Genomic DNA, 131,901 nt, shown 5'->3' with positions numbered 1-131,901 from the left:
CTCCATATTTTTGAAGATATCCCTTTGCCACTAGTCTGGCTTTATACCTTTCCACTTTTCCTTGTGCATTCCTTTTTAACTTGAATACCCATTTGCATCCTATAGCTTTCTTGCCAGGAGGTAATTTTGTAAGAATCCAAGTATTATTTTTATCCAATGCATCAATTTCTTCTTGTGCAGCTTTATGCCATTCAGCAGCTTCTTCTGCTGGCATTTTCTCAATCTCATCCCATGTTAAGGGCTCTTGAGCTTCTGCTGACTTTGTTAAGTAAGACAGTCTTAGGGGTGGAACACCTTTGTTTTCCCTGGATGAGCGTCTGACTACAGGTTGGTCTGACCTTTCCGCATCCTCTAAATCTGAGAGTTCTTCTCCAATTGATTCCCCTTCTCCAACTGTACTGTCTTCTTCAATGATCCTTTCTGTGTCTGCTTCCTCTGCCTGTTCCTCGTTAGATACAGGTGAGTTGCTTTCAGACATCTGCCTTGGTATGGCATTTATATACACTGGCATGTCTATTATGGTTCTAGTTTCATATTCTGGATGATAAGGCTCATCTGGGATAATCCAGCCTTTATCAACCCTTTTGTTTTCATCAAAATATGTAACATGTCTTATGCCAACAATGCCAGTTTTCAGATTCAAAATTCTATATCCTTTGTGTCCTGGAGCATAGCCAACTAAAATGCCCCTTTCTGTTGTGGAATCCAGCTTATGCCTTCTTTGCTTTGGTATATGAGCATATGCTGTACTTCCAAATGTTCTTATGTGTGACAGGTTTGGCTTCCTACCATGCCATGTCTCATGTGGTGTGCGCTCAGCGCCTTTAGTTGGCATTCTGTTTTGTAGGTACACTGCTGTGAGAATGGCTTCCCCCCATAGTCTTTTAGGGAGATTGCTATCTGACAGCATACATCTGGTCATTTCCACAAGTGACCTAAATTTTCTCTCTGCAACAGAATTTTGCTCTGGTGTATAAGCTACTGTTGTGATATGCTGAATGCCTTCTTGTTCTAGAAATGTGCGCATGCTTTGCGAAGTGAACTCACCACCATTGTCGGTCTGAAGAACCTTTGGTTTTCTTTCAAATTTATTGCTCACCATGGCTACGTATTTCTTCAGCATGTCTGTGACTTGACTTTTTTCTTTCAGCAAATAGGCCACACAATATCTAGAGAAATCATCCAAGAATATTAGCACAAATCTGTTATTTCCCAATGATGGGATATTAAACGGTCCACATAAGTCACTGTGTATTAAGTCCAGCACTTTATTACTCCTATTTCCTGTGTATGCAGGAAATGAGGGTCTCACACCTTTTTGAGTAACACAATCTATGCATTTCTCCATTTTACCAGCATCTGCACTTATCTGAATGCCAGTGGCCAGTTGCTTACTGTGAAGATCCTGGATCACCTTAAAATCACGATGTCCCAGGCGGCGGTGCCAGATTTCCAGACTACATTTACCATCATTCTTCCTTACTTGCGCCATATGTGAGGCTTCACCTGAAATGCTCAGTTTATAAACATCATTATGCATAAAAGCTTCAGCATACACTTCATCATTTTTAGAGATTGTGCACTTACTGTTTTCAAAATGAATCACAAATCCCTTCTTATCTAATGTAGATACACTAAGCATATTGCAAACTGCTTGGGGAATATACAAGACATCACTTACAGGAATTTCTTTAACTTCATTAGACACTTTGCATTTTAAGAATCCAATACCTTTTGCTTGGATCTTAGCAGTCCCTGCGTTTGCAGTTTTAAGAATACCTTCCTCTGGACACATTTCCTGAAAGAAATTCTTACAATTGGTTAAATGGCATGTGCTCCCCGAATCCAAAATCCAAGTACTTTCATTTGAATTATTATTTACCATAGTCAAAGATTTTTCTGCCATTAGAAAGCCCTTGTGTTTATCTTTGTCCTTCATACATTTCCTGGTTTGTGAATTCTTTAGTTCCATTGGCTTAGGTGAGCTAGAGGGAGTGTTTTGTGTTTCCTTACACCATTTAGATACATGTCCCTCCTTTCCACATGAGTAGCAAATCAGCTTGCCCTTGGGTGGAGTTTTCCCATAGCTCCGCCTTCCTCTGTTCTTTGCCAAGAAATTTGTTTCATTTCTCTCTGACTGACTTTGAGAACACATCTCCTCAGAATCATTTATTATGCATTCCTGCCTTAGTTTTGATGTTGTCTGTTCAAAAGATTGCCCTTCAATGGCCTCATTTACAGACCTAAAAACATCAAACTTCTTTGATAGTGAGGTAAAAAGAAATGCTCTTTTCAATGCATCACACATGGGAATTCCAGAAAGTTCTAGCTTTTGAAATGAAGACATAAGATACATAATGTGATCATTACATTTACTTTTATCCCTTAATTTGGTTTCATTCAACTCTGCCAACCAAATTGGTTGCTGCTTTGCATATGTAGTTGCATACATAGTTCTCAGTTTATATAAAATGTCCTTTGGTGTATCTTTTCCCTCCACTAATATGGCTTGTTTCTCTGAGAGAGCTTCCAAAAGCATGCACTTCACATAATAGTTTGCATTGTCCCATTCAGCCATATTTTCAGCTGTTCTGTCTTGATCTAAGCATATATATAATCCTTTTGCTCGAAGGAGACATATGAATCTTAATTCCCATTGCTGATAATTAAACTCAGTTAATTTAGGCACCTTGAGAGAATAGAACAATGGTGAATTTCTTCCCTCAGCCATTTTCTTAGCCTTCTGTCTGCTGTGTGGGGGGAGAGAGAGACAGACTGAATCTTTCCTTTAAAACTTAAGAGAAAAAATGTGGCCTTTTTTTCTGCCTGGTAATATTTCTCTTCTTTTTCAATTCCTGGCCCTGGGCCCATAACCCTTTTGTTGGATTATTTGTAGTAAATAATTAGCAGATTTTAGTACACACAGCTTCAGCTTTAGAAATGTTAATTTCTTTCTTCATCTCTCTCTCATTCACCCCTGAATAATTCACTGCTGAGTCACTTTAAAGTTGAAGTAACAAAACATCTGTTTACTCACAGTTTGTAGTTAGATTATAATCAGACAGGCTTATATATACATATTACTATACATTTGTATTATCAGCTCCTTCCATGTGCTTAGATGGTAATGGATGCTCACACCACCATAGATCCTCTCAGGTTAGGAGAGATCATGAGCTCCATGTGCTCCATGTGCTGCATCTGCTGTGTCTAACCCCCACAGGAAGTTGCATAGCTGTGTGACCTCTCTAAGTAATTCACATCAGAGGTCACAGAGTAATCACAGAGAAATAATAGGTGACAGGCAATGCATGTAAAATACAATTACATTCCAACAAAACCTCCCACCCAGCTGGAATGCTACATGCCAGCTTCCATGTGATCCCTGGGTGAAGGAAAAGAGGAGCAATGTGCAAGACAGAGAAAAGTTCCCTTGCAGCCCTGTCAGTTTCAGCTGTAACCCAATAAAGTCAGCTATTTTCTCTTTACCCTCCTTCAGCCAGCACCTCCCCTCTGCCACTACAGGACAGACTATTCTGACAAAGGCCATAGCCTCAGCATTTGGTAGTACAGGCCAACACCAGCACTTTTCACAAGAGACACCTATAGAAGTATGGTCAGGCATTACCTTTCTGAGCCCATTTAGATTGTGGCCATGGACCTATGGCATATGAGGCCATCATCTAGCCAGACCTTGCCAATGGTGCCCAGACTTCCCTTTCATGTTCCAAGTGAACGGGGTTGGGGGTTTTGTAAGTACATATTGTTCACAGATGGCACTTGAGATGATAGAAAAGTTAATCTCCTTCTGCTGGGTTCCTCTGAAATTCTACATGAGTTGGATAAGAATTGATGCATACTACCAAAATTGCCCCCTACACTTCTCTTTCTCTTACTCTCTCCATCTCTCCCACAGGCTTAGTCACTCCAGCGTTAACCTATCACCCTTCTACTCTTTTCCCCACCCAGACTTGACTCCATAGTTTGTTCTTCCTCTCCAGCCCTCTCTCCTATCTTCAAACTCCTACCCTCAGGCTTTATCCCTCCCCAATACTTAATCCCACTTCTTATTCTCTCCCCAAATATTTCCCCAACTTAGTTCTGTCTACAACGCTTTCCTTTCCCAAACTAAAAATGCACTTCCACTGTACCCCTCTATTGACCCCCACCACTCATGCTAGCTCTTTCCTTGGCCTCCCCACAACTCCAGCCTCTGCCCTATTGCATTCACTCACCCACTCACCCTCTCTCTCTCTCTCTCTCTCGCTCTCTCTCTCTCTCTCTCTCTCTCTCTCTCTCTCTCTCTCTCTCTCTCTCTCTCTCTCACCCCCTCACTTGGGTATCTTTCCTGGATATCTCATCAGCAATTTTAAACAAAACAAACAAAATGAAAAATGCTGCACATGGCATTAGGGAAACAAAAGAAAGATTTTTAGACTGCACATTCTACTGTTTTCCTGTATTTTTATTTATTTATTTATTTAGCAACATTTATAATCTGCCTAGCAAATAAACTTTCAAGGCTGAGTCCAACTAAACAATGAAAAATAACATCATAAAAACAAAATGTTTGTATTTGGTGCCACATGCTTGATTAAAAGGCATGTTCAAACATACAGTATATATAACATAGTTATAGGTGGTATAGAGATTTTTAAAATAAATAAATACCTTGATAAGTTACCTATACATGATACATCTTATGAACTTCAGAAATTTTCTTCAGTATCACGAGGGTTCACCATAAAACTGAGAGACCTGAGATCATACTCCATATACCCTGGGTTATGAGTGAGGTTCATCACTGTCATGGTATGCACAAAACTAACCCATTTAGAAACATTGCCCCCACCTCTCAGCAAAATTACACCCATCTTTAACTCACTCATATACCTCCCTAATTGGGCCTTCAAGCAGTTTCAAAAGTGTGAATAACTCTCCACTAGGTGCAAAGAAACATGCAATATAGACCAGGTAATTGAGGAACATGGTTGCTGAAACCCCTCAGAGATTTTGCTATCTTTTGTCCCAGAAAAGCAATTTGATTTGTCTAAGAGATTTCCTGGCTTGCATTCATGCAATACCCTGAGCATAATGATGCAAACCTTAAACTATGTACTGTCTCACTGGGAGCCACTGTAAAGCTTTTAACTCAAGTGAAATACTTGAAAATCTATTGGCTATGTTAACATCTATGCTGTAACATTTTGAACCAACTGAAGAGAACATCACCAAGCAGACCAAGGTACAACTCATTACAATAATCCAAGTCTCCTAACAAGGACACCTGTAGCACTGATCTAAAATCAGGTGGAGGTATAGAGGGCTTCAATCACCTTAGCAGACAACATTCACTTTGAGTCCAAATCTCATACTACAGACCTCACCTAGATCAAAGACCATTGGCCAATACTACATTCAAGGACCCTGGAATATTCTTCATCCAACCCGTAATAATTCAGTTTTAGAAATGTTTAATGCCAACTTATTTTGGCCTATCCAGTCACCTACAATATGGAGGTAAGACTGAATTAACCATGGCATCCCAGCCTTTTCCATACATACATATGAAAAAAGACTCCCTTTTACTGCAACAAAGCTTCCAATTGTTTCATGTGAATTAGGCAAAAAGGCAGATAATTAAGGGCCTTGAAGAACATCCGTGCTCACTGGCAACCAAGAAGATTCATCATCCCCAACTACCACCTTCTGAATTCTCTGTTCCTAAACAAAACACCTAAATCAAGCCAACACAACCTTAACCATACCCAAAGAACTAAGAAGACACAGTAAAATCTCTTGATCAATGGTATCAAAGGCCAAGACAACATCAAGCAACGTAAACAAAGCACATCATTTTTCTATGAATCTATGCAGAGCAACTGCAACTGACACTGTCTCAGTAATATGGCAGCTGTGAAAACCACTCTGACATTTGTGTAAACCTTTGTGATCAACCAAACTCACAGAATTGATGTAATACACAGTTCTCAAACACTTTAGAGTTGAATTAAATGTTGAGTGAAGAAAAATTTTCTCCGATTCATTTTAAATTTACTACTTTGTAACTTCATCGCATGCCCCCTAGTCCTAGTATTTTTGGAAAGCGTAAACAGATGCTTCACTTCTACCCATTCCATTCCACTCATTATTTTATAGATCTCTATCATATCTCCCCTCAGTCGTCTTTTCTCCAAGCTGAAAAGCCCTAGACACTTCAGCCTTTCCTCAAAGGGAAGTCATTCCATCCCGTTTATCATTTTCATCACCCTTCTCTGCACCTTTCCTAATTCCACTATATCTTTTTTGAGATGCGGTGACCAGAATTGAACACAATATTCTAGGTGCGGTTGCACCATGGAGCGATACAAAGGCATTATAACGTCCTCATTTTTGTTTTCCATTCCTTTCCTAATAATACCTAACATTCTATTTGCTTTTTTAGCCGCCACAGCACACTGAGCAGAAGGTTTCAACATATCAACGACGACACCTAGATCCCTTTCTTGTTCAGTGACTCCTAACATGGAACCCTGCATGAAGTAGCTATAATTCGGGTTCCTCTTTTCCACATGCATCACTTTGCACTTGCTCACATTAAATGTCATCTGCCATTTATACGCCCAATCTCCTAGTCTCGTAAGGTCCTCTTGTAATTTTTCACATTCCTCCCGCGATTTAACTGAATAACTTTGTGTCGTCAGCAAATTTAATTACCTCACTAATTACTCCCATCTCTAGGTCATTTATAAATATGTTAAAAAGCAGCGGTCCCAGCACAGACCCCTGAGGAACCCACCAACTACCCTTAATACTGACATTTAACCCTACCCTTTGTTTTCTATCTCTTAACCAGTTTTTAATCCACAATAGGACATTACCTCCTATCCCATGGCTCTCCAATTTCCTCTGGAGTATTTCATGAGGTACTTTGTCGAACGCCTTCTAAAAATCCAGATACACAATATCAACCGGCTTACCCTTATCCACATGTTTGTTCACCCCCTCAAAGAAATGTAATAGATTGGTGAGGCAAGATTTCCCTTCACTAAATCCATGGTGGCTTTGTCTCATTAATCCATGCTTTTGAATATGCTCTGTAATTTTGTTCTTTATAACAGTCTTTACCATTTTGCCCGGCACCGACATAAGACTCACCGGTCTATAATTTCCCAGATCTCCTCTGGAACCTTTTTAAAAAATTGGTGTTACATTGGCCACCCTCCAATCTTCCGGTACCAGGCTCGATTTTAAGGATAAATTACATATTACTAGCAATAGTTCAGCAAGTTCATTTTTCAGTTCTATCAGTACTCTGGGATGAATACCATCCAGTCCAGGAGATTTGCTACTCTTCAGTTTGTCAAATTGCCCCATTACATCCTCTAGGTCTACAGAGATTTCATTCATTTTCTCTGACTCGTCAGCTTCGAATACCATTTCTGGCACCAATATCTCTCCCAAATCTTCCTCGGTGAAGACTGTGAGAGGGTAGGTGAAAGGGGATCCGGGAAGGCACACAGAAAGGGGGTGCAGGCAGCCGGGGAACCCCAATGGGGCAGACTTCATGTGCACAACACCCACATTCAGAAAGCTGCGCTACCGGAGGCAGAGAGGTTGGCCGGGTTAAGGAAGAAGAGGAGGAACTACCAGTCCCAGAATCCCTCTCTTCCCCACCCGGCTGTGCAAGAATTAGGGGAGGAGATAGAAGATTGGGAAATGGTCTCTGAGGGAGGTGATGAGGGCCAGCTGGAGAGGTTGGGGGTGGGGGAAGTTGAAGAGGAGGATAAAATGGAGGTTACTGAAGGACTAGAGGAGGAACAGATGGAGATTGGAGCTCTGGCTCAAACCCGAAAAGCTGCTGTAAGAGGGTGGCTAGCTGTGCCTTGGAGAGACTGGTGGAAGACCAGAGGAGAGAGACTGAGGCGCTGGGGGAGATCTCTACTAAAGAGGAAACAGGTACAGCCCCTGGGAGAGAAAGAGGGCTGGGCACAATTGAAACCCCAGTCTGAACCAGGTGGGACCAAAGCTGTGTAGCTGTGCTGTAAGCAAGACTGTGTAAACTGTTTCATACTGGAAAGGTCTGGGCCTGCAACCTACCAAGCTATGGTGTGTTCTTTCTGATAATGTACTGTTCCCTAAAAGAAGTAATTTTGGCTAAAGTGAAGTTATATGGACTGTTTAAACCCTGAATGAGACTTTGGCAGCAAACCTTAACAACCTGGGAGTAAGGTGTTTTCCTTTTGTGTCTATGCTGAATGGAAGCAAGAAAATAAAGTTTTTTTCCTATAAACGTTTTGCCTTGATTGAGCCTCTGTGGAAACAATAGAGAGAGGAGGAAGTCCTGCAAGCTCTCAGGGGGCCTGGCGCTGCGCTCCCAGAACAGGCCAAGGTGGTGTGGAGCAAGGCAACAGTTGGGTGAAAAAGGAAGCTAAGCAGGGTTGAGCCCAGCTGGGTCCTGGAAGGGGGACCCAGCTACAAGACTGAAGCAAAGAATTCATTTAATCTCTCCGCTACGGCTTTGTCTTCCCTGATCGCCCCTTTTACCCCTCGGTCATCTAGTGGTCCAACCGATTCTTTTGCCGGCTTCATGCTTTTAATATACCTAAAAAAAATTTTACTATGTGTTTTTTCCTCCAATTCAATCTTTTTTTCCAAAGTCCCTCTTTGCCGTCTTTATCAGCGCTTTGCATTTGACTTTTTTTTTTGTTACATTTGTACCCCGTGCTTTCCCACTCATGGCAGGCTCAATGCAGCTTATATGGGGCAATGACATTCCTTATGCTGTTTCTTATTATTTTCAGTTGGTTCCTTCTATTTTCTGAAGGATTTTCTTTTAGCTCTAATAGCTTCCTTCACCTCACTTTTTAACCATGCCAGCTGTCATTTGGTCTTCCATCCTGCTTTTTTAATACGCAGAATATATTTGACCTGGTCTTCCAGGATGGTGTTTTTGAACAGCATCCACGCCTAATGTAAATGTTTGACCCTCAAAGCCGCTCCTCTAAGTTTTTTATCACCGTTCTTCTCATTTTATCATAGTCTCCTTTTTTAAAGTTAAATGCTAACATATTGGATTTCCTGTGTATACTTACTTCAAAGCTAAAATCAAATTTGATTGTATTATGATCACTGTTATCAAGCGGCCCCAGCACTATTACCTCCCGCACCAAATCATGCGCTCCACTAAGGACTAGGTCTAGAATTTTTCCTTCTCTCGTCAGCTCCTGTACCAGCTGCTCCATAAAGCAGTCCTTGATTTTGTCAAGGAATTTTACCTCCCTAGCATGCCCCTATGTTACATTTACCCAGTCAATATCAGTGTAATTGAAATCACCCATTATTATTGTGTTGCTCAGTTTGTTTGCTTCCCTAATTTCCTTTAACATTTCTACATCCGTCTGTTCATCCTGGCCAGGTGGATGGTAGTACACTGCTATCACTATCCTTTTTCCCTTTACACATGGAATTTCAATCCATAGGGATTCCAAGACGTGTTTTGTTTCCTGCAGCATTTGCAATCTATTTGTTTCAAGGCTCTCCTTAACATACAATGCTAACCCCTCCACCAATTCGATCCCCCCTATCACTATGATATAATTTGTACCCCATTATGACAGTGTCCCACTGGTTATCCTCCTTCCACCAGGTCTCAGAGATGCCTATTATATCTAATTTTTCATTTAGTGCAATATATTCTAACTCTCCCATCTTATTTCTTAGGCTTCTGGCATTCGCATATAGACATTTCAAACTGTGTTTGTTGTTCCTAATTACATCATGCTCAGTACTTGACAGTATTAATTTGCAATCTTTTGTCTGATTTTTGTTTTTATTTAAGGACACCTGATCAACTACGGTCTGTTTTGCAACCTCACTATCAGGATACCCTATCTTCCCTGTTTTGGTGTAACTAGATTTCAAGACATTAAAATGGAATCTGTGCTAAAATAGCACAAGTTAGTGGGATGGGATTTTTTATATACACCTTTCTATAGTTAAAAAGTGCTTTATATATTTATATACTTATTTTGTACCTAAGGCAATGGAGGGTTAAGTGACCTGCCCAGAGCCACAAGGAATTGCAGACCACTAGTGTTGAAATAACACATCGTAATGGTAGCCCACATTGATAACTACACTCCTAACATGGTTAAAGGCAATGCACTACTAAAAACACTTTACCCATTGTTGGAGCTTTTAACTCCTTTGTGGTTCTGCCTACCATCAGGCATATCCTCCTCTGCAGTATCCTTGAGGGACTTGAATCTCATGCAAATATGAAGGCATTTCTAAGCCCTGATTAGACCTGCCCCCTCCCCTCCCCCCCCCACCCTACACACACACACCCCACCAACCAGTGCTGTATCAATTTTGCCATTGCTGTGGTTAGTGCAGGGAGGAGCCCAAGAGGACAGGAAATATGTCAGTACATGAGGAGAGTCCTAGGTCATTTACTAAAATACAAATCTGGAAGGAGACAAGTTAAGGAAGATGATTTGTTTAACTGATTCTTTTTCTCAGAGCTTGTCAGGATGTTTGTTGGAACTGCTGAGGCAACCATCTTCTTTTCAACCTTCTTGGAAGAGTGTGTTTGTACAACTCCTTGATTCACAACTCTTTTAGAAGTCTGACTATTGTGAAACTGGAGGCACCCGTTTCAAGTCCCATTGGAATTATCTGGTACTGTTTAGGTGACTGGGTCTAATGTTTTTAACTTGGAAAGAAGCTGAAAGTAATAGAAATATTGTCTTTTTACAAAGTCAGATATCTGTGGTCAAAGTACAGAATGTTTTATTAATGAAAGATAATTGTGTCCTTCATGGGAAACTTGAGGCTATGGAAAATTTTAGTAGAAAAGCAATCTACATCTCATTAATGCTCCTGAACTAGCATTGGTATTAGCTATGGAAATGTGAAAGTACTTCTTCCAAGAAGTTTTGAATATGCCAAAAAGGCAGCTATCCTTTTAATAAATAAATATATTATTTGTTCTTGGCTAAACAAGTTGAGAGGGATCCAGATGCACCGGGAAAAGCACACTTGATAACAGACAGCTTAAATTCAAAACAGATTTTGAAATACTCTCAAGAAGTGTCACCAACCAGGAAAAAGATCTAGGAACACATATGTGGGTTCTGGCTGAATATTGCCCTGGACCTGCATAAGGATATGTCATTCCCCCTGAACAAGATCAATCACCCCACTTCGAACCCTCCAACAAATTTGACCCCCCCCCCCAACCCCCCTCCCCATTATAAGTCCAATCCTCCTTCTCAACCCCGAGTAACCCTATAGGTTGTGGCTGCCATTTTTCAATTGGAGCTGGCAGGAGCAGGAGCAATTTCATTTTTTTTTCCAAACTGACTACCACCTAGATCACCAGAAATGTGCAGGTAGTACTGGGGGACCTACCAAGATATGAGAGAGTGTCTTCTCTGGGAGGTTCAGGAGGGGTCTAGGCTTCTCTTTGGGGGATTTTGAGAAGGAGCAAGCTTTATGTTAGGGGAGTAGGGAAGTGAGGGGGTCAATTTTGGGGGGAAGATTGATAGGATAGATCAGATTTGTTGGAGGATTGGGAGAGAATCTGACTTTTCAGGGAGCTTAGGTGGTGCAATCAATCCTGTTGGGGGTTGGGGGATTGGACTTATTGGGGAGATCAGGAAGGGGATCAATATTGTTTGAGGGGGAGAAAGGTGACAACAGAGACAGACTCAGGCCACTATCTGGAAATTATTCAGGTGCCAGCCAATATTCAGTGCACCCTGCATAGATTTATTTTATTTATTTATTTTAGATCATTTATACCCTGCCTTTTGCCACGTAAAGCAGCCCCAAAGCGGCTTACAATGAACTAATGAAAACAATTACAATGACTGAGAGGGCAGAAGGGAAGAGAAGGATATGTAAATACAATAGTTAAGCAAATAAGCAAGCTGGCAGGGAAAAAAAAAAAAGCAAAATGAAGAAGAAGAGAGCGCCAAATGTAAAAAAAAATGTCCAGAATAAGGTCTTCACTCACTGACACATTAAGGCAGGTGATCAAATCCTGTGAACTGGGATGCAGGCAGGAACCAACGACTTGTATTGACAATCCAAGAGGAAGCAAGGCCCCATCGACGCGTAGCACTGTCCCAGCACAAAACAGGTGAAAAGCAGCCAGCATGTCCAAAGACGACCACCAACATCACCGAGGACGACTGCCTCGGTCCTGCAGAGCCAAGTAGGTGACTCGCAGGGACAGATGCCAGGAACCAACAGCGCAGATGACGACCTGGAGGCTGAGCAGAGCGAAGATCGTCACTGGCAGAGCATTCCGAAAGAGGGTCCACAGCTCGGGAGACACCAGAGACCCATAGAAAGGATGGTGGAAATTGAGCATGTGGGCACCAGAGAAGAGCAGAGCAGCAGTCAAACGGATTCCCTGCATCACGCCAAACCGGACCCTACTAACAGTAGCTCCGCAAGCTCAATTTTCAGTTCTATCAGTACTCTAGGATGAATACCATCTGGTCCAGGAGATTTGCTACTCTTCAGTTTGCTGAACTACCCCATTACGTCCTCCAGGTTTACCATGAAGTCAGTAAGTTTCTCTGACTCGTCCGCTTGAAATACCATTTCTGACACCGGTATTCCACCCAAATCTTCCTCGGTGAAGACTGAAGCAAAGAATTCATTCAATCTCTCTGCTACGTCTTTATCTTCCTTGATCGCCCCTTTTACCCCTCTGTCATCCAGCGGCCCAACCGATTCTTTTGCCGGCTTCCTGCTTTTAATATACCGAAAAAAAATGTTTGCTATGTTTTTTTGCCTCTAATGCTATCTTTTTTTCGTAATCCCTCTTGGCCTTCTTTATCTGCACCTTGCATTTGCTTTGACACTCCTTATGCTGCTTCTTGTTATTTTTAGACAGTTCCTTCTTCCATTTTCTGAAGGCGTTTCTTTTAGCCCTAATAGCGTCCTTCACCTCACTTTTCAACCACACCGGCTGTCTTTTGGACTTCCGTCTTTCTTTTCTAATTCGCGGAATGTGTTTGGCCTGGGCCTCCAGGATGGTATTTTTGAACAGCGTCCATGCCTTTTGTACAGTTTTTACCCTCTCAGTTGCCCCCCTAAGTTTTTTTTTTTAACCGTTCTTCTCATTTTATCATAGTCTCCTTTTTTAAAGTTAAATGCTAACGTATTTGCCTTCCTGTGTATAGTTACTTCAAGGTTGATATCAAAACTGATCATATTATGATCACTGTTATCAAGTGGCCCCAGTACCATAATGTCCCTCACCAGATCATGCGCTCCACTAAGGACCAAGTCTAGAATTTTTCCTTCTCTCGTCGGCTCCTGCACCAGCTGCTCTATAAAACTGTCCTTGATTTCATCAAGGAATTGTACCTCTCTAGCGTGTCCCGATGTTACATTTACCCAGGCTATATTTGGATAATTGAAGTCATCCATTATTATCACATCGCCCATTTTGTTTGCGTCTCTGATTTCTTTTATCATTTCTGTGTCTACCTGCTCATCCTGGCGAGGTGGACAGTAGTACACTCCTATCACCGTCCTTTTCCCTTTTATACATGGAATTTCAACCCACAATGATTCAAAGGTGTGATTTGTGTCCTGCTGAATTTGTAATCTATCTGAGTCAAGGCTCTCGTTAATATACAAAGCTACCCCTCCACAAGTGTTATTGACAATGATGGACATGGACCTTGAAGCCAAAATATGCTCCATTGATCATCATCTAGAGATGAAACTATAGTTCCTTGTGTTAATTTGAAAATATTTATAAAAAAGAGAAGTATGAATTTCTTGATAAAAGATTCCAACAGCCATTCACTGGAAAAAGCTTTAATATCAATTCCAGAATGTTTCAAAGTGTTGAAGACAATACCAATTGAAAAATGGAGTTCCAGGTAAGTTATATTCCTGCTGTAATTATGAGAATGGTTTAAGGGGTCCTTTAACTGAGGTGTACTAACATGCATGCTAAGGATTAGTACATGCTAAATGATAAGATGTTGTTAGAGATTAACTGGTCAAGAAACCAGATGTTGCATTTTTGCCATGATTGCCAGTCAATCGGATTTTTATCTATAGTAATATTAGCATTTGTTTTAAATTAACATATTGTAAACTTTATTGGGTTGCTTTGGTATAATTACATTTAGATCATTAAAACCAGAGTAGCTGATATAACTGGTTGAGAGTTGTGCTTATATGAGTGAGACATTTCTTGTATTAAATTTAGAGGAGTAGGGGAATACAACAATTTTCAATCTTAACCGCGTGGGTAATGTATTGGAGAAACTGGAAGAAGTTGGAAACAATTTACATTCTTGACTGAAAATATATGAATTATGATATCTCATGAAGTCAGGGAAAGTAACACCAAATTTTTGGGACATTTTAGAATGTGAGTTGCTGTTCAAGAGGGTTTCTTGTTCCATAGAAAACTAAGTAGGATTTTGTTTCAGTTTGTTTATAAAAATGAGTAAGGAAATAAAGTAATGAGCTGCTTATGTTATAATTAACTGTAGGTGCTAAAGACATTTTTACTGTTTCCAGTCTTCCCCACCAACTTAGATATAATGGAGACCATCAAGAAGTTAAGTCTTTCAATGAATTTTGTAAAGTCTATTGAATTGTCTGAGCAAAGTAAATTCCTAGGTATTTTATAGAAGAGTGTTGGATTTTAAGGGTGTATAATTGTGTTGTGGATTAACTTTTTCGTTAAGAGGAGGGCATTCTACATGAATACCAGTAAAACATTCTAAAACTCCAGAAGAAAGCCTCTTTTGGCACAATGCATTTAGAGGCCCTTTTACAAAGTGGCAGTACCTGTACTGCCGCATTGTCGTGTGCCAAATCGGGCCTACCAGTAGCCTGGCAGTAGCTCTGGCTCCTGGCGCATGGCAACTAGGGCGCTAGAAAATATTTTTGGATTTTGTAGTAGCGGAGGAGTGCCCAGCAATAATCACGCCGCACCACATGCTGCCTGGTTCCACCTCCTAAATAGAAGGCAGTAAGGGCTCCCCAGGAAATGGCCATGCGGCAAGTGTTAAACTTACCGCATGGCCATTTCCTTCTTTAAAACAAAAAAAAAAAAGCCTTTTACCAGCAGTGGTAAAAGAGGCTGATGCTACTGATGCCTCAGTAAGGGGTCCTTTCACCAAGCGACGGTAAAAGGACCCCTTACTGAGGCGAGCCCTAGAACTAAAAATGAGAGATTGGTTTGGAGTGAGGATCATTACTGTCATGGTATGTGCTAACTGACCCATGTATAATCTTTTAAAATTGCCTTTCTACGGATCTAAATATGTATAACCTAGAAGACATAGGGGTGGGATATGATAAAGACATTCCAATACCTCAAAAGTATAAATAATGTACAGCAACCAAAAAATAGAAAGAAAGTACTAGAATAAATGGTGAAGAATATTATAAACAGTGGTCTCTCTAATTTCATGTTATATTCCTATGTGTGCTATCTTCTACTTATGGTTTTGAAGTACATAAAAGAAGAGGCAGCATTGGTTTTGTTAAGGAAGTAAGACAAAGGGTGTTGTTTCCTGGAACTGCTGAGTATTTTAGCATTACAACATGATGAACAGTGTTGCAGAATGAAATATGTTATTCACGGCATTAGCAAATTACATCATACTATTCCTCAAGACAAACGACAGAAAGATTAAAATGTTATTAGATAGATATTAAGAATGCCATTGCAGATAGAATGTATTTGTGAGGGCAGGGATGTCAATGTCTGCATGTGTTGGCTGGGGGTAGTATGTTACAAAAGTAATGGTGAACATGGAGGCCAATCTAAAATACATATATCTCCATCCCCTGAGAACAATATAGGGGGAAAAATTTGGAGCAGCGAAATCCATATTTAAATGTAGATAGTTGTGGTCTGTAAATATTTTAAACACTTGTTTTTTAGTTACCGACAGAATCTAATGTATAATATACTTGTTCAATAATCCATATGCAGGGCATTTGACAATCAGGATGTCTATGGATCACAGCATAGTGGCAATCTACATATGGAAAATAGCCAAGGTGCCTATGGCAACATCTATGTGCAAGTGGTGCCATTTTATGCCAGGTCCACATATTCTGTAGGTTTATATGTGTATATAGCGTGCCCAACACTCGCTACTCGCACGTGCTTTCCTGTACTCCAGATGTTAATGACAATAGTCCACATGGTAATGGCAAAGCTTGCCTTGTGGAGACACAGTGGTGTATTTCTGGTCCTGTGTTACACAGTGGCCTCTAGTGGGCCTTCTTGAGAAAGCACCATCATGGCAACCAAAAGGAAGATTCAACAGTAAACTCAGGGTTCAACCACTGTACAAATTCAAATGATTTAAATCACTGAGCGGAGGTAACTTTGCGTGTGATCCTGATGCAGATAGGATTCAAAACTCTGGCCGCCGTAGATCACAGCCAACGTTCACAGCCAATGCCTGTAGCCTAGATGCGAAGATCAAGACCATTGATGGACATAAAAAGCTAAGTAGAAAAGCTTTAGAGTTCAATTTATAACATCTGGAGGTTTTTTCAGCCGAAGATGAGGAAGTCCAACTCCGTTTAAAGCATTTGTTTGCATGTAATAGGAGTTTTCTCGAGGCTTTTTCCTCCAGCAATACACACATGTGCCACTACACTAGTTAACCCTGTTTTGTCCTTTTAAACCAAAAGGAAGAGACATTTTTCTGAGATAGAAAGCAACCTCCTGGCATATCTGGCACTCTCAAGCAAGAGCACACTGTTCCACCCTGGAGAAAGAAGTCAGACCATACTGCAGTGAGATAAGCAGAAACATGTGCCCCTATGCACCTCTATCATGACCTGCTTCTTACCCAGATAGCATATAAATGCCACCTATGGGGTTGGCACATAGGCACTTAACATCCAGAAATACTTTGCCATACTGCATGAGATACTCTCAGAAAAACAGTGCCAATCTAGATATTGAACACTTCAGGGGACCTACATTGTTCATGAAAACCATGGAGTCAATATTCAAAGTGGTTTAACCAGCCACAAACAGCTCCTGGCTAGTTAAATTGCATGATTGCGGCTAACCGGTCATATTCAGTGGCACTAAACCAGATAGCACCACTGAAAATATCCAGTTAGTGTCTAACATCATTTATTATAAACATGATCAGGCGGCAATTGTACCATAATTAACGCCGTTAACGGTAAAATGTAAGCCACATTGAGCCTGCAAAAAGGTGGGGGAAATGTGGGATACAAATGCAACAAATAAATAAATAACACAAAGCCAGCTATTTTAGGGACGTTCTGGGGGCGGAGTCAGTTAAGTGCCAATATTCAGCTCTTAATAGGCTAAGGTAACCGCATAAGACCACATAAAAGTCAGTCCTATCCATAGCCAGTAAAATGTTGAATATTGCGCTTAACCTGCTACGTTTTTGCCAGCTCTGTATACCCAGAACTTCGATGACTAAGCCTGGACACGGCCAGGCATTGATTGCCACCAGCTAAATAGCAGCACCGTACGGTTAGAAAACAATAAAACAAAGGAGCAGCTCACATACGTACAAGAACAACACTGAACCTGCCATTTGGCATGGCCACCTAAGCAGGCAAGGCTGGCAGGCAGGACCACCCCTCCCCCTAAAATAAAAAAAGGTTAACACATGCCACAATCATCAGTGTGAGAGAACAAATTCATAGATACTGTGTTCACCATAATATGATGTTAAATACAGGAATAATATATATCAGTTTCAAACATCTGGGTAGCTCTTTCCCTAACAAAGATTTCTTTTGAAGTGTTAGTGGCAGAAGCAAGAATTGAGCCCTGGCTGTCAATTTGCTACTGTTCTCACTCTACCAATTACACCAATGCTTAACCAATCACTTGCCTTGCTGTTGCAGATGATTATCTAAACGTAGTTTGAGGTCAGGGTGGCAGGGAAAAGCACTTGGGAGTCAGAGGTCCTCTAAACATGTGCATTGCTCTCCACTGCTCTAGACATTATAAGATCATGAGGCTCTCAAAAGCAGGTTCAGTGCCATCTGGAGGATCCAGCACCACCTGAAACAATATTCCAATATAGCACTACTCAACATGATTGATGACACACAAGCAAAATGACATCTCTCTCCTCCCCGAGTTACTGACAGCACATAATCAGGAATATTAAACTACCTTACAATGCCTGGAAGTGATGACATTTCCAGCCTTCCACACATATCCATGAAGCTGCCACAATACAGTGCCTTTCTATTGTAACCGCCAATCAAGCAGATGTCCTCAAATTGAGCACCTGGAAGAAATCCACTTGTTCCTCAGTGTGTGCTTAAGGGAGCATAGTCATTGTAGCTAGTGATAGCAACATGGCAGCTAAGTTTGATATGTGTCCACTCCACATCACCAGTTCTATTCTTCAGCTGTAACCAGTTGTACCAGCTCTTACTTTCATTCTAGCAACTGCCATGAGGGAAGAGGAGAGGGGGAGGAAGAGGAAGAGGAAGAGGAGAGCATAGAGGAAGAGAACTAAAGCATGGAGGACGAAGAGGAAAAGGAGATGGCAAAGAAGGATGTGGAGGAGATAACTGTGGAGAGGAAGAGGAGGGTTCAGAGAGCCAAACATGGGGTCCCTTTGAACTCCTGTGGAAGCAGCTGAGTTGCTAGACTAAATGGGTTTGCATGAGGTCCCAGTAGAGTTCCAAGACCCTGAAGTCCTGCTGTAAATTCAGACTTTGTAGCATGTTGTGTGGAAGCTTTTCAGAGACCTTCTGAAAACAATGGGTCTTGTGCTGACCCATCTGGAGAGAATGAGGGAAGAGCTACCTGCCCTAACAGGTAGCTCTTCTCTCATTCCCCTCTGTTATGCAGCAGGGGGCACAGATTTCTGCTGCTGTCAAGACAGAAATGTAGTGTTTCATGCCTGATTATAAAAATTAAATTTGCTGTGGTACATATTTTTATATGTTTATGTTACAAAAATAAGTGTTAATTTTGGTAACCTAGTCTGCATTTGTTTTGTCTGCCACAGGGCCCGCACATGCTACCATCATGTCACCTATCCTTCTAAATCCATTTCACATAGACCCCTTCCATCCCTCCCCCATTCCCCTCAGTCCATTAATACACACCGGGGTCAGTATTTAGCATGGTTTAACCTGGCAGAAGCTCCCCCATGGTTAAACCACTCTGGTTGGGCCAGGAACAGATATTCACGCAGAGCTGCTAGGCATATTCTGAAAACCACGCTTAGATTTAGGTGCAGTTTATAGAATACACCTAGGAGCTATGCCTGCATCTAACTCTACGTGCGTCCATTTACACCAAGTAAAATACCTGCGCCTAAGTTAGGTGCAGAGTAGGTGTATTCTATAACCCTGACCGTAGATTTTTGGAACACCCTCAATCTGCCCATTCCACACCCATGGCCACACAACCTTTTGGCAGTACACATTAGAATTTATGCACACCACTTTATAGAATATGCCCAGCAAGTTGTGCACGTAAATTCTAATTAACTATTTGCTACTATTTAACATTTCTAAAGCGCTACCAGGGTTACCCAGCGCTGTACAATCTAACAAAGAAGGACAGTCCCTGCTCAAAGGAGCTTACAATCTAAAGGACGAAAAGTGCAGTCAATCAAATTGGGGGCAGTCTAGATTTCCTGGATAGAGGTACAATGGTTAGGTGCCGAAAGCGACATTGAAGAGGTGGGCTTTGAGCAAGGATTTGAAGATGGGCAGGGAGGGGGCTTGGCAGATGGGCTCAGGGAGTTTATTCCAAGCATAGGGTGAGGCGAGGCAGAAAGGGCGGAGCCTGGAGTTGGCGGTGGTGGAGAAGGGTACTGAGAGGAGGGATTTGTCCTGTGAGCGGAGGTTACGGGTAGGAGCGTAAGGGGAGATGAGGGTAGAGAGGTAATTAGGGGCTGCAGATTGAGTGCATTTGTAGGTTAGTAGGAGAAGCTTGAACTGTATGCGGTACCTGATCGGAAGCCAGTGAAGTGACTTGAGGAGAGGGGTGATATGAGCATATCGGTCTTGGCGGAAGATAAGGCAGGGAGCAGAGTTCTGAACGGATTGAAGGGGGATAGATGGTTAAGTGGGAGACCAGTGAGGAGTAGGTTGCAGTAGTCAAGGCGAGAGGTGATGAGAGAGTGGATGAGAGTTCAGGTGGTGTGCTCGGAGAGGAAGGGGCGAATTTTGCTGATATAGAGAAAGAAGCAACATGTCTTGGCTGTCTGCTGGATATGGGCAGAGAAAGAGAGGGAGGAGTCGAAGATGACTCCAAGGTTGCGGGCAGATGAGACAGGGAGGATGAGGGTGTTGTTGACTGAAATAGAGAGTGGAGGGAGAGGAGAAGTGGGTTTGGGTGGAAAGTCAATGAGCTCGCTCTTGGCCATGTTCAGTTGTGGCGGTTGGACATCCAGGCAGCAATGTCGGATAAGCAGGCTGAATCTTTGGCCTGGGTTTCTGCAGTGATTTCTGGTGTGGAGAGGAAAAGCTGGGTGTCGTCAGCATAAAGATGGTATTGGAAACCATGAGATGAGATCAGCGAGCCCAGGAAAGAGGTGTAGATTGAAAAAAAAGAAGGGGTCCAAGGACAGATCCCTGAGGAACTCCAACAGAGAGCGGGATGGGGGTGGAGGAAGACCCATGAGAATGTACTCTGAAGGTACGGTGGGAGAGATAAGAGGAGAACCAGGAGAGAACAGAGCCCTGGAACCCAAATGAGGATAGTGCAGCAAGAAGTAAATTATGATTGACAGTGTCAAAAGCGGCGGATAGGTCGAGGAGGATTAGGATGGAGTAGTGACCTTTGGATTTGGCAAGGAACAGGTCATTACAGACTTTAGTGAGTGCCATTTCTGTCGAGTGTAGAGGGCGAAAACTGGATTAAAGCGGATCGAGGAAGGCATGAGAGGAGAGAAAATCAAGGCAGCGGCTGTGAACGGCGCGTTCAAGTATCTTGGAGAGGAAGGGTAGGAGGGAGATGGGGCGGTAGTTGGAAGGGCAGGTAGGATCTAGTGATGGTTTTTTGAGAAGTGGTGTGACTACAGCATGCTTGAAGGTGTCAGGGACAGTTGCAGTAGAGAGAGAGAGGTTGAGGATATGACAGATGGGTGGGGGGGGGTATGACAGTAGGAGAGATGGTGTTTAGTAAGTTGGTGTGGATGGGATCAGAGGAACAGGTGGTGCATTTTGAGGAGGAAAGAAGGTGGGCGGTTTCCTCCTCGGTGATATCAGGAAAAGAGGAGAAGGAGGCCTGGGTTGGTTGGTTGGTTGAGGGAGTGGGTTAAAGGGTGAAGAGGAGGAGGTGGCTTGGTAGTGAATTCGAGGTTGATTTTCTGCACCTTGTCATGGAAGTAGTCAGCTAGTGATTGAGGAGAGAGTGAGGGGGGGGGGTGGGAGCAGAGGGCACTTTGAGGAGGCAGTTAACGGTGGCAAAGAGACGACGAGGGTTGGAGCCGAGAGAATTAGTCAATTGGGTGTAATAGTCCTGTTTGGCAAGGAATAGGGAGGACTGGAAGGAGGATAGCATGAATTTGTAATGAATGAAGTCGGTATGGGTGCGAGATTTCCTCCAGAGGCGTTCAGCAGATCAGGCGCAGGAGCGAAGGTATTGGATGCAAGGGGTCAGCCAGGGCTGGGGATTAGTACGCCTTGTGGGACAGGAGATGGATGGTGCAAGTGTGTCAAGAGCAGTGGAGAGAGTGGCATTGTAAGCAGAGACAGCCTTGTAGACAGACTCGGAGGACATGATGGAAGGGAGGAGATTAGAGATACAAGAGGATAAGGTAGGAGGGTTGACAGCCTGGAGATTCCTGAAAGTAGTGGTTAGTGTTGGGCAGGACTGAGGGGGAGGGTGATGAAGTGTGAAGGCCAATTACTGTCAATAATTGCTTGTTAAGTGGCAATTATGGGTGTTGATTGACTTGTTAAGCAATTAAATTGTCCACGCAAATCCAGAACATGACCGGATTTGTGCACACAATTTCAGTCATGCCATATAGAATCTGGGAGATAATCCATCTTATTTTTGAAAGAGAAAGAAGCCCATATTTCAACCCAGATCGGAAGATGGGCGCCTTTCATGGGCGCCCAAATCGGTATAATCGAAAGCCGATTTTGGGTGCCTCCAACTGCAATCTGTCTCGGGAACGGACAAAGTTGACAGGGGCATGTCGGAGGCATGGTGAGGGCAGGACTGAGGCGTGTTTATCGGCCACGGAGAGATGGGCACGCTCGGCCAATAATGGAAAAAAGAAGGGCGCCAGAAGCGAGAATTTGGGTCACTTTTTGGACCCTTTTTTTTCACGAACAAGTCCCCAAAAAGTGCCTCAACTGCCCAGATGACCACCGGAGGGAATCGGGGATGACCTCCCCTGACTCCCCCAATGGTCACTAACCCCCTCCCACCAAAAAAAAAGAACTTTAAAAACTTGTTTTTCCAGCCTGTATGCCAGCCTCAAATGTCATACCCAGCTCCATCACAGCAATATGCAGGGCCCTGGAGCAGTTGTTAGTGGGTGCAGTGGACTTCAGGCAGGTGGACCCAGGCCCATCCCCCTACCTGTTACACTTGTGCTGCTAAATGAGAGTGCTCCAAACCGCCCCCAAAATCCACTGTACCCACATCTAGGTACCCCCTTCAGCCATAAGTGCTATGGTAATGGTGTAGAGTTGTGGGCACTGGGTTTTGGGGGGGATTTGGGGGGCTCAGCACCCAAGGTAAGGGAGCTATGGACTTGGGAGGTATTTTAAATTTTTTTTTAATTGTTACAAGTGCCCCCTAGGGTGCCCGGTTGGTGTCCTGGCATGTGAGGGGGACCAGTGCACTACAAATCCTAGCCCCTCCCACGACCAAATGCCTTGGATTTGTTCGTTTTTGAGCTGGGCGCCTTCAGTTTCCATTATAGCTGAAAACCATTATCGTTGGTTTACGACGAAACACGTCCCGTGTCAGGTCATCAATAAAGTATATTTGTTCCATTCTTGAGAGCTCTTTGTGCTTCTTTATTTAAAAAAAAGTTACCCAACATGGTCCACGTAGTATAATTGCTATGATTTTTATTGCATGACTAGAGATATTTTTATGTTATTATGGTAGAATGAACATTACTTTTAACCTCATTGTTATTGCACATATTTATGTACCAGTATATATCTTACTTGGTATTTATGGTTATATTATTGTTTTGATGAATGTTTTAGTACTGTACCCCTGATGCAGCCAAACGTGGACCACGCCAGAATGACCTTTTTAATAAAAGAACTTTACCTTAAAGCAGATCTCAAGTCAAAGGTTTATCTGGCATATCTTCTGGTGTGGATCTGAGGAGCCTCTCTGGTGTTTACAGTTTAGCAGCAGGCATGATATTTTCAATAATATTTACAAGATAACAAACTACTGACAACCACAAGTCTAACAGGTTTCTTTTCCTCATTCTCACTTGAGTATTTCATCTTTCCACATACTGTTAGAAAATATTGTTTCTCAAAAGTGATTGTGAAGTTAACAAAGCCCATTTTGCATCAGGTGTCATCAACTAGGTCAGAAAATGGGGCATCTGAATCAAGACTTTCAAATTTGCCTTGATTTGATCGACCTCCCTGCCAGAAACAGATCTATTTCTTCACAAACTTATCTCAACCTACACCTTCCCAATTGTAGAGGAATTAAATACAAGACCTAGTTTCTCCTTTTTGGGCAGCCAGCTTTGGAATGCTCTACCCAGACCAATCCGATTAATTAATGACTACTTGCCCTTTAGAAAAATGCTGAAACTCATCTCTTTAAGCAAGCCTATCCTAATGTCCCAACCTAATCTCACCAGCCTCAACTCCCAATTCTGGTCTGACTTAGATGACAACCTCATCATTGGTTTTATTTACCCCACCTCCCCATTCCCCCTCTACTCATCCCATCCATCTCTTCTCCATCTCCCCTTTATTTTATCCCTCCTTACCCCTTTTCTCCCAAATTATACTATCCTATCCTGTCTACCCTCTCTTATCCTAATCATACATTATCAAGCTCAACTTATCATTTTTTTTATTTTTGTTACATTTGTACACCACGCTTTCCCACTCATGCCACTCATGGCAGGCTCAATGCGGCTTACAGGGGACAATGGAGGGTTAAGTGACTTGCCCAGAGTCACAAGGAGTGCCTGAAGTGGGAATCGAACTCAGTTCCTCAGTTCCCCAGGACCAAAGTCCACCACCCTAACCACTAGGCCACTCCTCCACTCCATACACTATCAAGCTTAACTTATGTTTTGAAATTTCTATTATATGACTTAGTATTTCAAATTACTATGTAAGCCGCATTGAGCCTGCATTATGTGGGAAAGCGCGGGGTACAAATGTAATAAATAAATAAATAAAAGGCTTACTAAATGTGGAGCCTTCTGTAATGCATATAGGGGCATGCAGGCATCCAGCAGAAACAGCCATTTTACAAAAAGGTCCAGAAAAAGAGCGCTATCATTCCATTTTTTGCCCATATGAGTGCTAACAGTTAAATGTGTAAATACCTACACATATAACTTACAGATATAAGTACCAGATTTTATAAAACTGGACATCTGGGCTCAACTAATCAAGAAATCAGGAAAAATAGCTCATTTCAAATTCTTTATTGAAAAATATAACACCAAGAAATATATGAAAAACAACAGCAGTCATACATCAAATGCAAGATACATAGGATGCATATTCAGAGACCGACCACTTATTCCACTTATTCAAATAGAAAGAAGAAAACAAGGAAACAACCCTAGGGGAGGACGAGACAGACCTCAATCGGATAAGTATTCAATGACAAAGAATTTCAGTTAAGCATGGTCATCTTAAAGTGGTAACATAAGAGTCAAGTACTAGCCAAACTTTCCTTTCGTTTGTCAATGAATGGGTAGTCTGGGTGATACCCGCCAGTTCAAATTTGCGAGTAAGGCAAACAAAATAGATCATTTTAGCGAAATTTTCATGGGGATTTAAACATGAAATAAGTAAGAACAATTTCCCCCTCAATCACTGTTACAAACACGGGTAACATGAGCAGTTAGCTAGCAGGCCTAACTGGGAACAGATATAAATGCCAATATCCAAATTTTTGAAGTATACATGTAAAATCAGAAACACACAGGTGAAGGGCAATTCTATAACTGAGCACTCACATTTTCACACCTTGTGTGTGTGTAAAGTTACCAAATACCTGCACTTTGGCAGGTAAGTGTACATTTATTCTTTATTTACACTTACTATACCTCTTTAGCTGATACACAGAACAAAGCGGTATTCCGAGAGCTATAAATTACACACATTTGGCCCTGAAATCACCAGGGCAAGATAAGAGGACCTATAGGAACCAAAGGCAGCACCACTTCAAGAATATGCAGGTGGTCTGCAATGCAAGACTTATCATCACAGATATGTGTGCAAAATTCCCTGGTTCAAGCCTTGATATATTTATGCTGTCACAGTCTACACTGGGTGAAGATTAAGGCATGGGACTACATGGGTATGCCTGGCTGCTAGGTGAATAATAGCTGTGAATTGGGCATTGGGTCCACTGGGAAATAATGATCATAACATAATCCAATTTGAGTTAATAAATGGAGTGAAGACACTAAGGAAATCTATTGTAGCACCAATTAACTTCCAAAAGGGCAACTGTGATAAAATGAGGAAAATGTTTTTAAAAAAAGGCTAAAAGGAGCAGTGACAAAGGTTAGGACTTTAAATCAGGCATGGATATTCTTTAAAAATACCATCTTGGAAACCCAGACCTGATGTATTTCATGTATTAATAAAGGTAAGAAAAAGAACAAACGACAGCCAGTATAGTTAAAAAGTGAAGTGAAAGAAGTTATTAGAGCCAAACAGAAAAGAAGGATCCAAAATGAAGAAAATAAGAAGCAGCATAAGCACTGGCAAGTTAGATGCACATCATTGATAAAGAAGGCTAAAAAAGAATATGAAGAGAAACTTGCCCTAGAGCAAAAACTCATAGCAATAAATTTTTCAGGCATATCAGAAGCAGAAAACCTGTAGCACCATAGCAGAAAGACTGAATGAATTCCTTGTTTAAGTCTTTACTGAAGAGGATGTAAGAGATCTTCCCTGTGCCAGAAATAGTTCTCAAGGGTGATGATACAAAGGAACTGAAACAAATCTCAGTGAACTTTGAAGACATGCTAAGTGAAATTGACTAGTTAAAGATTAATAAATCACCTGGACCAGATGGTATGTACTCCATTGTAATGAAAGAACTCAAACATGAAATTAATGATCTGCTATTGGTAATCTGATCCTGAAGACTGGAGGGAGGTCAATATAACACCAATTTTTTAAAGGGTTCTAGGGGTGACCAAGAAGCTACTGACTGGTAAGCCTGATGATAGTACTGAGCAAAATGATAGAAACTATTATAAAGAATAAAATTACTGTACATACAGACAAATATGGTTTAATGGGACAGAGTCAACATGGATTAAACCAAGGAAAACCTTGCCTCACCAATTTGCTTCATTTCTTTGACGATATGAATAAACATGAGGATAAAGGTGAGCCAGTTGATGTAGTGTATCAAGATTTTAAGAAAGCTTTTGACAAAGTCTCTCTTGAGACTCCTGAGAAAATTTTTTAAAAAGCCATGGGATAGGAAACAGTGTTCTGCTTTGGACTGGGAACTGGTTAAAAGTTAGAAAACAGAGGGTAAGTTTAAATGGCCATTTCTCTGAATGAAGGAAGGTGAATAGTGGATTGCCCCAGGGATCTATACTGGGACTAGGACTATTTAACATATTTATAAATTATTTGAAAATGGGAACAAGACATGCAGTTATTAAATTTGCAGATGAAACAAAATTATTCAAAGTTATTAAATTGCATACAGACTGAGAAATTGCAGGAGAACCTTAAGAAATTGGAAGACTGAGCATCCAAATAGCAAATAAAATTTAATGTGGACAAGTGCAAAGTGATGCACATTGGAAGGAATAATCCAAATCATAGGTTCTTAATACTAGGTTCCACTTTAAATCATAGGTTCTTAATACTAGGTTCCACTTTAAGAGCTACCATCCAAGAAAAAGATTGTCATTGTGAATGGTACATTGAAATCTTCTGCTCAGTGTCCAGCAGCAGTCAAAAAAGCAAACAATGTTAAAATTATCAAGAAAGGGATAGAAAATAAGACAATACTATAATACCCCTGTATTGCTCCATGGTGTGACCTCACCTTGAATATTGTGTGCAATTCTGGTTGCTGTTTCTCAAAAAAGATAAAGCAGAATAGGAAAAGTTCAAAGAAGGGCAACTAAAACTCCTCTCATATAAGGAAAGGCTTAAGAGGTTATGGCTCTTCAGCTTGGAAAAGAGGCAGCTGGGGGGGATATGTTAGAAATCTACAAAATCCTGAGTGGAGTAGAACAAGTAAATATGAATTGATTGTTTATGTTTTTAACAATTACAAAAACTAAGGTATACTTTTGGGCTCATTTTCTAAAGAGAAGGACGTTCATCTTTCGACACAAATCGGAAGATGGGCGTCCTTCTCACAGGGACGTCCAAATCGATATAATCGAAACACGATTTTGGACATCTCCAACTGCAGTCCATCGCAAGGATGGCCAAAGTTCAAGGGGGTGTGTCAGAGGCATAGCAAAGGCGGGACTTGGGCGTGCCTAACACTTGGACGTCCTTGACCCATAATCGAAAAAAACAAGGACGTCCCTGATGAACACTTGGACGTTTTCACCTGGACGTGTTTTTATTACGCCTAAGGCACAAAAAGGTGCCCGAAATAACCAGATGACCAACGGAGGGAATCGGGGAAGCATGTGAAAGTAAATGACATCAGCTGTACATATTATAGCAGGACATGTTGATCCACTCCTACCCTAGCCAAGATAATGTTCAAGCACCTGTCTGACCTCATTTGCAACTCTCTTTAACTATTCCCTTATTTTCTAACTCCTGTTACTCCATCTTACCTATCTCTATGTTCCTTCTTTGCTTATACCCTACGCTGTCTATTAAAATGTTTTATTATGTGTTGTGTTGGACTTATAATGCAGCATACTATGCCATACTTTGTATTGTTGTTTGAATATTTTTGCTGCTGTAATTGTCTAGTGCTTATGTTTGATTTATTTTTGCTGTACACCACCTTGAGTGAATTCCTTCAAAAAGGCGGTAAATAAATTCTAATAAATAAATAAATACACTAGATCAGCATTGATCATAGAAGTATAAGTTCAAAGCAATTCTCTGTGAATCGTGTGGAGAAAAAAGATCCTCAAGTATCAGGAAAGAAATGCACTCAGAGACCAAGAAAATGTGGCAGAAAGATGCAGAAATATTTCCAATCATTTGGGGTGCCACGGGCTTGATTAAAAAAGAATTTCCAAGCACACTTGGATGAGTTGTCTGTACATGTTACATCTTATGAACTCAAGAGAAGGAAACTCTCTTTGGCACGATGCAAGTACTACAGTGATCATTAGCAATACATTTAAGAGACTGAGATCATATTCCATATACCCTGGCTTAGGAATGAAATTCATTATTGTCATGGAATGTGAAAACTAACCCATTTAGAGGCATTGCCTCTGAGACAAACCCAGGTGATACCTTTGTGGTAGAGAACCATTCAGGACCAGAGCATTGTCAGAACATTAAAAGAAAATGTTAAAACAATCCAAGAATGATCCATTTTGATGTTAACATGATAACCAACTTTGAAACTAACAAAAATGGACTTTAAAAAATCTGGGTTTCCTATCACATTATAAACCATAAAATTCTACAGCGTTGTCACCTTCTAATCACCCATTCATCTCATGGGAATGCTTCACTTTTATATTGTAGTATTGTCATCTTTTGCTCATACTGTCTTAAGTTAGGGGAGGAGGTTTTAACCTTCGAAAGATTAAAAAAAAAATTTTTTTTTAAGTATTATCTTAAACAGATAGCACACATTAGTTAAGAGGCCTTTTAACTTTTTTGCGGGCTTTCACATTCTTTTGGAATCGAAGCAATTTAGTAACATTGGAAAAGTTATGTAAAGGTTAATATTTCTCATGTATTTTTACATTGCTGAAGATTTGGTTAATTGGTATTCATGCCATTTGTCAAGGCTGCTGTTTAGAAATATAGTTTGAATTGTGCAACGAATTACTTAATGCAGGGTAAGGGAAAAACAGACATTTCATAAGTGAAAATTTCATTTGTTTTTATAAAAACTATGTTTAGTAATGTACAATGACAACATAAATCTCTTTTCATTATCTAGAATAAGGCATATGAGTCACAAGCAGTGCATAGAGACATCAGGTACATAATAATTAAGCTTGAAGTGAACTGTACCAGTACTAAAAGATACCAAGCACTGTAAGTAACAAAGATGTTTATACCAAAATTTGTTCTATGGAACACAAATAAGAACAGTCAGTTCTTAAGCATATTCTACTTACTCAAGACATAATTTCCATATTGTTAAAAGTTAACTTTAAGGCATTTTCCCATATATAAGTGAAATTTACTTTCAAAACTAAAAGGAGAGAGGAGGATGGCTAGTTCACACCCTGCACTTGGTATTTTAGGACCAATATTCAAAGGCGGTTACCTGGGTAGCAGCATATCTAACTACCTGGATAATTACTGTTGACCAGTGCCATTCACAGATTTGCAGCAGTACTGCAGACCACCTAGGCACTATCCAGACTGTACCAGGATGGTCCAGGAGTGGAGCTTGGGCAGAACCAGGAGTTAGAGACTAGCAATTTTCAGCACCAGGATCCACTTAACTGTCCAGATAACTTAGGATAGTCAGTATATCAGGATATTTCAGCACCAATATCTGGATAGCTGCCGGTGCTGAATATTTCAGTTTATCCTTCATAGAGTTTAAATACTGACCTGTTACTATTTTCCTGCTTACTTGGTGGATTACAGATGGGGGGTGGGGGGTTGAACAAAAATAAGGTTAGAAGCATTCACTCCACATCTGCCTTGACTCCGAGTAAGGAACTCTTGGCTCTGAAAGCCAAGAGAAAGAGATCTTGGGTCCCAGTTCCTGAATTGGAGACTTCCAGTTTCAGAGCCCCAAGTCAGAACTACCCAGGCCTAAGACCCTTAGGTCAGGACCATCTAGATCACAGCTTCCCAAACTGTGGGTCGGGACCCCACATGGAGTCACAAAACCCATGTTTAGTGGCACAACTTAGGTGGGCTCTCTATAAGTGCAGAAGAAAGCAAAAAGTGGGAGAGCGACCAAGGATGCCAGAACCTGCCGTGCAGAATGCTGCAGAGCAATAATGATGGAGATCCTTTGAAGATCTCACAGCAATCTCTTGTGCAGAGTATCACTGGATGACATAAAGGATGATTCTTCAAAAGGAACATAGGTAGTCTTTAAGAAGACTGTTGAATAATCCGTCAGAAACACTGACATTCTTTTAGCTGTATTACCCGCAGTACGTGCAGTGTTTCTGACGGATTATTCAACAGTCTTCTTAAAGACTACCTACGTTCCTTTTGAAGAATCATCCTTTATGTCACTCCTTGTGACTCTGGGCAAGTCACTTAACCCTCCAGTGCCCTAGGTACAAATAAGTACCTGTATATACTATGTAAACTGCTTTGAATGTAGTTGCAAAAAAAACCACAGAAAGGTAGTATACCAAGTTCCATTCCCTTCTCTTCCCTTAGCAGATGGTACACAGCTGAACAATAATCTTCAGCCAGCTTTGCCATTAATGCATCCACCACTAAGCTCCCCACTAAGCACCCCTATCTACTTGCATCCTCAAACTCAGCCCCCAGTCATTAAGCTGTCCATCCACTTACAGATACCCCCATTCACACACACACCAATCGTTTCCCTACCCACCAATAGACATCACACTTAACCCCACTCCCTAATTCTTCCTTTGCCAATGGTCATTTAAAAAATGATGCTAGCTCAGCTGACTTCACTGAAATCAGCAGCAGGTATGAGCTATAGCTAGCCTGCAGATCTTAGGGTAGACAATCTCTAGTTTTAGGGTCCCAAGGCAGAGGCCTTTTGGCAGAGATTGGCTATCCCAGGATTCCAGGGGCAGAACATTCCTGGCCCTGGTCTTTAGCTTTCTGACTGTCATGTCCTGGGTCAGTGGATCTAAGATCAGAAGTTCTCTTATCCAGAACCCTCAGACTTGGAACACCAGGGATCCAGATAACTATTGAGAAATGCACTAAAATGGAAAAAATTTATTCTGCATTAACACACTTTCTTTTACTTTTGTTTTAGAATACTTACATTTTAGCACACACAGTTTACATATGTGAACTTTGCATATAATTTTCTTACTAAGTCAGGTAGTAAATCTATTTATTACCATGATAAAAGATGTGCTTCCTTATTACAGTAATTCCCATAGTTGCTTATTGCTCATGTCATCCTGAAGTCCATGAAATGTACTAACTTATGTTAACATTGGCCATTAGTGTACATAAATGCAGGGTTTTAAAGGCAAACAGACATGCATTGTCATAGACAGTATATTACTTAGACAAATGTTGGCATGTTAATGCTAAACCAACCAAAAGGAGGGAAAAAACCTCACAATGCCGTGAGACGTGAAAAAGAAAAACCAGTGAGGAAAAACCAAGGAGGATGACAAAAAAGTCTTTATTGAAGATATTAAAATCGATCCGACATGACTGTGTTTCGTCCCGAAGGCCTGCCTCAGGGGTCTTGAGAAATCTGATGTTGTAGTATACCCTGAGGAAATTTAATGCACGATCTGGCAAAAGAAATCCTGCATTGATCCTCTACCTTGTTACTTGGTGATTCAACAAGGTAGAGGATCAACGAAGGACTTCTTTTGACAGATCGTACATAAAATTTCCTCGGTGTATACTACAACATCAGATTTATCAAGACCCCTGAGGCAGGCCTTCGGGACGAAACACGGCCACGTCGGGCATGTTAATGCTGACAGTGATGCACAATTACAATTCTCTAAGATGTAGATATACTGTAGTTAAGTTTCGTGTGTTACATATATGAGTATTACTTTCTATACAATTAAACTCACATTGTTTTCAATGCATCAATAGGTAATGAACTATTATGCATATGTTACCTTTCATTACCAGCAGTGGATAAGGCATGGTTGAACTGATAGGCTTATGAGTAATTTGATGTGAAGGTTTGGGTCTTCAATAATTTATTAGTATGAATGGGGATATTATTGTTTGTAAGAATTTTTATGAATTTATAAATGTAGCAAATTGCCTTGGTCTTGTTTGTAGAAGTGTTTATTAAGATGAAATAAATAATCTCTTATGATAGATAATACAACTACATTTAATACACATTATCACTTGTCTCACCATTCTAGTATGTTGGCCCCATAAGGATTTATTCACTAACTGGTTAATTTTTAGTAAAATGTCATGAGAATAACTGGAAACATCTAATCTAAACATGTCAAATTATTCCTATATCCAGCAGCACTATCCCCCAGACTCTACATATGGCGCAAATGAAATTTTGAGCATGTGCCCAAATTCTGCGCACAATTTAATTGTATAACAAGCCAATCAGCACCAATAATTGGATACTAATAATTATTGGTGCTAATTGGTAATAATTTAAATTTACACATGCAATTCGCTATGCGCTATTCTATAAAGATGTGCTCATAAATTTCTTAGCGCAAAACTAAAAAGGAGGCATGGATATGGGAGGAGCATGAGCGGGTAAGGGGCATTCACTAAAGATAATTGCAGTATTATAGAATTCGGTGGGGGTCTGCGCCTAATTTACATGTGAGAATTTATGCCAGGTTTCAGGTGGTGTAAATCCTCACACCTAAAAGTTTGCCATGGATCTCGACAGTATATGCTATTCTATAAACATTGTCTAATTTGGAGCACCTATAGAGTAGTATTCAGTGCCGATTTATTTTTATTTATTTATATAGGCATTTATATCCCACATTTCCCAATTTGCAATGTTTCAATGTGGCTTGCAGAGTAAAACGTTGTTACATTTGATGAAGTTGTCTGTTGAATGCGGTAGGGATGCAAACTGATTATTTGCAAGCTCGATAGTTGGAGGGGAAGATGATTAGCAGGGATGATAGTTAGGGGGGGAAATAATTAAAGGAGAAAATAGAGTTCTAATTAGTGGTAAGAAACCAAGTGTACATTCAGGTTGATATGTCTATTTTGGTGATCTCCTGAATCTTCGTAGAAGAATTTTTTGAAGAAGGCTTTGATCTGCTTAGAAACGTCAGGTAGTTGTTTATGTTTCTTATGGTCTTTGGTAGTAAGTTCCAGCTCTGTGTGCATACATATGCAAAGTTCGACTTGTGAACTGATAGGTAGTGTAGACCTGTGCGGTTGGGGATGTGAAAAGTTAGGTAGTCCCTTGATTCCTTGCTGACACACACACTATAAATAGTGCTGAATTTTTGTTACTTTTGTCATTTGGGACTTACAGTGTGTTGGCATAGCTATACAGTGGGATCCTGCTCCTGGACACACCACCTGCTTCACAGAGATGTGTCCTACCCTATTATGCACTGCTCTAGAGTTCTTTCAATGAAAATACTCACATCTAGCCTGCTGCTGTAGCCTAGTGGTTAGTACAACAACCCTAGAAGTTACAAAACAGGAGTCAAGATGGCACCTTGAAGGGAAGAGCAGGAAGCAGTGCTGCTCCTCTGGCCGAATTATCAATGATGAAGAAAAGATGTGGGAAGACCTGTGCTTCCACGCTCTGGGTGTTGTAGACGAGACTGGAAGATTGCGGCCTTCACACTGCTGACACAGTGTCAGGAACTTTGGGTGGCTCTGCTGAATCGGCGGAGTACAGTTTGGAATGAGCCTCGCTGAGTCCCGTGTTACGGCTGCCACTCCCGTAATACAGGACTCAGCAAGGAGATTCACAGGACTCAGGAGGAGAATCTGCATAGCGGGGAGCGGTTGAAGCTGTCTCTGCTGTAGCTGTTAAAGGACTCTCTTATCCTGCAGTGTCTGCCTCTGGTGAGTTGGTGGATGAAGGAGTCCAAGGGGGTGTTTTACCCTCACTTGGTGTACCCAGAATATCGGTACCTTCTGGAGAAGCTCGTCGGATAGTTCAACCAGCAGCAATCACTATGACTTCAATATGGGAAGCTGTTCAGTGTCTAAATAGTTCCCTACAGGTACTTTCATCTTAATTTTCAAAATATAATGATTATTTTTCCTCTCAATTTGTATCTCAGGCACAGACACAAAACTTGCATTCTGCCAGCCTAGACCAGTTAGAGAGCCAGTTGTCTGCTTTAAAGAGCTGTGATATAGATATGGTAAAACAGAATACTCTGATACAATGTCATTTGGAATATTTGGACAATCAAGTAAGGAAGAACAATTTAAGATTTTTAAATTTTCCCAGATCACCTATGCTATCAGCAGTGGAGTTAGCTAAGCGTTACATGAGGGAAGTTTTGGGCTTCTCCGCAGATAATCTTCCCCCTATTTCAAGAGATGTATACTTAACTACTTCCACTGGGCAGAAATCTATGCAAAGGAACATTCAACCTGGAACTCAACAAGCTGATATGAACTTAACAGAATTCCTTGAGTCACCTTTGGAATTAGTCACCGGTCAGTCTTCTCTGGTGGTTACTTTTGTGCTGGAACCTGACTGCAACTTGATTATAAAACAACACTTCAGACATATGAATAAACTGGGGTTTTTTTTGGCTCTGTTATTAGATTATTTCCTGATCTGTTTCGTATGGCCCAAGCTAGAAGAAAGAAATTCTTGGCTTTAAAGCTGAAGGTTTTGGCTTTCCCAGGCACATTTATACTGAACTTTCCTTATCTTTTTTTTTTTTTTTTTACTTTTAGTCCTAACACTTTATTTCTTGAGCCAAAGCAGTTCATGGACTTTCTGGTTTAAAGGGAAAAATTGGAGGTTCCTGAATAATTGACTATATTGAATAACCCTAACCAAGCTGTTCCATGTTCACTGTGTAACTTCTCCTTTGAATATTTGAGACGAAGTCTTAATTTTGCCTTATTTTTTATTTCCAAATCTTGACTCCCAACTTTTATGGGCTAAAGCAATTAATTTTTGTTACTTTTGTAATATGAGTACTTCCTTTATATTTAATTCTTATTTCTTTATTAATGATATTGATGGATGCAATATTTTAAAAGTCATTAATAAAAAAAAAGTTACAAAACAGGGTTCAAATCCCGCTGCAACAGCTATACCAACTTCTATCTGTAAGTAGTTTTCTTTGTACCACAGACCCATCTGTGGGAGGTGTTGTGTGAGATGCCTCTATGAGAACCTTCCGTAGCAAAGTTTAGCATAGAGATACTGAGCAGATTGTGGGCTCAAGCGTTTGATCTTGTGACCTGTGCATGGTGCACATTTGCACTGTAGGCCTAGTAGGGTGTGGATATTGTTTCTCTTTGTACCTGTTGGGTCCAGTCCAGGTACAAGACATGGTAATTCGAGTAGCTGTTTCCAGGGAAATGCAAATGAGACATGATAGAGATTCACACACCAACCCTGGATCCAGCATGTGGTGCTTCTGTGAGAATACTTGTAAACACTGTAGGTGACACTTGCAAGGTATAGTGGCAGCACTTCTTATCCCCTCCCCTTCCTCCCTCCCTTCTGCTCTTCAGAATGTGCACAAAACTAGTGTATTAGCCTCAGAACCTTGATAGCAGATTGGGCAACCAGGGGCATTGACATGAAAACACAGGACACCCATGTCAAAACTTTGATATAAAATTAAATCTTTTTGAACGTACATTTAAATTGTCTTTAAAATGAAAACATATTTACAGAGGAGTTAGGGAAGGGGGAGGTACAAAATAAAACTAAAACACAATAACATATTTACAATTAACTAAAAGGGTGAGGGAAGGGTCATTGAAGGCAGAGGGGAGGGAAGGAGACACCCAAAAAGCTGCAGGAGCTGCCTCAGGAGGTGGGACAGAAAAAGGGTCCTGGGAGGGGTCAGGTCCTAGGATCCCAGCACAAAGGTGGGCACCAGTATTAATGCCAGCTGAAACCTAGTGTAAATGCTGGTACTCAACTCACTGCATTTGGGCACAGAAATGGTGCTATTTTATAAAGCCACATGCAAATTTTCAGAATGCCCCTTCCCCTTCCCTGGCTATGTGCTAGGGGATTTAGGCACCCAGTCTTATAGAATAGCACACAGGCAGATGAATGCACAAATCCCAGTTATTGCCAATTAACTCAAACATCAATTAATTGATAGTAAACGGCTCATTAAACAATTTGTGTGTGCATTTTTGCTCCACACCAAAAATGTGGTGCCCAAATTTGGACATCATGGGCAAGTCTATAACATGACACCAGAAAACAACAAATGGCTAACAAGATGCAACATGGAAAAAAAAACAACAGTAAACCAATAAAAAGAAAAGTTCCTTTATTTATCCACTATGCTTGCTCCAGGTTGTTAAAAACAAATGCCTGACATGGCCATGTTTCACCAAAGGCTGCATCAGGGGCATACAAACTATTGTAAAACACACGTATATAAACAACATATATTAATAAAATCATCTCCTCACATGCTATTCTTGACCCACTACAATCTGGTTTTCGCCCTCTCCACTCAACTGAAACTGCGCTTACTAAAGTCTCCAATGACCTATTACTGGCTAAATCCAAAGGTCAATATTCCATCCTCATTCTTCTTGATCTTTCCGCTGCTTTTGACACTGTCAATCACAGCATACTTCTTGATACCCTGTCCTCACTTGGATTCCAGGGCTCTGTCCTTTCCTGGTTCTCTTCCTACCTCTCCCTCCGCACCTTTAGTGTTCACTCTGGTGGATCCTCTTCTACTTCTATCCCTCTGCCTGTCGGCGTACCTCAGGGTTCTGTTCTTGGTCCCCTCCTCTTTTCTATCCACACTTCTTCCCTTGGTTCATTAATCTCCCCTCTCCAATTGGTTCAAAACTCTGCTGCCCGTCTCGTCTTCCGCCAGGGTGGCTTTACTCATACTACCCCTCTCCTCAAGTTGCTTCACTGGCTCCCTATCCGTTTTCGCATCCTGTTCAAACTTCTTCTACTAACCTATAAATGTACTCACTCTGCTGCTCCCCAGTATCTCTCCACACTCGTCCTTCCCTACACCCCTTCCCATGCACTCCGCTACATGGATAAATCCTTCTTATCTGTTCCCTTCTCCACTACTGCCAACTCCAGACTTCGTGCCTTCTGTCTCGCTGCACCCTACGCCTGGAATAAACTTCCTGAGCCCCTACATCTTGCCCCATCATTGGCCACCTTTAAATCTAGACTGAAAGCCTACCTCTTTAACATTGCTTTTGACTCATAACCACTTGTAACCACTCGCCTCCACCTACCCTCCTCTCCTCCTTCCTGTACATCTTTATTAATTGATTTGATTTGCTTACTTTATTCTTTGTCTATTAGATTGTAAGCTCTTTGAGCAGGGACTGTCTTTCTTCTATGTTTGTGCAGCGCTGCGTACGCCTTGTAGCGCTATAGAAATGCTAAATAGTAGTAGTAGTAATAGTCATGTCAAAGCTTAATGAAACTTTTCTGAGAAGTTCTGAGAGGAGGACATTTCTCTGGTAAGTGAACTCTAATTTGCTTTGTGCTTTGGGAAATTAAAGATTGGGGTTTAAAGGAGGAATTGTAGGTTAGTGTTAGGCAAAATAAAAATATAAAAAGCAACTTTATCAACTAATCTCCATAGTCTTTTCCCCTTAGTTTTAAGTAGAGAGGTGTGGTAGCCATGTTAGACCACTCTTAAAAGTTATCAATAGAAATCAAACAAAATAAAACTAAGTCGAAAGCTAATCAAGAAATGTATTAAGTTATGTCCAATAAAAAAGGTATCATCTTCTTTTCTTTTCCATGTTTTATTTTGTTTGATTTCTATTGATAACCCCTTAATTTTAAAACTTGAACTTTGTATCACATCATTAACAGATAGCCTCTAGCAGGCACTGCAGGATCTGGTTTAGTCTTTTAGATAGTGCTGGGGAGGAGCCGGCTATCTTGGTACATGTGGGTACTAATGACATAGGAAAATGTGGGAGAGAGGTTCTGGAAGCCAAATTTAGGCTCTTAGGTAGAAAACTCAAATCCAGAACCTCTAGGGTAGCATTTTCTGAAGCGCTACCCATTCCGCGCGCAGGGCCCAAGAGACAGGCAGAGCTCCGGAGTCTCAATGCGTGGATGAGATGATGGTGCAGGGAGGAGGGTTTTAGATTTGTTTCAAACTGGGCAACATTCTGGGGAAGGGGGAGCCTATTCCAAAAGGATGGGCTCCACTTTAACCAGGGTGGGACCAGGATGCTGGCATCGACATTTAAAAAGGAGATAGAACAGCTTTTAAACTAGAAATTGGGAGAAGGCCGACAGTCACTCAAAAGGGCATGATTCGGGTTAAGGTATTTTTCAAAGATATCACCAAAACAGGGAAGATAGTGTATCCAAACAACAGCCGGCATGGTTAAAAATTGAGGCGAAGAAAGCTAAAAGAAAATCCTTCAGGAACTGACTGAAAATAATAAGAAACAGCATAAGGAATGTCAAGTCAAGTGCAAAGTGCTGATAAGGAAGGCTAAGAGGGACTTCGAAAAAATGATTGCGTTGGAGGCAAAAACACATAGTAAAAATATTTTTAGGTATATTAACAACAGGAAACCGGCAAAAGAATCGGTTGGACCGCTAGATGACCGAGGGGTAAAAGAGGTGATCAGGGAAGACAAAGCCATAGCGGAGAGATTAAATGAATTTTTTGCTTTGGTCTTCACCGAGGAAGATTTGTGAGAGATACCAGTACCAGAAATGATATTTGAAGCTGACAAGTCGGAGAAACTGAACGAATTTTCTATAAACCTGGAGGATGCAATGGGGCAATTCTACAAATTGAAGAGTAGCAAAACTCCTGGACCGGATGGTATTCATTCCAGAGAACTGATAGAACTGAAAAATGAACTTGCAGAACTATTGTTAGTAATATGTCATTTATCCTTAAAATCGAGCGTGGTACTGGAAGATTGGAGGGTGGCCAATGTAACGCCGATTTTTAAAATAGGTTTCAGAGGAGGTCTAGGAAATTATAGCTCGGTGAGTCTGATGTTGGTGCCGGGCAACATGGTAGAGATTATTATAAAGAACAAAATTACAGAGCATATTCAAAAGCATGGATTAATGAGACAAAGTCAACATGGATTTAGTGAAGGGAAATCTTGCCTCACCAATTTATTACATTTCTTTGAAGGGGTGAACAAAATGTGGATAAGGGTGAGCAGCTGCTTTTTAACATATATGACGTAGAGATGGGAATAACTAGTGAGGTAATTAAATTTGCTGACGACACAAAGTTATTCAAAGTCGTTAAATCGCAGGAGGATTGTGAAAAATTACATGAGGACCTTACGAGACTGGGAGACTGAGCGTCTAAATGGCAGATGACGTTTAACATGAGCACGTGCAAAGTGATGCATGTGCGAAAGAGGAACTGAATTATAGCTACGTCATGCAAGGTTCCAAGTTAGGAGTCACAGATCAAGAAAGGGATCTAGGTGTCGTTGTTGATGATACATTGAAACCTTCTGCTCAGTGTGCTGCTGCGGCTAAGAAAGCAAATAGAATGTTAGGTACTATTAGGAAAGGAATTGAAAACAAAAATGAGGACGTTATAATGCCTTTGTATCACTCCATGGTGCGACCGCACCTCGAATATTATGTTCAATTCTTGTCACCGCATCTCAAAAAAGATATAGTGGAATTCGAAAAGTTGTAGAGAAGGGTGACAAAAATGATAAAGGGGATGGGATGACTTCCCTATGAGGAAAGGCTAAAGCAGCTAGGGCTCTTCAGCTTGGAGAAAAGGCGGCTGAGGGGAGATATGATAGAGGGCTATAAAATAATGAGTGGGGTGGAAAGGGTAGATGTGAAGTGTCTCTTTACGCTTTCCAAAAATACTAGGAATAGGGGGCATGCGATGAAGCTACAAAGTAGTAAATTTAAAACAAATCGGAGAAAATATTTCTTCACTCAACGTGTAATTTAACTCTGGAATTCATTGTTAGAGAATGTGGTAAAGGCGGTTAGCTTAGTGAGTTTTAAAAAGGTTTGGACGGCTTCCTAAAGGAAAAGTCCATCGACCATTATTAAATTGGACTTGGGGAAAATCCACTATTTCTGGGATAAGCAGTATAAAATGTTTTGCACTTTTTTGGGATCTTGCCAGGTATTTGTGACCTGGATTGGCCACTGTTGGAAACAGGATGCTGGGCTTCATGGACCTTTGGTCTGTCCCAGTACGGCAATACTTATGTACTTATGTAACTATAAGAAGTCTTAAATAAAGGAAACCTTATATTAAAAAAACACAGTCATATGAAAACTAAATAGGACTAACTATAAAGGCAGTCTCATTAAAATAATTTTGGAAAAACAGAAATCATAAAAGAAGTCTCAGCCATGTATCAAAAATAAAACATAATCATATTTAAATATGTTTTCTTGATTTAGAGAATTTATTTCAAATGTTGTGGATCCACTTGTTATTCAAACAGATTGCTTAGGTAGGAAGTCCATGTAGGTGACTGTTTTATAAGGACAACATAGGTTGCATATCTTTATGAGAGCCTCAGAAACCCTCCACAACTGTGGGTAAATGCACTTGCATAAATTTATACTTTGGGAGTCAATGTAAATTTAGATACTTCAAATGCATACATAAGTACACATGTATTTTTATTATGTATATCATGACTATATCTACACCTTGCCAAAGTCCTTCCCCAAACACACCTATGCTAAGATTGTGTAAAAGTAGAAACAAATATTCTCTGCACCTACTTTATACATGCATAACACTTGGGGTTCATTTTATAAAAACCTTTTGATGTAAAACAGATAAAAGTTTACAAAATTACCCCCCTCCCTCCTCCTCCCAATGTGGTTCTATCATCCTGTGCTATTTTTGATTGTGTTTTGTCACCTGAAAAAGGTTCTACTTAGAAAAAAATAACTTTCTTTTATGTGGAACAATGTTCTTATCCAATAATACACCTAGTAAGGTCTTAAAGTCATGTAACAAATATTCATCTCTAAACTGATGTTCTGATATCAAGTTCCTAAGTTTATCACTTGTTACTCATACTCATGCGAAAACAGGAAATGCTGTGGGTATTGTCAGGCACACCCATGATTATGGGATGAAATGACAAGTCAAACGACTGTATGCACAATGCATAAACTTCTTTGCATGACTACTGCAGGCTAGTGAACAATATAAAATGATCCCAAATGAAGAGGCAGATAGGTTGGAGAGGATGATAGCCTGAATAAGATGTTTACTTTATTTTCCACTTGAAAATGTTCCTGCTTCTTGGATTTTAGTAGCTGCTGCACAATGCTGTCTACTATCATCATCCCCAATGTTTATCTGACAGACAAAATGGAAAAGAAATTTAACAATATCCTGAAATCTGAGTTCCCTCCATATTTTCATCCTGGATTTTTTCCCTAGATCCTGGACCATTTTCTTCCAGCTTCACCTCCCTCCTTGGTTTTCAAATCTGGGGCCATGATTAAGAGGGATGGCCAAGGGCATTCATAATGTATTGCTAGAGATGAAATTCTTAGACTGACACTGCAAAAGCATTTTGCCAAGAATGTTTTCATTAATCGAGAACATTTATGGTACAACCCCAAACACAGGCATAAAGGAGAGTAAACTGCACAGAGCATCTAAAACTCTAGTCACCTTACTAGACAGATTAGATGGGCCAAACATGTCTTTAGCTACCATTATTTATTATGGGGTTGATATTCCAAGCAATTTAACTAGGCAAAAGAGGCTCCTACTTGGTTAAATCACCTGAGCCTGGCTATTTGCTGATATTCAGTGACACTTAACTGGGCAGTGCCATTGAATATCGGTACTAACTGGCCATGTTGCAAGTGGACAGTGGTAGGGTGTTACAGGGGAAAGAGTTAGGAAGGAGCAGATTGCAGCTTGAATTTCGCTCCCCCAGAACATAATCTGATCCCCACTCCCTCCCACACCCAAAATATAGTCTGATCCCCCTTCTCTCCTGCTCCTCCTGAGTAAAGTCTGGTCCTCTCTCCCTTACACTCCCTCCCTCAACAAAGTCCTATCCCCCTTCCCAGCTCTCCCCCCAAGTCACAACAGGCCCTCTCCCAACCCTACATTAATAGGCCTGGTGATCTAGTGGTGGTCAGGACAGAAGCAAACCCTACTTCCTCCTGCCCCTTGCAGTGCTTGTTGAAAATGGTGACCATGACCTGTAGCCATAGGAGCCAACTTTTCAAAATGATTGGGGGTGCTGAATGAACGCAACCAAATATTCTCTTTCTCCCTCCACTTGCCACCACCAAAAATAGTCTTAGACTACATTCACCTTTTGTTTTGTTTTGTTTTTTTAATATATTTTATTGCAACATTTAGATAAAACAATTAACAACGGAGCAATACCAAATTGAAAATGAATGGTGTGCAAAATTAGTCTACTGTCTAAGTAGTTGCATGGTACAAGTGTAAAAACTTGTGCCACAGCATTTCTTATCATCAGCTGTGGCAGACAGTGAGACTGCCAGCTGTGATGATAGGTCCTAAGTTCAAAACAGGTCATTTCCCTCATATTGACTAACCATAGCTGCAGATAAGTACATACAGTAATGCCACACTGGGAAAAGACCAAGGGTCCATCGAGCCCAGCATCCTGTCCACGACAGCGGCCAATCCAGGCCAAGGGCACCTGGCAAGCTTCCCAAACGTACAAACATTCTATACAATCAAGCCAATGTGACATCACTAATGAGGTTGGCTCTTATTGGTGGAATGAGCCACTATGACATCACAATAGGTTAAATCACTGCTCTATGTAATAAAAGTGAGCCAAGTAGAGGACATAAGTATATAAGTAATGCCACACTGGGAAAAGACCAAGGGTCCATCGAGCCCAGCATCCTGTCTACGACAGCGGCCAATCCAGGCCAAGGGCACCTGGCAAGCTTCCCAAAATAGTGGTGGTGGTGAATCTTCTGCCACCCAATAGGACAGAATCAATTTCTTGATGAGCAAAAGAGCATTATTAAGGAAATGGCACAGCGAGGCCAAGAGGCCCTGCTCCACCAAGTGTTCCCTGAATGCAGTGAGCAGTAGAGCATCAAACATCTATTGTAAAACTAAACCAGCCAGAATAGTACAGATCGTGGATCCTGCATAGTCAATGCCAACAGAAAACCATGTCGTTTTCACAGACACAGATACACCCTAATCCACTAGAGAATAAGTAACCACAAACTGGTTTTAATCATTGTGAACACTGAGACCTGCTAGTGAGCATTAGCAGTATAGCAAATTTTAAATAAAATATAAACTAACAATAGAAATATTTAGACAAATTTAAACTGAACCCCCAAGAAGCCAGAGTCTGAATACAATGCAACACCACAGAAACGTGATAGTGATGTATGTCCCCTACTACTGTGCAAAATATAAAGATAGCAGATGTAAATTTGAAAAAACTAGCAAATACCAATCCCCACTTTACAAATTAACAAATAGAAACAAAACAAATAAGGAAAACAAGACAATACCATTTTATTGGACTAATACATTTAGCTTTCAGAGGCCAAAACCTCCTTCCTCAGGTCAATACAGTATACTGCTATTACAGTATCCTGTCCAGACCTGAGGAAGAGGCTTTTGGTCTCTGAACATTAGTCAAAATGTATTAAAATTAGTCCAATAAAAAATTACCTTATTTCCATTTCCTATTTATAAACATGTATTAACACAGCTACAATAGTACTTTAACCTAAAGCAGAAAAAATAAAAAAAATATTTTATCTACCTTTGCTGTCACTGATTTCTGCTTTCCTCATCTTCTATTCACGCTCTCCCTTCTATCCACCATTTGCCCCTTCCATCCAGTGTCTGCCTTCTCTCTCTCCCTGCCCCTGCAATCCAGTGTCTGCCCTCTCTCTTTCTGCCCCCTCCATCCAGCGTCTGTACCTCTTTCCCTTCCATCCAGTGTCTGCCCCTTCCAACCACTATTTGCTGCCTCTTTCCCTTCCATCCAGTGTCTGCTCTCTCTGTCTCTGCCCATTCCATCCACCGTATGCCCCTGTCTGTCCTCTCTCTCCCCCTTCCAACCATTGTATGCCCTCTTTTGCTTCCATCCTGGATCTGCCCTCTTTGTCTCTGCCCTTCCATCCTCTGCCATTTCTCTCCCTTCCAGCCAGGGTCTGCCCTTTCTCTCTCTGCCCCAATCCATCCACTATCTGCCCTTTCTCTCTCTGATCCATCCATGGTCTGCCATCCCGCCCTCTCCCTTCCATCCAGGATCTGTCCTCTCTCTGTCTCTGCCCCTTCCATCCACCATCTTCCCTTCCTCTCCCTTCCATCCAGGATGTGCCCTTTCTATCTCTGCCCCTTCCATCTACCATGTGCCCGTTCTCTCCCATCCATCCAGGGTCTGCTCTCCCTCTTCTTCGTTCCATCCAGGATATGTCCTCTCTCTCTCTCTCTCTCTCTCTCTCTCTCTTCCCCTTCCATTCATCGACCATCTGTCCTTTCTCTCCCTTCCATCCAGGGTCTTCCCTCTCTACCTCTTTTTCTCTCTCTCTGCTCCTGGGCCCCCTTCCATCCACCATCTGCCCTCCCTCTCTCTGCCCTGTCTTCAATCCACTGTCTGCCCTCTCTATCCTTTCCAGATCCATTCACCTCCCCCCCCCCCCCCCAAATGCTGTTTCTCCTGCTCCCGCTTCAAAATATCAGAAGAAAAAATAATAACCAAATCGCGGGGCCTTACCTACTCGTGGCTGCCAACTCTGCTCAAGAACTGGAAGTGACATCAAAGGGGCGGGATCGGCAGCCACGGGTAGCTTAGAGACCGTGCAATCTTCCAGCGTTTGCTTACCGCTACCGCTGTCCGCTGCTAGTCTGCTGGATGAGAAGCAGTAGCGGTGGTGGTGACAACTTGACTGGGCTGGAGGCTGCTGGAGGAAGGCGCGGGACCGTCCGGCCAGAGAAGCAATAGCGGCTCCTGAAGCTCCTCTGGCTCTGACTGTTGCAGGCAGCATGATCATCATCCCGCCTATGCGGGACAGGAAACTGTCTGTAACAGAGCAAGCCAGTCAGAGGGAAAGCTTCCGACCATCGAAGAAGGCAGTGTGCTGTGCTTACTGGCTGCAGCACTGACACGTCACGGAGAGTCACTGACGGCATCGGCGGTCCCGGTCCGGAACCTGATTGAAGGAGCGGAGGTAGGAGCAGACGGATGTCGGACAGCACAGCGACAGTCAGACAGCGGTGCAGGGAGTTGGGAGTCTTGGCTCGGGACGGTGCAGGGAGCAGGACTGGGAGGGACTTTATGCCCACGTGCCACTGCCAAATTATTGGGGGTGCTTGAGCACCCACAGCACCCACGGAGTCGGCGCCTATGCCTGTAGCAGTAGTCTCAAGGTTCTACCACTAGGAGTCATGCCCTAGCAGTAGTACCATGAGACGCTAGAGGTCATGGCCACCATTTTCAACAGGAGCCATGAAGGGCGGGTGAGGTTTGCTCCTGCCATGACCACCTATTAAGGTAGGCCTGGGGAGGGTCCTGCTTTGACTTGGGGAAGGGCTTAGAGGGGTGGGGTAAGGGGGAGGGAGAGGAAATCAGACTATTGTAATCTGTTAGGTTGGGATTACTAGAAGAGCAAGTCCCTGTTGAGAGTCACTGGGGGGAGTGACTAGCGGGTCCCTGGATGGGAGGAAGCCCAGCCCAAGGGGTGTAGTTTTGAAATAAAATGCAGAGAGAGTGCCCTGAGACTGAAGAGTGATAGGGTGGGATGGGGGGAGGAAATTAGAAGGAGATAAAGAGAAATGTTTGCCTTTCAGTGAGGTCTTTGGTTGCCTGATGGTCCCCTGCCACTTATCTGGAGGAGAAAGGGAAATTCTAATTAGGACACGTGAAATCATTGGCTGTAAGAGGAGTTGTGGCTCAGCAAGTTGCAACTGTAAAGTAGAGAGCTACGGGTGGGCAGAGGAGCAACCCAGCCTGGGAGCATGAGATAGGAGCCAGGGAGTGCCCATCCCAGGACAAGGGGGAGCCAACGCAAAGGTCACTTTGGAAGAAGGTCAGGCCAGGAGGGTCTGGACCTGTACAAGGGAGAGGAGCACAGTTATTGGGACTATTCTCTGGGATAGGCATGGACAGGAGTTTGTACAAAGTGTAAATAGTCCTGCTGAAAAGATTCTGTACATAAATACAAGGAAGGAGAATACAGAAGGTCCATTGGGGAATACCAGAAGGATTGTGGTTGTAAAACAATTGCCTTAAATGTTGGAGAGTTGATCCTGGTTGATATTCCTGAATTTTTCAAGAGTTGGAGAATAAGCAGTTTGAGTTTGCATGAACTGCTGACTCCAGAGGGTTTTTTGAACTTGAGAGAATGTAAGGGTTTCCCAAGCCTATTTAACTAACAGCCAGCTTCATCATCCCAGTGTTATTTGGACTTGTTTTTGACTTTCCTTGGGAAGAAGAGAGTGATCAAACCCTCTAATGCTTCTTTCCCCAGGTGGAGGCACCAAGACACTACCTTTGGGAGGCTTCAGCTGGGTCGGATCCTGAACCCAGAAGTGCCCCAGAGGTGCCCCAGGAAAAGGGGCATTACACTATGTTTGGAGGACTTGAGGGAGGGGGATCAGACTATATGTGGATGCAGGAGGGAGGGGCTTTGTACTATGTTGGTTGCCAGAAGAAGTCCAGTGAAATCTAGATATCCAATGCTAGTACCCAGACATGGCCCAGTATTGAGTATCCAGGGCTAATTTAGCTATCAATAGTCAGTGTTTAAAAAAAACATTGAACACCACTGGCTGAATATTGACTGGTATGTTACTGTGTTTTAAAAATGTATTTGTTTCTAGAGGATGTATGGTCAAGATATTTTACCATAACTTATGAACCTTATTTCTCAAGGCGTTTTCTCCATAATTTTGTGGAGTGGAGGATAGAGCAGTGAGCTGAGAACCAGAGAAGCCATTGTTCAAATCCCACTACTCCTCCATTGCTTCAGGTACAAACTCAGATTATGAGCCTTCCAGGGACAGAAAAATACCTACTATAGCTAGTGGTAAATAAGAAATTATATAAACATAAAGGTCAAAATATTTTTACTGTAATTTAATTATGGACCTTATTTCTCAAGGTTATTTTCTCCCCCGTTTTGTGCAGTAAAGGAGTAGCTTAATAGTTATCGCAGTAAGCTGAGAACCAGAGAAGCCACAATTCAAATTCCACTGCTGGTCACTGATTTTGGGTAAGCAACTTAACCCTCTATTGCCTCAGGTACAGACTTAGGGGCCCTTTTATCAAATTGCTGTAAAAAGTGGCTTTAGCATGTTTTTACTTGGGTCATTCTCACGTGCTAAGACCATTTTTACCACTGGGGAAAAATGGCATTTTTCAATTTTCTCAATTAATGGTCATGCATTAATTTTCCTATTAGCACGTGGCATTAGTGTTTGAGCCTCTACCATCACCCATTATGTAGGTGGTAAGGGCTCACGCACTAACCAAGTGCTAATCGGTTAGTGCATTGGAATGTAGCTGAGCTGATTAGCGCAGAACATACCCACTCCACCCCAGCACTAAAAAATAAATGTTTTTTTAGCACAAGTAAAACGTGCACATGCAAGACACATGAGCACGCCCAATGGTATGCCCTTTTTTGCTGTGGTAAGCGTGCGTTAGTGCTTATTACAGCTCAGTAAAATGACCCCTTAGATCAGCGGTTCCCAAACTGTGCACTGCAGCACCCTGGTGTGCCGCAGCGAACTCTCAGGGATGCCGTGGCAAATCCCAACTTACCTCCCGAACTGCTACTGCTCCCCCCAATCCAGCATCTGTATCCTCTCTGTCCCTACTCCCCCCCCCCCCCCCACCACACACACACCAATCCCTACCACTGCCACTGCTGCTTCCATAGATGAGCATCAGCAAAACAAGCTGCAGCCATGTGGTGCCGGACTCTTCATACACGTGGCTGATGATCCTGCCCCTTTGAACATCACTTCCTGTTCTGGGGCACAGCAGGCAGCTGAATATAGGAGAGTCCAGTCCCACATGGCTGCAGCTTGTTTTGCTGCTGCTGCTCATTTAGAAAAGCAGTAGTGACAGCGGCAGTGATGTGTGTGTGGGGGGGAGCAGGGACAGAGAGGAGACAGACGCTGGATTGCAGGAAGAAACAGAGCGGGGGCTTAGGCTGGATGGAAGGGGGAGTGCAAGGGAGGGCAGAGGCTGGATGAAAGTGGCAAGAGAGGGAGGGATGAAAGGGGGAGAGAGAAGGAGGACAGTCACTAGATGAAAGGAGAAAATGAAGGCAGAGGCTGAATGAAAGTGGTGAGAGAGGGAATTATGGAAGGAAGAGAGTAGGAGAGCAGATGCTGGATGGAAGGGGAGAGAGAAAGAGGACTGATGCTGGATGAAAGGGGGAGAGAAGGAGGGCAGACGAAGGATGGAAGGGGAGAGAAGGAGGGAAGATGTTGGATGGAAGGGGAGAGAGAAGGAGGGCAGTTGCTGGATGGAAGGGAAGTGAGAAGGAGGGCATGCATGGGAATGCATGTGTTGATGGCTGAAGCATGATACCCATTTGCTTGCGCAAGCAGCATAGAGCTTGGACCTCGGCCAGTAGACCTCTTCAGCTAGTGATGCTTGGGCATCCCCTCCAGCAAAGACAAGACTCAATGCTGTTGGGGGTGGGGCAAAGCGGAAGGGTAAACTTGAGAGGAAATGTGTAGCCTAGGGGTGCCGTGACCTGAGAAAGTTAGACCTCTGCCTTAGATTGTAAGTTCTCTGGGGACAGGGAAATGCCTACTGTACCTGAACGTAACTCAGCTTGAGCTACTACTGAGAAAGCATAAACTAAACCCCAAATCCATTCCCCTAAAAAAGTAGCATGTAATAAATCAAATACAGTGTTTAACCAAATCCTAAAGGTATAGTAGTTGATAGGTATACTTATATACTCTATGCTGTTTCCTCAAATTTAGAGATCTGCAACAACTTCTCCAACGCTGTCTCATTTCTTTTGAGCAAAGGTTGTTTGAACACAAGCTGGTTCTAAACCAGAGAAAATCTGTAGCACACTGGATTACAGGGCCTCTTCTCCTTTGACCCTGTCTGATGTTTTCAATTCCTGGGTGTTCTTATTGACTTAGGTTGAACTTTTACAGATCAGGTTTTTTAACTTTAAGAAAGCTACATTATCTTCAGAATCTGGTGGATTTTTCTGCTTTTCATACTCTGACCCATATAGGCCCAGATGTTTTTGACTGTTTAGAAGACTTGGGCATCCCAAGATTATCTCTGGCCGCTCGACTTCACCTTAGTGTGCTTTTAAGTGCTAAGGACATCTAACAGACACTTAAAACTACAAAAAACTTTACAGTTCCAGGACCAGATGGGTACACTCTAGGCTTTTACAAACTTCTTTCACACCACATATGTGTCCCATTAGAAGCTTATTATTCTGAGGCAGTGCAGAATGGATCTTTTCCAGCTCAAGCTAATACCATGACCACAACTCCCTCTGGTACCTGACACATGTGTAGGTGTCTCCCTTGAGCAATGATTTTTTCCTCTCACCTGAGCTTATTCCTGACAGGTCCAAGAGCAAGCAACCTGACCAGAAAGTGAATCCAGGTCCTGTGTGCTGCCACTAAACCACAAGGTCAATGCCAGAAATTCAATAACAAACTCTACTTATTGTGTACTGTATATGACTTTAAACATACACTGCAAGTAGTCTATTAATCATTTATATGCCAAAATATGTTCTTTCAAGTTGATACTTTAGGAATAATCATTTTTGAATAAATACCATAAATTAATTCACAGATTGTTATCTAATGGATAAAAACAGGCAATGACAACACAAAGAACAATGTATGAACCAATCAGACTCCAGTGTCTGTAATTTTGCCATCCATCATGAAATTTGTTTGAAGAATTTTTACAAATTGCAAGTTAAAAATCAGGGAAGCTTCAGTTTATACAGTGTAAAGACTTCCCATGGTACGAGAGATAGTGCTCTCTTTTAAAGCAGAGTTGTTATTTTGTAGTACCTTTTTGAACCAAAAAAAAAAATATATATATATATATATATATATATATATATATATATATATATATATATATATATATATATATATATATATATATATATATATATATTGCACATGAACTTTCAAGCCCATATACTTCCTTTCTTCAGATGTGACTGCAAGATTGATAGATAGATAAATGCTTCACTCCATCAATCTTGCAGTCATATTTAAAGAAGGGACCTACGTGGTCCTGTTAAGCTTCTTTAAAAGCAGGTAGACAAAATTAGGTAATGCCCTGCTTTGGAAATAATTGTTATTACCTTCTGCAAACAATCCAGAGGTTAACACAGAACTTTCACACGACATTCACAACACATGGGATTTCTTTTTAGCATCTATTATACATTGTTCACCGTTCTCACATTTCTTTTCAGGCTGTGTTACATGGCTCTACAAATCAGATTAATCCATGCATCCTACTCCAATAGAGATGAAATGCATTTCAAGAGGGTAGAACTCATTTTAAGCTACAATCACTTGTACAGACAGACAATGGATCTTACAGTACTGTTCCATTGACTATCAAATCAATTACATTACAGTGAAACTGACACATCTAACATACGTTAATTGAAAGCAATACATGTTTAAGAAGGACTATAGGAAACTTGAAATACTGTATAGAAATAAAATGCATTAGCAATATTCAAAATTCAGTGGAAAGGAAACATAAAACATAAATAGTGTTCAACACATACATTGTACTACTTTTGTTATAATAGCATCAAATATATGGACTTCCATTAAAGCAGTGTTTATTTACAATAGCCACTGTACTAAAACTCAACTTTACACAAAGAAACAAACAACAATGACAGCGGTGGCATAAAAGTTTCAGTCTTCCGCATAAAGGAGATTTCAAAAGGCTCAGTTCGAGATGTTTTGTACACTTTTTAAATGCAGAAATGTATTAAAAATAAAATTAAATATATCCATGATATTTAAACAATTATTTGACTCTCTCAGACACTGATCAATAAATAAATCCTTGGCTGCATGGAACAACCTGGTCCCACAAAGTTTGGGCCTGTTCTTTTTTCAGTACTGAAAAATACAGATCTGATGTGGACAGTTTAATACCAAACCTTCAGCCTCATACCATCTCCATGGATTCTCTTGCCAAAAGCATCATACACAGCAGATGTCCATACCAGTTGTGAAGCATCCAGAAATACATAAATACAGAATATGACAGTGGATGAAAAACATTAGGCCCAGCTAGCCTGCTTCAGTTACTTTCTGTTGGAATGTCATACATTTTGGATGCTCTCTCACCTTCCCTTCACTTCTTTACATAAAGGGATCTGCGTTAACTGTTGGGGACATTCCCAGCACTTTCCTGTATAGTTAGCACAAAGGCAATTTCCATACCACATGTTAACAGCATTGCAATCCTCTACACCTATTTAGGTGGCGTTAACTACATGTTATCTGCCATGTCTTCGGTCAACACCAGCAGAAAACAAGTGGGAAATCGACCATGAACTCCAGAAACATGAGGGACAACCTTGATACTTTAAAGAAGAATTATTTTTATTTTATATATATTTATTTATTTTCTTTTAGACTCCTGAGGCAGGCCGTAGGCCGAAACACGGTGCCATGTCAAGTCTTTTTATCAATAAATCTTCTTTAAAGTATCAAGGTTGTTCTTCTCCTTTCTGGAGTCTACAGTCGATTTCCCACTTGTTTTCTGCCGTTGCTTTATCCCGTGGGATCTTGGAGTTCTCCACTTCGGTGGACTTCTACTGGATGTCATCAGTTAATGCATGATAACTACGTTCCTGTAATGAGTAGTCCCTGCCCATTTTCTGCCCAGGCTCCAACCATTCTCCGCCATGTTCCACGTTAGCTGTTAATGTGGAAGTTAGTGCACATTAACCCCCAGATTCTATATATGGTGCTTAAAAGTTGCACGTGTAAATTTGGGCTCGTACCTAACTTGTGTGCACAATTTAATTAAATAACGAGCCAATTAACACCAGTAATTGGGTGCTAACAATCAATTGTTGGTGCTAATTGGTAACCATTTGGATTTACACATGCACCTTGCTAGGTGCTGTTCTATAAAAATGCGCACATAAATCTTTTAGCGTGCAACTGAAAAGAGGGCATGGCTATAGGAAGGGAATGGACAGGTCAAAGACAATGACTAAAGATGCACACAGTATTATAGAATTCAGGGGTTCTGCGCTTATACTAGGTTTCAGTTGGTAAAAATCCTCGCACCCGCAGTTGGGCATGGATCTCAGCGCTATGCGCTTTTCTATAGACAGTGCCCAATTCAAGGCACCCTGTATAGAATGGCACTTAGCACTCATTTTTTTCAGTGCCCAACAGGCTTGCCATTCGCTAATCTGGAACTAATGCCACCAGGCTACCGCAGGAGCCCAGCAGTAGTTTCTAACCCCAGCGCATACCATTTCCAGTACTACAATAATATTTTCTATTTTTGTAGGACTGGTACTTACCCAGTGGTAATCGGGCAGTGGTTACCACCGGGTTAGCGCAGGAGCCCTGACTGCCACCTCAGTGGGTGGTGGTAAGTGCTCCTCCTCCCCCCCCCCCCCCCCCCAAAAAAATGGCTGCACAGGAAATGGTTCACTTACTGCACGGCCATTTCTTTTTGAGAAAAAAGACAGCCTTTTACCCGCTGCCATAAAAAGGGGCTTCAGCGTGCATCAAAAACACATGTTGACGCTAGACTAGGCCCCCTTTTACCGCAGCTTAGTAAAAGGACCCTTAAATCTAGTCCCAACTGCATAGGCACTGCCTTAACAGCTGATGCAGCACCCATTTTAACTGTTATGATGTGTCAACTGCTGCTGTAACACCTAAATCAGTTTAATAAAGATTTACTATGCTTATTCCATGCCCTCTTGAATTATATTACCATTTCTGCGGGGAGGGCGTTTCATGAATCCATCACCTAAGTGAAGAAATATTTCTTCTCTCCCAACTCTTACCAAAGCAGTGAAACCTTTCTCAGCTATTTGTGCTTTCTCTATGAAATTTATTATGCTGACATGGGACCAGGGAATCAAGTCATCCAAGAATATCAGTAGATCTAATAAGCAAAGGAGGTCACTTTTCTGGAGATAAAAATATTATAAGTTAAGAAGGACAGAAGGCAGATAATTCTAGGATACACAAATAGAGTCTTGAATAGCATATTTCAAGTCAATTTGTTTTTAAGAAAGACGAACACAAGCAATAGGAGAAATAGCAGTGTGGGGGGAGGGGGGGGGCAAATTTCAAACTGCCCATATTGGTGCAAATTCCATAGGCATGTTTTATCTGCTGTATTTGCACCCATTTTCAAAGTCAATATATATATCAGGGCTTTCATTCAGAAAATTTGCCTCGGGTACAAACTATCCACAGATACTTGCGGATACTTTTTGTGCAGGTAGAATTTTGCTAGAAAAGTAAATGCATCCGTTTCAAAATGTCATCTTTGTGAATACTTTTACTACCCAAACTAAAAGCATAATTGAGAATGCCTCCTCATAATGCTGCTAAAAAAGAACACACACTTTTTAAGGGACCATTTAAATAGGGGCCCTTTTACTTAAGCGGTACTAATGCTAAAAGGCACTACCACAGGATGCGCTCAGGCATCCCGTGGTAGTTCTAGGATCAGCACACGCCAATCCCGCACTAAAAATATTTTGTACTTTTTAGCCCAGGGGTGTGTTTGAGGGCAGATAGTAGGTGTGCCCTATACTAATCGGCAAATTGCCACATGCTGCCGATTAACGTGGGTGCCCTTACTGCCTAGTAAATAAGTGACAGTAGAGGCTCCCACACTAATTGCAGCCATTTTACCCCTGCGCTAAAAGTGGCCTCAGAGTGCGGGAAATCCATGAGCTAAAAGTAGAACAGTCTACTTTATAGCATGGCTTAGTATAAGGGCCCCATAGAATGTTGAGACCAGGGGCGTAGCTACGTGGGGCCACGGGGGCATGGGCCCCCACAGATTATGCCCTGGCCCCCTCTACATTTGAGCCCCCCCGCTGCCACCCCCTGCCCCCGCATCAGGTACCTTGTTTGTTGGTGGGGGTCCCCAATCCCCGCCAGCCGCCAGCTGAAGAGTCTTCTTCAGCGCCGGATGACTCCAGCGCCTTCGTGGTGTGATCATCTGGTTCTGATGCCTTACGTCCTGCACGGGGCTACATGCACGGTGCAGGATGTAAGGCATCAGAAACAGATGATCACACCACGAAGGCGCCAGAGTCAACTGGCGCTGAAGAAGACCCTTCGGCTGGCAGGAATTGGGGACCCCCGCCAGCAAACAAGGTACCTGATGCGGCGGCGGCGGGGCAGAGGGCGGGCAGGCGGAGGTGGCGGTGGCGGGGGAGATTTGCAGTTGTGGCGGGGGGGGGGTCCGAAGTGGCAGGGGAGTCGGCGGCGGGGGGAGAAGGCTAAAAAGTGCCCCCCCACCTTGGGCTCTGCCCCCCCCCCCCCCCCCGCCCCTGGTTGAGTCTGGAATTCAGATGTCCCACTTGGGATGTGCTCAGTTTCAGTTGTATTTTAAAAGTAATAAATAGAAATTAAACAAAACATAGCAAAAGAAAAGATAAAAGGATGCCTTTTTTACTGTCAACCATTTTGCAATTGGAACCAGCATGGACAGAGAGCAAATCTCCTGCCTATACAGGGTCCAACTGCAAAATGGCTGCCAGGACCTTCACAGTGTAGGCTCGTGAGGCTTCCTCGGGAAGTCTCAGCTGCCATTGCAATGCAGCAGCAACACAGGGCAGGAATGAGTGGAGTTTGTTCCTGCCCCTGAAAATGCCACTAGACAACCAAGCCTTCCTAAGTTAGGCCTGAGGAGGACCTACGGGTGGGATGTGGGAAGTGATCACAGAGGAGTGGGCAGAGAGAGAGAAGGGGGGTCACTATTGGAAAGATCGGCTCAGGAGGGGGACTTTTTTGTTGGGTGTGGGGGAGAGAGAGTTGTGGGGGGGGGGGGGAAGTTTCATTTACAGTTTCAGTCAAGCGACAGATTTGGTTTTGGCAGAAACCAAGGATCCTGGGTTCCGTCGGGCTCTAGTCCAAATCATTAAAATGTAATCAATGTACTGGTTGTATTTAAGACATTTGACATATATTCAAAAATATTTCTTCCAGTTCTGCCTTGAAAAGGTTGGTGCCATCCTGGTGCCCATGATTTACAGATAGATATCATTACTGAGGCAGAAATAGTTGTTTTAGAATGAATTTGGTTGATTTTGTAATAGCTTCCGGTCTGTATTAGTAGTCTAGGCTAGATGCTTTTAGGAATTTATCATATGCAGCTATACCATCTGCATGGAAAATGTTGCTGTATAGTGATTCTACATTCATTGTGACCAGAAAGTGCTAGGTGGTAGCTTCTTCATGTTTTTTTAATTGCTCAGAAAGTCTGCAATGTCTTGTATGAAGCTGTTTGTCTTGTGTACCAAGGATTTAAGAGTCCCTTTATAAGTCCACATATTTCCTCTGTGAGTGTGCCAGTACCAGATATGATTGGTCTTCTAGGATTTCCAAGTTTATGGATTTTAGGTAGCATGTAGAATGTGGGGGTGGAGGATGGGATTTGATATACTGCCTTTCTGTGGTTACAATAAGCAGTTTACATATCATATACAAGTACTTATTTTGTACCTGGGGAAATGGAGAGTTAAGTGACTTGCCTAGAGTCACAAGGAGCTGCAGTGGCAATTGAACCAGGTTCTTCTATGTCTCAGGCCGCTGCACTAAACATTAGAATACTCTTCCACTGTACATGCTTTGGAAGTGTTGTGAAAGATTTCTCAACTGTTTTGTATAATCCAGTATAGATTACTCATTCATTTCCATATGGTATGTCTTGTCTGAGAGCTGCCTGTGCCCTTCTTTTATGTATTTTTATGTGTCCATAATCACTATAGAGCCTACTTTGTCTTCAGGTTTGATGACAATGTTGTGTAGGCAGCTCATTTTAGTGGAGAGAGATTGTACAGAATTTTCTTCTATTTGCTGGAGAGTTGTGATTTCACCCTATCTGAAATGCTCTATGTAGTTGTCTAATTTAATGTTTTGTCCATCAGTTGAACATCAGGTGACTGGTGATTAAAGAGAATTAGGGGGAAGTTGTCAGCATGGGCTACCGTTAAGATGGGCTATTTTGCCACAAGCTGTGCTATTTAAACTTATGGTAAAATAGCCCACATTGATAACTTCCTCCTTATTCCCTTAATCCGTCATGTAAAGCTCTAAGCAAAATGGGAAGTCTGAGTATTTTTTTTTTTACATTTATGCTGGCTCAGAAACCGATAGGGAAATTCTTTTTAACACAGATGTGTATTCCTTTTGTAAGATGGAGAAATATATATATAAATTTTGGGGCCATTCCTAAACTACACCCAAGTCACACCCCCTTGAAAACTCTGGGGTCAATATTCAACAGGAGTTAACTGATTAAGAGAAGCTCTTATCCGGTTAAGTCACACTGACCAGGCTCCAAGGGAATATTCAGTAGTACTTACCCGGATAATGCCACTGAATATCCCCTCTGACCACTAAAGGCAAAAACAGCGATTGTGTGGGTGATCTGAAGGCAGAGGAGGGGCAGAGTCGGCACTTAACCAGATAAGTACGAACAGTCAGCCCTTAACCATTTATATTAACCAGCCAAATACGACTACATAAACTATGTAGAGTCGAGGAGTATTTTCATGGTTAGAGCAGTGGACTAAGAACCAAAGAATCCCCATTCAAATTCCCCTGTGACTCCTTGTGATCTTGGGCAAGTCACTTAGGGGCCCTTTTACTAAGCTGTGTAAGTGTCTACGCATGCCCAACACACGCCAAAATGGAGTTACCGCACAGCTACTGCGTGGCCCTCGCGGTAATTTCATTTTTGGTGTGTGTCCGCTATGCCCCCTCAAAAAATATTTTGTATTTTCTGGCACACATCAGCTACGCGCACCAAGTGACATTTGGCTTGCATAGATCATTACTGCCCAGTTACCGCGTGAGACTTTACCGCTAGGTCAATGGCTGGCGGTAAGGTCTCAGACCCAAAATGGACGAGCGGCAATTTTGATTTTGCCATTCATCCATTTTCAGCAAAAATTTAAGAAAGGCCTTTTTTTACAGGCACACTGAAAAATGGATTGGTATTAGGCCAAAACCCGCACCTATACTACCGCAAGCCATTTTTCAGCACAACTTAGTAAAAGGACCCCTCAACCTTCCATTGTCTCAGGTACAAAACTTAGACTGTGAGCCCTTCAAGGACAGAAAAATACCTACTGTACCTGAATGTACACTGCTTCAATAGCTTTCAGTCTTGCAGGTGGTAAATAAGATATTAAATTAAATAAACATTAAATATCCTGTTAAGTGCCAGATGTCTGTACATATCCAGATATTTAATGCTAGAACCCACACATGACCCGGAATTGAATATCTGGGCATAATTTCATCGGCAGAAGTCAGCATTTTAATGTGACTGCCTCCAGTTGAATATTAACACCTTTTTGTGGAGGAGTAGCCTAGTGGTTAGTGCAGTGGACTTTGATCCTGCGGAACTGAGTTCAATTCCCACTGCAGCTCCTTGTGACTCTGGGCAAGCCACTTAACCCTCCATTGCCCCTGGTACAAAATAAGTACTGGAATATATGTAAACCGCTTTGAATGTAGTGCAAAAACCTCAGAAAGGTGGTATATCAAGTCCCATTTCCCTTTCCCTTGTCCCAGTGATTCCACATGTACATAGCATCTTTTTGAAATCACCATTTACACATGTATACAACCTAACTGAATAAATGGCACAGCTTACATGTGGAATGCTTTTAAAATAGAAGCACTAGCCTCATTAAGGGCTGACAATTTTCAAATAGCCAATTAACAAGTAAGCTGTACCTACAATCAATCCTTAACATGACATGAGCAAAAAGCTGCAATTCCAAACCTCACCACCAGTTGGTGAATTTCCCAGGGCCAGGGATCATCAGATCACTTCTGACTGAGAGAAACGACAAAGTCCCAGATATAACTCGGAATATGACTATGCTTTCCACAGATTTTGTGTATTAGAATTTTGCAAGCACAGGCTGTAATCCATTGAAACTCGAACCTGAGGGAAAAACTCAAAATCAGGTCACAAGGTCCACATTTCCTTTCTCCAGCTATAAATTAGAAAAATTGAACTACTATGTAGACCCTTCAATTTTTTTCTCTTATGTACACCCACTTGAGAGACAAATCAAAGGGGTCTATGTAGCAGTTAACAAAAAAACATATATATAAACTGTGCATAGATACAGTAGATAGATAGATAGATAGATAGATAGATAGATAGATAGATAGATAGATAGATAGATAGATAGATAGATAGATAGATAGATAGACTTAGGCACATATTCACAGATATATACTTAAAAATTACATATACAGGTATACATCATAACCATTTACACTAAGCTTGGTATGGTTAAAAATACTGCAAATCTTGTCATTACCCCCCCCCCCCCCCCCCAAGTAATTCTTATGTATAATTTGTTATGGCAATCAAATTCTGCTATAACAAACTTCCTATAAAATACATCTTCCACAATTATTTTCCAATTTGTTTTTATAAACTTGTACTACGAAATATCCGCCTAGAATATATTTGTTTCAGGAAGTGTAAGAACTTCATATAGTAAAATACTTTTAAAATTGTTATAGACTTTCATTAGAGAAAACCAAGGCCTGTTGGTGAATTAATATACAAATTATCCATATTCAAGATCTTTTTCAGTGCTTTTGGTCTGGGTATTACCATACTTATAAATCAGTGAGGTAGAGCAAACATTAGCAAAAGAAATACATTCATCCAAATAGGCTCACTTTCCCCTCCTCCATTTCCCCAGTGCAGAGTTTCCATTTAGGATTTCAAATCTTCTGCTATACACAGCTGGGAAATAGTCTTTTTAATGCGAAGTGCAGTCAGTCGAGCTGTGCTGTTTGCATACCAGCACTCGCGCATTATTCTTCCCATCACTCGAAGAGCCTTAACGATATGAGACAAAGATATTCAGTATAGTAAAATAAAGAATGGACTAGCAGTAATAAATAAAGGAATGAAAACAAGATATATATGATGCATGGAAGTTGTTGAAATTGCCAACAACATGTGGAGGGGCATTTTCGAAACAACATCCAAATCAGAATAGAGACATCCAGGTCAAAACGTCCAAGATGGATGTACAACTCACAGGTATTTTCAAACAGGAAATAGATCAAGATTTCCTGTTTGAAAATATGTGATTTGGACGTCCGTGTGCTGGAGACATCCAGCATAAATAGCCATTTTACAAACTGGAATGTCTAAATTATGAACTGTAAGAAATAGACCTCAGTATGGCAACATTCTTAGCAAATGGCCACACAGACCTCTATGCAGAGCAGAGGGGCAGCCTAGTGGTTAGTGCAGTGGGTTGTAAACCAAAGAATCCAGGTCCAAATCCCACAGAAAAATACCTACTGTACCTGGATGTACACCACTTCAATAGCCTTTAGGTTTGTGGGTAACTTGTATATTCAGGTACAGTAAGTATTTTTCTGTTCTTGGAGGGCTCACAATAAAAAGAAGAAAGAGTTAAAGCTGTCATACAGTCTGGTATCCCCCTTTCAGTTTCACTTTCAGGGGAAAGAGAGAGGGAAGCAATCACTGGAGGGATTAAGGAGATGTAATGCCTACAATTAAGAGTTGGCCAAGGTTCGAGGGAGGAGAGAGGGTGGGGTGGGTGGAGCTGGGGTGAGGGTAGGTGTATCTCGTACAAAAGGTAAAAGGGGTTATAAGAGCACAGACCCTGTTGCCACCTGCTAACTCTGCATGGTAGTTTGCTTGGTGGGCTATTAGTTGGGGAAAGAGGAGAGGTGGGATTTGAATACAATTGGTACTAGGGGTTCTAGGAACATCAAGCTTCTTTGCTTCTGTTATGGTAATGTTGATATCTTCATTGGAAACAGGTTATCGATCACATAGGGCTTATATAAAAATAAATTGAGAGTCCTGGATATTGAGGGCTAATGAACACCCAACTTTGACCTTGGCATAAGCATCAGTACCAGCTGGGCAGGAGGGGGGTGGAGGGTAGTGTTGGCAGGGGGCTTACTGTTATTGAGTTAATAAGCTGGTGATACTTTGTCACTGTGTGTATTATCAAGGTTCCATTATTTTATTAGTTTGTGCATTCGAATGCTGTAATATTGTTCTGTTTCACCAATAAAAATTGTTTCAATTTAAGGGGGTGTCATGGCTTAATCCCTCCAGTGGTTAGCTGCTCAATCAGAGCACCTTCCTGGACATGACTGAAACAGGTCTAATTTAGGACATCCTTCTTTTTATACTTGGATGTTTCTTCCTGTTTGGTTATCGCTGTTGAACTTCCTAATTTTGGGCACTCCACAGTTCTGCCCAAAACACACCCACAACACGGCCCCTTGCTATTTAGACATACCTAAGTGTTGGACATCCCTTATCTGCCTTTGCAAAATTGGGATTTGGACATTTCAAGCACATGGACTTCCATTTGGGCATTTTAAGATGTCCATATGCTTTGAAAATGAGTGCCGTAGTGAACGTTCCTCATAAACCAAAGTCAAAGAAAATCTTTTGCTGCTTTTGATGCAGTAGTTGAATTGTACTGTAAAATATGCTCTGTATAGCAACTTACCAGCCTACAACCCATTTTTGTTGAGAATGGCAGACAGACTTTGGAGGTAGTTCTATAAGGAGAAGCCTAAAGTTAGGCAGCAAGCATGTGCCTAAATGTTGATATTCTAGTTATTTATACGCATCTGGTTTATTTAAATTTATAGTATATGGCAGGAGTGGACTGACAGTAATCTGGGTTCCCAGGCAATAAGAATCACGGATCACCTGTCACATTTGTAGATTCTGGGTGCCACTTTTGACCAAACACTATGCTTCAGAGCCCACATCTCTCAAACTATCAGATACTGTTTCTATAAGAAACATATGATTTACTCAGTTCGCCGGCTTTTTACCAAACCTGCACAAGGGATCCTTATCCACTATCTCAACATTACTATTTTTGACTACTATGATATTGTCCTGCAAAGCCTGCACACTACTGACCTTCGCTGACTTCAAAGAATCCAAAATTCTGCAGTTAAACTTCTTACAGGCTCTAAATGATATGATCATGTTACACCTTTATTAAGTGAGGAGCACTAGTTGCGGTGACTCACAGGATTAAATTTAAAATCCTTATCATGATTCACAAGGTCTATTACACTGGCTCTCCTTCTCATCTGTCTCAGCTTCTGATCCCTTACTCTCCAAGTCAGAAACTCCGATCTTTACAGTCCAACTCTCTTTTGATCCCCTCATTTTGGCAGATTTCACACCGTTTTCTTAGGTCCTGTATTTTTAGTGTGGTTGGCCCCTCTCTTTAGAACACCCTGCACCTTTGACTGGAGAGATCCTTCAAACAATTTAAAAGCAGACTAAATATATTCCTCTTCCGTGATGCTTTTTGTCACTTGAGTGTTTCAGCTCTCCCAGGGTTTGCTTAGGTAACTGCACCTGGATCGGTAATTCAGACCCTATCCTTTCTGTTCTACAGTATTTAATTATATTTATTGGTTTCAAAATATTAAACAAACATTACATTTGAAACAGAAAAGGTACATTCGTCGGATTGAAGTTAAAGAAAATGTCACAAAATTACATTTTTTTGACTAAGTACTCTCAAGTCCACAACACTGATCCAAGATTTACAACTAGAAAACTAAACCGGTCTATATATCAGTATCCTTATCCATTAAAGAGCTTCACCTCAAAGAGCTTCTGGCGGTTATAAATTCAGATAGTTGTACAGATTCATAAAAAACATATTTAACCGACTGATGACAAATTATACATTTGCAAGGATAACGCAAAAGAAAAGTGGCACCCAGTTGGAGCACCCCTGGCTTTAACAAAAGAAACTGTCTACGCTTCTTTTGAGTATTTTTAGATACATCAGGAAATATGCGGACCTTAAGTCCCAGGAAATGTTTCTCTCTATTTTGAAGAATTTTTTCATAATTAATATTTTATCCATATCTTAGGCTAAAGTAACTAATAAAGTTGCTGAAATCATTAAGTCTGCTGTTGGTGTTTCTAAAATTTCAGAAACATCCAATGTTTGATCAAGTTGTTGTACAGGTTCATCAGTAATCTTAGTAGGCAGATAATAAACTTGAGTCATTGGAGGCAAGATGATATCTGTGAATCCCAAAATTTCTTTCAAATATCTATTAATCATTTCTCTTGGGGTAGTAGTAACTACCCTAGGGAAATTCAAAAATCTCAAATTTTTTGATCTTTGAACATTTTCCAAGTTCTCAATTTTTCTTCTCATGTTGGAAACATCTTTTACGACATTGATTTGCAGTTCTCACGTTTTCTCCAAACTTTCAACGACAGAGTTTACCTTAACCAATGTTTCTTTCCTTTCCAACTCCAAACCCACAGCATTCTCTTCAATTTTTTTAACCCGGGACTCAAGGCCCTGAATTTGAGGACATATGGCTTTACCCAAATTAGTAATTAAGGCCCAAAGACTCTCCAGGGTAATCTCCGCTGGTTTTTCTTCTAAGAAGGATAAAGATAAAGTACCTTGCATTTGTAGCCCTTTGGTGTGTAATTTCTCCCCTTCTGAACCTCTAACCTTTTCCAGCGTTCCTCCCGCAATTAAGTTTACATTCTCCAGGGTTGATTGAGGGCTTCTGTCTCCCTCAACTCCTTCACTTTCCAGGAAGATTTCCCCAGCTCCCGCCGGCTCACACGCAACGCCAATTCCAGGTAGCTTCGGAGACGACGCCATTACTGGAGACGAAACACTCTGGGGTTGCGGGGGAGGAGCCCGTTGATCGGGGCTGAGGATAACCTCAAGCAGGGGCAGCGTCTCAGAACCTCCATTCGCCACTGATGCCGCCAATCCGCCACCCTCCGATCCTGTAGATACCACCGGTCTCCGCACAAACAAATCAAGGGGCCATTCGACGAAGAGGTATGTTGGCCCAGGGGAGCAGCGGCCACCGCTTTCCCTCTTCGTTTAGGCATAACGATATTGTCAGGAAGCGTGGAGACGTGTGACCGGTTCAAATGGCCATCTTGGATCTTCTGTTCTACAGTATATATTGTTGTTATTCCTCTCCTCTCCCTTTTTATTTCTTACTATTTGAAATATTTGTAAACCGCTTTGAAAGGCTACTAAAGAGCGGTATTATCAAGAACATAATAAGCTTGAAACTAGTTTAACCCAGTATCGATGAGACTAACATTTAGGCACACAGTTGCACTAGCCATATAGTTACGGTATTCAGGGAAAGTTAAAAAAAACCAAGTCATGTTTAAACATTTTTATTAAACCAGCTGTGTGAAACGCACCAAAACAAACCAACCCAAAAAAAGACTGAAAATCAAAGCAATGAAAATCAGAATCCAATTAATGTGACATGCAAAGAAAAATCCACATAAAGCATATACAACAGTACAGTATTATTTGTACCCTTTTGTAAGAAATTACAAATGTTACCTCGCAACTCTGCCATTGATTGGGGATGTTAGGTCGTAACTTCTGCTCACAAACTACTCTCTTCATGTCTTCCAGCGAGGGATCAGAAGACACCATATCAAAATAAGGCAACTGATGCTCATCAATAATTCCTTCAATTCAAGAAACAAAGGCATAGATTAATTCACATTTAGCAAAAATGCTGCTAATCACAGAAGATCTAAGCAGTTTACAAAAAAAGAAAAGAAATTTTGGGGAGAAGGAATATACAAAGAAGAGCCACATCAGGATGCCTAGGTTACAAGCAGCAAGGGTAGCACCAATTAAATTACTAACAAGGGTAAAGCATCTATATAATAATTTCTACCTCAGCTTCTCTGGATGGCTAGCTGTCTGGGTTTGTAACATGCTGACATCAGCTCGCCTCCAGCGTTCTCTTCCCTCTCAGTGTCCCACCCTCGCGTAAAAACGAAATGATGTCAGAGGAGGGTAGGACACTGAGAGGGAAGACAAGGGAACACTGGAGGCAACGCGAGCCCAGCCTGCCTGCCTGCCGCCGCTCCGACCTGAGGTAAGATGGATGGCTTACAGGGAGGGCGGCAGGAAGGACAGAGTCACTGGCCATGGAGGGGATGGGAGGGGAGAATCACTGGAGATGGATGTGATGGAAGGGCAGGGCACAGGACAATCGCTGCACATGGATGGGATGGGAGGGCAGAGCAGAAGCGAATCGCTGGATATTGATGGGATGAGAGGTGAGGGGAGAATCGCGGGACACAGATGGGAGGGGAGGGCAGGGCAGAGGAGAATCGCTGGACATGGAGGGGAGGCCAAAATCGCAGGACACGGAGGGGAGGGCAGGGCAGAGGAGAATTGCTGGACATAGATGAGATGGGAGGGGAGAATCGCTGGACATGGAGGGGAGGGGAGGGTAGAGAGGAGAAGCAGAGGGACACTCCAACGTACTGTACATCAATCGCTGGACATGGATGGGATGGGACAGCAGGGCAGGGCACAGGAGAATTGCTGCACATGGATGGGATGGGAGGGCAGGGCAGAAGCGAATCGCTGGATATCGATGGGATGGGAGGCGAGGGGAGAATCAAGGGACATGGATGGGAAGGGATGGCAGGGCAGAGGAGAATCGCTGGACATGAAGGGGAGGCCAAAAACACGGGACATGGAGGGGAGGGAAGGGCAGGGCAGAGGAGAATCGCTGGACATGGAGGGGAGGGCAGGGGAGAGAGGAGAAGCAGAGGGACACTCCAACGTAATGTACATTATTATTATTATTATTTGTAGCATTTGTATCCCACATTTTCCCACCAATTTGCAGGCTCAATGTGGCTTACATTTGCCGTAATGGCTATTGCCATTTCCGGGTAGCAGAATTACAAATGGTATTGCATTAAGGTGCAAACGTACATGGTAACATATATGGAACATCAATCACTGGACATGGATGGGATGGGAGGGCAGGGCAGAAGCGAATCGCTGGATATCGATGGGATGGGAGGGGAGGGGAGAATCAAGGGACATGGATGGGAAGGGATGGCAGGGCAGAGGAGAATCGGTGGATATGGATGGGATGGGAGGCGACAGAAGAATTGCGGTTCACTTAAAAACATAATTGCCATTACATGATAGCCTTGCCCGTTTCATTTTTTTGAGAAACGGGCCTTTTTTGCTTGTCATTCAATAAGGAGCAGGATGAGGGACAGTAGTACAAATATGAAACAGGACATATCACTAGGTGCTACTACAGACAGGGTCAACTACCAGAGCCCAGAATATAAAAGAACAGATGTGCATAGATTATATATTTGGGGGTCGATATTCAAAGTGATATAGCTACTGGCTGTTTAAATTGCCTGTTCAGAGTTAACTGGTCATTTTCAACAGCAATTAACCAGTTAATGCTGCTGAAAAAAAAACACAGGGCTTAAGGCAAAACAGCTATTTTGGGGGTTGTCCAGGACGTGGAGTTAACACTTGGCCAGTTATGTGTCGATATTCAGCACTTAATAGGCCAAAGTAATCGTATAAACAATCCTATCTTTATGCAATGCCCGATTATGCTTTAGTCAACTCTGCAAACCTAGAAATTCAATGCTGAAGCCCAGACATGGCCTGGCACTGAATTTCCAGGGAAAAGGTCAGCAGCAATCAGCAAAATGCTGAGTGCCACCAGCTGAATATCGACCACTTTATTATTCTTGATACACTGAAATACTGATTGGGCATCATTATTGACTTTTCTTCTATGTTGTGACTGTATGATGCACAAGAAAAATATAAACCCACATTTAATGAATTATATAAAAAAATGTTCATACACACACAATTTTTACTTGTATAAGGAGAAAAAGACCTCCGAGTTTTCAGTGGAACAAAAGTAATGTCTCAAGCAACATCTGATAATCACAGGTCTGAAAACCCTCTTTACAATTATACATTGATATGTTAAAAAAAATATCAAGCAAGTAAAGAAAAAATTGAGTAATGACTCATTTATGGTTTTCCTATCTAGCGAGTAGATTCCTTTACGTATCTTGGAGTCCACAAAGATGGAGCTCTGACCTTTTCAAAGCAGATTTCCACAACGGGGAAGAGCTGTTTTTCTCCATTCGCCTCATCCGCTCTCTCCATCTCTACCTCAGTGACGATAGCTATGTGACCCTCTCTATGCTCTGTTCACATCAAAACTCGATTACTGCAATATAGTCTATGTGGGTCTCCTTTCTTGGGATCAAAAAACTGCAAACATTCTTTCTGACATGAGGCAGTTTGATCATGTTTCACCCCTTTTGCGACAGCATCATTGTCTTCCGATACAGTTCTGGATTATGAACAAAGTTCTTACCTTTGCCTTTAAGGCATTGCACTCTTGTTCCCTTCCTTCCCTTGCCAGCCTGTTGCTCCTTATCACCCCTCTTAGAGTCTTCGGTCCACTTCTGCTTCATGTCTTACAGTCCACTGCGCAAGATTAGACTCCATTCATCGTGCAGCATTTTTCTACCTTGCCCCCTCTTTATAGAATTCCTTTCCATCTAATCTTAGGTCAGAACTTTCATATTCTCATTTACATTGCCTTCTTTAAGCTCATCTGTCGTCATTGGCATTCAATGCTTCTTGTTATGTATCCTTCTCATTGGTGAGGTGATATGGATCTTGGCCCAGCGGGCTGCCAACTTCTGCTACTGTTTAATCCTGACTTCTTTCTTTCTTTCCCCCTCCCCTCCTCCTTATTTATTCTTTCTATTTCACTGCCCTGTCTTATGATAGTGCTCTTTCCTGTTTTTAAAAAAATTATTATGTACATCTCTTTGATTCTTATGCTGAAAGCGGTATATCAAGCACTCCAATAAACATCTCTCACCAAGAGCAATTTCTGAATAGCTGATTTTATGCAATGACATATAATTTCTAAGAATGCACATTAACATTAACATGTGCTAACACATTAGGGCGGTTGTTTACTAAAACTGAGCTCGAGTTATTTGCACCAGGGCCCACAGGAATAAAATGGGCCCTGCTGCAGATAACTCGAACTTAGCTTTAGTAAACAACCCCCTAATTCTAAATATTTTTTTTGCAATCTCTAGTTTTTGAGGTTTGTTTCTCAAAACTTTTTAGACAATTCATTGAATATATGTTTATAGAGATTACAGTTAAGAATTTTGACAAACCTCAGATGCCAGAGCACCATGGTGACTTGAAAATTTTCCATCTGGCAGTGGGATTATCCTGCAATATTTTCAGTGTGCCACTGCTGGGAACACTACTACCAGAGCACAAATGCTGTCCCCTCTGTACCCACACAGCTCTGTGTGTGTTTGAGGTGTGCGATACAGATCTCTCCAGCTGGTCTTAAAAACCCAAGACCAACATGAGAGTTTCTGCACCTCATGACTCAAACGCATACAGAGTCACGTGGTGCAAAGAAGACTACATTAATGCTTATCGCAGTTTAGTAAAACAACCCCTTAGTATACAATACAATACCAATGCTAGATAAGTAGGTTTAAAAAAATAATAACAAAATTATTTCTTTTTTTTTCAAACTATGGGTCCTTTTACTAAGGCACGCTAACAATTAGCGTGTGCTAAATGCTGAGAAGTCCATTACATTCCTATGGACATCTCAGCATTCAGCGCACACTAAATCCATTAGCGTGCCTTAGTAAAAGGATCCCTAAATTATACACAGCATATTTCTCATTCTTAAAGTGCATAGTACTACTACTACTTATCATGTCTCTAAGCGCTGCTAGCGCAGCACTGTACACTAAACGTGTAAGAGACAGTCCCTGATCGACAGAGCTTACAATCTAATCAAGACAGACAAGCAGGACAAATATAGGATAAAGGAATTACTTAAGGTGGGAATGATAAAACAGACATGGACATAGTAACATAGTAACATAGTAGATGATGGCAGAAAAAGACCTGCACGGTCCATCCAGTCTGCCCAACAAGATAACTCATATGTGCTACTTTTTGTGTATACCCTACTTTGATTTGTACCTGTGCTCTTCAGGGCACAGACCGTATAAGTCTGCCCAGCACTATCCCCGCCTCCCAACCACCAGCCCCGCCTCCCAACCACTGGCTCTTTCACAGACCGTATAAGTCTGCCCAGCTCTATCCTCGCCTCCCAACCACTGGCTCTGGCACAGGATAGGAGTTAGGAGTTAAAAGCAGCCTCAAAAAGGTGGGCTTTTAGCCTAGATTTGAAGACGGCCAGAGCTGGAGCTTGACATACTGACTCAGGCAGTCTATTCCAGGCATATGGTGCAGCAAGATAAAAGGAATGGAGTCTGAAGTTGGCAATGGAGGAGAAGGGTACAGATAAGAGAGATTTATCTGATGAACGGAGTTCCCGGGAAGGAGTGTAGGGAGAGATGGGAGGTACTGAGGAGCTGCAGAGTGAATGCACTTGTAAGTCAATAAGAGGAGTTTGAACTGTATATGGAAATGGATAGGGAGCCAATGAAGTGATTTGAGGAAAGGGCTAATATGAGCATAGTGACACTGGCGGAATATAAGTTGTTCTGCAGAATTTTGAACAGATAGAAACATAGAGAGTTCAATGGCAAAAACTACTCTTAGGTCCAACTACTCCACTCCATTTCATTCCTGGTGCATTTTTTCAAACCTAAGGTTCCTTGGTATGTATTCCATGATTCCCTGCATATTGAAACCAAATCTTTTCATCCACCACTTCCACTAGGAGGTCTTTCCATGTATTCACCACTCCTTCTGAATATGGGTTAGCTTTAATTACAAATTAACTACTGTTGAGGTCTCAGTGTTCTACAAATGCAATTATAGAGAACTCTGATTTCTATACTGCAGCATTGTGAAGCCATCTTGAGCAAATTGTGGTACCACAAATGTCAAATAAATACATAAAATACATAATGTTTTCTAACAAATGTATTTTGGTAAAGCTGAATTACCAAAAATCTTACATCTCCCTCTGAAGGTACCATATCTAGTAGTAATGCTGTAGCTCATCTATTTTCATTAAAGATGGGATTTACAGAACCATCATATCCAACCACAAGTATCCCCTTATACATATAAGCCAATCTTTACAGAAAACAGAATGTAGATTTCACCAGAGATATAGGTAGAACAACTATCCCAGCAATCTCTACTGACAGGGCTGGAAACCTGCCAACCTAATTAGGTCAGAAAAGAATAAAAAGTAGGAACTGAATGCAGGCCTTGTGACAAACATAATGCCACATCTCATTAGACCAGACTCTTTATGAATCTACCAATACTAAAACTAAACAAAGAATGTATTTATTTAAAAAATATTTATAGCCTGATAATCCAGTACAGTATAATCCTAAAATAAACATATAAACAGCTGCATAAAATAACACACACCAATAAAAACAGTAAAAACTGTACCCAGTTTTATTAAGAAAATCTTGGAGAAAAAGTGTGTTTTATGCATTTTCCTAAACAGCATAATCAAATATCCTCTGATAATGAATTCTATAAGGTAGGGCCAGCTAAGGGAAAAGCCCTAGCATAGTTTTCTGTCAACTGAAATGACTGCATAGTTGACCTCAAAGGTTGAGGAGGAGTAAATATCTGCAACTCAGACCTAATTGCCTTAAAACCAGGAATAGTATTTTTCTTCTTCAGCTTATAGAAAGTCACAGTAATTCAATAAAACTTTAAAACCTTTAAGAAATTAATGATTACCTCCAACTGAACATCTTCGTGCTATTTCCCAATACACTAAGCCAAGGGAATAGATATCCGCACGTTTGAATGACTCAAAGGTCTCTGTGTTTATAGTATCATCGAGTATCTCAGGAGCCATGTACCTTTAAAAAAATCAACAAACAAACTGTAAGGATAAAAAATACAGACATTATTAATGACAGCAGTGTTCAGGAAGAAGCATGATATAATATGCAAGGTGTAACAGCAGCAGAGCTATGAAAGGTATTTTACAAGTATAGAAAGATAATTTGTGACTCACTGAGTGAAAAGGTATCAGAAGTAGGGTATGTGACGTATTTATACCACAAGATAGAGGGATATCAACTGCCTAATCCTGCAAAATTTCAGTCTCAGGTTTCAACTAATTTCATCTTTTAAAAAATGGGAAATGTTTAGCAATAAAAAGTAATTAACCCCAGAAATCACATACCCCATTTTAGGTAACTGCAGTTTTTAGGCTGGAGAACATGAAAACCATCAAAGTTGTGAAAATAATTACATGGGCCCATTCTACTGACCCTATAATACACAAAACTATAAAAAAAAAAAAAAAAGGAAAGTTGCCCTTCTAAACTTTTGTAGCCTTTATCTCTGTTATTTGTAACCCCACTTTTGGTACTTTTTTGCTCAGCAGGTCATTTTTACCCCAAACTTTTAAACTAATTTTCCAAATGAAATGTATGTACATATTTTCACTTTAACACTATCCCAGAACATTGCACACAGTTACACTTATTAAGTTGACTCTATAGGTTTCCTGAAGAACAATGCAAGCACGATTTTGAAAAACAAAAATATGCATGTAAATGTAAAACCCTCTGCAACTCCCTAGAACATTTCTCATCATTCTGAGTAAGCTTACATGCATACAGGCACTGCATGCAAGTCCAGATGAAGGGGTTGTGGCATTCTAAACCAACACTGGTGCCCTCACATTGACACCCTCTGTCTGCCCACATTGAGTCCCCTGCCTGCATCAACTTCCTTCCATTCAGCCAGCCCACCCATATCAGGTCCTAGCCAACCAGCTTCCTCCCTCCCTCCTGCTCCACTCACATGCCTGCCCACATAACCCCGCTCATCCCAGGAGGTGACAAAGGCCGGAGCAATCCTCATTCATTCCTGTCCTGATGGCTTCTTTCTTCAATATGGCACCACTGACCCCTAGCAGTAGTCGGAGGTTCAAGCTACCATGTAAGGAAAAAAGCCCTTAAACAGCTGCTTGAACCCTAACAGTAATACTGCGAGACTACCATTAAAGGACAGCAGTGCCATTTTGAAAAGGGCAGCAGCAAGTGGGAATTGATTCTGTCCCCTAACTCATCCCAAGAACCCTGAAATGAGTCTTCACCATTTTGCCTGGCATCAACATCAGGCTCACCATCTATAATTTCCCGGGTCACCTCTTAAACCATTGAAAAAAAGCAAGGCATCTGAGGCATTGTATAACACTACAAGCTTGCTGCACATGACCCAAGGCTGCTACATGTTGCATTGAGCCCCATCCCATCCGGGAGATTTCTCTACTGCTTACCACCCACAGCAGTTCAACCAGTGACAGTGTTGGAGTGTCAAGCAGTGATGTCACCTCCCGTTCAATTTGAAAACAAGAAAGGCATCTGAGATGTTGCATAACATCACTCATCCTGAACTTCCTGCACCTGACCCGAGGCTGCTGCACCTTGCCTTGAGCCCCATCACACCTGGGAGATTTCTCCACTGTTCACCACCAATAGCAGTTCACCAGTGGCAGTGTTGAAGAGAATCAAGTGGTGACATCACCTTCCGCTCAATTTGAAAACAAAGCATCTGAGGCATTGCATAACATCACTCATCCTGAGCATTCCACACCCAACCCAAGGCTGCTACATCTTGCCTTCAGCCCCATCCAAACTAGGAGATTTCTCTACTGCTTACCACTCACAGCAGTTCAGCCAGTGACAGTATTGGAGAGCATCAAGTGGTGATGTTACTTCCTGCTCAATTTGAAAACAAGCAAGGCATCTGAGGCATCGCGCCTCAGGCATCATGGCAAAGGGGCATGGCCCACCCCTTTGTGCTCCCCTTCATACACAGCTTCATGAGCTACTTTGTGTGCAACTAATGTAGTCCAGGGAAGTCCACTTCCTTGAGCCTGGTTCCGTCCATATAACTTATTTTGATGTCATCTGTTGGTCCTTAATCCTACCAGGTCTAAACCTGATTGATCGCTCCTGGTATCATGTTTGTCTGTGAAGATTGGCCTTCTCGAGTTAGCATCAAAGCTGTAATTTCTAGGAGGAGGAACTAAGAGAAACGTCTTGATGAGGATAATCTCCTATAGGTATTCCTTTCTGTGAATTATTGTAATTATTTTTATTTTTTCTGTTACTGCTATATCTTCTGCGTTGAAGATTTAATGCTATTAGACTGAATGTAAACTTTAACTGTCCTCAGTCGACCTATACAGCATAGGTGGAAGATGATGTGTCTTGCCTTCAACTAAGTGCTAGTACGCTACATTGGGGGAATATTCCTTTATTTAATCCTTACTCTTACTTAACAAATTCTGTCAATACCTTTGCATTTGGTTACTACTGTACTTCTAGCAACTGTTTTTATGACCCTTTTCTATTTATATTATTGAATACTAATTTTTGCTCTGTCTCTGTAAATTGCTCTCACCCTCCTTACAAATGTTCTCACAAACCAGTGTTACTAATTGGCTCTGTTATATTGCTCTATGCTGATGGCTACTAAATCCTCAATCTGAGGCATTAGAATCACAGTTTAACATCCCAATGATTACATCCACATGAGCAAGGCCTAATTGGTTTCATTATGAACATAACCATGCCTATTATTTCTGTATACTCAGTCATTTGACCTGAAATAATATATCAGAACAAAACCACTTTTCTTCACACTGATCTGGATCCTTTCAAGTTAAAAACAAATTAAGCTCTCCCCATTCCCTACATCAACTAATAAATATCAAATATCCTTCTTGTCTATTCCAGTCAGATATATAAATGCCAGATCCAAACAAAACTGACCTAATCAGAGGGTGGATTGAGGAGGAAACTCTTGGTCTGGCACTGATAACAGAAACCTGGTTACACCTCATTGATGATCCAATATTCCTTGATGTATGTACTCCAGGATACAAAATTTTCCATAAAGCTCAACCATTACAAAAAAGGTGGCTGAATTGCCATTATTTATAAATCCTTTTTCAAGATTGAATTAATTTCCAATCTCAATTACCTGAATCTAGAAATTATTATATGTAAAATCAAGGATGATTCCCTATATGACTCAATATGCCTTAATCTATTTTATATATAATCACAATCCTCCCAAACACTTCCAATTTGAAATATTCATAAAGTAGTATCCCAGTGCTTCAAATCAACTTTTTCATTTTATCTTTCAAAACGGGGATCTTCAGATTCAAACCTTCCTGCCATTCGGAACTGCTGTTTCCGTACATTGGCGTTATTTACATCCTCATTGATCCACCCGTGTTGAAATATTTTTTCTATTATTTAATGCCTTTTTTTTATATTTATATGTATATATATGCTTCCAAGTAATTCTATATTCAATTCTTCCTTATAGTCAAAATTTTAAAACTTAGCTTTATAGTTGCAATTCAGCAGCATTTTTTCTCCCAGAGCAAACCTCTGCCAACATGGCCAGGTTTCGATATTCTTCTTCAGGGAAGAGGTATGCAATTCAAAGTGTAGCCCTTCATATCACCATAGAAAAGAAAAGAAAAAATGGCTATGGTGATATGAAGGGCTACACTTTGAATTGCATACCTCTTCCCTGAAGAAGAATATCGAAACCTGGCCATGTTGGCAGAGGTTTGCTCTGGGAGAAAAATGCTGCTGAATTGCAACTATAAAGCTAAGTTTTAAAATTTTGACTATAAGGAAGAATTGAATATAGAATTACTTGGAAGCATATATATACATATAAATATAAAAAAAAGGCATTAAATAATAGAAAAAATATTTCAACACGGGTGGATCAATGAGGATGTAAATAACGCCAATGTACGGAAACAGCAGTTCCGAATGGCGGGAAGGTTTGAATCTGAAGATCCCCGTTTTGAAAGATAAAATGAAAAAGTTGATTTGAAGCACTGGGATACTACTTTATGAATATTTCAAATTGGAAGTGTTTGGGAGGATTGTGATTATATTTGAATTAAGTCCCCACACTTGGAGGATACAGGTCTACTTAATTTGATTAATCTATTTTATTGCATACTAGATAATTGGTCTTCCACTGAATCCATCTTTCTTAGAATTTATCTCTAACATATGTATTAAAAATAACAATGTCAATACTTGGGGGAGATATCAACCTGCACTTAGATAATGTGAATGATGTTAATACCAGAAAGTTCCTTAACTTCATGTCATCATGGAAATTCACTCACTCACAAACTACTGCATCTCACATCAAAGGATATTTATTAGATCTACTGGTCTACAGACTTAACGACTCAAGCAACCATCACATTAGCAATATCTCTTGGTCTCCAGTACCCTGGTCAGACCATAAAAAATTAAATTTCACCTTATACTGGAAGGAATCAATTGAACAATTCAATTCAAGAGACCCCCCCCCCCCCCCCTCAGTTTTTCAATCTAAAGGTAAAATTGATTACATAAAATCCTGGTCCAATATACTAAATAACCAGAACTTACCTCAAATAGACTCAATCAACTTCATAGCTGATTGGAATGCTTTATATAAATCTGTTCTGGACAATTTAGCTCCTACAAAAGCTAAAGCCAAATCATCCCAAAAAACATTACCTTGGTTTAATCATGAAACTCTCCTACTGAAAAGGCATTGCCGTAAACTTCAGAGAAAGTGGACGAAAACCAGGTCAGACTCCAATAAACAAAGTTGGAAATCAGCAATAAGGGTCTATAAATTTAAAATTAGAGAAGTAACAAGCCTTTACTATAGCAAACAAATTGGTGATTCTACTCTAAATACTAAAAAAAAAACTCTACAAATTAATTAACTTCCTACTAAATACTAATATCCCAAATAAATGAATCAACCCCTACTGCATCTCAACTAGCATCATATTTCGAGAACAAAATCCTTACAATACGAAAAGATGCCATAAAGTTTAATTAAATTTCTACTACCCTACCAGATGAGTCGAGAAACCTATATGGAGGCTTAGCAGCCAATAGATAAGATCATAGTCTTCCTCCCTTGACCCATCACTGGAGACAGTAAGGTCATTTCTAACAAAATATTTCTCCTCTCATTGTTCTCTGAATGCTGTTGTGAGTTACCTTCCGAAAGAAGTCCCAAGCATGTATATCAATCTCCTACAGAATATGGGTTCAATTATACTTACTCCTATTCTATAAAATGTATCTGCCTCGATCAAAGATGTCACCAACTACAGGCCAGTAGCATCTATACCTCTACTAACTAAAACCATGGAAGGTATCATTGCTGCCCAATTTATGGAATATCTTTCATCTTTTCATTTTTACACAAATCAAAATCAGGTTTCAGTCCTTCGTATAGCACTGAAACAGTCCATACAATTCTAATCTCCAACTTCAAGAAAACAATTAGTCTGGACAAAAAGATAATCCTGATGTAATTTGTCATGTCTAGTGCATTTGACATGGTGGACCACAACATTCTTAGCTGCTGGGAGCAGCCGCGCGGCTCTCGGCTCCGCTGGCTCCCTCTGCCCTGGAACAGGAAGTAACCTGTTCCAGGGCGGAACCAGCGGAGCACCGCTCTGCCCTTGGTACGCCGCTGCCCCCACCAGACGGTATTTGTGCCACTAACCCTTCCCAATACTGCTGCGCTCTTTCCACTGACAGCTGCAGCTGACATGAGTCATTAAATCCAGCAGACAGTGAGACCGCCCCACACAGGCTGGAGGAGACAATGGTAGGAGCACAGCGGGAGGAAGGGGGATGCAGCACTGATACTGTCGGGTAGGAGAAGCCAATGCTGGGTTCACCAATGTCATACAATGCTGTGCCCGCAGTGTCATCCATCCTTGCAGCAAGGTGAGCAGTTCAGTGTTGGGTTGGGCCCATGAGGACCAGTTACAGACTAGAGTGCACACAAGGGCATCAACTACTGGTAACAGACAGACACCACTCAAGCATATTCCCCTGAATTCTATATATTGCACCTGGTGCATAACTTAATTGGTTAACTAGCTAATCAGTGCTGTTAATTGGAATGGTAACAAGCTATTATCAGCACTAACTGGCATTGAGATTTACTCGCACAACTCGCTAAGTATATTCTATAATGTGGTGCTCCTAAATTCTAAGTCACATAGTTCAAAAGGGGGTATGGCCATGGGCAGGCATGGGCATTTCTAAAATTTATGCAAATTATTATAGAATACACCTGATCTGCGCTTAATTTAAGCATCGGGATTTACAGCAAGTAAAACATGGCCTAAATAGACGTTTGGTTGCATGGCAAGCTGCTCAGCGTATCCTGTCTGTGTTCAACTTAATGAATGGCTAGAAAAGAGTAACTGTCAATCTGGATTCAGACCTGGTTATGGAACAGAAACAGTCCTCGTATCCCTGCTAGATCTTCACAGAAACCAAGACAAGGGATTTGCTTCAATGTTAGTACTGCTAGATTTCTCAGCAGCTTTTGACACTATGGATTATGATATCTTGCTAGCACGACTGACAGAAACAGGTATCAGTGGAATAGTACTTGCCTGGTTCAGATCCTATCTATCAAACAGTCAACAATCCATAATGACTGACAGCAACTCATCACCACCATGGACACTGACCTGCGGGGTACCACAAGGATCTATACTGTCACCTATTCTGTTCAATATCTACCTCAAACCACTAGCTGAGCTGATTCGGTCAATGGACACTCAGTTCTACATCTATGTGGATGATGTGCAGCTACTCATACCCATTGAACCTGACTTACCTACAGCCTTGAATAAACTGATTACCTGTCTAACATCAATTCACATAACAAACACAACAAACTTTGCCTGAAACCAAGTAAAACCGAGCTTCTCTGGGTCCCTATCACAAGTGGATACATACCTGACATCAAAATCCCTTTTGGGAAGTATGAACTCCCCCTCAAATCACAAGTTAGGAACCTTGGAATATGGTTAGATTCAACACTTACTCTGATTCCCCAAATCCAAGCAACCTTCAAGAGCTGCTTCTACTACTCTGCCTCTCTCCTTACATCGAGAATGTAAATCTTATCCCAGTTGTGCATGCCATGGTAACATCAAGACTGGATTACTGCAATGACCTATACAATGGTCTGACTACAAAGGGCCTGCACCAGCTCCAGCTGATTCAGAATGCAGCAGCAAGACTCATAGAAGGTTGCAAGCAATGTGACCACATCACACCATTTTTGCAAAAACTTCATTGGCTACCAGTACAATACAGGGCTAAATTTAAAACTCTATGTCTGATCTTCAAGGCCCTGAAAGGAAATGGCACTGAGTATCTGAAGAATAGGATGATCCTCCACACACTGGCAAGGACACTAAGGTCCTCCCAAGGACTTTCACTAACCACACCCTCTCCAAAAGATATTACACAATGTGATACCCGCAAGCGAACCTTCTCCGGAGTAGCCCCCACACTCTGGAATGCATTGCCTGAAAGGCTCCGCTTAACACAAGGCTACCTCTACTTCAGGAAGCAGGTGAAGGTTTGGCTCTTCAACCAGGCCTTTAATGGAAGAAGTAACTAACTTGTTAGTCTCACTCACACACACAAGGAGTGACTCGGGCTGCACATACTGCAGCAGGACATGTTTATCCACTCCTACTCTAGCTGAGATAATATTTAACCATCTCTCTGACCTCATGTGCAACTTTCTTCAAATCAGTCACCTTACTTTCTTACTCTTCCTACTTTCTTACCCATCTATATGTTAAAACTTTGCCTTACCCTTCACTATCAATTATAATGTGCTATTACGTATTGTGTTGACATTGCAAATAGTATACTGTTCCTATTGTATATACCATGTGGTGTTAAAAATATCCTGCCCCTTGCATGTGAATCAAATTGTATACAAATGTTATTAATTTTATTAAATGGACCTCAGAACTTCCCAGCTTGGCAGTTCTATTCAAAACACAGTTTGCACTATATTTTCATATGTGCGCTCAAGCTGCACCATGGAGATAATTTTAATCACTGGTCTAGTATTTACTATATATATATTTTCAGGCACAGTTATTCCCTCACTATAATAAACTTGGGTTCAAAATAATTTATCTTTTTTTATATATGCACTTTAAAATGCTATAAATATTATAAAGTGTTTTAAATGTGCTCAGACCATACCGCTTACACCCATTATATCCCCAAGAGTGGAGTGAGGAAGGGTTCCAGAGGCGATCCCACCCGGGGCATTTATGATGCCTGTAAAATGGTTTAAAGGATTAGCATTTTTCTCTTTCTGATGAAGACTTTTGAAACTTGGCCAGAGTTAAAGGGAGCAGTTATTGTTATGGCAAGATTGGAATGGATGAATGATATGTGATTTTAATGAAGCACAAGCACGAGCACAATATACCCCAAGGGAAGTGAAATAGCTGTGTGAATATATGTGTATATCGCATTGTGGGTTGGTTTATGTAAGATATGTGGGGGAAGTGAGATCAGGGTGTCATGAATTAACATATACCTCCTTTAGGTTCAAACAAATGTTGTATTGTATGTTCTATTATCTATGTATCGGATGGTAATATGGAATGCACCATAATGTAAGGGCGGAGGTTTGAGCTCAAGCCTAACAGTATTTAATGTGAGTAGTTTATGACCTATACATATTTATTATAGATATATGCATACACTGGTGATAAAGATCTACTTGGGCTCAGCTGTATGTACATACACAAATATTAGGAGGCGGAACATCGTATGTGCAATGATGGTTCCATTGTGACACCACCACATATTCCTCTTGGGGATATAATGGGTGTAAACGGTATGGTCCGAGCACATTTAAAACACTTTATAATATTCATAGCATTTTAAAGTGCATATATATATATATAAAAAGATAAATTATTTTGAACCCTCGTCAGTTGGAAAAAAACTTCCTGTGGGAGAAAAACCAATGACTTTTCCAGCTGACGAGAGAATAACTGAGCCTGACAATATATATATAGTAAATACTGGACCAGTGATAAAATTACCTCCATGGTGCAGCTTGAGTACATATATGAAAATATAGTGCAAACTGTGTTCTGACTAGAACTGCCAAGCTGGGAAGTTCTGAGGTCCATTTAATAAAATTAATAAAATTTGTATACAATTGGATTCACATGCAAGGGGCAGGATATTTTTAACACCACGTGGTAAATACAATAAGAATCTGAATAAGAAACCAGTGGCCCTTAATTTAAACACACTTTGGTGAAATAGTATACTGTGCCATACTTTATATTGTTAGTTGAATATTTTTACTGCTGTAACTGCCTATTGCTCATGTTTGATCTATTCTTACTGTACACAGCCTTGAGTGAATTCCTTCAAAAAGGCGGTAAATAAATCCTAATAAATAAATAAATAAAATATATACCATGTTGAAATTTAAGTCTATTTTATAAAATGTAGGCATACTTTAGAGAATACATCTTGGCATAATTTTTTTTCCGCGTAGATTTTTCAGGCACTATATACAAAATCTAGCCCATTATATATAGTGATAAAGGGCAACAAAATGCTAAAGCATTTAAGCAGTAAAGGGGCTGCAGGGAGACATAAAGGAGGAGATTCTATATATGGCACCTAAAAAAATCAGCACTGAAATCAGTGCCAACTAAGCGTATTCTATAATTGGCACCTAGATTTAGGTGCCGATCATAGAATATGCTTACTTGATATTTCAGCGCTGATATCTGCGCGCATCCATTTACGCCAAGGACAACCTGGTATAAATCTCAGCACGTAGATTTAGCTGCACTGGGCCATATTCTATAACTAGGCGCCTAAATTTTGGAACGCTCATGAAACGACCATTTTCCCATCCATAACTACACCCCTCTTTGCCTCCATGTGTTTGAAGTTTGGTACACATCATTACAGAATATTTTAGCGAGTTGTGCGTCTAAATCCTAATTAGTGCCAATTGGTGCTCATTATTGCTTGCTAAGTGCTGTTGTCAGCACTCATGAGCTTGTTAAGCCAATTAAGTTAAGCGAGGTTATAGAATCCGTGCTGGTTTTGGCACCTAAATCTAAGCACACTATATAGAATCTGGGGGAAAAGGCTTAGAATATGACTAAAATCAGAAACTGCTGAGGAGAAGCATCGGTGGTGTTAAAAAACTATTTTGATTTTGGTCAAATAAGAAGAGCAGGTGAATTTCAGAACCTCATTTGAATCAGGGTTGGAAGGGAGTTAATTTAGTCTAGATTAAACAACCTTATGTTCCCCTAAACTAAATTTAAATAAGAGCTGATTCACTCTCTAATTATTCATTCAAGTCTTAAATAAAACACTTTTAAACTTACCTCTTCGTTCCCACTCTGGGATTCTGAGGTATGTCAATTGTGTTCAGTACTGAATCATGTTTTACGGCAAGACCTAAGTCTGCAATGGCACACGTTTCATTCCTTTTCACCAAAATATTTTTGGATTTTATATCTCTGTGAGCAATAGCAGGCTTACCTGTTAAGAATATGAAAACATGTTATACCATTTTGTTTACTTGTTAAGAAGCAGATAAGCATCAGCAAAAAGAAGAAGCAATTAGTTTAGTAGCCTACCAGTATCAAAACCATGACAGAACTTAACTCTGCTTGAGACAAACACAGGCAGGAGAAACAAACAGTAGAAATTTGGGAGGGGACTTATTAGTCATATGAAATGTTAAAAGAGTAAAATGTGAAAAGTGCAAGTCACTATGCAGAGAGTGGCATTATATCTACATCAGGCTTCCAAGAAGGTCATCATACCCTACACCTGGAATCATTAAATAAGACAAGAATGGCATAATAATTCAAATCCCAATCCACTTATCTTTCTTTGCATGAGTTTTTAGTATGTCTGTGTGTTCATAGGCTCTGGTAAAATCTTTTTATATAAAGCTTGTTGATGTAGTGATGTCCAAAAAGTCACTTCCAGTGCAAAGCCTTAATAGAAGCGCCTATATAAGCTACAATAACGTCTGTTAGAAGGGTCTCGCAGTGTCTTCTCTTACACTAACGAAGAGTGAGGACGGCCTTAACCCTAGTCCCTGAAGAAAGTATATGAAACCTGCGGAGTTGGGCAGTTTCAGGGGAAGGCGGTTGGACATTTACAATTTTGCCTTTATTTCCAGCGAGGCATCCCTAAGAAAGATAAGTGGATTGGGATTTGAATTATTATGCCATTCTTGTCTTATTTAATGATTCCAGGTGTAGGTTGAATCACACATAAGTATCGTGGAAGATACCATATTAATAGCATTTGTGTGGTTTTTTGTAAACTAAAAAATACCAAAAAACCTTAAAAGAGTAACCCAATGAAAGAAGTGCTATACCACCGGTTAGCAGTACTATTGTCTGCTTAAAAGAGTGGGTAATATCTGAGGGTACTCTACAAAAATATAATACATTCATGAATGGTGATTATATTGTGACACTGAAGTAGTTCTAGCTATAGTCCTGGTTTTTTTAGCAATTCATTTTATGTTACCAGACACAGGGATATTCAGATTTCGGATAGTTACAAGCCTAGCATCAGGGGCATGACTATCCAGCTTATAATTGAAACAGAAAAACGCCTACCATATTTTTCGGACTATAAGACGCACCGGACCATAAGACGCACCTAGGTTTCAGAGGAGGGAAATAGGAAAAAAAAAATTTTCCTTTTTCCCTCCTCTAAAACCTAGGTGCTCCGGTGCGTCTTGTCCGAGTTTTGGACCGCCGTCCCGTACTTACACGATGCCATGTTCCGTGGTGGTCTAGTGACGTCGGGGCAGGAAAGAGCCCCCTCTTTCCTGCCCATCGCGCTGCTCTCCGTGCTCCTCACTGCTTCCTGACGGTCTCGGCGAGATTCAAAATGTTTTGAATATCGCCGAGACCATCAGGAAGCAGTGAGGAGCACGGAGAGCAGCGCGATGGGCAGGAAAGAGGGGGCTCTTTCCTGCCCCGACGTCACTAGACCACCACGGAACATGGCATCGCGTAAGTACGGGACGGCGATCCAAAAACGCTACCTTCGGACTATAAGACGCACCCCCCATTTTCCTCCCAAATTTTGGGGGGAAAAAAGTGCATCTTATAGTCCGAAAAATACGGTATATTGCAACCCAAATCGGGAGATGAGCATCTTTCTCCCGTGGGCGCCCAAATCGGTATAATCGAAAGCCGATTTTGGGCATTTCCAACTGCAATCCGTCGCGGAAACGGGTAAAGTTGATGGGGGCTTGGAGGCTTGGTGAAGGCAGAACTGGGGCGTGGTTATCAGCCGAGGAGAGATGGGCATCTTTAGCTGATAATCGAAAAAAAGGCGTTTTTAATCGCGATTTTGGGTCACTTTTTTTTAACCCTTTTTTTTCCACGAACATGTCCCAAAAAAGTGCTCCAACTGACCAGATGCCCACTGGAGGGAATCGGGGATGACCTCCCCGGACTCCCCCAGTGGTCACTAACCCCCTCCCACCAAAAAAAAACCACTTTACAAACTTTTTTTCCAGCCTCTATGCCAGCCTCAAATGCCGTACCCACCTCTATGACAGCAGAATGTGTTCTATCCTGTGACAGCCTTTCCCTGGTTCTGATGTGGCTCTCGGGTGAGTGTGACACCTTTCTGTTATGCGCACTGCAGAGTCACATCAGCAATGCATTGTGGTGGGTGTAGGGTATTGGGCTCCGTGATTCCACTAGCTTGTGGCAAATGCTCACGATGTTGGTAGTTGGTAGGCTCTACTCCCATGGTGCTTTTCCCCCTGCTTACTGGGTCAGAGTGTGCCCTGTTTTGTTTCCGGTAGTCCATGAGGTAGTGGCCATTTTTGTAAGCCAGTTTTAGATCCCTTTCACGTGTTAGCCATGTTACAGAACTTAGTTCTTCCCTTGAATGTGACTGAAAGAGGGCATTGTACAGCATTCTGCCAGCTCTGACCTACTGCTCATCTCAGTACCAGGGAGACTCGTTGCCAGTGGGGCACAACCTCTTATCTGCAGTTAACTGTGAGTAAGCGTGCTTATTCCAATAAAGGACGTTTTCGGAGAGATTAGTCTTCAAGTGTCAACTGGTGTGCCAATGTTATATAGCAGCAACAAGTCCTAGAGGCCTGCGTGTATGCAGGTCCCTGGAGCACTTTTAGTGGGTACCGCAGTGCACTTCAGCCAGGTGGACCGAGGCCCATCCCCCCCTACCTGTAACACTTGTGCTGGTAAATGGGAGGCCTGCAAAACCCACTGTACCCACATGTAGGTGCCCCCTTCACCCCTAAGAGCTATGGTAGTGTTGTACATTTGTGGGTAGTGGGTTTTGAGGGAGGGGGGTTGGGGGTTCAGCTCCCGTGGTAAGGGAGCTATGCATGTGGGAGCGTTGTCTGAAGTCCACTGCACTGACCTCTAGGGTGCCCAGTTGATGTCCTGGCATGTCAGGGGGGCGAGTGTACTATGAATCGTGGCCCCTCCCACGACCAAATGGCTCGGATTAGGACGTTTTTGAGCTGGGCGTTTTTAGTTTCCATTATCGCTAAAAAAAACAAACGCCCAGCTGAAAAACGTCCATTTTTTTCAAAAATAAGGTCTGTCCCGCCTCTTCATGTACCCGTTTTCGGACATAAATGCCCATGGAGATAGGCGTTCGCGTTCGATTATGCCCCTCTAAGTCAGCTTTCCAAGAAGGCTAGGCTAACCTTCAAAGAATAGTCATGGTTAAAACCATAACACCAGTGAGCACAAGATAGATTAATGCTCAGATTACATCTTCACTTATTCTGGTAGCTGTCTGGAGGAGGCCCGGCTGTAGAATTATGAGATTTGAAAGAAACCGAAAGGAAAACAATGCCTGGAATGGATTGGAAACTCTGTAAAAGACTTTAAACATACTCAGAATAGATTTAGGGGGCAGTGGTAAAACAAAATTGAGCAGTCAGGTAAAAATATGAGGGGGAAGTGAGTCAATGCTGATGTGATCATCTATCAATGTGGGAGAGACCTAGGGATAAAGACAGTCAAGTAGGTCAATAGGTTATTATTCATTATCATGTACCAGGTAAAAAACCAGTTGTATACTGCATCATAAGATTGTGAAGGGCAATTCTATAATTGTGCACCACAAGCACACGTAAATGGCACCTTACTTGCCCTAAGCGCTAATCTATAAGGGGGTGCGTAAGTGGCACCACACTCATCTGTGAAGGCTGGCATACACATACTGTAAGATGCATGCATGGCTTACTGCATTTATGAGTGCCCATTTGCACCAGCCATTGAACTGCCATAAGTGGGCAGGCATGTATTTTGGCACACCAGTGCCAGGTATTCTATAATGGAATCTGGTTGTCAAGATGCCATTATAGAATTGGCATGAACCACGCTGTATCAGAGTGTCCAATTGTGGGTGCCAGTTTATAAAATTGCCACCACAGTCTGTTCTAAATATGGGCACAAAAGATTTTCAGGGTTTGGAACTGACCAGGGCTTTGGAGAAATCACTAAAGATTGTATTTTAGCTTCCACACATTAATTATGAATTTTGTGCTAAGCCCTGAAAAGAATTTGACATTTAGGTTATTCTTTCAACACAGAGAATTTTCCTGACATGCTCAAGTCTACTCAGCAGAAAAGAAAACAATTTCCAGGGGTAGGTGATCTTTAGTCCCTATGGATATCAATCTGAGCAGGACATCTGAGGTAGAATTTAGAATGTCTAATCTAGATGTTTCAAATTATTCATATATTCAGCAGTGCAATATCTATAGGGGATAATTTTAGGGCACCTAGAATGTACATAAATCGCAGTATTTAAATAATTTATGCACGTAAGTGGCCACTTACACACATATATGGCCTCTTATATAACACTAACCAGTTTAAAAGTATGAATGTTTGCATGGCGCATACTTTCACTGTGGGTGTGCACATGGGCAGAGTGTAAGCAGAGCATGGGCAGTGCGAGCAAATGCACAGTCACTATAAAATGCTATTATTTATACATATATTTGTAAATTTTAGGTGCTTTCATTAAATTAAGGTGAGTTTTCAGTCACTTACACTAGTATTTTTATTAGGGCTGCACATATAGGACTACAAAAAATTGGCGACAAAACTAAATACGCCTAGGCATATTCTATAAAGTACACCTAAATTTAGAATAAGCCTAAATTTCTGTGCAGTTTATAGAATACACCGAGTGCCCCTCCATGTGGTAAGAGAGGGGAGGGGAAGGGAAGAGAGATGGAGGAGATGGTGCCTGTGGAGAGGAAGGGGAAGGGAAAGAGAAGGGAGGAGATGGAAACTAGATAGATTTGAGAAGGAGGAAGAAAAATGGAATAAAGTTGAATGTGAAAGATGGATATAGGGAAGGAAGTGAAGGAGGAGAAGAAAAAAAAGAAATAGTGAATGGACAGGAGGCCCTGGAAACAGAGTTGGGAGCACAGGGCAGCAGAACCAGAAACAGGGAACAAGATGATTAGAAAGATAAAATCATCAGACAACAAAGATAAAAGAGATGGTTTTATTTTTAGTTTAGCAATTGAAATATGTCAGTTTTGAGAATTAACATCTCCTATCTATACATTGCACTGTACAGGAGGAAATGTGAGGGAGCGCTTTATGTGATTAATCGTGCAATTAAAAATGTTAATCGATGTACAGCCCTAATTTTTATGAAGAAAGTAAGGCTTAAATTAAGTACATTTTGGCTGCCTTAAACTACACCAGCCATTAACGTGATGTAAGTGCTTGCATCTAGAATTAGGTGCCACAATGAGGACTTTTGCTAGTATTCTATAACGGCAACTATGTGCAATATTAGAACTGATGTTTAGCACCCACATTTTTGGTGCCTAAGTTTTAGTGTTCTATTCTATAATTGGCACCTAGATTTACACGCCAATTATAGAATACACTGAATTGATATTTCAGTGCCTAAATCTACGCGCATCCATTTACACCAATAAAAATGTGTCGCAAATCCCAGCTCGAAGATTTAGACGTACTGGGCCATATTCTATAAACAGGAGTGTAAATTTCAGAACACCCACGAAACACCCATTTCCCTGCCCATAAGCATGCCCCTTTTTACCTGCATGAGTTAGAAGTTCGGCACACATCATTACAGAATATGCCTACCGCCTTTCTTCCAAATTATACATACTGAGATCTTTAAGTCTATTCCCATACACATTGTGATGAAGACCACTGATCATTTTAGTTGCCACCCTCTAAACTGACTCCATCCTGTTTATTCCTTTTTGAAGGTGCAGTCTCCAGAATCGTACACAGTATTCTAAATGAGGTCTCACCAGAGTCTTATACAGGTGCATCATCACCTCCATTTTCCTATAGGCCATTCCTTTCCCTATGCATCCAAGCATCTTTCTAGCAGTCATCATCACCTTTCTACCTGTTTGATTAGTTTAAGATCATCACATACAATTACACCCAAGTCCCGCCCCTCTTTTGTGCACAAAAATTCTTCACCCTCTAAACTGTACCGTTCCTTCAGGTTTCTTCAGACCAAATGCATGACCCTGCATTTTTAAGCATTAAATCTCAGCTGCCAAATTCCAGACCATTCCTCTAGCTCTGCTAAGTCCTTCCTCAAGTTATCCACACCATCAGGGGTGTCTACCCTATAGCAGATTTTGGTATCATCCGCAAAGAGAAAAACCTTACCTGACAGCTCTTCAGCAATATCGCTTATAAAAATGTTTAAAAGAACCGGCCCAAGAACTGAATCTTGTGGTACATCACTGGTAAAATCCTTTTCTTCAGAATGAGCTGCATTTATCACTACCCTCTGTCACCTTCCACTCAACCAGTTCCTAACCCAGTCAGTTACCTTAGGACCCATACCAAGGGCACTCAGTTTATTTATAATTCTATGAGGAACCGTGTCAAAGGCTTTTGCTAAAATCTAAATACACCACATGTAGTGCTCTCACTCGATCTAACTCTCTAGATTTGTCTGACAAGACCTGCCTCTAGTGAAACCATGTTGCCTCAGGTCTTGTAATCCATTGGATTCCAAAAAATTTACTATTCTCTGTTTTAAAAGTGTTTCCATAAATTTACTTATCACAAAAGTCAAACTTACTGGCCTGGAGTTCCCAACCTCTTTCTTACTCCCACTTTTGTGGAGAGGGACCACATCTGCTCTTCTCCAGTGCTCTGAGATCATTCCCAACTCTAGAGAACTATTGAAAAGGTCAGCCAGCAGAGCAGCCAGAACTTCCTTAAGTTCCTTCAGTAACCTCGAATGTACTAACCAGTTAGTGCTGCAGTGGTCTGGTTGGATATTCAGTGGCACTATCTGAGTACATGTGGCTGAATATCTGGATTTGCCCCAGTCACTACAATTTAACTGGGCAATAGCCTCTCCTGCCTGGTTAAATCATTTTAAATATCTAGCCCTAAGTTTGTACCTTAGGCAATGGATGGTTAAGTGACTTGTCCAAGGTTACACGGAGCAGCGGTAGAATTTTGATCAGCTCAAAATCTTTATTTTTTCATTCTCGATTTCATTCAGTTCCTCAGTTGGGTTTAAGTTCTTAAAATCTGTTCCAGCCTAGCCAGTCCCCCAACTACAAATCTAAAGAACCTTCATACAGCATGAACAACTTAAGTGTATACAACCAAAGAAAAGGTAATGTTAAACAAAATATGGCCACAATCAACCAGCACATTATCTTCCAGTCTGTAAAAATAAAAAAATCAGAAATTAAATTAAAGAGAAAAGAAATGAGATCTACAACCAAACTGAAGTAGATAACAGCTGAGTAGGTAAAGATGTAAACTGACATTTTAAAGAGTGCAGCTTGTACCATTGCTTTAAGAAGCCACATCTGTAACTTCACAAGAGTTCATTCTAGAACTCAAAATGTTTCACCTTGTGTGCCAACTATCTCCATATGAAGATGTGCTAGTCCACTAATCACAGAAAGTGCCAGCTTTATCATGCCATCTACATTAATAGTATTTCGACTTAAGTAGTCAAACAAGGAACCCTGCTCATGGTATTCTGATACAAGCCACAGCTGAGTCCAGGTTCCATTATCTACAGAAAGAAAAAAAAATTGATATTGTAACATGAATTGTTTAAGCATTAAAAAAAACCAACAACATAGCAACCTCACAAAATATACATTTTTGACATTCTGGAATTAAATTTAAATTTCACGGAGTTTCACATGAATATCTGATGAGATCTTGCCCCAGTAAGAATTACCTACCATGTTTCTCATGATTCATTTATCTTTATCTGATATAACTATACACAGAATTCCTTCAAAAAGGTGGTAAATAAATCCTAATAAATAAATAATATCAATAACCAGGAAAAGTCCATCTAAGTTGTTCAGAGAGATTGGGGGATACATGCCCATAATTTCTGAAATATTACTCAATGAAGAGTTGAAAGACTGCATTCAATAGAAATAATTTTATAGCCACAGTTTTATGAAAAACGTAACAGAATCACCTATGTATCCAATCTATCCTGATAGGTAGCCAACTTGTCCCCAAATTTTGTGCCATGGGAAAGGGTAATATGTGGCATGGGGGTAAGGAAAGTAGCAACTTGTGAAGAGATAGCAGCCACTCCAGACCATTAGACCCACCATGAATATGCAAGACAATGGCCCTCCTGGGAAAGTACAATGATCAGGCACTGCTGGGTAGCTTCTCCTGAGCAAGCAGGGTTGCCATCTCCCTTGGTCATCTCACAACTGCATTGGGGGTTGACAGATCAGGGCTAAGTCTTCTCAATAGCAAACAAAACCCCAACTATGCTCAGGTTGATCAAGTTTTGGTAGCTCTGCCCTTTCCTTAAGTAACTCTCTGCCCTTCAGCTCAAGAACTGCACCTACGCTCCAACTAATTAAACTGTATACAACATAGGATCAAGAGCTGTAAAATGAAGAAAATTACATTATCTCAAAGTACAATTAAGTTAATCATTTTTTCAATGAACTTGCTAGACATTCATCTATACTAAGAATACTCCCCAATTGAATTGTCTCTTTTCAATATTGAATAAAGAAAATGGTTAAATAAGTCATGTGCCACAACTGAGAGGCAGGGAGAGTGCAAACACCCCAGCTGATGACTGCTTTTTGCCCTGATGGCATTCTATTTCCCCTCAACGTCCAGCCACCAGTAGGATTTAAATTGACCAACTGGACTTTGAATGTGGCTGCAGGAATGCCAGCATCCCTCACTCATTGTTTCCTTTCCCCTCCCTCCCCTCCACCCTTGCCATGGTTGTGCTGGTACCTTTTACTTATCTTTACAGAAGAGAATTCCATAATTCACCATACTAATATTGTGTTCTGAGGGAACCCAAAAGTACCATTATTCTAGGGTGTGTTAAAAAACAATTTCCTAAAGTTTAGTAGAAGGGGTTCTTCCCATGGGGAAGGACCCAGTTAATACATCCCAGGGTTTAAAAGGAAGGAGATCACATTAGTTTGGATGGGAGTTTTGGGAAAGAAGGAAAGAACAGTAGAAAAAGGACAACTAGACCTAAGATCCCTACATGTGCCTCATTCTAAGAACTGAGCTAAGTGAGGGAGTATATGAAGAACAATTCAGTGTAGTATTCTGGTGCTTCCAGTCTAGGTAACAGAGAAAAATCCCCATGTGCCCAACATGGAAAGATATCCAGGGAGAGGAGTCAGGGAAGGAATTGGAGGTCCCTACATGAGATACCCTACAATCCAAGCAACATTCATGAGCTGCCTCTATTGTCTGCAACAACTATGATGTCTCTCACTGTACATCAAGAAGAAAGGTCTTGCCACTGTGGTTCATGCAATGATAACATCAATGGTGGATTATTGTAATGCAGCATAACTGATGAAAGGTTGTAAGTGAAGTGATCACATCCTACAATGTCTGCAAAACCTCCACTGGCTACCAAAACAATCTAGGGCTAAATTTAAAACATTATCTCTGATCTTCTAGGTCCTTAAAGGAAATGGGCCAAAGTACTGAAGATACAAAAAATACTGGACAAAAATTCAGCGAAAATAACAAAAGTGCTAGTAATGAGCTGAAAAAAGCTAAACTAACCCAAGAGTTAGAAAGTGTGTGGTAACAAATGCGTAGCGTTTCTTTGTTCTGTTTAAAGTGAAGAAAAGGACCTTTTCTCCACTTTAAACAGAAAAAAGAAATGCTACGCATTTGTTACCACACACTTTCTAACTCTTGGGTTAGTTTAGCTTTTTTCAGCTCATTACTACCAAAGTACTGAAGAACATGGGCACTATTTATAGAACAGTATGTAATGCCAGGATCTGCAACCAACTTTGGGCGTGAGGATTTACACCAACTGAAACCTAGTGTAAATCCCTCGTACGTAAGTTAGGCACAGATCTTCTTAATTCTATAATACTGTGTGCATCTTTAGTGAATGCCCTGACTCGCTCATGCCTTTCCCATGGCCTTGCTCACTTTTCAGTTGCACGCTAAAAGATATGCAAGGGCATCTTTACATAATAGCATTAAAATGTATGCACAAATCCTAACTGGAGCCAGTTAACTGCAATAATTGTTTGTTAGCATCCAATTATTGTTAGTTATCAGCTCATTAATCAATTAAATTGCACATGCAATTTTGAGCACTATATATAGAATATAGAGGGGTAAGGGAGCAATTCTATACAATAACTGCTAACAATCATGTGTCATAGAATATGTGCACATATGTGCACACATGCTGTATATTCTTCTGAGTGGTATTCTATAACTATGTGAATAGCATATCTGGGTTTAAAAAAGGTTTGGACAAGTTCCTGGAGGAAAAGTCTGTAGTCTGTTATCGAGATGGAAATGGGGGAAGCCATTGCTTGCCCTGGGATAGGTAGCATGGAATGATGCTACTAATTGGGTTTCTGCCAGGTACTTGTGACCTGGATTGGCCACTGTTCGAAGAAAGATACTGGGCTCGATAAACCATTGGTCTGACCCAGTATGGCTATTCTTATGTATATTTCCTGCATATAGTTTGCAGGCAGGTCTTCTATAAGACATCCTGGGCCTTATAACATTCTTTTTTCTCCTCTGCCTTCCCTGGCTCCTAGAGTTATTGTGGATGATAGGTGTTCTATACAGGCAAGCAGGGTTTTTTTCTTCTCTTCCATTCTTCCAAGTTCTTATCATTGATTCTGCTTTTCTGTCAAGGTGTTTGGAATTCCTTTCCTTAGGCAAATTTTACTTGTATACCATTGAACTGAAAGGCAGTATTTATTTATTAAAAAAAAATATAATCCACACCATCTAACATTCTGGGTGGCTTACAGTACTACAATCATAATCATTTCAATAAGAAACAACACATACATAATAAAACCAACATAAAACAAAATAAACTTATAAATCAACGCCAGCATTGTAGTGCAATCAGGTCCATCTATAAGCATTAAACTGTAGCAAAACCTTGTTGAATAAAAATTACCTCAAATATTAGAAGCAATGCCAATTTAATGTAAAGTAATTTAATACCTAGTTGTATAACCTGCTATTTTCAGTCATAAAACTGTTCAGAGTAGTGAACAATACAAAATAGAACAGAGGCAATACAAAACACAGTACCTCCTATAAAAACTTCCACCACCATCTCCTCCTACCAATATAAAGTCAATATAAAAATATCATCACTAATCCCCCATAAGGGAACCAAAACACATCCTATATATCCAGGCTTTCAATTGCTTCCAATGTTCCATTCGAGGCAATGAGGGCCTAATGTAATAAATGCAGTGGTGGAGAACTTAAATTCAGTACATGACTGTGGTGCTGTGCCATCTATTGGCTTACAGTGGGCAGCATGGCAGTCTACATGTAGCATAGTATATAAACATGCAATATTATATCCTCTATGTGGATGATTTATAACAAGAAAATTGATGGTATGCTCTCCTCTTGCAGAGATCAGGATAGAAGAGTACATATCATATAGGTGGTAAGGACCTGGAGGTCAAGATGGCACACACATCCAATGTTTTACCTTTAGTAGCTTAGATCTAGAGGTACGTTTTTTAGTGATCCTTAGCAGGAAGGAATACACAAATAGGGGCCCAAGAGGAACCTGGTTCCATAGAGCAAAAAGAAAGGAAGATAGCTCCAGTATGAGAAAAGGTCTGAAGATGTGTGAGGGCCATATAATAATGAACTGTATTTCTAACCCGCTATATCTGAGATATACTAAGTGGGGAACAAAATTACATACAAAATAAAATAATCCAATACAAACAATAATTGAAAAATATAATGATACAAAATCATACATTACTATAACTAATACAAATTTGAACATAACACTAATACAAAATCAGACACTACTATAAAACATTACAACATCATTCATCTAGTCACCCATATGCTTGAATAAACAAATGGGTTTTTAGGTCTTTCTTAAACTGGGCAATATCCTGCATAGAGCGAAGTTTAATGGGCAAAGCATTCCATAATTTAGGGCCTTTAACATAGAATATGGAAGACCTGCATTCTTCAAGGTGAACCTGCCGAAAAGATGGAACTTCAAATAACTGTTTTGAGAGGATCTCAGAGAGTGTAAAGGTTGATAACATCTCAGAGTGGCACTGAGTATCGGGGAAATACAACCATTCCATATTTTAAAATCCAACAATAAAATTTTAAACTGAATTCAAAACTTTATAGGACGCGAGTGTAAAGACTTCAAAATGGGGGTCATGTGATCATAATGAAGCCATATGGTAACCCTAGAACTGCGTCTAACAGAATTGTGGAAAAAAGTAAAATTAAATATTTGTGAATTGCAACAAATTTCTACAATAAAGTTCTGAATGAATATTCAGTGGTCTGTCTCATATTCAAAATGCAGCAGTATGTTTAGTTATTCATTTGAAGAAGTATGATAGTATCTCTATTACATGAAGTGACTTCATTGGCTTCCCCTTCAAGCACACATTAGTTTCAAAAGTTTGTATAATTTTCTATGTATTATATGGTAGTACTTCTGAGTTGTTGGTACAACTCTTTCTGAGTCTTTTTTTGTTTTTTTCTCAGGTACGGGACAAGTTGTTATCAAAATTACCCTCATTTAGAGGTTTGCAGTTTAAACGTCAATATGATACAATGTTCTTGTTTCGGGCTATTTCAATCTGGAATGCTCTTCCTTTGCATATCATATCTATAACGAATTATATGCAATTATGCAAGAGTTTAAAAGCATTTCTGTTTGATAAATTTTAAGAATGTTTTTTTGGATGATTTTATTGTACTATGAGATTCTTTTTGTACAGCAAGCAATCTTCATCCCTTCCGACCCTCCAATTATAACTTATACGATCACTATACAACCTTGTATCTGTTATCAACTGACTGGGCAGGCACCTTTGACAGTACTATGTAAGCCACATTGAACCTGCAAATAGGTGGGAAAATGTGGGGTACAAATGCAATAAATATATAACTATAGACACCTTATATCTTTCACCTGTTGACCTCAACATTTTTAAAAATATATTTGCTAAATTAGGGGTCCTTTTCCTAAGCTGCAGTAAACACTAACGTGTGCTTCCCACACATTAAAAAACCACTAGCATGGGGCATACTCAGGCATCCCATGGTAGTTTTTGTATCTGCGCATGCTTCCCACATGCTAAAAAACACTTTGGGGTCATTTTACAAAGCCGCAGGAGGGTTAACGTGTAGGTAACATGCCAAATTAGCACTACCACTGGGGTGGTGTGTGCACCTGGCAGTAATTCTGAGTTTTGCGTGCGCTTAATCCCTTGGTAGAAAATATTTTTCTACTTTCTACCACAGGGGAGCGTTCCCAGCAGTAATTGGTGTGGCCAAGATGGCACGCACTGCATGGTTACCACACGGGTAGTGTGTGAGCCCTTACTGCTAAGTCAATGGCTGGCGATAAGGGCTCAGCCTGTAAATAGGCGCGCGCTAGTTTTAATTTTTGCACGTGTAATTTCCCGGCTCATTAAAAAATGGTCTTTTTCCCAGTTGCGGTAAAAACTGGCCCAGCGCGTGTATAGAGCTATCTATAGCATTGTCTTAAATTGAGATATGGATTGCAAAGAGTGAACTTTATAAGAAAGGTTATTCCAAGCCTTAGGCACAGCTATATAAAAAAAAACTTTGACGTTAAGTCATCAAGTCTAACCACATGAATGACTTTGAAAAAAGAAATGGTCTCCATTGCTGCTGACTGATGCACAATTTTGAGCACCACATTTAGAATCTGGGGGATACTGTGCAATCCTCAAATCCTTATATTCTTACAATTTTGCAACCCTAACTCTCAAAGCCAATAAAGTCAGAACTATCTACTAGAACCACCAGTACTGTATCACCTATCCTGCATCACCAGCATTTCTGTTAAAAATGGGGTTTGAAGTGTCTGTCTTCACACATCCCACTCCTGCAAGCACCAGGCTACCTCCTACAACATTCTCATGATATATATGGGCAACCATTGTGCCTTCTAGGCTAGGATGCTGTGTGCATTTTGAATATTAATACCAATGCTAATACCAATACCATGGCTTATACTCCACACTGTACTGTATTAGTGCAAGGTGGATTACAAAAGAATAAAAATAGCCATTTCTACAATGCTAACAACTAACCAAAATTAAAATTAGACAGACTTCAAAAAAGGTCATTTAAGGATTAAAAAATGCATTTTTATTGCATTAGTCTAACATTATGGTAGACTAATAAACATGTGTGTTGAGGCACATCAAACACACATTAATGCATGTTAACTCTGAGTTAGTCTTGATGTACTTTAATACACTGGCCCAGTGTTATCTGAAAGGTACAATTAAAAAATTGGTAAAACTCTTGCAAACATAAAACACATTTTTAATTTGATTGCATGGTTATTTTGCTATTGCTTTCTACAATGGACATGATTACTCCAGTGGCATTCCTAGCCTGGATGGCACCCAGGGCGGATCGCCGATGCGCCCCCCCCCCCCCCACCTGCGAAATGACACCTCCCCCCCCCCAGCAAAATGACCCCCCTGGGTGCTCGCCGCTAGGGGGGGTGTCGCAGCGAGCGCCTGTGGGCTCCGACCGCTAACTTCGCTCGTTCGCTGCAGCTCCCTCTGCCCCAGAACAGGAAGTAACCTGTTCCGGGGCAGAGGGAGCTGCAGCGAACGAGCGAAGTTAGTGAAGTCTGAGCCCACAGGTGCGCGCCGCGGCACCCCCCAGCGGCGTGCACCCGGGGCGGACCGCCCCCACCCCCTTGGTACGCCACTGGATTACTCATTGTACTGCTTAATTAAGGAATGAATACTATCTGATGTATGAAAGCAATCTCTACATGAGTGATACCATGGCAGATGCAGGTCTCTATGATTATAACAATTATATATATATATGGAGTGGAGGAGTGGCCTAGTGGTTAGGGTGGTGGACTTTGGTACTGAGGAACTGAGTTTGATTCCCACTTCAGGCACAGGCAGCTCCTTGTGACTCTGGGCAAGTCACTTAACCCTCCATTGCCCCATGTAAGCCGCATTGAGCCTGCCATGAGTGGGAAAGCACGGGGTACAAATGTAACAAAAAAATATATATATATTATTGTTGTAATATATATATATAGACCCATCCGAGCTATTAATACCTATTTACCTTTCAGGAAAATGTTAAAGTCCCATTTTTTCAAGCAAGTTTACCCTAATGGACCAGCTTAATTCCACCAGATCACCTACGATACTCCTGCTAAGACGTCGACGCTTACTCTGACCCGAATGTTATACTCAATCCCTCATCTTCTTCCCTCCATCCTTTACCATTTCCCTCCCATTCTCCTTCCCTTTCACCTATCATATCCTTGTCTACCTTCCCTATTCTAGTTCATTACGTTCTTTTCACATGTCCTTTGTAATGCCTTTCATAAAGTAAGGAGTTATGATCATCACAATTTATAATACTGTTCCTACATTTCCTTGTTTTTACTGTATTCTTTACCATGTAAGATGCTTTCTTTTACTATGTAAGCCGCACTTGACCTGCTGTATGTGGGAAAGAGTGGGGTACAAATGTAATAAATAAATATACAATATGAAGAACAGCTATTAATGATACATTTGTACATATTAACCTTTTATGTTGGTTCTATAATTGTAGTCACGACATAATAATGGTGACTTATTGATTACAATATTAGTTCTGCTTATTAACAAAAAGTGTCCTATGGCCCTTGCACTTAATCAAAGACACTTATGTTTTCACTACAAAACAAATATTCATTCTTGAAAATACTGTACCTTTGTTGTCAGCAGCAATAAAACCAAGGATGTTTTCATGTCTCAGCATAACTGTCTGATAGATTTCAGCTTCACGGAACCAAGATCTTTCATCTCTCGAGGAGAATATTTTCACAGCTACATCTTCTCCGCACCATTTTCCATGCCACACTTCACCAAATCGACCTTTTCCTACCAACTCCTGTATAATAATTGTCCTTGCGATTGTTCTCTGGACAAGTAATGGTAAACCTAGTCAAAGGAAGAGTTCTTTAGAATCAACAGTGCTTTCAAATAATGATCTTTTTAAAGTAGAAGCTGGTCATTGTAATACGGTTGACTGCAGTTGGCTAAACATAACAAAAATATAGAAATGGAAAGGATTCTAAACAGGCCCTGCAACTCAAATACTGATCCTCCATTCATCAGATGTGACTGAGCACAATCCGGGCTAACTATTAGACACTAAGGGGCCCTTTTACTAAGCCATATAGAGGCATATTTTCAAAGACTTTAAAGACTTACCTGTTCCGCAAGGCCTACCTTCTTGATTCCAACTAATTACCTCAACCCTTTACTGCATCTTTATATATATTGTAATGAATTTTAGAATTTAAACTCCATGTCCTTATTGTATCCATTTACCTCATCTACCTGACCCTTTTCACTTTTGTATTTGTTTAATACCTGCCGTACTTGACGGTATTTTGTAAGCAACATTGAGCCTGCTAATATGTGGGAAAATGCGGGGTACAAATGTTACAAATAAATAAATAAATAAAGCACTTAGCCTTCCAAAGTTCCATAGAAACCTATGGAACTTTGGAAGGCTAAGTGCTTTGAAAATATGCCTCATAGGCACCTATGTGCACCCAACGTGTGTCAATTTGGGATTACCACATGGCCCGGGCGGTAATTTCATTTTTTATGCATATCCGATACGGGCGCCAGAAAATACGTTCTATTTTCTGGTGTGCAGTGCTACCGGGCGGTAAAAGGCATTCTACGTGCGTAGACCATTACCGCCCAGTTAACGCGTGAGACCTTACCTCTAAGTCAATGGGTGGTGGTAAAGTCTCAGACCCAAAATGGACACGCGCCAATTTACATTTTGCCGCACATCCATTTTCAGTTAAAAAACTTTTTAAGGCATTTTTACAGGTGCGCTGAAAAATAGATCTGCACACATTCAAAACAGGCGTCTACACTAGCGCAGGCCATTTTTCTGCACACCTTAGTAAAGAACCTCCTAAGGGCACAATATTCAAAGCTATTTAACCAGCCAGGAACTGCTCCTGGCTGGTTAATTAGCATTTTAGTGGCAGTTATCTCCCTCTGAATATCCACAGTTAGCAGCTAGCTGCTAAGTGGCTGTATCGCGCAACATAGCCAGTTAGGTACGGGTATTCAGCGCCAAACTGGTTATGTTTAGCAGTTAAAATAGGCCAAATGAATAGCAGGCCTATCTTTAACCGCTAAGCACATTACTAGTTAGCGCTGAATATCGGCTAAAGTTGCCGCAGTCAAAAATGAAATTAGATATTCAATGCCAGCTGCCGGTAACAGTCCAGCATTGAATATCTGGGCATGGCAGGGGTTTGTCGGGGGCTTTGCAAAACGTTGCGCATGGAATTACAGAATTCGTTTGAAGACACTATCCTGATCAGCAGCACTTATCCAGATACCTGGTGCTGCTATCCGGATCAGTACAAATTGCTTCGAAAACTGCTTGGTTCAGGATGAAAATTTTAGATGTTTTCAGCAAATGCCCCTCCCCGTATGTAAAAGACCACTTAAAGAATAAAGTACATGCCATGATTTCATGGTGAATACTTTGCTGATGGGTGTGCACATGGGCAGAATATGCATAAGGCACACAGGTATGTGCACAAATTATAGAACACAAGAGAAAAAGGCCCGTTTCTGTTAGAAATGAAACGGGCGCTAGAACATTTGTTTGTCTCTGTGTGCGATTGTCTTCTCTCCACTACCCCCCCTCCAGCTACCCATACCCAGCGATTGTGTTCTCTCCCCTGCCCCCCCTCCAGCCACCCATACCCAGCGATTGTGTTCTCTCCCCTGCCCCCCTCCAGCCACCCATACCCAGCGATTGTGTTCTCTCTCCTGCCCACCCTCCAGCCACCCATACCCAGCGATTGTTTTCTCTCCCCTGCCCCCCCCTCCAGCCACCCATACCCAGCGATTGTATTCTCGCCCCTGCCTCCCCTCCAGCCACCCAGGTTGTTCAGTGGATTCTTCAGGGTAGGCAGGAAAGATCCCCAGTCTTTCCTGCCCGCTGCTGGTGCTGACTCTCCCGCGGGGCTACTGCATCGCTCTTCAAAATGGCTGCCAAGACTTCAGCAGAAGTCTCGTGAGGTCTCCGCTGGAAGTCTCGGCGGCCATTTTTAAAGAGCGATCCGGCAGCGGGGGAGGGTCAGCGGCGGCAGCGGGCAGGCTAGACTAGGGATCTTTCCTGCCTGCCCCGAAGAATCCCGTACACTGTGCAGCACTGTTGGGAAGAGGAAGCGAGAGAGAGGTACCAAAACCACGGGTAGGGGGGTGAAGGAAGTGATGTCACACCTGCAGATTGGGGGGGGGAAGAAACAGAGCCATCACTTTGCGCAGGGGGGGTGGAAAGGAGTTGCATCTCCAACGTTCTGAAGCTGTCGTGTCGCGGTTTCCCTAGCAACACGGTGACATCACCGGAAGGCTTCAGACATTACGAACTGAGAGCTTCAGAACGTTGGAGGTGCAAGTTATTATAGTAGATAATTTGCACAATCCATGTTAACACATAGGCATGGGCATTTACACCACCTATAGGGCTGGTGTAAGTGATCACCCCTTATTGTATGTGCATTTTTGGTCATTTATTTTGCCCTAGCATTCTATAAAGAAAAGTAGGTGCTTACTTTTCTTTATAGAATTGGTTTAGCATAGTCACCATAACTTGCGCTTAGAGTCAATGAACCTTGCAGGCCAGCCAGCTCAGCTCTCCTGCCCAGTTAAACCCTTTTGAATATTGATCCCAACATCTCTAATCTGCCTATTCCTGGGCAGAGTACAACAGCACATACATACTCAAAAAACAAATATACAGACATATGCACAAATAAATTACCAGACTTCTCAATAGAGCTAATATGAGAGTATTTCCCTTTACCAACAGAACTACAGTACGTTCTCAATGTTTGCGAATTCACAAATACCAATATAATGCCCATATGGGAAAATAGGGGTTAGGTTCCAGCTATACTTACTGTATGTTTCTACAAAACCGCGGAAAGTAAATAATTATTCCTATGGGAAATACAGGGATAGGCTCCTGAATGGGAAAGCACTTAACAAAAACCTGTACTGGAACTCATTTACTGTGCTTGCTGAGAAACCAGATAGAACATGTGTGGTGGCCATTTCCAGAAGCAAACACCAAAAAGCGTGAAAGCGAAAGTAAAAGCAAAAGAAGGTTGTTTTGAAATGAGCATGTCCGCCAATACACAACATGGCGCAAATGACAAATTGCGACCTGAATTGCTCGAAATAGCAAATACTGATCATGAAAATAGAGAGAATGCACTGCATGTTAATATAATACAAACAGCCAAACCTACTGTTCTGCTCAATATAAAAATATTTTTTCACCAATAGGTGGCATCTGTTGCTTTAGTTTCCCATGCCATAAGCATGTACAAATAAATGTGCCTTAAGCTGCTTCTTCAAAGTAGATGTATTAACCATCAATGGCAGATAACCAAGAAGATGATATCATTCCTCCAGCCCTGTGGTTGAACAGGCACATTTTCCCATGTCTGCAAAGAGACTCTGACGTCATCTGTCGCCGATCCCTCTTAGATTCTTGGGATCAGACCTCTTCCTTCAATGCCATGGTCTCTCATATAAAAAAATTAGAAGTTATTTCCAGTTTTCTTTTTAAAATTCCTGTGCAAATGTGTTGTTAAATTTCAATGTGTTAAGTAATTATTTTTTTAACCACCTCAATTTGTTGCTTTTATTAAAAGCAGAATAGTGGAAATTGTATTTGATTCCACCAATGGGTGATTAGTGCTACTTATATATATTCTGCAATAAAGGGGATCTGGGCCATTTTTTTATGTGGCTTTCCTGTTATGAAGTGTTTCACGATGCTTATCTTACTTGAATTCCACCCTCCCTCCAGTGGTGACATATAGCTATTTCAAGTGCTTTTGATAGATTAAATTTTTTTTTTTTTTTTTGTGGTTTAGAAAGAGCTAATCTATACGAATGTATATGCTTGATAAATGTAATTAAAAATTCAATAAAAATAAAATTATGTTAAAAAGTTGTTGCTGGGAAAGGGGACAGTGCTGTTGAGTCAATGGAGAGAGTGGATCAAACTCTGACTACAAATCCTCTTCTGAAACTCCTCCTCATCTACCTCAACAAAATGCCTGTTTTACTTGAGAAGAAGACCCACTTTTTCTGGCTTCACTTTTCTTTAAGGTTAAATAGGAGCTTTCTTTTAGTCAACTCCATCATGTCTGAATTTGTCATATTTAATTTTTTTATCTCTGTCTTGAAGTTATCTAATGTGTTATTAATTTCCTCTAAAAAATTACCATAATCCAATAATTCATCACCCAGTGCCTTGTCTCTTCTCTCTATTTCTGCTTTAATTCTACAACTTTCCTTCACTGATGTATCAATTAAAAAATCATTAAGGGTGACATTTTAGAAAGGATGAACAAAAAGGAATTGAGATGTCTAATTCCCCAAGAGTCGCTAGGCTAGCCCTCACCTCAAGTCACTTCATTGGCTCCCTGTCTGTTTCCACATACAATTCAAACTCTTCTTATTGACTTACAAGTGCATTCACTCTGCGGCTCCTCAGTACCTCTCCACTCTTATCTCTCCATACACTCCTCCCCGGTAACTCTGTTCATCGGGTAAATCAACCTCCAGATGTGTTCCACCACCCCTACTCACCGTGATGGCCATTGCCTTGACCTCGTCCTCTCCTCTTCCGGCTCACCCTCCAATTTCCACGCCTCAGCTCTTCCTCTCTCTGATCATCACCTGATCACCTTCACACTTCTTCACCCTCCCCCTCAGCCCCGCCCAACATTAACCACTACTTCCAGGAATCTCCAGGCTATTGACCCTCCCACCTTATCATCTAGTATTTCTAATCTCCTCCCCTCCATCATGTCCTCCGAGTCTGTCGACGAGGCTGTCTCTGCTTACAATGCCACTCTCTCCTCTGCTCTGGACACCCTTGCAACATCCACCTCCCATCCCACAAGGCATACTAATCCCCAGCCCTGGCTGACCCCTTGCATCCGTTACCTTCGCTCCTGCGCCCGATCTGCTGAACGCCTCTGGAGGAAATCTCGCACCCATTCAGATTTCCTTCACTACAAATTCATGCTATCCTCCTTCCAGTCCTCACTATTCCTTGCCAAACAGGACTATTACACCCAATTGACTAATTCTCTCAGCTCTAACCCTCGTAGTTTCTTTGCCACCCTTAACTCCCTCCTCAAAGTGCCCTCCGCTCCCACCCCCTCACTCTCTCCTCAATCACTGGCTGACTACTTCCGCGACAAGGTGCAAAAGATCAACCTTGAGTTCACTACCAAGCCACCTTCTCCTCTTCACCCTTCAACCCTCTCCCTCAACCAACCAACCCAGACCTCCTTCTCCTCCTTTCCTGATATCTCCGAGGAGGAAACCGCCCGCCTTCTTTCCTCCTCAAAATGCACCACTTGTTCCTCTGATCCCATCCCCACCAACTTACTTAACACCATCTCTCCTACTATCACCCCCTCCATCTGTCATATCTTCAACCTCTCTCTCTCCACTGCAACTGTCCCCGACACCTTCAAGCATGCCGTAGTCACGCCACTCCTCAAAAAAACCATCACTAGACCCTACCTGTCCCTCCAACTACCGCCCCATCTCCCTCCTACCCTTCCTCTCCAAGATACTTGAGTGCGCAGTCCACAGCCGCTGCCTTGATTTTCTCTCCTCTCATGCCATCCTCGATCCACTTCAATCCGGTTTTCGCCCTCTTCACTTGACAGAAACAGCACTCTCTAAAGTCTGTAATGACCTGTTCCTTGCCAAATCCAGAGGCCACTACTCCATCCTCATCCTCCTCGATCTATCCGCCGCTTTTGACACTGTCAATCATGACTTACTTCTTGCCACACTGTCCTCATTTGGGTTCCAGGGCTCTGTCCTTTCCTGGTTCTCCTCCTATCTCTCCCACCGCACCTTCAAAGTTCACTCTCATGGATCTTCCTCCACCCCCATCCCCTTATCTGTTGGTGTTCCCCAGGGATCTGTCCTTGTACCCCTTCTCTTCTCAATCTACACCTCTTCCCTGGGCTCCCTGATCTCATCTCATGGTTTCCAGTATCATCTCTATGCTGATGACACCCAACTGTATCTCTCCACACCAGACATCACCGCGGAGACCCAGGCAAAGGTATCGGCCAGCTTATCCGACATTGCTGCCTGGATGTCCAACCGCCACCTAAAACTGAACATGTCCAAGACCGAGCTTATCATCTTTCCACCAAAACCCACTTCTCCTCTTCCTCCACTTTCTATCTCAGTTGATAACACCCTCATCCTCCCCGTCTCATCTGCCCGCAACCTTGGAGTCATCTTTGACTCCTCTCTCTCTCCTTCTCTGCACATATCCAGCAGATAGCCAAGACCTGTCGCTTCTTCCTCTTTAACATCAGCAAAATTCGCCCTTTCCTCTCTGAACAAACCACCCAAACTCTCGTCCACGCTCTCATTACCTCTCGCCTGGACTACTGCAACTTACTCCTCACCGGCCTCCCACTTAGCCATCTATCCCCCCTTCAATCTGTTCAGAACTCTGCTGCATGTCTCATATTCCGCCAGAACCGATGTACTCATATCACCCCTCTCCTCAGGTCACTTTACTGGCTTCCGATCAGATACCGCATTCAATTCAAGCTTCTCCTTCTTACCTACAAATGCACTCAGTCTGCTGCCCCTCACTCTCTTTCTACCCTCATCTCCCCTTACGTTCCCGCCCGTAACCTCCATTCACAGGATAAATCCCTCCTCTCAGTACCCTTCTCCACCACTGCCAACTCCAGGCTCCGCTCATTCTGCCTCGCCTCACCCTATGCTTGGAACAACCTTCCTGATCCCTTACGCCAAGCCCCCTCCCTGCCCGTCTTCAAGTCTTTGCTTAAAGCCCACCTCTTCAATGCTGTGTTCGGCACTTAACCCTTACCGTTCAGTGAATCCAGACTGCCCCAATTTGACTGCCCCTATCGGACCAACCGTTCACTTCTCCACTGCAAACTCCGTTCCTTTTATCTTGCTGCACCATATGCCTGGAATACAGTTCCTGAGCCACTATGTCAAGTTCCATCTCTGGCCATCTTCAAATCTCGGCTAAAAGCCCCCATTTTTGAGTCTGTTTTGGTCACTCTGAAAGTGCCGATCAAGCTGGCACTTTAAACGGCTTCATAATTTGTCCTCAGAATTTACTTGCTCCCTGAATGGGAACTCAGTGGTGGTGTGCTTGAGATAGATGAGCTAGCTATAGAATTATAGATGGGGTGTTTGTATGGCCTGTCTGTGTTAAAATCAGTTTTTCTGGCAAGTAAAACCCAGTGCTTCAGTTCATATTTTTAAAAGGAGCTGAGCCACTTCTGTTTGAGTGCCTTGTGCCCTAAAATTGACATAAAAGACCCAATGAACTCAGAGAGGCAGCTCAAACCCTTGAATTCCCATTCATGCTCAGGTAAAGATTTGTTATGTGGGGGTGTTTCCCTGGATCTCACCTTTGTTGGGCCTGCAGAATGGCTACAACATGAACCATCTTTTCTGAATCAATACAGATGCTGCAGCTTGAGGCCAGGCTACATCATGAACCATCTTTTCTGAACCAATATAGATTCTAGAACCTTAGGCTTGGTTACAACCTGAGCCATCCTTTCTGTAAGAAAAGAAAAACATGGATTCTGCATTTCTTCCTGGCAGCATTGTGCTAGTGACTTCATTCCAGGACATGTTGTTTACTTGCTTTAGCCTTTCAGTTTATCTCCTGGGAAGCTGTGCAGGAGAGAGCTTTCAGGCTCACAGGGCCTCCAGTATAATTGGGGAGTAACGTTTTGCACTGCAAGACACGAATGAGATAATGCCTGATAATTTGGTCTTTCTGGAAGTCAAAGGTCCCTCATTGTGATGACCGTAGGTAACCTGCTGTACAAGGGTACATGGTTCCTGATTGGTCCTGGTTTGTCACCTGCAGACCCAGGATGAGAGAGAGAGAGAGAGTGCAAAGAAGAAGATCTCATGGTATATGCATCTTTCTCGGAGGAGGGAGACTGAATTGCTCAAACACCTGTGAACTATATCTCTGTACTGAGTGCAGCACATGGCCAAATTCAGCAGATGATTTGGTTTCCACTGTACTGAGTATTCAACTGCTTTGCAGTGCAAGGACATATTGGACTATAACCTGATATTTATTTATTTATTTATTTATTGCATTTGTATCCCACATTTTCCCACCTCTTTGCAGGCTCAATGTGGCTTACGATATCATGAGGGCTTGCAGGGAAATCTGCTAGAGTCTGAAAAGGAGCCAATTCATCACCCCATCTGGATGCTGAAGTTGCGGACCACAAGGGTGAGAGAAAGGGTTATTCCTTTATGGTTCAGTGTTAGCCAGTTTGTGGTCTTTACCTGTGAAGGACAGGTTTTGCTCAGGCAGGAGGGAGGGGTCTATGGCAGGCTTGTCCAGATGTGTTGGGAATGAGCTGTGATAGGGTGGAGGGGCTACGGGGGTTATACTTCTGTCTTAAATTCAGTGGGGGTCAGAACTGTGCACAAAGTTGTTTTTTTCTTTTGTAACATGATTCAAGTTTTCATTCTGTTTTAAATGCAGGCAATGTATGTGTGTGTGTGTGTGTGTGTGTGTGTGTGTGTGTGTGTGTGTGTGTGTGTGTGGCTGAATTAAAATCAGCATGTTTGCTGATCCCTGTGTCTTTTGGTCTGGATGCAAAAAGGAGGGCGTGTGGGGGATATGGAAGGGGTAAGGGGGAGGAGACATGGATTCTCTCATATAATACAGTACATTGCTTTGTCAGCTCAGTATTTGTTTTAGGAGGAGGAGGAGGGGATCTGGGGGTCAAGCCTTTTTGCAGCACCGTTCAGACAAAGGAGTTTAAAGTAGTCTGAAGGCTAAAAAAAAGTACCTATTTTGTTTTGCTGCACTGTTCAAAAAAAAAGGAATTTAAAGTATTGTGAAGACTAAAATGCCTATTTTCTTTCCTGACAAAGAGAAAAAAATGTTTAAGCTGCACACAGTCCTCTTAGGCCGTAGAGGGTCGTGCCGGGTGCTATTGACATCACTTCCTATCATGTAACCCCCATCCAAGATGGCCATGAGTAGTGTGAAACAGGAAGTAAAGTGATGTGTACAGTAGTTGCAGCCATCTTGGAAAATGAGTGCAGTTATGATATCACTTCCTGTGATGTCACCCAAAGGGACAGGGGTTTGGGTGGAGATATGCAAAAAAAGGACAAAATCTGGAGTGTGGTTATGCAAATAAGGGGAGGTTAGAGGCAGGATTATGCAAAAGGGGAGGGGCTGTGACCATATCCGGTGGCATCATCAAAGAGGATGGGGAATGGGGGGGGCTTGGGCAGAGAGTGGGCATGACCTGGGTGAATCCTCGATTCTGATTGGCTGGCATGGACAGAAGTGGGTGTGGTCACCTGTCAAAATCAACTGATAATATACGGTTGACGAATGCTAGTGAGGTATACTACTGAAATGTTTAGATTTATTTTGATGTTTTGGTGATGACCTGTAACTGTTTTCCACATATTTTTGTGTAAGTTTCCAGTTGGAACCTGACCTTGATAAATATTAAAAGAAGTTAAGGTATTGCTCAATACAGTAAAAGAAGAGCTTTTGTCACAGCCAGATTTCCTATTTTTCCCAAGCATAAAAAGTATAACAGCAAAAAAATGAAGCCCTTTGGGCACAATGGCAGTGCACTACTGTGACAGTGTTCCAGCTTTGCACCATTTTCAACCAAGAATAAATATATTCAGCTCTGAGGACCATCAGAAGTGAACAAAATATACTTAGATCAGTGTTTCTCAACCCAAACCTTGGGAGAACCTCAGCCATTTGGGTTTTCAGGTTATTCACAATGAAAATGCGCAAGTTGATTTGTACACTATAGAGGCACAGCATGCAAACGTATCTCATGCATTCTCAATGGGAATGCTTGATTTAGATGAATGAAAATTTGTAGGCATTATTTGTGGGCAAGGGAGAATACAGTAGCCATGCGTCTATAGTGGTTGTTTCTCCAGTGTGTTCCAAAAAGCACAGTGACAAATACTTTCTTCTTACGGGAATCAGATTCGACAACAATTGCTGTTTGTTAAAACACATATTTTCTGCTATTCTTCTTCCAGAAACCAAAAAGAACTTGTGAAATCAAGACCTCTGTCACTGTTTTCACAGCTGATTGTTCACTGTTATTGTCTAATTGCACCTTAGTAAAAGGTATGATATAAAGTATCGCATACCATGTAAAATGAGTTTATCTTGTTGGGCAGACTGGACAGACCGTACAGGTCTTTATCTGCCATCATTTACTATGTTACTATGTAAGAATACAACTTCTAGCAAGGAAGGATTCTCTACAATTCAATGCTGAAAACATTTTTAATGCATACATACCAGACCCAGACCCAGATGTAGACATGTCACATATAAGATCTTTAAGTGTTTTTCCAGTATTCACCAAGCTGCCATCAGAAAGAGGTTCTTCAATACTTTGTCGCTTTGACTTTCTGTAAGAACACTGACGTCCATGCCAAGCACATATGGCTAGTGTTAAAACTATAGATAACAGACAGACTGGTACCGTGACTATCACTGTCAGCTCCACAGGCCCCCAGTGTGCTGAGTTTGGAGATACTGCAGCTAAAATTTAAAAAAGGAAAAACAACAAGATAAATGCATTCAATATATCTGCAATTAAAGAGATGCATTCCAAAACCTGTTAATTACAGGGCCCTTTTACTAAAATACATTAAGGAATGAGCTTAGGTCTAGATTCTATATATGGTGCCTGAAAAATCTGTGCAGCAAACAAATATGCCTAGATGTATTCTCTAAAGTACGCCTAAATTTTATAGAATAGATTTAAATTTCCGTGTGCTATATAGAATATGCCGAGCACCTCTCCACATATCCAAATTTGGTCATGTCCATTTAGGCCACATTTTACTTTGTGTAAATCCCGCAGAGCAGATGTATTCTATAATAATGCATGTAGATTTTAGACGCATCCATGTCCCGGCTATGGCCACACCCCTTTTCAACTATGCAACTTAGAATTTATGCGCACCATGTTAAAGAATACGCTTAGCGAGTTGTGTGCGTACATCTGAATTAATGCCAACTAGTGCTGATAATTGCTTGTTAACATCCAATTGACAGAGCTGATTAGCCAATTAACTTACACTAATTACCTAGTTAACCAATTAACTTACGCACATTGTTATAAAATACACTTCGATTTCTGTGCAGAAATTAAGGCACAATATATAGAATTTGGGGGTTATCATATTTTAATGGGAGATTTTTCCTGTGCACTAAGCACATTTCTAGCACATCCCCAAAACAGGGCTTAGTTTTTATTTCTTCAGGTCTCTCTCTAATTTTTCCATTAGCGTGTGAGACCAACAGAAATATTAATGCAGGAGCACTTACCATTTCCTATTTAAGAGGCACTAACCCCCAGATTCTCTTTAGCATGCCTAGAGATACGCACCAAAATTGACACGGATTCTATAATAACACACGTAACTTAATTGGCTTAACAAGTTAATGAGCATTGATAACAGTTCTAACAAGCAATAATAAGCACTAATTAGAATTTACACTCGCAACTTGCTAAGCGTATTCTGTAAAAAAGTGCGCCAAATTTCTAACGCAAGCAGGCAAAAAGGGGTGTGGTTATGGGTGTTTTGTGGGCGTTCCAAAATTTACGAGTATAGTTATAGAATATGGCCAGGTGCGTGTAAATCTATTATTTACGCCACATTTTCTTAGTATAAATGAATGTATGTAGATTTAGGCACTAAGATATCAACTAAGAATATTCTATAATCATCGCCTAAATCTAGGTGCTGATTATAGAATACGCATAGTCGACACTGATTTCAGCACCAATTTTTTAGGCGCCATATATAGAATCTCTTCCTAAGTGCTCCCACGTTAACTCTGGGGCTCTTTTACAAAGGCTCAGTAGGCTCTAGGTGTGTGCAGCGTATGCCAGGCTATTGCACCCCCTAGTGGTAATTTTGGATCTGGCACTTGCCCATAATGCCAGGACAAATGATTATTTTTTAAATTTTCTACTGCGCACAGCATTTCTGGCGTTAATCGGCAGTTGGCACGCACCGACCGGTCACCACACGTGTAGCGCGTGAGCCCTTCCCACTAGTTCAATTGGTGGCAATAAGGTCTCAGACCGAAAATGGACAAGCGTTGGTTTAAATTTTAGCGCACATCTATTTTCCGGTCCCTTATAAAAAGGCCCCTTTTCCTGGACAAAGTAAAAAAAAATGGCGCAGCGTGTGCTCAAAAGATGTACTCGCACTACCGCAGGCCAATTTTTACCATGGCTTAGTAAAAGGACCCCTCCGTATTAGCCAGTTAGCATGCGCTACTGCGAACGCGCTAGCTGGACAACACTTCCATGCATCTTCCCAGCCCACGGCACACACCCTCCCCAAAAAATAAATAGCATGTGCTGATAGGCAAATTATTGCAAAATGCTTTTATTCAGTTTTTCCCCATGTTAAATACACATTAACGCTTAACGCAGTTTAGTAGAAGAGCCTCATCCATTTTTTTCATAAATAGATTCATACCAGAGATATGTTGCCTTTATAAATAGCCATATGATGTGTGAAATTTGCACTAAACAGCATTTTTTCATAAGATATATGACATTTGGTGAAAAACAAATTTTCTTATGTTGATTAGAATTCTTGAAAATAAAATTTGCATTTTTCCAGAGGGCAGATTTTTGTACATTACCAGGTTTTGGAACACACCTCTTTAATTGTAAAATGCAGTGCACATATTTAATACTTTTATATAAGCTGGAAAAAAAAACTCACAATAAGTACCCTAAAATGTGAGTTCCCTATACTATGCATAGGAACATAACGTGGATAAGTATCACCCAGGGCTATATCACATGGTGTTTACAGTGGCAATGTTCTACCCTGTAAAATTTCAAACAAAAAAATATATCTGATAAACAAATACAGTTCTAGCTCCTGAACACAATGTTCATAATGTTGCATATTTGTTTCCTAACAGTAGGAATAACAGGAATACTTTCACTGTCTGGGTCTCAGTTCTTAGATGCTATGACGTAAAAGGATAATAGCAGAAGAGTGCAGTCTCAGATACTGAAGTATATGGGCTTGATAGAGAATAATTTTATAACAGGATGCCAAGGTAAAAAGTGCAAGTAGGTACCTTTTCGGGGGCTATTTTATGAAGACATGGAGTTATCTATGAGTCTTTATAAAATAGCCTCACAAAATCCACAGAAAAACTAAGATGCAGCTGAATGCATTTACACAAGCTCAGAGTAGATTTAAATATATCCAGCAGAATGCATTTACACCTGCTTGGAATATATGGGGGTCTTTTATTGAACAGTAGCTCGAGTTACCTGCAGCAGGGCCTATAGTAATAAAATGGAACCTGATGCAGATAACTCAAGCTAACCTTTAGCAAAAGACCCCCTATATAAATATATGGAACAATAGAGGCTGTGATCTACATGCAGATAATCCAAAGAAGAACAATGCAGACCAAAGTGAATGTAGAAATACATCAACTGCCCTTTCCCACATACAGGAGCTTACATGGACAGATAACTAAATACACCACCCTCTCTGTTTTACAGTTAGAAAAATGCCTTAACTCAAATCTCTCACCTGTTTGTGGATGTTCAAAATATTTACACTTCAAATTGACAGAACTGACTGAAGAATTCTAACATGGGTAGTGACCCCAAACAGCATTCTTTTTATTCTCATTATTAATTGGCAATATTGAGGGTGCTATTAAATCTTTCAAATTTCTGCTCCTTTTATAAACAATTAGCAAATCCTTGTCAGGAAATGCTGGTATAGCCTGTATGATATGCCAGTATTTTCTAAATATTTTGATAATATCATTAGACATATGCAGGCTTATTTTCAAAAGAGAAGGGCGCCCATCTTTCGACACAAATCAGGAGATGGGCGTCCTTCTCCCAGGGTCGCCCAAATCGGCATAATCGAAATCCGATTTTGGGCGTCCTCAACTGCTTTCCGTCGCGGGGACGACCAAAGTTCCCAGGAGTGTGTCGGAAGCATAGCGAAGGCGGGACTGGGGCGTGCTTAACACATGGCGTCCTCGGCCGATAATGGAAAAAAGAAGGGCGTCCCTGACGAGCACTTGGCCGACTTTACTTGGTCCATTTTTTCTTGCGACCAAGCCTCAAAAAGTTGCCCAAACTGACCAGATGACCACCAAAGGGAATTGGGGATGACCTCCCCTTACTCCCCCAGTGGTCACTAACCCCCTCCCACCCTCAAAAAAACTTTTAAAATATTTTTTGCCAGCCTCTATGCCAGCCTCAAATGTCATACCCAGCTCCATGACAGCAGTATGCAGATCCCTGGAGCAGTTTTAGTGGATGCAGTGCAATTCAGGCAGGCGGACACAGGCCCATCCCCCCCTACCAGTTACACTTGTGGTGGTAAATGTGAGCCCTTCAAAGCCCACCAGAAACCCACTGTACCCACATGTAGGTGCCCCTCTTCACCCCTTAGGGCTATGGTAGTGGTGTTCAGTTGTGGGGAGTGGGTTTTGGAGAGGCTCAGCACCCAAGGTAAGGGAGCTATGCACCTGGGAGCAATTTGTGAAGTCCACTGCAGTGCCCAGTTGGTGTCTTGGCATGTCAGGGGGACCAGTGCACTACGAATGCTGACTCCTCCCATGACCAAATGGCTTGGATTTGGTCGTTTCTGAGATAGGCGTCCTCGGTTTCCATTATCGCTGAAAACCGGGGGCGACCATCTCTAAGGACGACCATCTCTAAGGTCGACCTAAATGTTAAGAATTGGGTGTCCCCGACCGTATTATCGAAACGAAAGATGGACGCTCATCTTGTTTCGATAATATGGGTTTCCCCGCCCCTTCGCGAGGACACCCTCAGGAAAACTTGGGTGCCCCGTTCGATTATGCCTCTCATGGTCATACATTAAAGTACAAACCACTTTGTTCACATTTCCCTTGATTTAGAGGCTAGAAGAGTTTTTCTATCATATTGTGGTGCTCTTATCCATCCTGTATTAATGTATTTTTCAGGAAAACCCCTATCTCTAAACCTTCTCTTCATTGCTTCACTTTGTTTATGTACATCTTCCTGTTGACAGCAAATCCTTCTAACTCTTAAAAATTGAATAAATGGTAAATTCTTTTTCAAGGACATACTATTACAGCTATCAAAGCACAGTAATTTGTATCTGTAGGCTTTCGCTATAGAGTAGTTTCCAACTTCCCATTTACATTATTAATAGTAATATCTAAAAATGCCACTCTTAAAAATTGAATTGATATTGACTCAGTTCCTCTGTCCCCCTCCCAAATAAGAATAATGACATCTATATCTCTTCCATAGTTTAATAAAGTTCGTATAAGGATTATCTTTGAGAAACTCAGCTTCAAATTCTGCCATGTAACTTAAATTCTATATTGAAATTGCACTTTAAAAATTCATTGAAAACATTTTATGGAGATAGGATATGGATATATCCCAATGTTGTAAAGTCTACACAAGATCGAAGGAGAGCTTTTTTGGCTCTAAGAGAAGAGACTAAAGCTTTGGGAGCGAGATTGTTACTTGCATATCCATATAAGTGTTCAATTCGCTATCTATATAATAAATATCTGTTTTTTGAACCTGAACAACTAAAATCTTTTATCGAATTAAAAAAGCTAACCAAATAGAAGCTAGACTAAAAGAAGATCTACGAGGTAACAATTAGAAAATACCTAGGATAAAGACAAGGCCCTTTTTTCCTGTATATGTTACTACTAGAATGTATATTCTCCTTTTATATGTTCCCCCCCCCCCATGCTATTTCAAATTGGTGGCCTAAGAAAGAATTTATATATTGCTTTATATAAAATTGGGGGAATACTCCCTCTAATTGTTTCCTTTTTATTTTTTTTCGTTCTGAGTTTCTTTGTACAAGATTTAATGCTTGTAAATGTTACAAAATTAATAAATAAAAGAAAAAAAAATTCTGCCATGTAAGGGTTGGCAGTGAGGAAGCCATGGTGGCTCCCATGGTGGTACTTTTATTTGTTTAAAAATTTTCCTTCAAAAGCTAAATTATTCTCTTGTAAAGCCAAACCAGCCAATTCTATAATTAATTTAGTAGGTTTGCGTGAATGTGAAGTCCTATTTCTCAAAGATTCTCTTATAATATTCATTGTGTCCTTATGGGTGATGCTCATATAGACTCCAAATCCAGGGACCCTTTTACTAAGCCACATAAGCGTCTACACACGCCCAATGCACGCCAAAATGGAGTTATCGCCTGGCTGCCACATGGCTCTTGCGATGATTACATTTTTGGCGCACGCCCAATACATGTGTCCGAAAAATAATTTTTAATTTTCAGACTGGCGTATCGGATGTGCGCCAAATGGCACTTGACACACCTAGTGTCACGTCTGTGGCCATAACCACCCTCAGGCTTACCTTATTTCTGGGGGTCAGCTTCTAAGCTGGCTTTTGCTTATTCTTTCTGGAGTAGTTTTCCTTCTGTGTGCTGGCTGCTTCCAGCATGGCTCTAATTACTCCACTCTACTGCACCTGGTGGTGCTGCCTGAGTTAGCTCTACCTCTGTCTCCAGCCTGGCTCTGTTTGCTCCTCTGTGCTGTACCTAGGTATTCTAAGTCTCTCTATGTTCTGTGTGCGCTCTGCCTGCTCCTTGGTTTGTGCTCCTCTCACCTGCTGGTGGCCAGAGCCAGTGGCTGCCATAGTTTGTCTTACTGTTCCTACCCAGTTCTTTAGCCCAGTCCGGTCCAGTTCTTCCAGGCTGCCGGACTTGTCTCTCTTGTTTGTGCCTGGACAGCCTCCGTAGTTGCTTACTGATGGCTGCAGCTGCTCCTCAGGTGTTGAAGGGCTTTATTAATCACTTAGAGACTGCAACCTTTGCCTTTGAATCATCTAAGGTCCCTGGTATGTTAGAGTGCTCTGTGCACTGCTACCTTGTCCAGTTCAGTGTGAGTTTCTAGCTTGTTACTAGTAGCTTGGGCATAGCTTTTCTTGTTGGCTTGTGTACAGCTTTACTAGTTCTCCTGTGTGTTGTGTGAGTTCCTAGCATGTGACTAGTTAGCTTGGGCATAGCTTTGCTTGTTAGCTTGTGTACAGCTTTACTAGTTCTCCTGTGTTTTGCTTAGTGTGAGTTTTTAGCTTGTGACTAGTTAGCTTGGGCATAGCTTTCTTGTTAGCTTGTGTACAGCTTTACTAGTTTTCTTGTGTTTAGCTTTCTGGTTTTCCCATGTGTGTTTTCCTTTGCTTCTGGAGCTTCAGCCCTAGTCCTGTCCGCTGCCAGTACTCCTTGCTACTGGAGCTCCAGCCATAGTCTTGCTACTTGACCTGACCTTTGCCTGAATCTGACTACGCTCTGCCTGAACCCCGATACTTGCTGCCTGCTGCCTGACCCGACTACTTCCTGAACCCGGATATTCTCTGCCTGTGGCCAGACCTGACTGTTGCCGGAACCCGGACATTCCCTGCCTGTCTGCCTTGCTTTCGCCTAGGTGCCTGGGGGCACTTCTATATCCTGATTCCTGTTGTTCCTGCTTGCTAGTTCCAGTTCTGGTTTTCCTGTAAGCCCTGCCGGCTGCCCGAACCTGAGGGCTCAACCCTCGGAGAACGGTGGCTAAGCGTAGGTGAAGCCTAGGTCCAGTGTGTTCCTGTCCAGCGGGTTCCGGTCCCAGTCCAATGGGCTCCAGTCCAGTGCGCACCCGTCCGGTGCATTCCAATCCTATGTATTCCAGTGCAGAACTCCAGTCCGGTGTTCCAGTCCAGCCTTGCCTCGTCTCTGCTTTGAAGGTGACCTTGCCTACCAATGCCGCTCCACGGTAGTGGTCCAAGGGCTCACAAACCCAGTGCTTCCAGGGAAGAAGCCTGACACGTAGGTCATTACCGCCCAGTTACCACATGAGACTTTACCACTAAGTCAATGGCTGGTGGTAAGGTCTCAGACCCAAAATGGACACGCGGTAATTTTCATTTTGTCGCACGTCCATTTTTGGCAAAAATTTTAAAAAGGCATTTTTTACAGGTGCGCTGAAAAATGATTCCGCTCATGCCTAAAACATGCGTCTACACTACGCAGACCATTTTTCAGCACACCTTTGTGAAAGGGCCCCCCAGACTTGAAAGAATAATTTTTTCATTTACCTCTATGTTTTCAAATATATTAATAATGTGACTCAAATCTCTAACGTGTATGGGTATCTGTGGTACAAGTGGTAGCAGAAATATATCTAGATTTTTCTAGCTAAGGATTCTATCGCTAAGCCTTTTCCGGACACTATGCATTTATACCTGCACAGAGTACATATAAATATATGCAACTGATTGCATTTACACCTGCTCCAGTAGAAATAAATATATGCAGCTGAATGAATTTACACCTGCTCAGAGTACACATAAATATATTCAGCTGAATGCATTTACACCTGCTCTAGTAGATATTTGTTTGATTTTTCAATGTCCTCATACAAAATTGGTCACAGTACTTAAAGAATAAGTTAACCCTTTACACACCTTTAAGACCTCTAAGGTCCTCTCAAGGATCTTCATGATCTTTAATCTCATCAAAAGAAATTGTACAATGTGATAACCACCAGTGAGCCTTCTCAGGAAGAGCTCCCACGCTCTGGAATTTACTCTACTACCACTACTACTTAACATTTCTAGAGCGCTACTAGGGTTACGCAGCGCTGTACAGTTTAACAAAAAAGGACAGACCCTGCTCAAAGGAGCTTACAATCTAAAGGACTACATATAACTCGAGACTACCTCGACTTCAGGAAGCAGGTGAAAACCTGACTCTTCTCCAAAGCATTTAATACATAGGGTGACTGACTATACACCTATTCTGCACCTGGACTAGCTTGCTACATGTACTGTAACTTAGATCAGTTCGTTATCTCTTGCGTAACTATACAAAGAACTTGCCTTGATTTTAGCTAACCATCAAATTATCCCAACTGACTCTGTACCAGGCATCTTGTTCCCATCATATATCTGCTCTTGGTCCCTCAGCTATACGGTAAGCCATATTGTAGCAAATCTTTAGTATCATATCTATGTTAGTTGAATGTTCTAATGCATGCTTATTAGGTGTATCATTAGCATTATCCTAACATTGTATTATATCTCTGGTATTTGAATTCCAGTGCTGTTAGATGTGTATATTTTTGAAACTGTCTCACGGTAGTTCTATTATTAGGTTTCAGTTTACTGTTTACAAGTTTCATTCATTGTATTCATGCTTATTCTTGGTTATTTTACTGTTACGCTGTTAACAAAATTGTTTTGTGTTAAACTGCACCTGCTGTACACCTCCTTGGGTGAATCTCTTCATAAAGGCAGTTAATAAATCCCAATAAATAAATAAATATAAATATATGCAGCTGAATGCATTTGCACCTGCTTGGAAACACTTAGGCACAATTCTATAATTGAGCGTGTAAGTGTAGTTCAGCGTTGATCTGCCAATTTTGGGCCATTTCAGTGCCTTGCTTCTGTTATAACACTTTTCCACAACAAATAATCACCACAGATTTAGCATATAATGCTAGGCTCCAAATATACAGAAATGTTCTTATATAATTGTAGATTTCATATACATTATGTATAAATAGTGATTTCAGATAGCTGCTCTTCCACAGTTTCAGATTTCAAGGATATGTGTTTTGGGTGGACAGAAAAATTTACTTCCCATTGTACAGTGTAATAAATGGCAATTCTATAACTGGGCACTCACGTTTACAAGCCATTTGCTTACATAAATGTACAGAATACCAGAACTTTCATGAGTGACTGGACACTTAGGGGTCCTTTTACCAAGCTGTGGGGAAAAGGGCCCTGTGCTAGCAGTGAAGGCAGTTTTTCCTGTGTGCCAGGGTCCTTTTTAACGCAGCAGGCAAAAAAGCCCCCAAGCATATATGGCCAAGCGGTGGGGAGCCCTTAATGCCACCCATTGAGTTGGTGATAAGGGCTCCCGTGCTAACCCAGCAGTAAGCGGGCAGCGAACAGCGATGCCAGATTACTGCCGGGTTATCGCTGTGCAAGCCATTTGCAGAGGTTTCCTTTTTCCTCTGGAAATGGTGTATGCTTGGGGCGGGACTTCCACTGGAAGCCTCGTTGGGCTGGCAGTAGTCCCGGAAGAGCGAGTGGTAAGCCCGCATTGGGCTCACTGCTGCTCTGTAAAAGGGCACCTTATAGCATAAGCAGCAGTATTCTGTATGTGTGCACGTCAGTGTTATAGAGTGTTAATGAGAGGGAAGCATTGATATGGGTGGAACATGAAAGGGGTATAGATTGCGTTCCCACTTTCATGTACAATTTGCACAGTACTTTAAGGAGCCCTTTTATTTATTTATTTAGGAGAATATGATATACCGCTTTAACTAATAATAAATTAAGGCAGTGTACAATATTAATGTAAAAATAAAAAGTGATGAAATACAATATATTGATAGGAAAGTAACAATTCATTCAACTGACATTTAGAAATCTATATTGCATGGACTTCCAAATCCCAATTTTATAAACCCAGGATATGGATGTCAAAAACTGCAGTATGTCCATATGGCAAGGGGTTCTGATCTGGGTGTGTTTGGGGCGGAACTAGGAAGGGGCCAAAATACGGAAATCCAACTCCAGTTTCAGAAGGGGAAGGGACGTCTATGTCCCAAAAGATGGACCTGGTATTTGGCATATCCAGAATATAGAAAGGTCCTCTGATTGAGCAGCTGTCCAATGGAGGGATAAAGGCAAGTCATCTCCTTAATCCACCAATGGTTGCTGTCCCCCTTCCTTCCCTGAATGTGAAACTAACAAGGGATACCGGGCTCTATGACAGCTTCAGGAACTATGAATGTTCATAGTACTAAACGTTTTTTTAAATAAAGAGGTCCTTTTACTAAGGTGCACTGAAAAATGGCTTGTGGTAGTGTAGGCATGGGTTTTGGATGCACACCGATCCATTTTTCAGCAAGCCTGTAAAAAAGGCCTTTTAAAAATTTTTGCCGAAAATGGACGTGCGGCAAAATCAAAATTGCTGTGTGTCCATTTTGGTTCTGCGACCTTACCGCCAGCCATTGACCTAGTGGTAAAGTCTCACGCAGTAACCGGGCGGTAATGACCTGCACACGTGTCCGATCCGCGCATCCGAAAATGAAAATTATTTTTTGGCCGTGCATATCGGACGCGCACCAAAAAAGAAATTACCACAAGATCCACGCGGTAATCGGGTGGTAATTCCATCTTGGCACGCAGTGGGCATGCATAGACATGTGGCTTAGTAAAAGGGCCCCTAAGTTCTTAATAGACTTCCATGCAGAGTTGAGGAGTAAGCTAGTAGTTAGTTCAGGTTCAAATCCCACTTGAGTTCTTAGTGATTTTTTTTTTAAATGTTGAGCCTTCCTGAATGCATAAGAAACCTGCAAGCCTGAAGTCTGCTGAAGCAGTGTACATTCCAGTACAGAATGTTTTTTTCTGTCCCTCAAGGGTTCAAAATTAAAAAATAAAATAAAATACTAAAGCTGAAGTGGGATTTGAACCTGTGTCCCTTAGGTCTCAGGTCATTGTTCTAACCATTAGGCTATCTCTCTACTCAGAATGAAAGTTTATGTGGCAATTTTATAACATGGGTGTTCCTATCCTGCCACAAAGACATCCATATCACTTTTTTCCCCATTCATATTTTGGACATTTCTGTTTGTAAAATGAATGTTCATGCTGGACATCACCAGCAAATGAACATCCATTTCTCATATACTTTAGAACAAGCTGTATGTCACCAGATTGTGTTCTAAAATGGATGTCAATATGTGACATTCTGACCTAGATGAAATATTTGTTACTTGTGGATGTTGTTCTAATATCTATTTTTTTTATCTTTTAGCGAACCTCTACCCTGAACAAGTTATCGAAACCTGGCCATGTTGGCAGAGGCTCCGAGATTGATATTTTGAAAGCTAAGTAGCACATTATGAACATAACTTTTCACAAATTGGATCAAATGATGAAAAGGTAGCATATTCAATTGAAAAAGTTATATGCATTCAGCTAGCCAAGCTTTTGAGGATCCACAACAAAAATTTTAAAATGTGTTAAAGATTTCTATAAGTTTTTATTGGGGGGGAGACACATTGGTGACAACTGTTAAATAGTATGTAGATGCTAGGATAGTGTCTTTATGATACATATTCTGAGTTGGACATCCTTTCTAAAATGTCAATCCACATCTTACCAAAAAACTGGCAGTCAATGTAGCTATTTCACACAAGGAGTAATATGGTCATATAACCCACAATTGGTTAGAGGATGTGCCACAAATCTAGACTATTTGTAAAGCATGAATAATGTAGGCGGGAACATCCAAATATAATGAATTACAGTTGTCAGGATTAATAAAGAAAAAAGACTAACATCATGCAAAGGTAGTCTGTCAAAAAAATGTACTTCAAATGATGGACCATCCATAGTTAATAGAAGGAAGATCTGACCACTCCCTTTGCCTGGACCTGCATGGAGAGTTTAGAGTCCAAGCATATTCCCAAGTTCCTAATTTAAGTAAGTTCACACTTTGGAGGATCATCCACCACCAAATGCAGATCAACCTCAGTGCGACTGACCCAGAAAAGTTCCATCTTTTCTAAATTCAGGGCTAATTTATTCTGTCATCTACAATTCACCTTTTTCATACATTCAATGAATGTTGCTTAGGCCAAAGACATATCTCCCTGAACTGGATATAACAACGGTATGTCACCAGCATTCATTTGAAATTCAAGTCCTAACTCTAGAAGGAGTTTGCTCAACAACTGCATTTAGACACTGAACAGACAATCAGAAAGGGCCAATCCTTAGGGAACAGCCATTTCAACAGATTTCCAAGTTAAAATGTCATTACCACAAAAGATTTTTTTAATGTGTACTGGTAAGAAAAAGATTAAACCACTAAAGGACTTTACCATTCATTCTAAAAGCTCCTAAACACTTGAAAAGGATGGCATGACTTACGTGTTATTTATTTGTTTGTTTGTTTATTTATTTATAGTAGTATTTATACCTCACATTCTCCAAACATGTTTGGTTCAATGTGGCTTACAATGTTTGTTAAAGGAGGTAGTGAATTTACATTTTGATAGCAAAGTGGAGGTAGTGAGTTGCATTTTATTAGGAAAGATGGAGGAGTAGAAGATAGAGGAGTGAACATGGTGAGAAGAAGGGTTATGTGGGGGGCTGAACATATTGTGTGGATGCGAATTATTTAGTTGTTGTTGTTGTTTAGTTATTGTTGTCAGAGCCTACCCTGACTAATTATATTATGCGGTTTATTTCTCTTTGTTGACACTAGGAGCAGGGGTGGAAGAATCAGGTTTGAGAGAGGGACTTACCAACCACTGCAATCTAGGGTCTATTCAGAAGCTCCTTCCTCCTCTTCTACAGGCTTCCTTTCTGAGATGAAGCGGTTGGAATCATTGAAGAATCTGTATGACAGTACTATCACCATCCTTGCAGAAGTAACTGCTCACCAACATAAGCAGGGTCTAGTTGATGGCAGATGCAAGTATTTTCATAATTTACCAGCAGATGCCAGCACTTCTGCATGCTTTCTTTTTCAGGAATTATTATAACTACCAAAAAATGTGGTGAGACTGCATATATCTCAAACACCTGGCACTATTCATATCCTCTTTTACTAGATAAAGCATCTCTTTAGAATCATTAACTAAGGGGGGCTTTTACTAAGGGGCACGCTAAACGTTAAAGACGCCAATGCATTCCTATGGGTGTCTCTAACATTTAGCGCGCCCACAATTTTAGCGTGAGCTAAAAACGTGAGCACGTCTTAGTAAAAGACGCCCTAAGTTAGAAAGGTGTGAACTAAATCGAAAAAAATTTTAAAAATATATATTTTTTTTAATTCTACATTTCTCCTCTAAAGGCTACAGTGAATCTCAGAAATAAAATGGAACTAATGTATGGCATAAACCAGCCTCTTCTTACCTGCTGGCAGCTGCAGCGTTATATTGTTGCAGAAATCTGAGAAACAGCATTCTGTTCTTGTTATGTTATTTGAGCTTCGGCAGAAGACTTGTGCATTTAACTCTGGGAGAGAGATGCAGGACTTTGTCACCTCTTCCTTACCATTTGTTAGCATGACTGAAGCCCAACAAGCTCCCTCTGTTTGGCAGGTAAAGTTGGTATTCTCACATAGTAGACATACACACTTCAGACCTACAGAAGAAGAATTAAAGATATAGAGGAGAGACTTACATTTCAGGCAAAACGTCAAGCATGAAAAATATAAAAAGCCTGAAAATTCAAGCATTTGTACAACTTTTAAATGGTGCATTTTCGGCATAAGAATTCAGTTTCCTGTAACTTTAAAAAGGGAGGGGAAAACCACAGAGAATTCAAACAGTGAAATGGGGTGGGCAACCAGGGCCATGGCCTGACCAACGTTTTGTCTCACATGGCATCACCAACTAGGAAGTTTGGGGGTGAGTTTGGAGGATGGTTTGTTCCCCTCCCCCCCCCCCCACACACACTTAAGTCTGCAGTTACATGCCTAAATTTAAGCATGACCACTAATGCCAGCTGAAAGGCTGGTGTAAATGCTCACGCCTAACTTGTAACCTGCACATGTAAGTCCTAGGTACGCTCATGACCCATTGCTCTACCAGATTCATCCCCCCTTGCAATTGCATGCTTTGGATTTTGCACACACAGTTTGTAGAAGTCCAACTGCGCAAAACTGCAGATTAACATTAACAGTATATTCCGTCCTATACCTGACGGTTCAAAGCAGATCACACTGTAAAAGAAGCTAGACCATTTCCAGGAAATACAACCTTCAAACCTCAAATATATATACTAAATTAAACTGAAAAAATAAAAACACACTAACCCAAACTAATTATTAGGTTGCAAAACACTAAGTTTTGATTTGTTTTCGAAACTGAAAATAGCTAGAAGTAAAAGACAAAAAGTTCTAAACTTCTTTTTTCAAGATAAGCAGCTTTAAATGAAAAAAGATTGTTTAGTTACCTAGATCTCTTCACATAGCTTTTAAATAGGGAAAAGTGAATAAAGCTGTTGATCTGGTGACACTCAATTTTTAAGAAAATACTGAGGGGCTAACCCATGAACTACTTTGTAAATAAAGCAAAAGAATCTGAACAAGACTCTGGCATAAACTGGAAGTCAGTGATTCTTTTTCCAAATACGGTGACACACTGCCATGCTTTTTCAAAGAGTGTATCAGACAGAGTGGAGTGCAGTGTTCTGAATGGATTGCAGCCTCTTTAATAGTTATTTAGAGGATCCCAGGTGAACAATATTACAATAATCTAACGTACTCGGATCAGTGATTGTACCCATTTTGCTCAAAATATACATTAAAATAAATGGGCAAATTACCTATACACGTTTACATTTCCCAGACCACTGATTATTGATTGACATCATCTACATCATCCACCAAAAAGAAGTAAACTCCACACTACATAATGGTGATAATTGTAGAAGGAAATGCCTGGTTTTAGGCAGCAAGAATGCATGTGAATGGTGCAATTTTAATCACTTACATGCATAAGTAAGCATGTTTTTAGCATGGTGCATACATTCCCATGTGGTTGTACCCATCAGCACAGTTTGACCAGAACATGGGTGGTGTGAGTAAGTAGGTGCATTGATTATAAAATGCTATAATTTATACCATATTTGCACAACGTAGGTAGGACTGGTGTAAATGGTTGCACCTTAAATTAAGGCATGTCATCAGCCTCTTAACACAAGTATTTTATGTAGAAATATAAGCTTCTACTTTTCTTTTTAAAGTAGGCTTAAAATAGATGTGTTTTGCCTGCCTTAAACTAGGCACCTAATTACAAAATGATTCCCAATAAGTGAAGGAAATGTTTATTTTATACAGTGATCATGTTTTCACGTTTGCGGTACAAGTCTGTATAAATCCAGAAAACGTGAGCACATACTATAAGAAAATGTCTCTGACAAATCCCTGCACTAGTGTTATAAAATGCCTTGTGACTCATTTACATTCAAGGAAATAACACAGCAAAACCAGAGCCATTCTAGCCCGGGCCAGAATGTACATTAATATTCCATATGCCAGGTGCAAATGTCACTGTGCACACATTTAGCAAACATTAACAGTAACGCTGCTGCAGAGTAAGTAATACCTAACGCAGGGCATATTAATGTAACTTCATAACTGTAGAGGCTTTACAAACAGTTATATGCTCTTAAATATGTTAAATAGAAAGGTTTTCCCTCCAAAGCCAAACAAGGAAATCCCCCCCTTCCACACACCTCTTAATGACAGATAGAAGTATCATACTAATCAATGTACTGCTTTCTGAAGTTCTCCTCATGCTTTCCACAGTTCAGTTGCAGAGAACATTATATACTTTATCTGCAAATGTGCAATGTTCCTGAGATTCATTTTCTTTAAATTACAAAGCACATTTTTCTTCCCTCCACATACTCACATACCACCTTTAACAAAACCCCTTGCCTGCTACCCCCTCCCTCACCAATAAACCCCACACCCCAACCAGTGTGAATTAAGTAAAAAAGGAAGTAAAAAATGACTATAGGGTCTTCTGCCTGATGACCCCATAGCCCCTAATCATAGTCATTGAACACTGGATCTACCCTTACCCATGTCTTCCTATCCCCCCCCCCCCCCTCCGAGCCCAAGATATTCTAATTATGGACTAGGATGTGCTTCATGACATCCATATGAGCTTTAGGAGAGATGGAATAGAGGAACACCTCCCATATAGAAAGACCGTTTGTCATTTAAGAATGGTACTACTGCACCTCACATGATTCCCAGAGCATCACAGCATGGAGCCTGTGTCTCCAATACCAAAATAATGGAGATTGATCCTGAAGCCAATGGTTAAGAATACTTTGCCTTGCCTTACCCCTCGTCCCCAAGCCCCGTAGTGGCTAAGTACATTAAAAATAATCCTTACACTTGAAAATTTCAGTGTGGAGCCCAGTGGGTACAGTGGGTTTTGGGGGGTTTTGGAGGGCTCAACATTAACCACCACAAGTGGAACAGGTAGGGGGGGATGGGCCTGGGTCCACCTGCCTGAAGTGCACTGCACCCACTAAATACTGCTCCAGGGACCTGCCTACTGCTGTCAGGGAGCTAGGTATGACATTTCAGGCTGGCAAAAAACTTTTTTTTGGGTGGGAGGGGGTTGGTGACCACTGGGGGAGTAAGGGGAGGTCATCCCCTCTTCCCTCTGGTGGTCATCTGGTCAATTGGGGCACTGTTTTGTGACTTGGACCTAAAAATAAATGGACCAAGTGCAGCCGGCGAAATGCTTATCTGAGCCGGCCATCTTTTTTCCATTATGAGGTGAAGCCAGCTATCTCGTAACCACGCCCCCATCCCGCCTTCTGTACCCTCCCTTGAAGGTTGGCCAGCTCTGCGACGAAAAGCAGTTGGGGCCAGCTAAAATCGGCTTTCAATTATACCAATTTGGCCGGCATCAGGAGATCGCCGGCCATCTCCCGATTTGTGTCGGAAGATGGCCAGCGATCTCTTTCAAAAATAAGCTCAACAATGGGATAATTGTAAATAAGCAAAACTATCCACCATCCTCTGCTGCACCTCTGCAAAGGATAAAATTGAGCCATCCTCTCTTAACAGATGTTCAATAAGCGTAATACCCAAGTGATGCCAATGTTGGAACACCATATTTTCAATCTCAGGAAAGAAATCTGCATTTCCCAATTCGAAAGCAGATCACTAAGCATAAAAGAACTCTCCAAGAATAACACAGGGGCCACAATAGAATACTACCCCAGAATTCTCCAGGAATCAAGGAGGACCGGGTATGTAATAAATAGTTGATATGCCAGGGCTGAAAATAATCCCTTTCAAAACGTAAATCCGTAACCTCACTAGTTTCCAACAACCAGTCACAAAGATGTCTCACCAAACAGGCCTAATCAAACATATAAACGGCAAGTGACCGACTCACCTGCAAATGCGCAGTAGAGACTTCCCTCTCTGTCCCGCCCTCGCGTCAAGACGTGATGACATCAGAGGGCGGAACACAGAGGGAAACAGAGTCGAAGTCACTGTCGGATGCTGCCGCCTGGAAATGAACATCGTGCGCACCAACCTCCACCCTCCCCCCATCCCCGCTGCTGCTCCCGCCCTCCTCCTGCCTGCAGCGCTTTCACACGGAGGTGAGAGGCGCTGTCAGGTCAGTGCAGGGGGCCCAGCACGGAGGGGGGAGGGAGCGGCAGCGAGGAGGGTAGCTGGAAATCTCGCCCGTTTTTACGGGCTTAACAGCTAGTTGTATAATATTAGATCTGGTAGTCCCCAGCTGCCCCAACCCCAATTACCCAGTAGGTAATCCCATTTCATTTTAGCTTCCCCCCTCCCAGCAGAACGTTCCCACTAAGTGCTGTAATGCCAAAACATCCCAGCCCAGAAGACAAAGGTTTATGGACTTTTCTTTTAGGAACTTATCCAAAACTTGTTAAAACCCTGCTAAGCTAACTGCTTTTACCACAAGCTCTGGTAATAAATTCCAGAGTTTAATTTACATGTTGAGTGAAGAAATATTTTCTCTGATTTATTTAAATTTACTACTTAGTAGTTTTATTGCATGCACTCTAGTCTTTGTATTTTTGGTAAAAGTAAACAAGTGATTCATATCTACCTGTTGCAGTCAACCCATTTTATAGACCTCTATGATATCTCCCCTCAGCCATCTCTTCTCCAAGCTGAAGAGCCCTAGCTGCTTTAGCCTTTTCTCATAGGGAAGTCATCCCATCTCCTTTATTATTTTCACTTCCCTTTTCTGTACAATTCCGCTATAGCTATTCGGTTTCTTGCCTCCCTGTTTACTAAGCTGCGCTAGCGGCTGCCACGTGGCAGTGCTGACACAGCCCGTTCAAAGTGAATAGGCTGTGTCGGCATTACTGCATGGCAGCCGCCAACGTGGCTTAGTAAACATGGGGGTTAGTTAAGTGGGTATTTGCAGAACAGTACTTAGGCACCCTGCTAACACACATGCACAAATGTTAGTATTATAAATATGTATGCATGTAAATGTGGGCACCTAGGTTACAGAATTGCCCCTCACAAGCTTTATTTACTAAGCTAATACAGGAAATGGGGGGAGAACAGAGAACCTATTGATGCACATAGAGGAAGCAATGCAGTAATCAAACAGTAATCTTGTTAGTACGCATGTATCTGTATATTTTTCTCTCTCTCTTTGGGATCAACAAGTTAGGTCTATCCTTTGGTTTTTTTTATGGTGTTCCTTTCTGATATTTTATATCTTATTGTATTGTAAACTGCCTTGATCCACGAAGGCTGGTGTGGTATATCAAACTGTAATTAACTGTAAACTGGAATTACAACGCACTAATAGTTAACAAGGTGTCTTAATGCCTTATTCAGCAGCACTAACTGATTAAGTGCTGCTGAATATCATGTTCCGGGTCACTCAGTGGAGCTTCTGCCCAGTTAAACCCTTGAGGTGGTTTGGTAGTAGAGAGCTGCACGGGAACAGGGTTCACGGGAATCCCGCAGAACCCGTGGGATTCCCGCGGGGACGGAGGCAGTTCCTGAAGGGTTCCCACGGGGATGGAAGCGGCTCTGCGGGGTTCCCGCGGGGATAGAGGCAGTTCCTGCGGGGTTCCCGCAGGGATGGAAGCAATTCTGCGGTCTTCTCGTAGAAGTGTAAGCTGCACCTGCACCAGCCTCTCATCTACCAAATACCAATTTCTTTGAGTGCTGTCTTCTCCTCCTCTTCTTCTTCCTTGCTTTAACAGCACAAATGTGGAAAGTCTTCCATTAAGGAGGTGGTAGAGTCACAAATGATGACGGAATTCAAAAAGGCGTGGGATGAACACAGAGGATCTCTAATTAGAAAATGGAAGTTATATAAAACCTAACCTTAAATGGCTGCATGTGTGTGGATGTGTCAAGTGACGCTTAGATGGCGACTCTGCCTGTGATGAACTAGGGCTGATGCCTGGCAGACTTGTATGGTCTGTGTCTCATACATGGCAATCTGGTTTAGGATGGGCTGGAAAGGGCTTAGACAGCAACTTCAGTGGCTGGAACATGAGGACAGTGCTGGACAGACTTTTACGGTCTGTGTCCCACAAATGAGAAGACGAATAGACTGGAGTGGGCATCAACGGCAACTCCAGTAGTTGGAACATAAGGATAGGGCCAGATAGACTTCTGTAGTCTTTGTTCCAGAAACACGAAAGAAAGACCATAATCAAGTATATAATATCACACTTGTTGATTTAATGATGAATTGATCATGAGTGTGACTATTGGCAGAGTGGATGGACCATTCAGGTCTATTTGCTGTCACTTACTATGTTACTATTAATCCTCTTTGCTACCAGGCTGGTGCACAGACCTCAGTTCTGACACAGGCACGAGAATTGTCACCTGACCTACTGGCACGTGCATGTGGCGACCTCTCAGCACACAGTGCAAGTGAATTGGAGACAAGTCTTACATGTGCGCACCAGAGTGTTCCAACTTCCGTTCCTTCCTTGCCTACAGTGCTGTGGCTCAAATCCAGAGAGAGACTGAGGGAGCTGACTGGAATTTTCTTTTATGTACCATTAAATTCTTACGGGGATGGGTTAAATTCTTGCGGGGACGAGTTAAATTTTTGCGGGGATTGGTAAGATTCCAGCGGGGATGGGTAAGATTCCAGCAGGGACGGGTGGGGATGGGTTAGATTTCTGTCCCTGTGTAACTCTCTATTTGGTGGGTATGTGTGTGCAACCAAATTCCCCTGTCACTAAAGGGAAATGAGACCTTCCATAAGACTCAGTTATATATTTATTTAGATTTTGCTCACACCTTTTTCAGTAGTAGCTCAAGGTGAGCTACATTCAGGTACTCTGGATATTTCTCTGTCCCAGAAGGGCTCACAATCTGAGGCAAAGGAGGGTAAGTGACTTGCCCAAGATCACAAGGAGCAGCAGTGGGAATTGAACCAGCCACCTCTGGATTGCAAGACTGGTGCTCTAATGTGTGTGCAACCAAATTCCCCTGTCACTAAAGGGAAATGAGACCTTCCATAAGACTCAGTCATAATATGTTGTTTCTGTAGCTCATCCTGAGGGACGATAATATACTCAGCATTCTAACTTGGAAAGGCTTTCAGAAACTGAGCAATGCAGAGTAAGGTGGCTGACAGGTCAATGCTGGCTGTGGCAGCCAGAATGAACTAGAAGTTGCTTGTGGCTGAAAAGACAAGAGTTGTGTTGCCTTTTGGATTAACTGCCACATTGTGAAACTAATAATAGCTGAGGCTCTGGCTTCTGGCACATTTCCTCATATAAGTCCTGGAACTGGGTTTTGGGCCTGTAAATCCTATTATTTATTTATTTATTGCATTTGTACCCCACATTTTCCTTCCTAGTGGTAGGTTCAATGTGGCTTACAGTTATTAATGAGAATAGCAGTTTACAGGTTCAAAGCCATAGATGGAAGAGATGAAATGTGTTTTCTATAGAGGGATTAAAGGTTCTTAGTCTTCCAGTGTGATTGAGCCAGGTCCAGTTTCACTTCTTGTTTCTTTTTTCAATCCTCTTTTTGTTTGTTTTGAGGTTCATGATTGTAGGGGTGTTGTCCGAATAGTTGTGTGGTTGTGGGATCGTCAGGAGGGTAGGTTGGTTTGTAGAAGTGGGCTTTCAGGTGTTTTCTGAATTGTAAGTGGTTGCTCATGTATTTTAGGTCTCTTGGGAGGGAGTTCCAGTTTTTGGTGCATATGTAGGCGAAACTTGTTGCGCATGAGGTTTTGTATTTTAGGCCTTGGCATTTAGGGAAGCGGAGTGTGAGGAAGGATCTTGTGTTTTTGATTGTGTTGCACTGCGGTAGTATTAGTAGGTCTGTCATGTATGCTGGGGAGAGGCCGAAACTTATACTGTAGGCAAGTGTGCAGATCTTGAAGGATATGCATTCCTTGATAAGTAGCCTGTGAACTTTTTGAAATTGAGGCCATGCACTTTCGAATTTATTTTTTTCCATATACGAGTCTATGGTAAGGATACCTCTTTCTATCCCTGCTCTGTGGCTTCTGCCTTCTGAGCACAAATGCCCGGAGAAACCAATAACAGATGGCATTTACTTTGGAATGTGAACCCACCAGCAGTACACCTAGACCCCACCACCAGCACCCCAGCTGCACACAGACAGACACCCAATCACACTACCAAAGAAAGATGACAGACACAGAGCAGGAACTTCAGGGGGGTCTCTGGATCAGGACCTCACTGTGCCAGGTACCTGGTTAGGGGTGCTGTCTTTGAATTCCCAGGCTGAGGAAGTTGTTCACTGACACGTGCACTGATAGGAAGAACTTCTGCCCAATGCAGAAAATGGCAGCATGTTACTGTGGCATTGAGTGTCACCATGGTAATTTGCATGCCACTGGTATACTGCATCAGGTATAAAATGTATTTTTCAGCCAGTGGCGTAGCCAAGGGTGGGCTTGGGTGGGCCCAGGCCCACCCACTTTGGGTTCAGGCCCACCCAGTAGCAGCATACATATCATGTGGCTGGCAGGGATCCCCAAGCCCCATCAGTTGAAAACTCCCAACAAGTGTCCCTCCTGCATACCTTGTAAGTAGCAGATCTTCGCTTGCAGTGAGCAGTGACATACATACTGCTTGCACTGGCCCCACAGCCTTCCCTCTGATGTATTTCTGCCTAGGCGGAAACAGGAAGTTGCATCAGAGGGAAGGGTGTGGGGCCAACATGAGCAGTGTGTATTAGTTGTTGCTTGCTGCTGGTGAAAATCTGCTATTTAAAAGGTATACGGGAGAGGGGGGATGTTTGAGAGACCATATAGCATGCAGGCGAGAGAAGGAGAGACCAAAGCACCTGTGGGATGGGGCGAGGTTCTTCTGCCCACCCATCTTAGGCCCAGGCCCACCCAAAATTGGGTGTCTCGCTACGCCCCTGTTTTCAGCATGCACATTTGGGAATCTTTACATGGTTTATTATATTAGTTCGAAGACTTGGAGAAAAGCCTTGGTGAATCAGGCCTCAAAATTTTTAAAAGCATAAGCACTGCCTGATTCAGTGCCATGGGATGTTCCCACATACTCGCAGTATTTCTTTCTTCATTGAAATACTGGTTGGTCTGAATTCCTCTACTGCATTGTATTTGGCTGGACAGACTTCTCAGATGTCAGACAATGTCAGTGGAAAGAGACATAATTCTTAGAAATTGTCTGCATCGCTCGGCTGCCAGGCACAAACTGTACAAATAAAGAAAAAGGATTGCCTTTAAATGCAGATTTAACAACCTAAAAATATTTGTTTATTTACAAACCAGACAAGTAAAGAGATTAAGGGGGACATTTTAAAAAGGCATTTTTGTATGTAAAGCCTCTTTTACATACGGAAAAAAGGGCTTTTCCAAAATTGTGCAGCTATATGCACACATAACCAGAATGGAATGGAGGTGTGGCCTAATGGTTAGTGCAACAGACTTTGATCCCAGCATCCTTAGCTTGATTCCCACTGGAGCTCCTTGTAACCTTGGGCAAGTCACTTAGGGGTTTTTTTTGTTGTTGGTTTTTTTTTTTTACTAAAAATTAGCTTGCCTTATCTGCAGGAGGGCCCACAGGAATAAAATGGGCCCTGCTGTAGATAACTTGAGCTAATCTTTAGTAAAAGACCCTCTTAACCCTCCATTGCCTCAGGTACACAAAAAAACCAGATTGTGAGCCCTCTAGGGACAGAGATAGTAACTGCTTATAATTGAATTGTAAGCCTCATTGAACCTGAACTCTCTTTGGGATAATGCAAGATACAAATGTCATAATAAATAAATGTACAGCACATGAGTATTCCCAAGGATATAACTGAGGAATAGCTGCAATGTAGGTGTGAACACAGATAGGGGTCCTTTTACTACTGTAATGGCAAGACAATTCATATGCACTAACTCAAGTGTTAATGGGGGAATTCTATATGGCGCCGAATGTTGCAGCGCTACTTCCATGTCAAACGTTCAGAACAGAAAAGCATTCATTTTTGCAACCACAATGCAATAAGTGCAAAACTTTACTGCACTTAGTAAAAGGGTCCTATAGAGGTTACTTTTACTGACACGTTTTCTATAGGGCCTTTCAAAAAGACAACCAAAGCAGTGTATGATAAAAAAAAAAAGAATGCAAAATGAATGAGGCAAGACAGAGAAAAGGTAAGGGAAACAGAAAGTGTACAATAAAAAGCCGAGGGGGACGTAAATAGTAGTTAGGACCAATCCAAAACCAGACTCGGCAGTATCATCGGGGAAACAGCCTTCTTAAATTTTGCAAGGAAAGGTTCATTTCTGAGATAACACAGTAGGAAATTCCAAAGGGATGCCACTGTGTTTATATTTATGTTTATTGGGTACTTGATAGCCCGCCAAAATTCTAGGCAGTTTACAATTCTGAAAACAAAAAGAAAATCAGAAAAGAACGTCATAATCAAAATAGGACAGAGTAAACATTCACACAGCAAACAACACCAAAGCTACAACTAAAACAAGTATAGACATTAGGGTTAAAAACAAAACCCAATAACAATCTATTCTTGTCCCATATGTAGAGTGAAAGTCAGCTGGGTTCTGATAATTTGACGCCAAATGCCAGCTCGAAAAGTGGACTTTCAGAAGCGATTTGAATTTAGCAAAAGACAGCTCCATTCAGAGGTAAGGGGGCAAGTTGTTCCAGAGGAACGGAGCCAATTAAAAATAAGCCACACGACAAGTAGATTCATAGTGCGCATTTTTAGAAGCAAGAGAACAGAGAGACTAAGAAACAAGAGAAGGTGGAGCAATGCATTTCATTATGATGCATAACAGAAACAGAAAGTAAAACTAAGAGATCTATCAGCCTGAGATGAGTGGAGGGTCCTAGTAGGTCAATAGGGAACCAGCAGATTTGCCAGAGGAATCTCAGTAAAAGGTTCCCTAT

The 131,901-nt window shown here is 41.5% G+C and overlaps 1 protein-coding gene across 4 annotated transcripts; it reads right to left on the bottom strand.

Annotated features, from left to right (window-relative positions):
• Positions 1-59,136: 59,136 nt before the first annotated feature.
• ACVR1C (activin A receptor type 1C) lies at positions 59,137-121,060 on the bottom strand. Of its 4 annotated transcripts, none has more exons than XM_030209360.1 (8): positions 120,892-121,060; positions 107,217-107,462; positions 96,500-96,730; positions 88,108-88,275; positions 80,565-80,721; positions 70,010-70,134; positions 63,806-63,936; positions 59,137-59,262 (listed from the first exon to the last, which is right to left on the bottom strand). In XM_030209360.1, the coding sequence occupies exons 1-8, from the start codon at positions 121,043-121,045 to the stop codon at positions 59,137-59,139; spliced, it is 1,338 nt and encodes a 445-aa protein (XP_030065220.1). In that variant the 5' UTR covers positions 121,046-121,060. The 4 variants fall into 4 exon arrangements, with proteins under 4 accessions (XP_030065220.1, XP_030065219.1, XP_030065221.1 ...); XM_030209359.1 differs by having other exon boundaries at positions 107,217-107,456; XM_030209361.1 differs by lacking the exon at positions 107,217-107,462.
• Positions 121,061-131,901: the final 10,841 nt, after the last annotated feature.

Source organism: Microcaecilia unicolor, chromosome 7 (assembly GCF_901765095.1).
Source record: "Microcaecilia unicolor chromosome 7, aMicUni1.1, whole genome shotgun sequence".
In the NCBI taxonomy this organism is placed as follows: domain Eukaryota; kingdom Metazoa; phylum Chordata; class Amphibia; order Gymnophiona; family Siphonopidae; genus Microcaecilia; species Microcaecilia unicolor.
Note: the sequence above shows the minus strand (reverse complement) of the source record. Positions and strands in the feature narration are given on the sequence as shown.

What these genes read in the sequence shown, in the direction of transcription:
- ACVR1C (XM_030209360.1), bottom strand. Translation starts at nt 121,045, where the DNA reads ATGCTAACAAATGGTAAGGAAGAGGTGACAAAGTCCTGCATCTCTCTC. An exon ending in AACGCTGCAGCTGCCAGCAG is followed by an intron (nt 107,463 to 120,891) that starts GTAAGAAGAGGC and finishes TTTAAATTTTAG; the next exon opens with CTGCAGTATCTCCAAACTCA. An exon ending in ATCAATGGCAGAGTTGCGAG is followed by an intron (nt 59,263 to 63,805) that starts GTAACATTTGTA and finishes CATATCGTTAAG; the next exon opens with GCTCTTCGAGTGATGGGAAG.